At 38.8% G+C, this 141,955-nt stretch overlaps 4 protein-coding genes and 1 long non-coding RNA gene across 13 annotated transcripts; 3 read left to right on the forward strand and 2 right to left on the reverse strand.

Annotated features, from left to right (window-relative positions):
• Positions 1-22,658: 22,658 nt before the first annotated feature.
• On the reverse strand, positions 22,659-63,806 carry NNT (nicotinamide nucleotide transhydrogenase). Of its 5 annotated transcripts, none has more exons than XM_079330685.1 (22): positions 63,673-63,806; positions 62,620-62,814; positions 55,291-55,520; positions 53,980-54,197; positions 52,564-52,651; positions 51,868-51,956; positions 50,855-51,042; positions 49,975-50,108; positions 48,034-48,225; positions 46,970-47,123; positions 45,957-46,118; positions 45,129-45,239; positions 44,225-44,370; positions 42,488-42,683; positions 41,656-41,889; positions 39,646-39,806; positions 38,599-38,778; positions 34,404-34,563; positions 32,938-33,019; positions 25,355-25,473; positions 24,514-24,629; positions 22,659-23,277 (listed from the first exon to the last, which is right to left on the reverse strand). In XM_079330685.1, exons 2-22 carry the CDS (start codon positions 62,768-62,770, stop codon positions 23,128-23,130), a joined length of 3,261 nt encoding a protein of 1,086 aa, XP_079186811.1. In that variant the 5' UTR covers positions 62,771-62,814; positions 63,673-63,806; the 3' UTR covers positions 22,659-23,127. The 5 variants fall into 5 exon arrangements, with proteins under 5 accessions (XP_079186811.1, XP_079186812.1, XP_079186813.1 ...); XM_079330686.1 differs by lacking the exons at positions 62,620-62,814; positions 63,673-63,806 and adding exons at positions 57,895-58,023; positions 59,150-60,109; XM_079330687.1 differs by lacking the exons at positions 62,620-62,814; positions 63,673-63,806 and adding an exon at positions 57,832-57,965.
• Positions 63,807-63,832: 26 nt separating this feature from the next.
• Positions 63,833-90,944, forward strand: PAIP1 (poly(A) binding protein interacting protein 1). 3 transcript variants are annotated; one of them, XM_079330695.1, is made up of 12 exons: positions 63,833-63,995; positions 65,323-65,443; positions 68,693-68,874; positions 74,071-74,259; positions 77,573-77,685; positions 80,707-80,818; positions 82,379-82,504; positions 85,341-85,447; positions 87,425-87,542; positions 87,666-87,720; positions 88,322-88,415; positions 89,909-90,944. In XM_079330695.1, exons 2-12 carry the CDS (start codon positions 65,413-65,415, stop codon positions 90,000-90,002), a joined length of 1,221 nt encoding a protein of 406 aa, XP_079186821.1. In that variant the 5' UTR covers positions 63,833-63,995; positions 65,323-65,412; the 3' UTR covers positions 90,003-90,944. The 3 variants fall into 3 exon arrangements, with proteins under 3 accessions (XP_079186821.1, XP_079186822.1, XP_079186820.1); XM_079330696.1 differs by having other exon boundaries at positions 63,846-63,999; XM_079330694.1 differs by lacking the exons at positions 63,833-63,995; positions 65,323-65,443 and adding an exon at positions 67,086-67,360.
• LOC306814550 lies at positions 90,347-94,358 on the reverse strand. Its single transcript, XR_013777202.1, has 2 exons — positions 94,306-94,358; positions 90,347-91,449 (listed from the first exon to the last, which is right to left on the reverse strand). It is a non-coding gene; the product is annotated as an uncharacterized lncRNA (long non-coding RNA).
• A 91-nt stretch (positions 94,359-94,449) lies between these two features.
• LOC306814591 (uncharacterized protein C5orf34) lies at positions 94,450-105,054 on the forward strand. 2 transcript variants are annotated; one of them, XM_079330780.1, is made up of 12 exons: positions 94,450-94,793; positions 95,072-95,161; positions 97,286-97,929; positions 98,583-98,678; positions 99,781-99,904; positions 100,705-100,796; positions 101,009-101,078; positions 101,376-101,546; positions 101,964-102,052; positions 102,768-102,860; positions 103,685-103,725; positions 104,473-105,054. In XM_079330780.1, exons 1-12 carry the CDS (start codon positions 94,599-94,601, stop codon positions 104,664-104,666), a joined length of 1,899 nt encoding a protein of 632 aa, XP_079186906.1. In that variant the 5' UTR covers positions 94,450-94,598; the 3' UTR covers positions 104,667-105,054. The 2 variants fall into 2 exon arrangements, with proteins under 2 accessions (XP_079186906.1, XP_079186907.1); XM_079330781.1 differs by lacking the exon at positions 104,473-105,054 and adding an exon at positions 104,350-104,463 and having other exon boundaries at positions 94,531-94,793; positions 103,685-103,742.
• Positions 105,055-105,393: 339 nt separating this feature from the next.
• Positions 105,394-116,566, forward strand: TMEM267 (transmembrane protein 267). Of its 2 annotated transcripts, XM_079330090.1 has the most exons (5): positions 105,394-105,484; positions 106,153-106,303; positions 107,611-107,801; positions 109,288-109,675; positions 115,585-116,566. In XM_079330090.1, the coding sequence occupies exons 4-5, from the start codon at positions 109,340-109,342 to the stop codon at positions 115,918-115,920; spliced, it is 672 nt and encodes a 223-aa protein (XP_079186216.1). In that variant the 5' UTR covers positions 105,394-105,484; positions 106,153-106,303; positions 107,611-107,801; positions 109,288-109,339; the 3' UTR covers positions 115,921-116,566. The 2 variants fall into 2 exon arrangements, with proteins under 2 accessions (XP_079186216.1, XP_079186215.1); XM_079330089.1 differs by lacking the exon at positions 106,153-106,303.
• Positions 116,567-141,955: the final 25,389 nt, after the last annotated feature.

Genomic DNA, 141,955 nt, shown 5'->3' on the forward strand with positions numbered 1-141,955 from the left:
ACAATTGTCCCTGCTGCCAGACAATTAGCTTCTTAGATGTATTTATGTGGAACAAGTGACATCCAGTGGCCAGTACAGTCAATTACCATTCAGGTCTCAAGCCAGGTGCTCCAGCATCCATACTTTTCTTCTTTCCTTGTTCTACTCCCTCTTTGCTCCAAGTGCCCAAACCAGTTTTTCTGACTGAAAAGAACTTCTTCAAGGCCCTCAGTAGAAAAACCACATGGGACACTGACACGAGGATTAGGGAGGCACAGAGATAGCCCGGATCACATTTAAAGGAGGATTTTGATGTTCACATGGAATTTGATTGCAAGGTTATTTATTTGTCAGCTTGTTTTAATCCTCAGAAAGGTAGAATGAAAAGTGATTTCCCAAAGGCAGTCTGATGAAATTTGCTACCTGTCATATTCATCAATTCTCAAAGTGCTGCATAGAATACTCTCAAAAAACGGAGCTGAACAGCTGAATTGAGAAGAGACATTAGAGATTGTGTCCAAAAAGTCCCAGCAAGACTACTCTAGGACTGGGAAATGGAACACACAAACCACATGAGGCATTTTTCCTGAGTATTCTGTATTCTGTTATAGTGTATTTTCATACTTAAAAACTACATTCAACCCTATCTTTATCAGCTCAAAAATCGATTTCCATACCAACTTTCTCAGAAAAGAGAGTTACATAAAGACCTAGGATATCATCTCATGAATCTGTTTTCCTGAACACTACTCCCAGTAGTATCACATGGGCAGAATGCATACACCAGAGAAGATGGGGATAGGCATATTTTCCACCTGGACACTCTGGAGAGATTTCTGTGACAGTCACAAGCACAAGGCCCAGTCACAGCATCAGGGACTTAGACTTTGCTTTTGTTCTTACCACCAGAACTTCATGGAAAAGGACACAGCACAGAAAAGAAGGCCAGGTTCTATGAGAAGGCAGCTCCTGACCATTAGTGCCATGGAAACTGCTACATGTCACTTAGGGACATGGATGAGTATCAGGTTTGTGGTTGGAGCAGTGATCCAGTTAAATAATGACAAAGTGCTACCAGATATATATAATTCTGTAAAGAGGCTGAAGTGTTTCAGTTAACTTTAAAGACATGTTTAATAAAATGTTCAAATCAAATACTCTAGTGTGAAAGACTGGACCAAAGGCCAAAAACCATCATACAGTACTTTGTATTTTTCCCCTTTTTTCTTATCTTGAAATATCTTTTATACCTATTTGCCATGTATGCACATACTCTTTTATTTGCTGTTGCTTACTTATAGAAACATGATTCATTTTTGCTGTGTCAATAGAAACGTGCATTCCATTTCAAATTCTTATTTAAGAATTTTCAAGATGTTGGGATTTGCAATGAGATTAACTAATATTTCTGCTAGAGAAAAAGGAAAACAGGCATTCATTTAAGAATAAATACTAGAAAAAAAACCACTCTAGATATATTTAGTAACATATCAATGTTCAGTAATTTTAGATCCCACAGCAATAAGAAATATTATAAAGGTTTGCCTGACATGCTGTGGAAAGCAAGTTTTGTAAGAAGAAATAATGTAAGACCTAACAATATAGCTTGGAAAAGGATCAGAATATTTCAAGCTAAGCACATTTCAAAGCTAAGTACAAGGACATTTCTGACTAGAAGAAGAAAACGAGGGCTGAAAAAATGTGTCTATTCTTTTCCCAGCTACAGCAGTTGCCTAATAAAAGATGTCAACTCTCCCTTTCATTTTTAGTCTGTTATGACAACAGCAGACCACCAAACAAAAGCAACAACCAACCCACCAAGAGGAAAAGGTCTTTTTCAGAAGACAATGCCATAGCTGCTCCATTACACATTCGGCACGAGGTTAATTCTCAGTGGTAATGCAAATACAAGTTAAGCCAAAGAGACCTAACTGACGTTTCTGGAACAAGCTTTCAAAAAAACACTCTTTGAACATGCAACCAGGCAGCAGCATATATAAACGTCTTGGATACTTGAGCAAAATGGTTTTGTAGAGATCCATATCTGCTAAAAAAGAGGTTTTTGACAGCATACTGCAGAACACATGCAGAGCACTCTACTGCCACTGTTCAGACCTCAACAGTACTTATTTCTACAAGATTTTAATAAATGATGGCAAAAAACTAGCCATTAAAGGCCTTATTTTGTGGGAACTCGTGTTCCCTGAACACCCTTGAACACTGGAGGAGTGGCTGGGATGACAAAGGCCATAAATGCTCTTGTAGAGTAGTGCTACCAATCACAGAGCAGACATGAGGCAGACTGGGACTATCCTGCTCAGAGTATCAAACCTGCCCTGGGGCAGAAAGGTGTGTTATTAAGGGCCTCTTTTTACTACCATCCCTTGTTTTGGGATCCTGACCAGTAAGGGAGTAATGGTTTATCTGCTCATTAATCAGAAAACGTGAATGTCAATGTGCTATATAAATATCTCAACATTTATATTTCTTCTTCTTTTTTTTTTTTTTTTTTTTTTTTTTTTTTTTTTTTTTTTTTTTTTTTTTTCTTTAAAGCTTGTGAATAATAAAATTTAGGATGGATAAAGTACCTTCTTTATTTTGTGGAAACTTTATCATAAAAACAACAAATTTTTTGGGGGAAAAAGATGCTTTAGATACCCAACTCCTATTTGTCTCTGTCTCCTTCCTATTATATTTGTATTCAACACAATTTAATTGCTTGCAAAGCATGGTAATCCTTTTCCATTTTTTTTTATTCCTACAAACTATGGCCACCTCCTCCAACACAAAACAAAGACAATTAAGGAAACTACCAATTTTAATTTTCACCCACAAAATGAGCACATTAAAATTTACACTGCAAGATCATCAGAGTAATTCCCAAGGCAACTACAACTGTTCTTAAAAGCAAAAACCATGAGGGAAGTAGTCTTTGGCACTAGGTAGACAAAAGCAAGTTGATATAACTCTGCTTGGAAATGGAAGAATATTAATGAATTTAAACTCTGGCAGAATGCTTCGGTATTTCCTGCAAAGAACATAAGTCTTCAGGTATGGTAAACCTAATGTCAAACTGATCAAAACCTGAGCTACTTGCCTGTCCTAACTTTGTAATATATTAGGTACGTCTGGATGTGAGTCAAATAAGTATATTTTGAAGATAGAATAGAAAAGATATTTGGTTGAAAACTAAGGCTCAAATACTAACTTTCATATACTTGAACTTACACCTAAATTGAAGAAACAGGTAGGCTAAAAAGCTTTACAGTTATCTGGAGTGAGAAGTTACCTTATCCTGGAAGCCTGTGCTACAGGTTTATTAAGATCTAAGGGTAGAAAACCACCTTACAAACACAAGAGCAGCATGGGACCAGTCTGTGGACTATATGTGTTCTGGGTTCTGGCTGGCAAAAAATCCAGCTTTCTTCTTTCTCTTTTTAAAAGCTGACAATTTTGAAGATAATTATTTTGAGAAGAATGCATGCACAGAAACAATGTGTTGCTAAGGCTACTACTTCCTTTATTTAAAAAATGGTTGCTGTTTGTAAGCCATTGTACATTTTCTGAGATGGAAGGATATCACGCCCCTCCAAACACTGAGATTTAACTGTTCAGCCCAAAGCCACAGAACTGGTCCCTGAATAGAGTGAAAGAGAATTGACTGTTACAAAAGTCAAAATCACCCCCTCTTGAAAATTTTCTCATTTCTCATGTCATCAACAAAAGACATAAAATTTCAGATGTCTCTGTCTTATTCAGAGGGGTGCACTGCAATTCATTAGGAAGATCAACCCAAAACATCTGCAGGATAACCAAAGCAAGGCTTTTAATATGCAGTGTTACACTGTTCATTACACTAAGGATTTCAAACTGTATTTTGGTCTTCAGTCCCCTCAACTTCATCCCAACATTGTTTCACTTTAACCTTAATAAAATTAATTTTAACAAACCTGAGGAATTACAAGGTATATCTAACATGAAGACCATGTCATTCCACTAGGGCATGTTTCCACACTAAAACTGAAATTTCTCCCTCATATCATCTCCCATCCAGGCTGTATTTATTCTCTTCAGATCTGTGAAAGCCCCCGTAAGGGGCTTACCTGTGCCAGTGACTTACCACTCTCACTGTAAAGATAAATGAGGACCAGGCAAGAAACATTTTAGGAACAACCACAACTGCTGGTCCAGCAGAAATGGGAAGCTCCTTCTCTTTTCTAAACCTGGCAGCAGAGTTAGAGATGCAAGGCAGTAAGGTCAAGCTAGCATTTCCTGTGAGATAACTCTGTAAACTAAAAACTAGATGCCTCAGAAAGAGTTAGCATTTAAGTACCCAATGTCATGATAATTTCTCACAATATACAAAACGGAATGAGTAAGAGATGCTATTTGCTATATCATCCTGCAGAAAAAAAAAAAAAAAAAAAAAAAAAAAAAGGTGGTTCCAAGGTCTATAGCCAAAGTTCAGCAGCTCCATGGAGCAGCTTAAATTTTTCACAGACCAAAATAACCAGGTATAAAGCATTGCTTACCATATCTCTTCAAATTTGAAAAGTCCATGTTGCATCAGCAATATGACATGAAAATTATAGCAATACATAGCACATTGCATTTGTTGGCATATTTTACTTTTTCAGGTTTCAAAACTCAAATATAATTAAATCACATCAAATTATATGGTTCACTAAACTAACATTCAACGGCTATTTTGGGGGACAAAATGCTTATGAAAAATAAGGATTGTTGATGTTGATTAAAGACTTCCTGTGTTGTGTCCGTACATCAACAAATCCACCATAAAACTCTTGAAAACTGAAATCCATTGTTCCATGGTCCATAACAAAAATGAGCTTCTGAGAATGCAAAATCAGAAAATTAAATGGCTTTACTTACCCACATCTGTAATATTTTAATAGGGGGAATAGGCAACTGCTAGTTATTACTGCATGAGACTGCTTTAACATCTGCTTGAGCTTTTTATGTTCATTAGCTGTTAGTTTCCATTCTGTTAGGGATTTTTTTAAATTATGGGTTAGACTGACCATGTAATAGAATGTAATAGAATAAGTTAATTTCATGCTGTGCTAGAGTTCGTCCTCAATCTTCTTTCAGAAGACACTTCTTACTGAGTGTGAAGCCCCTTCAGTCTTTCTGTCCTCCAGTTCCTTTGTTGCTTCTTTTAATAGGGAAATGGTTGGATAATAACCAGTTTTATGGGGTTTTGTCAACAAGGGACAGGAAAAAATGGTGAGGAGACAGACAGGGCCTTTTCACAGTATCATGCCTCATTGCAAAACATCACACTTAGTAAAGTCACCCTTAGCACATTTAATAGAGAAGCATGTACAGCCTTATTTTAAAGCCATACTTACATGTGACGTAAAGGTGTGATCTTTACAGCATGGCTGCTTTAATTCTCTGACATACAATTCTTTTCCCACTTTTTCTGGCCCATTTGACCCTATTATCAAAACTAATAACAGACATATTTCATACCTTGTTTACATAATATTCTGAAAACAGTGGTAGTTGGTAAAGGAAGTTTAATAGCTATTTTCCATATCCTTTTCCAATTAAAACTACTTTGCAGAAGTACCGTCTACAGAGTTCAAAAAAGTGTCAAGAGGCGTGAATTTAAAAATTAGTGATGTAGAATTTACACCGTTATTTCTCTAAAAGTGCATAAAAATGGGCATTAACATGTAATTTATATATACTGTGCAGAAAATTGGACTCTGAAGTGACAATGTTTTGAAGACTTCAGTAACCTGAAGTGCCAGGTTTTGAAGTGATGTAGAGGACTACATCCAGCCCTGGAGTGTATGGGGTAAAACAAAACCAATGAACTCTCGTTAAAGAAGGAACACAAAACTACCTCTACGTATTTTCAGTTGAAGAACATGATCCCACTCATTCTCAATGAAAAAACGCCTCCAGGCAAAAGCAAAAAATAGAATGCATTACAGTTGTTTCTTCTAGGACCATTTCCTGATCGCTGTCTTCCCATTAGCTAATATTCCTTGCTATCTTTGCAACTGGAGAAAATGTTCTTGCCTTAGAAGTCATCAGGATGATCAACCTGGAACAAGGGCTCTAAATTAGTTCCTTAATTTCTCAAAAAATGTTTTAAATTCGTATTTTAGGATTGTTTCTGCTCCTCCAAATATCACTTTTTTGAGAACTTGGAGCTTGAAATACTATTAAGTCCGTTTGGAAACAAATTTGATAGGAATGGAAACATCTAAGTATGTATCTTCCTCTCAGGAAGAGCATGTATCACAACAGCCTAAGTCAGCAATGTAATATATCCTCTGGGCAGCTGCAGAGCAGTTGGATTATGCAAGCTATTACCATTTGTAATTTGTTTATTCATAAACCACCCCACACTAATCATATTGATGGAACAATACTCATTGCAAGTCTTATGAAATGAGTATTTCAACTGCGCTTCTTAGGTACAGAACAGAGGACTCGCATCTCTTACTACTCAAATCCCCTTCTATAAACTTTTTCTGCAAAATTTAATGCTTACACAAAAGCTTGCATGTGCTGGTGGTGCAAAGAACTCTTGATTTGGGGTGTTTCTTTGAATTTAAATGTTAAGTTTACTTACTACAAATAACTGAGCCTTAGAATGGAAGAAATTGAAACATATCCCCTCATTGTCTGTCATGCACTGCAGATCTAGAAAATTACCTCAGCAGCTATTTTGGCACTCTAGAAACAAACCTAGCAAACAAAGCCTTCTGTGCTGAGGATATGAAATCCATTCCTATTTGTCAGAGGTTGTTTACTATGGACAACCTCTAATCTCAGTCCTACAGACTAAATGTTCCTTCATGGTGTTAATATATCTTCTGGCTTAGTTTCAAACACATCCAGGTTTGTATGCTCCAAGAGTGCTCTGCCCCAGAAACCAAGACCTAGAAGTGGATAAAACTCCAGACGCTGGGGTTTTTCTTCAAAGTTAAATACAGAAGCAGGTTCAGTCTCCAGTTTCTCTATTTGAATGGACCAGAATTACATGCTTGCTGCATGAAACCAATGTAGTGGGATACACATGACTCATTAAATTGGAATTTCAGAAACCACACCATAGACTAAAGCAAGAATCTGAGAGACAGATTGACAGATCATACAACAGAAAACTTGTCATTTTTGTAAACAATAAAATTTCCTTCAAAGCCAATTTAACAGCACACAAAATTTTGTACTTGTCGATACAGAAAGTAAGAAGCGTGTTTCTTAGAAATACCATATTTTATAAATTTAAATTCTGATCTAAATAAGTCTCTGGCTCAAGAAGAGTGGGAAAATAACGAAGGATAGTTGGGCTTCAGTTCTGCTTTCAGTCCATCTTTCCCCCACGCACCCTCTCCCTGCCTGTGGTGTTCAATGTGGTTTGTCTAAGATAAGAACACCAGCTGAGTATTGCAGAGGGGACCACATGCTTGCACAATTAATGCATTCCAGAGATGGGGGAGCACATCAGCCTGCTAAATGGTACGAGTGGCTGCTGGAGACTGAGACAACTGGGCAAACTGGTTTCCTGAGGTAACAGGCAATTCCAGAAAAGGAAATTCTAATTAAGCTGAAAAGGAAATTCTAATTACAATTTTTAAAAAACCATTTGTTCCCAACTGGAAGAATTGAACACTGTAACAACAGGGAGGCTGACATCTCCACCAAGAAGTTCAAATGAAAACCTGTACCAATCTAATAAAATTGGATCTGTTTTCAGCAGAGAACTGGGACAAATTAGTGTATCTTTCCAAACTAAATTTCTCTGTTATTTTGGTAATGTAGTAATTTGTATTAGAAGATATAAATTTTTAAAAGACCAATCAACCAAAACAAAAATAAACAAACAAACGAAAAAACCCACCACAAAGATTAAAGTTGCCTCAGTGAGACATGGGCACACACTGCAAACTGCAAAAGCTTCACAGCTGAACTGAGATGAGTGTCCTGCATACTCTTCTTCTTGCTGCACTGCCTTGCCATGACCTGATCAGAATTTCACAGCCTGCTTGAGGCAGGCTACAGCAAACATCTCTTGGATGATAATAAGAAGCTGGAGATAGAGTAGAGAGAGGGAAATCTTCAAAGCAGAAGTCGTAGGATCCACAGGACATAGGCTAGATCTTTACCTCTGTCACACTACAGGCTCTGTGTATATGTGTCCTTCTTTCCATCCACAGGGAAGACAGGTTACTTCATAAGCCAACACCAGGCTGCAGCCTCTGGAAGAGACCTCTAGTCTGGGTTTCACCAAAGCTTGAGGAAAACACAAAAGCTGCATGTCAGTGATATTTCTGAATGGACATACAGATGCCTAAAATTATTCACTTACCACTCATTTTGAAGGTAGAAACTGAAATCATCACAGCAATGAACTCAACATTCTTGTAGAACTGAAAAACAATTGAAGCAAATCTATATGGTACCTGGTTCAAAAGGATAGGATTCACCTCACACCTCAGCCTGGAAAATTAACTACTCAGACCAGTCAGGTGTTACAGCTTTTATTTTCACTTTGTTAATCTCAAAAAAGCAACACATATATTGTTCAATCACTCTCAGTTGTCTAGCCTTCTTCATTTATTAGAAAAGCTAAGTGAAGTTGGTACATCAGATGACAGTCACACCTAGAATAAAAAAATGTAAGGAACTAATGCAATTAAAAAAGAAAAAGAGAAAATTATTATTTTATTATTATTGCCATTCACTACAGCCTTCAGTCTTAACATCCTTTGGTGGCAGCTTGATTCTCTTAACTTTCAAAAGTAATTTTGGATTAGTTAACTACTTAGAAAAACAACAGCAGAAAACAAAGACAGTGATAAACAGAGAAAAATCACTGAGTTTTTATTAGCACTTCAGTAATTATCTAGTGTTCCATGGTAAAGCACATGTTAAAGAGAACCCTGGGACTACTGCTCCAAAGTAACAGAATGGGTTTTTTTCTCTGAGTACAAATGAAATGTTCTCCCCCTCCCATTTGGTAATTTTTTTAAAGAAGAGCTAGATCTTTTACTAGCTATCTGTGAGCAGAGACATGCAGCATACTGCAGCCAGATACTTCAAGTGTGATAAGACAAAAATTAATGCTTTAGCAAATTAGATCCCTTCAAATCCCATTGTTGTTTTTTTGCTTCGTTGGGAGGGAGAGATATGAAGAATTAATTCTTTGTCTTCCCTCTTCTCCCATTTCCCTCCCAAGGTTGAATACAATGAAACTGAAAGGCCATACATGCTACAATCAAATACAGTTGTCACAATGTTTGAAATGAAAATTAAATTACAAGACTTTTCCTACAGTATACAACATATTAGTGCTTTTATGATTATAATTTTATGCCAAATCATAGAAGAGATCTGCAAAAATGATAGATGTGTTATATATTGCTACATTTTTAATGTATTACCTATTGAAAATCTGTGTTTTAAGTGATCTTCATGTAAAAACAGAGGTAGCCAAGAAAAAGTGCTGTATTTTAGATGAGGTCTCTATGTATGGTGTAGTAAAAAAATGTTTGATCTCTCGACCAAGATGATTAATTTCAAGACTTTCTTCATAATAGTTTGTCTTGTTGTCTTAGGTTGCAATGAAAGATAAAAACAAAAATACATATTCTATAACCATCTGTTAAAACCAGATAAGACAGTGTTCTTTATCTCTTCCACAACCCATCCTCCCCTCCAGAAAAATATCTTCTGTTAATTAGCCATTGAGTCTCTCTGCATGATTCTTAAAATTACTTCATCCCATTGTGAGGTGCTCCACCCAGGAGGAGGAGCCAAGCTTTTCCTACCTAAGTAGAATCTAAGATTTAGAAGACCACAGGCAGGCTTTTCCCACTAAATTCCCAGAAGAAAACCAAATCCTTCTACACCACCACTAGACCTCCAGAAAAAAAACTACACCTCTCTACAGAATCACTACTTCAACAGAACCACATCGGTCACTGCAAGAGGAGCCACCATTTCATCTGACTGCTACCAACTCCCTGACTGACAGCGTGTCAGGTTGTATTCTGACTGTCAGTGTTTTTAATACTACAACATTTTATTTTCATTTTCCTATTAAATTGTAATTCTGACTTAAGATCTCCCACTGGCTTGCTTTCAAACCGGCACATATTTTGGCACCCAACATCAGTCTCAAGGGCATCTAGAGAAAAAGGGTGAGAATGGAATAAGTTCTTGAGAAACCTAATTTTTTGTGTGCTTAATAAACAAACACATAAAGTGGCACCATGCGGTCCAGCTTACCCTGGAAAGGGTGGCACATGGTCATGGCTGTATTTCTCCCTATATTTGCAGGTCCATATCTAAACATGGGTCCTATAACTAAGGATACTGTGGCTGTTATCCAGGTTGCTTTATGTGCTAATAAGGTGAGGAATTAATGGAACCCCTCTGCAGTGGGACTCCTGGAAGTGACAGAGCAACAGATACCAATTGCCACCATGACAGTGCACCGCCGGCAGTACCGGACAAATAGAGATGCTGTGATCCCCATCCACAAAATGATCTGTGAGCTGGAGAGCCAAGGGCTGGTCAGCAAGAGCCACTCACCCTTCAACAGTCCCATGTGGCCTGTGCAGAAATCTGATGGAGAATGGAGACTGACTGTGGACTATCGGGCATTGAATGAAGTGACTCCACCGCTGAGCGCTGCCGTGCCGGACATGCTGGAACTCCAGTACGAGCTGGAGTCCAAGGCAGCAAGGTGGTATGCCACCATTGACATAGCAAATGCATTCTTCTCCATTCCTTTGGAAGCAGAGTGCAGGCTTCAATTTGCTTTCACCTGGAGGGGCGTGCAGTACACCTGGAACTGACTGCCCCAGGGGTGGAAGCACAGCCCCACCATCTGCCACAGACTGATCCAGGCTGCACTGGAGAGGGGTGAGGCTCCAGAACATTTGCAGTACATCGATGACATCATTGTGTGGGGGAACACAGCAATGGAGGTATTTGAGAAAGGAGAGAAGATCATCCAGATTTTGCTGGGAGCCAGCTTTGCCATCAAGAAGAGCAAAGTCAAAGGACCTGCCTGAGAGATCCAGTTCCTGGGAGTGAAGTGGCAGGATGGACGGTGCCAGGTCCCCACTGAGGTCATCAATAAGATCACTGCAATGTCTGCACCAACAAGCAAGAAGGAAACACAAGCTTTCCTAGGTGCCATAGGCTTTTGGAGAATGCACATCCCTGAGTACAGTCAGATTGTGAGCCCTCTCTACCAGGTCACTCGCAAGAACGATTTCCACTGGGGCCCTGAACAGCAGCAAGGCTTCACCCAGATCAAACAGGAGATCACTCATTCGGCAGCCCTTGGCCCAGTCAGGACAGGACCAGAGGTAAAGAATGCGCTCTACTCTGCAGCTGGAAACCATGGTCTGTCCTAGAGCCTTTGGCAGAGGTGCCTGGTGAGACTCAAAGCCGACCACTGAAATTCTGGAGCTGAAAGTACAGCAGGTCCAAAGCCAACTACACTCCCACAAAAACAAAAAAAAAAATCTTAGGCGTCTATGAAGAAGTCCTAGCCATGTCAGAGGGGATTGGCACAGAAGCACAACTCCTCCTGGCACCTCGACTGCCAGTGCTGGGGTGGATGTTCAAAGGAAAGGTTCCCTCTACCCACCACGCCACCGATGCCACATGGAGCAAGTGGATTGCCCTCATCACGCAGCGCGCCCGTATTGGTAACCCGAATCGCCCTGGGATTTTGGAGATAATTACAAACTGGCCAGAAGGTGAAGATTTTGGTCTCGCTGATGAAGAGGAGCAGGAGCAAGCTCCACCGTACAACCAGCTGCCAGCAGATGAAACACGCTACGCCCTTTTCACCGACGGTTCCTGCCGCATTGTGGGGATGAACCGGAAGTGGAAAGCTGCCATATGGAGCCCCACACGACAGGTTGCACAAGCTACCGAAGGAGAAGGTGGATCGAGTCAACTTGCTGAACTCAAAGCTGTTCAGCTAGCCTTGGACATTGCTGAGAGAGAGAAATGGCCAAAGCTCTACCTTTATACCAATTTATAGATGGTAGCCAATGCTTTGTGGGGTTGGGCCAACTAGCACTGTATGAAAAAAACAATCTGGGCTGCTGATGAGTGGAAAGACATTGCCACTCGGGTAGAGAAGCTCCCCGTGAAAGTCCGTCATGTGGATGCCCATGTTCCCAAAAGTCAGGTTAATGAGCACTGGCACAATGAGCAAGTGGATCAGGCTGCACAGATAGAGGTCTCAAAGATAGACTAAGATTGGGAACACAAGGCAGAGTTGTTCCTGGCTTGATGGATCCATGACACCTCAGGTCATCAGGGCAGAGATGCCACCTATAAGTGGGCACGAGACCGAGGGGTGGATCTAACCATGGACAGTATTTCCCAGGTTATTCATGACTGTAACACGTGCGCTGCCATCAAACAGGCCAAGCGGGTGAAGCCCCTCTGGTATGGGGGGCGATGGTCCAAATATAAGTATGGAGAGGCCTGGCAGATTGACTATATCACACTGCCTCAGACCTGCCAAGGCAAGTGCTATGTGCTGACCATGGTGGAAGCCACCACTGGGTGGTTGGAGACCTTCCCTGTGCCCCACGCCACTGCTCGCAACACCATCCTGGAAAAGCAAGTTTTGTGAAGACACAGGACCCCTGAGAAAATCAAGTCAGACAACGGAACCCATTTCAAGAAGAGCCTTATAAACACTAGGGCCAGACAACAAGGCACTTAGTGAGTATACCATATCCCTTATCATGCACCTGCCAGAAAAGTTGAATAGTGCAACAGACTACTTAAAACTACCCTGAAAGCTCTTAGCAGAGAGACCTTCAAAAATTAGGACATGAACTTAGCAAAAGCCACCTGAATGGTCAACACCTGAAAGTCATCAATTGAGTTACTCCTGTCAGTCTGAACCCTTGCACACAATAAATAAAGTCCCTGGGGTACACATGAAAAGTATTTCAGGAAAGACTGTTTAGAGTAGTCCCACCTCAGGCAAGGGCAAACCCATCTCTAGGATTGTTTTTGTTCAAGAACCTGGTCACACTTGGTGGGTAATGCAGAAAGATGAAAAAAAACCATTGTGTACCACAGGGAAGCCTAATCTTAAGTGAGAACGATGTATAAGGTTTCATTGTGTATACATAAAGATATATATATATATAAAGTATGGTTTAAAGAAGCTAATGATTTAGGTATAATGCAGATAGTAATAGAATAAGGGGTTGTTGGGGGTTGAGTGTTTTTCTATTACTGTGTCAATTGAAAGAATTTTTCCCATTATCATGCCAATGGAGCTGGCCGGGTTACACCCAGGGTCTCTGATGAGTCCAGACAAAAGGGGTGGGTGGGAACGGCTACCGCAGGGGCCTCTGAGGCTTCCGGGAGGGCACTCGGGTTTCCGGCGAGCTGGGAGGAGGACGCCTGGGATTGTTCAGCCCACGCGGCCGAGCACAGGAGAGCCAGACCCTCTGCGACCACCTGCCCTGCATCTGCCCCGTTCCAGCCTCCTGCCTCTGCGGACACAGCTGATCCCCCGGACACACACGGTGAGCGAGGAGCCGCCGCTCCAGCCCGTTCCCACCGAGACCGGCGTGGCCGCTGCCGCCCCCCCCTCCTGCGCCTTCCGGCTGCTCCCGGCAGATCCGGGCTCTGGACTAAGCACAGAGACAGCGTGCTTGCATCTAAAGGGACTGACACCGAGTTATCTATTCTGTTCTGTTAGCAATTTTAACAACTGCTGTTGTTTTCTGCTTGTACAATTAGATATATTAGTAAAAGAGCTGTTATTCCCACCCCCTTATCTCTGCTTCAGTGTCCTTGATTCAAACAATTATAATACTTAGGGGGGAGTGGAACCAAAGTCTCTGATTCAAAGGGAAACTTCTGCCCTTACTGGCAGACACCTGTCCTTTCAAACCAGCACAGATTTTGGCGCCCAACGTGGGGCAGAGGGCACTGAGTTGAGAGTTAAGACAGGAATAACAGCTCTCTTAAGTGGCAATATGTTGTGTGGTTTAATCTGGTTTGTGTTCCATGTGGTCACAGCCATCTCACTCCCATTTGCAAGCCCTTATTTGAATTTGGGCCCCCTCACCAAAGTTACTGTAGCTATTATCCAATTTGTTTGGTGGATTGATTATGTCAGTAATTCATGGGTTTTTAATTTTTTCTGGGAAGCGGTTGCATGGATCCGGAGCTATCGTACTCTAACTGTGTGTTTCTGGGGTTATTTCAGTAATGGTACTTACTGTGAGGTAACGAGTGCAAGGGAAATTTTCTCCCAACCTATCACCCAGTTTTTTGAGGCTACCCCACCGGTTCTCAAGGATTTCAGATCTGTTTTAATTGCCACTGTTATTATACAGTGGCTGGTGTTGCTAATAGGCTTGTTCTACTTAGAAACAAAGGAATATTGGCTTGAACAACAACTCTGATACCTGCCCCAGGGACTAGGGATGTTGCCCCAAAACCTGCCTCTGCCCCAAAAACTAGGGACGTTGCCCCAGAACCTGCCTCTGCCCCAGGGACTAGGAATGCTGCCCCAGAGCCTGATGCTGCCCCACAGCCCACCACAGAAATGAGCCACCCAGAGTGAGTGAGGGCTCTAGTAAAGGATATAGGCCAAATGCTGAAAGAGCAGAGTCAAATGTTAAAGAAGCATAGCCAAATGATGAAGGAGTATTTTTCTCCAGCTAGTGAGAAACCCTCCCCCTGCCCTAAAGAGGGAGAGTCAAATGGTGCTGCAGTGGAACCCATAGATGTTGTATCTGTCCAAGTTCCAGCTGAATCACAGGAGCAGCCACAGCCAGCAGCAGTTGCTCCTGTGGAAACTAGGAAATCTAAGATTAAAACGAGGCACTTAGATAATGGGGATCAGCAAGGAGGGTCCTCACAACCAGCAAGGGAGCCAGAGGTTGAGATTGTCACCGAGTCCCTCTCATACGATAGTCTCCGTAACCTGCGTAAAGACATTGGTCGGCGGGGCCGTGAGCCTTTTACAACTTGGTTACTCCGGGCCTGGGACCTTACGGGAACAGGTGTACAACGGGATGGGACTGAGGCCAGGAATTTGGGATCCTTGGCCCAGGATTCAGGTGAGGACCAGATATTCGTAAGGGAGCAAGGCCTCCTTTCCCTCTGGGACCGGCTTTTAATGAGTATGTGAGAGAAGTTTGTACATAAAGAAAAAATGCAGGAGCACCACCGTAGGATACGCTGGAAGACCCTTAAGGAAGGGATCCAGCAGCTGAGAGAGACAGCAGTATTAGAAGTACTCTTTGGGAGAAATGGACAGCATAACAATGACCCTGACAAGGTCAAGTGCACAGGGCAGATGTTATGGAACTTGGCAACCTTGGGTCCATCTCAATATACCACCTACATAGCAATGATTAATGCTGATAACCATCCAAAGACAGTGTGTTCTGTTGCCAACAAACTCAAAAATTTTTAGAGCATGATAAATGGCCCAATGCAGGCCAATGTCTCTGCCGTGGCCAGGGACCTCCAACAGGTCGAAGATAGGACAAGGGATATGAGGGAGGAGATGATGGAGAGAATTGAGGAGGTGAGGAAAATCAGCGTAGCACCAGTACGAGTCACAGGCCCCCAAGTCAGAGCTTCACGTCCCCCAGCTAGGGAGAGAGGGTACACCTCACAAGCTGACCTGTGGTTTTTCCTGCAAGACCATGAAGAAGACAGGGGAAAATGGAATGGGAAACCCACTTCTGTCCTGGCAGCACAGGTGCGTCAGCTCAGGGAGGGAAATGCTAACCGAGGGAGCCGCACTAAAATGAAGGTAGCCTCAACCTCCCACAAGCAAAGTGCAGGGTATTACAGCAAGGAGGATGTTCGGTCAGATCCCCTAGAAAGAACCTCCACTATGTATGCCCAGGAAAAAAATAATAACCAGGGCTAGAGGGGCCCTGCCTCTAGCCAGGGAGAGGCATGGAATGACAGGATTTATTGGATAGTGTGAGTGCAATGGCCTGGCACATCAAAGACACAGAAACATAAAGTGCTAGTTGATACTGGTTCACAATGCACCCTAATACCATCAAAACATGTGGGGAAGGTACCTGTTTCCATTGTTGGAGTGACGGAGGAATCACAAGAATTCACTTTGCTGGAAGCTGAGATTAGCCTGACAGGGAAGGGGTGGCAGAAACATCCAATTGTAACTGGCCCAGGGGCACCGTGCATTCTAGGCATAGACTTCCTCAGGAACGGCTACTACAAAGACCCAAAGTAGTTCAAGTGGGCTTTTAGAATAGCTGCTGTAGTGACAGAAAGCATTAAGCAGTTAAACACCTTGCCTAAACTGTCAAAAAACCCCTCTGCAGTAGGACTCCTGAAAGTGACAGAGCAACAGATACCAATTGCCACCATGACAGTGCACCGCCGGCAGTACTGGACAAATCAAAATGCTGTAATCCCTATCCACAAAATGATTCGTGATCTAGAGAGCCAAGGGCTGGTCAGCAAGAGCCACTCACCCTTCAACAGTCCTATCTGGCCTGTGCAGAAATCTGATGAAGAATGGAGACTGACTGTGGACTATCGGGCATTGAATGAAGTGACTCCACCGCTGAGCGCTGCCGTGCCAGACATGCTGGAACTCCAGTACGAGCTGGAGTCCAAGGCAGCAAGGTGGTATGCCACCATTGACATAGCAAATGCATTCTTCTCCATTCCTTTGGAAGCAGAATGCAGGCCTCAGTTTGCTTTCACCTGGAGGGGCATGCAGTACACCTGGAACCAACTGCCCCAGGGGTGGAAGCACAGCCCCACCATCTGCCACGGACTGATCCAGGCTGCACTGGAGAAGGGTGAGGCTCCAGAACATTTGCAGTACATCGATGACATCATTGTGTGGGGGAACACAGCAATGGAGGTATTTGAGAAAGGAGAGAAGATCATCCAAATTTTGCTGGGAGCCAGTTTCGCCATTAAAAAGAGCAAAGTCAAAAGACCTGCCCGAGAAATCCAGTTCCTGGAAGTGAAGTGGCAGGATGGATGGTGCCAAATCCCCACTGAAGTCATCAATAAGATCACTGTAATGTCTCCACCAACAAGCAAGAAGGAAACACAAGCTTTTCTGAGTGCTATTGGCTTTTGGAGAATGCACGTCCCTAAGTACAGCCAAATTGTAAGCCCTCTCTACCAGGTCACTCGCAAGAAGAACAATTTCCACTAAAGCCCCAAACAACAGTAAGCCTTTGCCCAGATCAAACAGAAAATCGCTCATGCAGTGGCCCTTAGTCCAGTCAGAACAAGACCAGAGGTAAAAAATATACTCTACTCCGCAACTGGAAACCATGGTCTGTCCTAGAGCCTTTGGCAGAAGGTGCCTGGTAAGACCCGAGGCCAACCCCTGAAATTCTAAAGCAAAAGCTACAAAGGGTCTAAAGCCAATTACACTCCCACAAAAAACGAAGTCTTAGCTGCCTATGAGGGAGTTCAAGCTGCCTCAGAAGTAATTGGCACAGAAGCACAGCTTCTCCTGGCACCCCGATTGCCAGTGCTGGGGTGGATGTTCAAAGGAATGGTTCCCTCTACCCACCATGCCACCGACGCCACATGGAGCAAGTGGATTGCCCTCATCACACAGCGCGCCCGTATTGGTAACCTGAATCGCCCTGGGATTTTAGAGATAATTACGAACTGGCCAGAAGGTGAAGATTTTGGTCTCGCTGATGAAGAGGAGCAGAAGCAAGTGACCCGGGCTGAAGAAGTTCCACCGTACAACCAGCTGCCAGCAGATGAAACATGCTACGCCCTTTTCACCGACGGTTCCTGCCGCATTGTGGGGATGAACCGGAAGTGGAAAGCTGCCGTATGGAGCCCCACACGACAGGTTGCACAAGCTACCGAAGGAGAAGGTGGATCGAGTCAACTTGCTGAACTCAAAGCTGTTCAGCTGGCCTTGGACATTGCTGAGAGAGAGAAATGGCCAAAGCTCTACCTTTACACTGATTCGTGGATGGTAGCCAATGCTCTGTGGGGTTGGCTGGAAAGGTGGAAAAAGGCTAACTGGCAACGTAGACGAAAACCAATCTGGGCTGCTGATGAGTGGAAAGACATTGCCACTCGGGTAGAGAAGCTCCCCGTGAAAGTCCGTCATGTGGATGCCCATGTTCCCAAGAGTCAAGCTAATGAAAAACACAGGCACAACAAGCAGGTAGATCAGGCTGCACAAATAAAGGTCTCAAAGATAGACTTAAATTAGAAACACAAGAAAAAAGTGTTCCTGGCTCGATGGGCCCACAATGCCTCAGACCATCAGGGCAGAGACGCCACCTATAAGTAAGCACGAAACCGAGGGGTAACATGAACAGCATCTCTCAGGTTATTCATGACTGTGACACGTGCGCTGCCATCAAACAAGCCAAGCGGGTGAAGCCCCTCTGGTATGGGGGGCGATGGTCCAAATATAAGTATGGAGAGGCCTGGCAGATTGATTATATCACACTGCCTCAGACCCACCAGGGCAAGCGCTACGTGCTGACCATGGTGGAAGCCACCACCAGATAGTTAAAGACCTACCCTGTGCCCCACACCACTGCTCAGAACACCATCCTAGGCCTGGAAAAGCAAGTCCTCTAAAGGCATGGTACCCCTAAAAGAATTAAGTCAGACAATGAGACTCATTTCAAAATAGCCTTATAAACACCTGGACTAAAGAACATGGCATCGAGTGGGTGTACCATATTCCCTACCATGCACCAGCGGCTGAAAAAGTCAAACAGTGCAATGGTCTGCTTAAAACCACCTTAAAGGCACTTGGTGGGGAGACCTTCAAGAACTGAGAAATCAATCTACCAAAGGCCACCTGGTTAGTAAATACCTGAAGTTCCACTAACTGAGCACGCCCTGCCCAATCAGAACCCTTGGAAGCACCAAATAGAAATAAGGTTCTAGTGGTACACCTGAGAGGCATGTTAGGAAAAACTGTCTGGGTAAACTCAGCTTCCAGCAAAGATAATCCTGTTCATGGGGTGGTTTTCGCTCAAAAACCAGGTTGCACTTGGTGGGTGATGCAAAAGGATAGAGAGACCCGATGAATACCCCAAGGAAACATTGTTCTAGAGTAAACTATCTATAATACTGTGCCTGTAACTACATGTATGTATATAATTTAAAAGTTTCAATATAATGTAGCATGTTGGCATGGAAAAAATCCGGGGTAGATAATGTTGGGGGTTGAATGTTTTTCTATTACTGTGTCAATTGAAAGAATTTTTCCCATTATCATGCCAATGGAACTGGCCGGGCTACACCCAGGGTCTCTGATGAGTCCAGACAAAAGGGGTGGGTGGGAACGGCCCCGGAGGGGCCTCTGAGGCTTCCGGGAGGGCACTCGGGTTTCCGGCGAGCTGGGAGGAGGACGCCTGGATCTTCAGCCCACGCAGCCAGAGCACAGGAGAGCCAGACCCTCTGCGACCACCTGCCCTGCATCTGCCCCGTTCCAGCCTCCTGCCTCTGCGGACACAGCTGATCCCCCGGACACACACGGTGAGTGAGGAGCCGCCGCTCCAGCCCGTTCCCACCGAGACCGGCGTGGCCACTGCCGCCCCTCCCCCCTCCTGCCTCCGTTCCCGTCTGCCCTCGGCAGATCCGGACTGTGGACTAAGCACAGAGACAGCGTGCTTGCATCTAAAGGGACTGACACCGAGTTATCTATTCTGTTCTGTTAGCAATTTTAACAACTGTTGTTGTTTTCTGCTTGTACAGTTAGATATATTAGTAAAAGAGCTGTTATTCCCACCCCCTTATCTCTGCTTCAGAGTCCTTGATTCAAACAATTATAATACTTAGGGGGGAGTGGAACCAAAGTCTCTATTCCAGAGGGAAACTTCTGCCCTTACTGGCAGACACCTGTCCTTTCAAACCAGGACAGGGGTTGATAATGTCTTAGGTTGCAATGCAAGATAAAAACAAAAATACATATTTTATAACCATCTGTTAAAACCAGGTAAGACAGTGTTCTTTATCTCTTCCACAACCCATCCTCCCCTCCAGAAAAATATCTTCTGTTAATTAGCCATTGAGTCTCTCTGCATGATTCTTAAAATTACTTCATCCCATTGTGAGGTGCTCCACCCAGGAGGAGGAGCCAAGCTTTTCCTACCTAAGTAGAATCTAAGATTTAGAAGACCACAGGCAGGCTTTTCCCACTAAATTCCCAGAAGAAAACCAAATCCTTCTACACCACCACTAGACCTCCAGAAAAAAAACTACACCTCTCTACAGAATCACTGCTTCAACAGAACCACATCGGTCACTGCAAGAGGAGCCACCATTTCATCTGACTGCTACCAACTCCCTGACTGACAGCGTGTCAGGTTGTATTCTGACTGTCAGTGTTTTTAATACTACAACATTTTATTTTCATTTTCCTATTAAATTGTAATTCTGACTTAAGATCTCCCACTGGCTTGCTTTCAAACCAGCACATTTGTCTAGTAATGAATGCTTTCTTACACAAGGGGAGTGATTTCTCTTTTGCCTTTGAAACCATGGACACTTGCTACACCACTACAGAGAGATGAAAAATCCATGTTATTAGACAGTTATTCAAATTTCACTCCAGTATACGTGATAGAATAAAAACAAAATAGCAATCTATGTCACAATTTAATTTTAATGGACCTTGATTAGTAAATTTGCAGATGACACTAACCTGGGAACATGTGCTGATCTACAGGAAGAGAGGAGGGCTCTGCAGAGACCTGGACTGGTTGGACGCCCGGGCAGTGTCCAATAGGATGAAGTTTAGCAAGTCCAAGTGCTGAGTCCTGCACTTTAGCCACAATAACCCCCTGTAGTGTTACAGGCTGGGGATGGTGTGGCTGGACAGTGCCAGGCAGAAAGGGACCTGGGGTGCTGGTCAACAGCTGACTGAACATGAGTCAGGGTGTGCCCTTGTGGCCAAAAAGGCCAATGGCCCCTGGCCTGGATCAGCAATAGTGTGGTCAGCAGGAACAGGGAGATCATTCTGCCCCTGTACTCAGCACTGGTGAGGCACACCTTGAGTGCTGTGTCCAGTTCTGTCCCCTCAGTTTAGAAAGGACATTGAACCACTTGAGCATGTCCAGAAGAGGCAACAAGGCTGGTGAGGGGCTTGGAACACAAACCCTGTGAGGAATGACTGAGAGAGCTGGGGGTGTTTAGCCTGGAGAAAAGGAGACTCAGGGGTGACCTTATCACTCTCCACAACTGCCTGGTCTCTTTCACCAGGCAGCAACTGACAACATGAGAGGACACAGTCTTAAGCCACGCCAAGGGAAACAGAGGTTGAATATTAGAAAAAGCTCTTTGTGGAAAGAATAATAAAGCACTGGAATGGTCTGCCCGGAGAAATGGTGAAGTCACCATCCATGGATGTGTTTAAAAACAGACTGGATGTGGCACTTGGTGCCATGGTCTAGTTGAGATATTAGGGCACAGGTTGACTCGATGATCCTGAAGGTCTCTTCCAACCTAATCATTCTGTGATTCTGTGACTTATTATGGAAATTAAACAGTGCTTTTAATTAGATTAATGAAAAGTAATATAATCAAAACATTGGATTTTAAGTTTAGTATGTTTCTGTGCTGTCCAGACAAAGCTTATTTAATTAGAAAAATTTCAATGAACTCCAACATCTTAAATATAGAAGCACAGAATGGTTTGTAAGTGACCTTAAAGACCATCCAGGTCCAATTGGAACCTTCCACTAGACCAGGTTGCTCTGAGCCCCATACAGCCTGGTCATGTGCAATTAAAGGGATGGGAAATCCACAAATTCTAAGGGCAACCTGTTCCAGTGCCTCACAGCAAAGAATTTCTTAGTGTCTAATCTAACCTCTCCTCCGCTTGTTTGAAGCCATTCCCCTTTGTCCTGTCACTGCCTGCCCATGTGAAAAGTCCTTCTCCCACTCTCTTAGGGGCCTCTTGTAGGTACTGGAAGGTGCTATAAGGTTTTACTGAAGTCTTTTCTTCCAGCTGAGCAGTCTCAGCTCTCTCAGCCTGTGCCCATAGGAGAGATGTTCAGGCCCTGTGGTCAGTTTAGAGGCCTCCTCTGGACAGGTCAACATCTTTCTTTTGCTGGGGGTCCCAGAGCTGAAGATGTAATCCAGTGGGATCTCACAGAAGCAGAATAGAGAGGGAGAGTTCAAATGTGGTTTTTTCAGCATCACAAGAATATTAATTCAGAAAGCATCACTAAGCATCTCTACTATCAAAGTCTAAGTGAAAAACTGAAACACTGTGGTCCAAATTCTGTGAACAGATCAGGTATGCAAGATGTTCTGCCTGTGCAGAACTGGACCACATTTTTTCTCAGACACTTTACAAGGCAATGACTAGACAAAACAGAGAATTTAGCAGCTGCTTAAAATAGGGAAGCAGTGCAAGGAAATGTTCATTTCCTTGTCAGACTTGAAGATTATTTGGCAAGTGCCTGATATCCTGTGTTTCATTTAACATAAGTGTGCACCATTAAAAACTGGAACTGTATTTTAAAGAAAAGGAACTTTCCTAAAATGTTCCTGATTCACAGCATCCATACAATCCCCAAAAGGAAAAGAACATTATGCTTAGAACTCAAGTCATGTAAGCATCTATGTCAGATAATGTCCCGAGCTTGAAGGGACATGCAAGGATTTGCTTCCGCTTGCATCTGTTTGAAATTTATTTTTAAGTTTTGATGAAATCAACAGTTGCATTGTCCATACTAGCCAAAAAACAGCTTTGATGATAAGACTGAATACAGTTTTGGCACAGTATTTTTTGGTGACTTTCCATGACAGAAGTACAGGTAGTAAGGAGGAGGAAGTCAGTAACTACTTAAAGATGGCCATAAGTTACTAGTTCCTTTTTGTAACAGCACAATGTTGACCTTAAAAAGAACATTTTCGTTCTTTTATGCATTGTCTCATTGGAGATTTAGTTTGAAGGGCTAATCTGCCCATTTTTATATAAAAGTTTATATCCCCTGACCGAACTACATCTCCTAGGAGTCAATGCAGTCTTCTCCAAAAGCCAGCTGCCTTATGACAGTGAGAGATTCTTTCACCTCACATTTTCTGTGGCCTCTGTGACAAAACTGTAGTCAGAAATATGAGCAGAATATAAATCAGTATTTAGCTTTGGTACGATTCCCTGACTTTGGCCTGCAGGGCATCACAGGTCTTCTTAGCATCTCCCAACAACATGGCAGTATTTGGCTTGTAGAAGATGGGATTGTCCACCGCTGCATAACCAACTCCCAGAGATCTCTTCATTACAATGACCTGCACATAAAGAGTTCATGTTTGAAACAGCAAAGCACAGCTACCACCCTTTCTCAAACAAAGGCAACACAAAACCAACCTCCACAAATAAAGGAAGACAAACCTCTGACCAAAACAGAGTGCTCACAGCTATGAAACTGTATTTTAAATAATATAGAAGATGAATTTATATCCAGCCCAATTTCAGAAACATTTTGCTGTTAAAAGCAATATTATAGCTCAGATTAAGAGAATGTGGATATTACACATGCATTTACTTTATTCCACATAATAAAGTCAAAGCAAGATGTCTACTGATGACCATAACATTCAAGGGTTTTGAACTTTAATTTTAAAGCATTCAATTCCCTGATAGAAACAAAATTCAGGTAAGTGTTCATATAAATAGTTGGTGCAACAGTCTCTTTACTACTGATCTGTATTACTTCACACATGGGACACAAAAAAATTACAGACAGTTTTAGTTACTAGGTATCAAATTAGTTAAACATGGCACCTTCAGCAGAGAAACTGAGAAGCTTTACCTTAACTGTGTCAGTGTTTATTTCTCAAATTGCAATATATAGCTACACATAGTGCTGATAAACGTACATGCCTGCAACTCAGTACTTGAACAGGTATGCCCACAGAACAACTGAGGCCATGACTGCGTTCAGAAGGTATCAAAGATTTCGCACCAAGGAAACACAAGTATATGTACTTTAGATCAGAGTAAAACTGCTAAGGTAACTAAACTGTTGGTTCAGCTTGGACAGTCTAAGAGCTCTAGTTGACTCAGCCATTCATTGTTTTGGGGTTTTGCTTGGTTTGTGGGGGGATGGGATATTTGTTGTTTTTCAATTATTATTTTTAACTTTGTTCAAACATATTATTTATTCTTGTATTTCCACCTCAATATTAAAATTGTCTTAACTTTAATAAACTTAACAACAGAAATGTTTCAGGGCTACAGATGCAAGCAGACCACCATTTATTCCAATCACCTTCTAGTAGAAGCACACTAATTGATCTTTTCTATTGCAGTTGTCATTAGTCTCACTAAAGTACTTCATGATGATTATAAAATCATAAACAGTGTGTCACACTCAAAAAGCATTGACCATTTTGTTGGGCAATTTGGAGAAAAGCTTTTTGTGGAAACCAGAATAGTGGAAGAATCTTGTTAGCTAATCCTATAAACCATGTTTTTAAAAGCTTGCTAAAAGGTAAGTGATAACTCAACTCTGTTAATCTCACCTGTTTGGACTTCCAGACCTCAAGAACCGGCATTCCAGCTATAATAGAGTTTGGATCTTCCTGAGCTGCTGAATTAACTGTATCATTTGCACCAATTACAAGGACCAAGTCAGTTTCTGCAGCAAGACAAAGAAAATAACACTGAATAATCTGAAATTGGAACATGAGGCTGATGCACATTCTAGGCAGAAGAACCCCTAATGGTTAATCATGCACACAAGTACTTTACAAACTTCTCAGGCAAATTATATGTGAGAGTTCAAACGTGCTGCCAGCTAATTCCAACAAACCACACACATCTACAGCCCAGTTTCAAGGAACTCATTATACCACCCTGCCACACAAAATTTCAATCCTTTTGATATTTAAATGTGGTTGAATACACACATAGCATCATCATTTTCAAATTTTTTTTATGCCTGTCTTTTCTTTTGAGTATTCTTCTGAAAAACGTTTTACCAGCAACTTTCTGCCTTTTAAATAAAGATGTAAGAAAGCAAGAAGTTGCCAGTACAATGCTGTACAGGTTTGCAGTACACGACGGGGTCAAGTCATCTACAATACCTGAACTAAATAATTAAAAATAATTTTCCCATGGAGACTGGGCAGTAGCAGATATAATTTTAAGATACAGCATTTGCCATTTACTTCACAGCTACAAGCAATTAAAGAAAATTATCTCCCCCACCTCCTCTCACCAAAGAAGACCTCTAGTCCTCTACAAAGAGAAACCGAATGGCTTGACTTCTTGACTTTCTATTGTTAAAAGTCCCCGTGCAGTGCAAAACCAGAATCAAATAAATCATCCAATGTACTAGAAACTTATGGCTCACGTGCTAACCTGGGAAGTCTTCATTGATTTCATCCATTTCCAGCACAATGTCATAGGGAACACCAGCCTCTGCTAGCAGTACATTCAGCTGACCAGGCATACGGCCAGCCACAGGGTGAATACCAAACCTAAAAGGAAAGAAATCCCTTTAATAAATTTGGACCACTCTGTTTTATACATTAAAATTGTCATCTGTGACTTACAAGACTGAGAAGTTGTCAAGTATAAGCACGAATGGCAATTAATAGAATGAAACTATTAAATTTTAACAGTTCACCTTCCACACAGTACCACATTTCATGCCTTGTGACACATTCCTTCGGACTTTTACAAATAAGCATTTTAACTCCAAAACTACCATTCACATTAATATGTTTTTCAGATCCCTTACATCACTGAAAACACTACAGCTAAATAAAATTACCATGAAAAAGGCAGGAGACCATGCCACCTTTCCGAAGCAAAACTACTCCAAACCTAGAGATGCCCTTGGTAAATGACTTTATTGACTCAGGTACAAGAAACACTTGTCTGAATGCATTCAATCCAACAGAAAAATTAACAGGAAATCTACTTCAAGCACAAGAGAATGCCTTGCTGAATTAGGTTAACATGCCACTTTCTTCTCAGGATTGACCTTAGGAGGAAACGAAAATGGTGACCAAAAAAAAGGATGGGGAGTTAAAAGGTAGAGTGCTAAGAAACTGTAGCAGTTTAAGCATAAACATTTTTTTAAATGTTTTCAGAACAGCTCAAAAAGAACTTAGAGAAAATACACTGCTCATGAGTTACTAAAATTTCAGACAGACCAACAGGGTGGCACCTAGGGTGCTCAGGCCTGCATGCAGTTCCCTAAGAGTAAAAACCTGAAAAAGCCAGAATGGAGATGTTAAACTGGTTTAGCTGCAACTACCAAAGACGTATTTGGTTAGAAGCAAATCTGTTTTCTGTTGGTAGTCTTCTGATCATCTACTGGCCCTCAAGCAAGGCATATCCATGTCTAGTGTCCTGTGCACCCTCTGTCTTTCCATCACTGAAGCTATCACCAGATGGAATGCTGACTCACACATGCCAGAAGTGCCTCAGATTAATATTGTATGGGGCTGAAGATAAATGGTTAATTCAGAAGTCTAGAGATATCTTGGAAGAGAAGGAAAATAGTGAAGAAAATACTTGTGTTTTTGAATTCTTAGATTTTTGGAAGAGAAATTTCTGAACAAAAATCCAAGTAAGTCAGGAATTAAATGAAATTCAGAATTCTTCAGAAAGGAGAGAATTACTAATAAATCAACTTGAAATGACAGATGGATTGTCATATACTTCTATTTTCAACTCCACTGCAATGGGAATGGATAACATAACACTGACGGACCACAAGTCACAGTCCAATCAACACAGATCACTTGTGGATTGAAGACTGTACGAATACATCCTTAAATGGGCAACTGAGCACTCCACAATCAAGGCAACATTAATACAACAAAAAATAAGACACTTGGAACCCCAGCAACAAAATTAAGGACATATGATTAATCCACATAATGGCAGATATACTACAACTTCAAGCTCTAGGTCAAACAGCAGGATAAAAGCTAGTCTTAAAATTAATGTTTTTAAAGAAGAACAGCAATAGATTGTACTCAGCTAGTTAACATTTGGGACTTGTTGCAAAGGCTAATACCTAGAATCTGAAGGAGAGCAAATACACAGCACAAATTACTAACAGCTTATGTTTCACACCACTCACTCAGTAATACAAGCCATGTGTAGTACTGCAGATATATTTTAAGTATACCAAATTTGATCACTAACAGTAGAGTAGGAGAACTCTTATTCTGAAATACCCTTGAGAAAACTCATCACTCCCCTGGCAGTGAAAATAGATTTTCCAACAAAATTCTCTTTTGTGTCTAATAAAATTATTGGAGTGCCTTTGTGACCAAAGCTGTTTTGGCAACACACAAAACAAAATACTCGTGAGGCTTCTATTAAGTACTATATACACATACAATCTTATTTCAAGGGCTAGAAAGCCAAAATTTAAGCTGCCAAGAGAATGAATTTCACCTTTGGCTTTACCATTCCTGGCAAGAGGCAAGGAAAGAAGAAAAGAAAGGGACAAATTATCTTCATGCAGGAAGAGCTATGGCATGAACCATCAGTAGTTAGAGACTTCTGACAGACTCTGCTTGAAACCACATACTGTGTATTCACAAAGTTTGAGAAAGCTGCTCATAGAAAAGCTTTTTTGGACAAATATTGAAGTGACTCCCAAAAGTCTGCTTGCAAGAGTCTGGTAACCAAATATGAAAGTAGCTTTCATCGAATTCCATTGAAATTGGATGTGCAAGAATGTCAAAAAGAATAATTAAAAATTATAGCTTCCCTAAGGCTCTCATTATGTCACAAGGCAACATTTACATGCCTCCTGAGTGAAATCAGCCTGTCCAATAAAAAACAGGATTCAGAATTCAGGTAAACATGCAAAATAGATACCAAAAATCCTTGACATCTTATAACATGTCTAACAAAAGTAGCAATCTTGCCTCCAACTCAGAACAGCAGCAGTTCTTCTAAGCTATGTGCATTTCAGGAGGAACATTTTGTTACATATGCTGTCTCAGATGTTCATAACATAAACCTCATTCATATTCAAAAAATTAATACAGAAATTATTTTAAAAGGCAAACACGTTTTATGGCAAAAATGTTTTCAAGTGAAAATTTGCAGTCTTTGATATTAGTTTGCAGGAACTCCCTTAGGTTGGTTGGTTTGTTTATAAATCAAGAAGAAATCTTAAATCACATCACTTTGTATATGACTTGAACATTATTTCTGGTAATTCACTGAAGAATTTTTTGTTTTGACCCTGACAGCATAATGTGGGGCTTGCTTACCACCAGCATTTGTCAAATACTTAAGTAAGTGTACATCACCTTGCTACTCACACTTCATGGGTAAATAGCTTGAGGCAAGGATATTCAACTTTTTTAACCAGTCTCTACTGGATGCCTTTTACACAACTCACAAGTTTACATTTTGAACTTTTTCAAGTAATACAAAAAATGCAGCATTTTATTTTAAATTTAGACTAGATATCTAAAACTCCTGACATACATATATGTAGCACCTTCAGCAGAGAAAACACTTCATCTGGAGTTGGGGTACATAGATAGGACTGAAGGTGGACAAATTAGTATGAAGTTAGTAGTATCAAAAAGACAACTATAACATGAGAAATGACTGAAAAATCTTGAAACAGAAATTACTTTTCACACAGCTCATAAAGTCAGTATCTATCTTTATTACAGCTGGCTAAATAACATTCTTGTAATCAATACTGAAATAGCTGGCTCACAAGAGCAGCACATAACCCAGTGCAGAAGTGTTTCAGGATAATTTCATCACTGTGAAGATAGGGCTCCTGTCATTATACCAAAGCAGGGCAGAGCAAAGCAACATATGAATGGTGCCTAATTTAGCTTACTCAACATTTTAAATGTTGTATTTGCTCAAGGGTTTGGCCTCACTTACAGCTCCTCATATCTCATTCACTTTAGTTAGATACCTCTCTGCAGCTCTGTTTTCAGTACAAACAACAATCCATTATCCTAGGTCACAGGAAGAGGAAAAAAACCACCAACAAACTAGATGAACTAGAGAAGCACATCATTCAGGTATTCCACAGCTTGAATCCTGCCATGCAAAAGTTGCACGGCAGCATGACTCAGAGTATAACATTTAACACACTATGGATGACTGTAGGTTACAAGCATCAACACACAGAGATAGGCCCAGCTAGCTCAGACCTGCTGTTAGGCAACAAGTGCCCCCAAAACCAGTCCTACAGCATGGACCAAACTTGGTGGTTCTGCTGCAGCCAAGTCAATTAAATTTCAATTGAGTTAGACAGCTAAATTACACATACTTAAATAAGGGCTAATACTGGCTCCCCCTATTTACAATAACTATGGTTCATGACAGCAGAGGCAAGAACCAGATTAATCTTAGCTCTGTGCAACAGCCTTCTTGAGAACCTAACCACAGGCAAAACTCAAGAGCCTGCTTCCACAAAGCATCATATACTGACCTAGTAAGGTCATCCAAAGGTAAGCCCAACCAACAGCACACCTACAAGACTCCCAGAGGAACATACAGCTACAGCTGCATCCTTGCAGAAACCATCAGGCACTGCATGGTCTGTAAGTTCTAACTACAGTTATAAAGCAGTATATATTAAGCAATAAAGCACTGGAGCTAAACAGACCTGTTGGACTCTAGTTGTCCCTTCATCTGCAGCATTAATAATTCAGAATCCACTCACTAAAGCTGATTACAACAAGCCAAGAACTGACACACAGGTACACGCTTTGTGTTTTTGTGCCGTGTAGAACTCAACTTCCCAGAAACCTGCACCTTATACACATTGTTCTTATGTTGCCACTCATCAGTGACAGTAATTTCAATTTTGCATGTGTGAGCTATGCAGAGTGCTAAGGCTGCTTGGGACAGCATCTTAACAGCTCATCCTTTAAAATTCTTCTAGATTTTCTTTTAGAGCCACAAGAGATGATTGTTTTAACTGATACCATAAACAGTTGTAGGTAATCAGTCTTATTAATTTGCAATAAATGTGTAACTGATACTCATGCACATATTCTATTATCTTAAAGAAATTAAAGAGTGTAGGAAAAAATCAGCAGACTAAACACATTTGATTAGAGCTCAACCGCTAAGGTATCAATAAAAAAAAATTTAAAACACAGCTACAACAAAATCAATACTACCGTATTTTCAAAAATGCAGAAAACTCTTGTTTTCATGTTTTCAAAAGCAATTACCATTCTCCAGCATCAAAAGACAGAAACCCAAGTCCTCCAAGATATCTGTCTATAAAAAGGTTAAAAAACCCCAAACACTAATTTACTAGCAGCTATTTTGAAAGGCTGTTATATAGGTGATGTGCACGTCTCTCAACCACGAATTCCCAAAAGTCAACTTATTAACTATGTCATTACGTTTAAACTCTACACAAAGCACAATTTTAAAAGTTCTTCCATACCAAAATGCATTTTTCTTATCAATAACATCTTACTATGCAGAAGAACAAAACATATTGATAGAAAATATCTTAGAAAATTCTGTGGTAAATACTGTGGTAAAAACTAGGACAGCAAGCTGGATGTGGATATGGAGAACATCAACAACCCTTGTATATATGAGAACATATAGTTTTAGACTATAATTATGTTTCTATATACAAAATTACGACAGAATATAATTTTATTATATAGAAAAAATCAGAATTTCACAATCAGGGTTCTACAAACAACATAACATGCAGCTGATGAACTTTAGTAAGACAAGAACTTTCAACAATTTACTTTCTTCTAACTTTGCAGAAATATAACACCAGTTGTAGAACAGCCATTTCCTCTCCAAGGCAAATAGATTCTGGGAGCTATGGGATTTAGCCTATAAAAGTTTTGTTGTTTATCCATCCATGACAAGGGAAAGCTATACTCAAAGCTCAGTAATATCCAACTTTCTCTGTGACTTTACTAATGCATTAAAGATGTGATCTGCTGCAAGACCATCTCAAGTGAGCAATGATGTTAGCTATGCAACTGAGTAAAACAGTCTAAAGTTTCCAAAATCTCTCCTGTATTTCTAAATTTATATCCCAGTCAAAGGTTACACATCATGTTATATAATCTGCGGTCTTCACTGAGAATGTTATGGCTATAGGCAAAGCAAATTAAAACAACAGCTTCTCTGGATCAGTGGTGAGCCATGAAGCAAAAAACCAGACCATATGACAGTCACAATTTTTCTTGGCACACGATGGGCATTACAGACTGATGCAATCCTGTGTCCATGCTGGCAGCCCTCCACAGCGTGTGTGTGAGAGTGTCACTACATCTGGATGGTGAGTGCATTAGGGTCCCGAGGCACTCCAGGCCTACTGAAACCAGAGGACAACAGCTGCACTCAATGAACACCATGGGAGCTCAGCAAAGTGATGAAAGGCCTAAATTACCACAGACTGTAAATACAGATTTATTTCATTAAAATACTAGGTAACCACTGCAGTGATCCCTTCCTGAAATTGACTCAAGTATAAGCCATTTATTTCAAGGACTCATTCACTTTTCTCCCCTGCAAAACCAACATAAAAGGCAAAAACAATATTTTTTTTTTTTATTTCACCTAAGTTGCTCAAAAAAAAGCTAACCCCCCACAGAAGCACTGAAAGGAAAGCCAGAAGTATACAAGACTGTCATCGCATTAGCCATGAAAGGGTTTTTTTGGTTGCACAAGTAAGGGATCTTCAAATGTTTTAATGCAATCTGGACACACACAGAGATGTTGCTAAACATGGAGAAACAAGGTGTGAAGACTGCTTCAGGAAGCAAATACACTACCACACACTCTCATTTCTCATGTATGCACAAATAAATACATCCATAAAGCAACTTTGTATGCAAAATTGCAAAATCCTGGTTAAACACTAACAAGTTATTGCTGCTAAACCCCAGAACTCTGCTGTTATCCAACACAATGCTGGAATACGCTGCAAAAGCTTACATGCAGCTTTTTAATAAGGTTGGAGAACTAGTGGAAGGAGAAAAACAAAACCAAAAAATGCTAATTACTAGAGGGCAGATTCCAAAGGGTGGTCACCATCTAATTGAAATAAACATATGGAAATCAAAGAATGAGTCTGGCTAACCAGCATCTGCCAAAATACCTCATTGGAAATGAAAACTGAGCCTCAATTGATTTTAAAATATTAAGTTATCATAATTAGAAAACAAGCAAAGTTTCAGACAATCAACAAGAAAGACATAATGTTTGCTTTCCAGTACTTTCAGAATCTGTAAGGTCTACAGAAAAACTGAAGGAGGAAAGGACTTGAGGCCAATACTGGCAACCTAAGAATTATGTCTGCTTTTTGGAACAGCACTCCAATCAGAATAAATTCATGAGACTGGAGACACGCACTCCCATAATCCTTTCATGAGATATTCAAAGAACTCTAATAGGAAATAGCAAAATCTTATGGGAGCCACTTAAGTGTAGGTCTAAGTTGCTTAATGGTTTGGAGTATCTGCCTTGAGAGGAGAGGCTGAAAACTGGGATTCTTTTGCCTGCAGAAGAGAAGATCAAGGGAATCTTATCATTGTGTATAAATACAGTAAAAAGAGCCAGATTCTTCTCAGGAATACCCAGGGAATGGGCAAGAGGCAATAGCCGCAAATTGCAACACAGAAAAAACTGGTTTTACCCTAAGGATGCCTGAACATCATAAGAAACTACCCAGAGAGGCTGTCAGTCTCCATCTCTGGAGACAAGATAGTCAAAATCCAATTGGACAATATTCTGGGCAACTTCTCCAGTTGATTCTGGTCTGAGGAAGGGGGCTGGATGAACTAGACAATCTCCAGAGATCTCTTTAACTTTGCTATTCTGTGTCTCTGTCAATGCTGAAGAAAATGTTAAATCAAAACTACGACTTTTTAGGCATTTTAATGGAATGAAAAAACCAAACCAAACCAGCTGTAATACTTTTCATCAAGCAAAGAACTTACCTGACGTTTTTCCCTTGTTCTCTCAACATCTTCACCAGATCAGCTATTGGGTACTGAGCTTTTGCTGCACACAAACCATAACCTGAAAGAATTTCAAAATTTTAACCTATTTTCCTGTTTTAGTGCAGAAAGACTAGTTGCAGACAGTAAGTATACATTCCACACAAAGAAATGCTCTCATAATTAAAAATAAATTAAAGAAATAAATGAAAGAAATAAAAAAGCACATGAGATTCTCATATGTTCCCAGCCTGACTACTGTAATTAATCTTTTTTTTGTTCTCCTGACCACTTATAGGGCAGTGATGTGACAAACTACAAAAGCACTTATTTCACCTTCACAAAAGACCTGTTCCTTTCTCTATCAAAAAAGGATGTTTCAGACAGGTACTTTGAAAAATTGATAAAAGGTCAATTGCCAGGTTACTTCACAACTATTATCCTCAACAGAATTTTAATCTGCATAATGCAAATCTAGTAGCTGGAGATGACTTTTAGCAGCAAATAATCTTTTCAGTCTCTCTGAGGTAATTTATCAGAGCAACTATACCTAGGAGCAAAACAAAAAACATTTATTATTAATGGTGTCCTCAAGGTTGGACCACAGGAGAAAGAGACAAACTCCTTGAAGATGTCTGCAATGCTTCATCAGAAACAAAGGTAGCTTCCCAAATTAGAACCCTACCTCACTGAGGGTCTCATTAAAGTTGAAGCAAAATGAAAGTTGTCTTTACATTTTTGCATTCTTCACATTCCAGTGCTAAAATAAGTTTAAGATGATAGTCATGCCATTCAGTTGAAGAAGTCTTGGACTATTCCCTACCTGAGTTTTCCTTTCAGGGAGCATGCTACTGAATGACATGAACAGATGACATAATCATTTCAGACAATTCAGGTTTTGGTTTTCAAGTTGAGTTTTTTGCTTTAATTGCAGTATTTATATTAACTACATTTTGGATGGGTGTTTTTGGCTTTTTTTTTTTTTTTTTTTTTTTTTTTGGTTTTTTTGGTTTTTTTGTAAACCAATACAGAATTGAGCAAGTATATGAGAAGTGCAAATAAAATCCTGTCTTTCAGGATTTAAAAGACAGGTATATTGGTACCATTGGTACTGTGGTTATGCTTGGAAATTCAGTTAATTTTGTGTATAGCTGTTTTGGTGTAAGCTTAATTTACAAAAGATAAGCCTTTGCTCTGAAGAATTTAAAATGCAAATAAAAAGGACAAACTTTGAAGACATGTACACAAAGAAGAATGAAGTGGCACACATCTCTGCACTGGGTAACAATAACTGACCAGAGAACAAAAACAAATTATATGGACCCAGTCAACATTTGATATGCTGCTGCCATGCTGCAAACTCAGGCTGTATTTTTTTGGTCTGTTTTGTGGTTTTATTTGGTTGGGGTCTTTTTGTTTATTGACATCCTCTGGACATCTTGCTGTATAAGTCAACAGAGTCTTACCTGGAGTAATAATAATATTATTGGCTTCTTTTATCATTTCAACTGCATTGTCCACATTGATTTCTGTGTGAGTTCCAGTAATTTCCATGGGTTTCCCACCAGCTGTTGATGCAGTGCCATAGCCTCCAAGAATCACATTTGCAAGAGAACGGTTCATAGCCTGAAAGACAGGATGGTTTGATCATATAAAAATGAAATCCAAAAATAACATGAGAGACCACAAGGAAAACTTCAGAAAAAGTGTTCTGAAAATATTAAAGGCTTCCTGACAATAGACTTTATAAGCTGGTTTTGCCTTCTTATAACCCAAAGACTTTTAGAACAGGCCCTTTAAAACAGTTTACCACAGCAATCACCAAATATCATCTTCGAACACATTACATTACACACGTATTTTCAGTATTTCTCCAAAACAAAGAAAACTATCCAAATAGCAAATATTGGTCTCTTTTTGTTCTTAAAAGGGAGGAATATGAAAGAGTGCATGTTTGATGACAGAGTTTCTAAAAATGTTTTTACATTGGTATAAACACACACACATTTTTGAAAGATACTTTCCATAGTTTTTAACCAATTCAACATGTAAACACAGCACTGCTCCATGACAGCATGGATTCCACAAAGCTCTTACAGGTAGTACTGGAGCAAAACTCCTACAGAAACAAGACAGGAAAACACAAAAGCAGCTAATCAGCCACACAAAACCAGCCACATTGTTAAGAACTGAAGGGGGCCATTAACTTACTGGCTGACAACCAAAGCAAAAAAAGAGATTTTAACTAGAATGTTTAAGAGAGAAACACACCCTGAAAATCTGGCTCCACTAGACACATAACCAGGAAAAGCCATTGGCTAAATGCTTTTTTTGGCATGTCTGCTTGTGAACTGTGGTCCCAAAGCAATATCTGTCTATAACTGGAAATAGGCAAAACTTGTAACTGCAGGGAAAAAAAACCCAAAAACTTTAGAAGCAGGAAGGGAAGAGGATAAAATGCTTCTTTAATTACATATATGAGTCATACATCTTCTGTACTAGCTGAGAAACCACGACAAAATTTAGGAATGGAACTGGAGAGATAGACACATAACTAGGAGGAATCATCTCCACAAAATTGTGCTTCCAGATGTTAACTCTCCACTGACATTTCAAATCATGCAGTTCCACAGGTTTTTTGCTATAGCCTCAGAAAATGTGCCATTCTTTGAAATTTATCATCTAGCAAATAAACAGAACAATGATGTTAGAACTTTTGTTCTTCCTGGTAAGTCATCACAGTTTCAGATACTGTGAGGGACACACAAAACCACAGTGAAATCAACATATTTTACTGTCTGCAGTACACAGCAGTTCACATCCCTAAGAACACACTGCCTTTGGCATCTGTCTCAACATTATAGCAGTTGTGTCAGATAAGAGAGCCTAGACAGAAGAATACCCTCCTAAGCTGTTTCAAATGCCAAGCTTACAGGAAGCAGAGCAGTTCCTACACATACCTAAACCAAAGACAACGGTTAGACCAAGTCAAAGAGAAAGAAAAAAAGAAGATTAAATATTATTAGAAATCTGAGAATCAACTAAAAGCAACCATGAGATCAAAGCACCCTTGCCTGGCTCCACTGCAAAGAGCAAGAAGAGCTTTCCTTCCAAGAGAAAATGTGGAAGGCACAGGAGAGCCAAGAGTCAAGCAATGGTTAACCAAAATAGCTGGGACAATGTGAAAACTCTTCTGTAGCTTCTTCAACCTTCTTTACCACCACAGACCACAAATACAAAGGTATCACTCAGGCTTCATCACTCACTGATAATCCAACAGCTGGTAAAAAGCCCTCTGTGCTGTACATAGACAAGAAACAATGGTCAAGAGCTCACAGTTCAGGGAAAATCAAATATCTGAATCCTGAGAAATGCAAGTGCTTCCACTGTGCCCACAGAAACTACACAGCAAGTACACATGAATGGCCAGTATACAATTTGTAAGACTAACACAGGTTGTCCCCTCTCCTGCTCTGTTTCATAAACCCAGTTAGTGGTTCCTCTTCCCAGTTAGTGGTTCCAGTTAGTGGATACCTTAAGTATCTTTTGCATCCCATAATGATTCTAATACTAGAATTGCAATCATCAAGTATTCCCCCTGAAGAAAAAAGAGGGACAAGGACATGTTAACAATCAAATGTTCTGAAGAAGACATATTGTGTTGGTGTTCTAGAAAAGTCATAATTCAAAGGATGAGCAAACAGTACAGACCTTTGCTTTTTGAAGTTAAATTCTCTGTCCTTATCTCAGTTATCAACTGAAGCTTTAAGAGATTAGCTGGACTGCCTGTGGATGACTAAGCTATAGTTCTATCACAAAAATTAATTGAAAAATGTTGCAAAAATAAGGTTTCAACTATTAAGATATTTCCACGAATACCTTTACACCTGTACCAGGTGAGTGTCAATAAATACACTGGTTTTGACAGAAATCATACTAAAGAATAGTGGGGAGAAACAAAATAAAACAAACAAACAAACAAAAAACCAAAACAATACCCAAAAAATGACAAAAAAGGGAAGGGAAAACTGTTTCTTCATTAGCACAGGTTAAAACACCAAAAGCAGAATTTATTGAAACTCTTCAGCATTTCCTTCTTCTGAAATGCAGCTTCAAGACAATGATACTGAATCCCATTATTATAACAATGCTTTTAAAAGTAGTGATTTCCATTAAAGAAAGCAAAGCAGAAGAGAAAAATGTTGGGCTCACAGCATGTTATTCTGCTTATTGTGCAGAAATCATACAAAATAATTTTCATTTTACTGGTTGATTAACTTCAGTTGTCTAAGCTTATATAAAGCAGCACAAGATTTCTAGACACTACCTCAAACACTAAACTTCCTGTAATCTGAGAAACATAGAGGAAAGTCATTCTGTCACTGCCTAACTATTTTTCTAACTAGTCCCCCAGGCTTCCTATTTACCTGGGTTCTTCCAACCAACTGTAAGTATCTCACTCTCTTGTGAGTAAGCAATATTAAGAAAGGAGGCAGTAGAAGAAAAATGAAGGTACAGATAGATTACAGTTAAATACATACCAAGCAGTTCACATTTTCCCTATGGTTTACAAGCATTTGATCCTTAAAGAACAGAGTTTTCATATCTGTGTTACCCATAAGCACTATTTTTCCACTGATAGGGACTAAATTCCTAAATGTATACAACTAAATATATGAGCTACATAATTTTATTTCCTTTTGATAAGGAGACAGAAAATGTTCAAGAAAGAGCAAGATTCTTTGAAATTCATACCTGAAATTGTTCAGTTGAACTCACTTTCATGTAGTTGCACAAGAATACCTTTTTAAGCTTCTCTGAAATTCCTCCTCAATAATGATGAAAAAGAATAATACTGAACATTCCTAACATGGTAACAATATTATTTATCAGTGGAATGGAGTAAAAGATGATTGCCAGAGCTGACCAGAGGAAAACATCAGACAGGAGAACAGTGGCACCAATCACACAAGGGCACAAGGACAGAAATGAAGTAGAATTACACAACAGGAGGCTGGTAGCTGTTGCACTGCAAGCAGTTTTCTTTAAACCACTGCATCTCCATCTTTGAACACAAGATTTTTATACAAATGTTCCAGAGAAAAGGAGGTCATTACTAATAACGCAGCGCAACTCTCACACGGAGTTGAATCTCAAGCTTGCTGACACATCAGCACTGAACTCGTGCAGGCCTGCTGCCACCCCGTGGTACTCCAAAGGAGCTGCTCTGAAGAAAAGAGCACACCTTTCTGCACTCCAAAAACCAATCTGAAATCAATGGCTAAACAATAGCTTTTTTAATGAACACTCTAGTTTAAGTATCTCCTGCTACATATTAAATCTAGCTTAAATTTAACTACAATTCAGAAGCTGTATGACTAAAACATAAATAGCTGACCACAAGTAATCATACTTCTTTGAGCCCAGATTCAAATCCTTAATGCTTATGTCAGTACAAGAGCTTTCATCAGTTTTGAGATATGTCTCTCATCAAACTAAAGAAAAATGACTGGACATATAGTCCAACAGTTTCAATCAAGAATTTTCTAGTCTGTAAACATCTAACAGTTTGGGATCCAATGTCTTACCTTCCTAAAAAACAGGGTTTAAAAAGTTTTTTCATTACTCAGCAAACAAGCACAAATTCTGTTGACTTCTTACCACACACATGATGTAAGAGAGGATGGCCCCAGAGGAGCCAATGAGTGCACCAACAATGGTCAGCAAGTTGTTGTTCAGGAGAAAGCCCTCGGCACACAAAGCCCATCCAGAGTAACTGTTCAGGACAGTAATAACTACAGGCATGTCAGCACCTCCAATAGCTGCTGTTAAAGTGACACCCTGGAGAAGGAAAGAAAATACTTCAGTGTCAGCCATGACTGGAGAACACCCAGAGAAGACACTCAGCTCTGAAAAATAAATACAGAATCTTAGAATGGTTTGTGTTGGAAGTGACTTTAAAGATAAGCCAGTTCCAGCTTGGGCAGGGATGTTACCCATTAAATCATATTGCTCAAGGCCCCATACAACCTTAGACACTTCCAGGAAAGGGATATCCACAATATTTCTAGGCAACTATCAAGTTACTTAGAACCTATTCAAGTATTTTCAGGCATTCATGCTGTGGTCTGAGGATTGGACCTACCAAATCTGCCTTTTCGGAGAGGACAGACAGGTACCCCACCATAATCATGCAAAATTATCCTACCAGCTCCACAGAATTGTTCATATATTAAGGCATTCATATTGAGCCATCTTTGCAAGACTCAGTTTACAGAATGGCCATATTCAAGGTAAATTGTCTAACACTGGCATACACTGCTGTAAATGAATGGGGGAAGTTCCACATGAAAGTCATGTTAAGAAGTTATCATAACAATCAGTAAATCCAGACCTCTTTTAAGTATTTTAAGGATTAGCTTTCCAAAATGTCTTATGAAGTATCACTTGGTCATATAAAAAGCTTAATTAATCAATAGCTGCAAAACATAATTATAAAGACGCATTCCAGTTCTCTGGAACAGTTCTGGTTTGCAGCTAGATCTAGAAAAGCCAGTTGGTACTTGCTACTGCAAGGTACCACACAGGCAAGCACCATGCCCATTGAGACTCCGGATGGAAAAATATAATCCATAAAGAGGAAACTTGCAGAACTGGAGAATAAACTCCTTTGGAATATGTCTCACTTTCTACAATTCCTCAGCTTACCATTATGGCTGAGAGTGCTGACACAGAACCCAGGCAAGTAATTCCCGTGGTATAAGAAGGATCAATCATGTAGGGAATCATCCCACCAATGCTGGCAGCCAGCAATCCTGCATTCAATGCATGTCGACCAGGCAAGAGCAGAGGTGCAGAATTCAGGACACCTGCAATCAAATGCATTTTCAGACATTAACATGTACATTGAGGGAAGCCTCTTTCTTATCTTCAGAGAAGACTGAATAACTCAGCAAAAGAAAAATTCAAAAAGAGAAAAAGGGAGGGGCAGAAGATAAAACAAGTTAGTTGAAGCTGAGATCTGCTGACTCAGAATTGCAAGACATTCAAACTTCCTCTAGATTCTCAAATACTCTTGTTTAAACTCTATTTGCTTCCTAATTTCATTGAAGAGCTCCAGAATAATCAGAAAAATCTATTTTCCTTTTGAAAAGCTTTTTTATTTTTCTTTCAACACAGTCCTTCCACTTTGTCTCCAGGTCTTTGTATGTTGGATATATCCAACAGTAGAAGGAAGAGTTTAGCCGGAACTTCTACACAAGGATTATCTCATTCTCTCAAAAAACTGTGTGCTTAGAAAAATACAACTACACAAATAACACCAAGTACAAAACACTCCTGTTTTCAAATGCTTTCATTTCACAATTACCCTCAATCACACAGAACTCCCACAGCTTCCTACCCCTGCAGAACTTGAAGGGAAAAGGAGGTTCAGTATTTGTGTGACTCTGTTTAAAAAGACAGTCACATTTATTTTATAGTAGGGTTTCTTTTTTTGTAAACCACATGACAAACAATACAAGTTTCCCAGTAATTACTTATAACAGAAATAAGAGCAGCTCATTTAAATTTAGCTGAAATCATGGGAAAGAATGAACTGATGGTCTCAGGCAGGGGAGTCGATCTGTGTGACTTACTACCCATTTGCATACCATAGGATCAGTAGTTCACTGATATAGACAAGCTTCATAGTTCAAATCATGATGATATAAAATGCAAGGGAGAAAAAAGTAAACAGAAATAGGAGAGCAGGCTCAAACAGGCAGTGAAATTCACCAGTGACATGCGCACAAATCACTGAAGGGGTACAATGGAGAGAAAATATAATGAAGAAGAAATAAATGAATATCTATTTAGCAGAGATACATGAGAAATACATACTACTGACAAATCCTTCAAAAGATTATTAGAGAAGACAGCTTCCCATCCTTGTCATATTTCCTCCTTCAATGGCTGGTCTCACAAACACTGAAGAAAGCAAAGAGATGTTTCCCAAAGGAACTATTGCAAAGTTAATAACAGGATTAGTAATAGGAAGCTCTTAGCCTGAAATTCTTAGTACAAGCATTACCTCAGCTTCTTAAAAGCTGAGTGCTTACCAAACCAAAAATAAATGCAATAAAGAAATCTTCACATGCATAAGAATCAGGAGTTAGTGAGTATTTAACTTAGCATATTCGTTAAGACAGCAAGAGGCATGGAGCATGGCATTTGCCCAGTAGTTAAAACAGACAGTGAACTGAATGGTTTAAAGCAAGGCAGCCTCAATACTGCAAGCTGGCTACCTTAACAAAGTTCACAATGTTAAGAACAAAATCCTAGAAGTATTACTAGTGCTCACTGAATCCAGCAACATGAGAATTTCAATTAAAATGTCTGCTCAGAAATACAAAGTTGTAATTATAAAAGTTCAATAAAAGCAAATTGAGAAAAAGCACCAGGTAGCGTCTTAATACCAAAGCACCACTTATTTCTAGACAAGATGAATTGTAGTAATATGCCCAAGCACTGAAGACAACCTTTCATAACTAAAGCTGTACACAAATTAAGCAGAATTAGAAACAAAAAAGTAAACTCATAAAATTTAATCATACAAACTTTTACCTGGTACAAAATAGAATGATTCCTCCCAATTACCCAGCAGTCTAACAGTAGAGCTAAATCCTGGGGGAAGAAAAACCTTTTAACAAATATTTAATTCTGAAGAGAAAGTCTCACCTTGCAGTTTTCCATATGCAACAAGAGAGCCACTGAAAGTCACTCCACCAATGTATGTGCCAAGATATGCCACAATCTTGGTGAGGTTTGCAGCAGGATCAGTAGCAAAGTGAGGATATTCAACCATGTACTCTGCTACACAGGTGAGCACAGCAGCCAAACCAACCAAACTGTGGAAAGCAGCCACTAGCTGAGGCAGATCTGTAATCTGGATGCGTTTAGCAATTGTCAGACCTATTGAGAGTTGAAGACAAAAGGCAAGTCTTAGAAAACACAACCCACCTGTTCAGCTAGAAATCAGTACAGGGTAGTTCAGTGTGCAATGATTACACAAACACAAGCTTGTTCCAAATAGAAACTGCTATGGTATTGAACTGAAGGCTGCACACGTGTGTTTTGTGCAAGTGGGACATAATGAAAAATAGAAAGATTAAAGTATATCATGTGCTAAGAAACATCACTAAATATTGAGAGATTCATTGTTTTCTGTGACAAGCACAATGTGAAAGAGGGAATTTGGCAGTATTCAGTCAGAAGCTGAACAGAAGTATGAAGCTGGGCAAGATCATTTACCACTGCACACACAGTTTCCCTATCAGAGATGATGTGCTCCCGGCTTTTCCACCAGTCAACCCATTCTTTATCACATTCTGAAGCATTAATAAAAGCCCTGAAAGTTATGATATTCTGTTCACGCATTTGAAAAATAATTTTGCACAAGCCACAAGTGTCAGTTAGTCAATTCACCTGCAAGCTCTATAGCATTTTATGTATATACAGGTTGCACATATGAATGCATGGAACATAGATTGTTAGTTCAGCATACACATACCTATGGTCCCACCAAGTGCCATTGCACCTGACATCTGTGCCAACAATTCAGGTGAGGGATTAAGGCTTCCAAGAGTTGCTGCTAAACCTCCTGCAACACCAATCATACCCAAAGCATTTCCAAGACGAGCTGTTCCTTGGGTAGACAAACCAGCCAGAGCACCAACACAGCACAGTCCTGACCCCAGATACATCACCTTTAAAACAAGAAAACCACTAGTATGAAGTAGTGACAAATTGCATCACTATAAAAACATCTCTCATTATTACACAAAAAGGGCTGATTTCTCCAGAATCTATTTAAGTCACAGTTCTTAATTGAAGTCGAGAAACTGTCATACAGGATGTGGTTTTGGCCAATTAAAATGTGATATCTATAAAGCTTCTCCCTCACTTGATGACCTTTTTTTATCTGCAGAATGAATATTAACTAGAGCCAAACCAATTTGCCTCATCAGTTCAGAAGCAACCTTTTTTCCTTTAGAACAAATCCAAAGCTATATGGTCCTGTTCACTATAGGAATAGTTTCAGAATTTGTTTATGGCAAATTTGAACTAAGAAATAGTTTAGATAGTTCTGAACTACCAGAAATAATGTGGCGAAAGGAGTAAAACTGTGATCATTCCCCTGTAGTGAGCACTGGAGAGGCCACACCTTGAATCCTATGTCCAGTTCTGGATCCCTCACTCCAATAAAGACACTGGAGCAAGTCCAAAGAAGGACAACAGAGCTGATGAAGCTTCTGGAGCACAAGCTGGGGAGGAAGGAGTTGAGGGTGTTAAGTCTGGAGAAGAGGAAGCTCACTGGAGATTATTATTCTCTATAACTCCTCAAAAGGAGGTTGCAGCCATGTGGGAATTGGTCTCATCTCCCAGGTAACAAGTGACAGGACAAGAGGAAATGGCCTCAAGTTGCTCATGGAGAAGGTATTATTAGATATTAAAATTTCTTTTTCTCATGGAAAGCATGGCAGAACTTTAGAACAAGCTGCCCTGGAAAGTGGTGGAGTCACCATCCCTGGAAGTGTTCAAAAAAACTTGTGGATGTGGTACTTGAGGACATGGTCTAGTGGTGACCATGGTGGTGGTACAAGGCTGACAGCTGGATTTGATGATCTTAAAGGTCATTTCCTGTATTAATGATTCTGTGGCATTCTGTAATTGTTGTTTTCAAAAAAGTATAAACAAACTTACATGAACGGAGCTATGTATGTCCAGGTAATTGGAAAACCACAAATACATTACAAGCCCCTGCCATAATAGTATGTTTAGATTCACTTTTTCCAAATGCTCAAGGCAATACAGATTGATTTTTCTTACTATTAAAACAAATGCAAACAAAAGCTTACCATAAAAGGTACTACAGGTAAAATCCCTGTATACCCCTCTGTGCTGAAAACTGATCCCATTCTTTTTTAACTATCATGCCAAGCTGAACTTTCAGAAACATTTAAAACAAAGCCTAATTTCTGTAGTTACTGAATTATTTAGACTGTAATTTAGGAAAGTAGTCTAATAAATATAAAGCACCTGCTACATTAACACAAAACAAAACAATTACAGAGTTTTTAAACTATGTTAGCTGTGTGACTGCAAGCTTAGAGATAATCAGTTTCAGAATGGCCTTGTGGGAACATGCAGCTGATGGAAAGACCTTGTTATTTACTCCTCAACAGAACAGGCATGAATAAACATAACAATGAGCACTGGGCTAAGATCCATAAAGTTATCTTCTTACTTGTTCAATGTTATAGCCACCACTGAGAGCAGCTGCATAGCCTCCTACAAACACACCACCAGGGAGCAGGTACAAGTAGTTGTACTCAGGAGGGTCTGTGGGACGTTTGAACATATCCAGCATTCTCTGTGTAACTAAAAAGCCACCTGGACAAAGTAAAGGAGCAATCTTAAAAAAATAAAATCTGAAATCAAGCACGTGCCAAGTTATAAAAGAAATATGTAATAATACCACATTACCATACAATGCAGCAAACAATAAAGCTAGTTACCTAGAAAACCACCAAAAAACAAAGATATCATCAGGGCTAGATCCTGCTGTCTCTTGTAGCCAAGTTCAGAAGAAAAGGAGGAGTTGCTCTGGCTCCATACTCTACACTGACTGTAAGATACAGCTTAGTTTATGATTGCATTCTTTTCCCTACCTAGAAAAAGCAGTATTTCTATGTCACAATGCTCACTTTCTTGTCTTTTTTTATTATTGAAGCTGGGACTTCTGAAACTAAAGGAAACAGAATTCTGTTCTATGTTACTAGTATATATTTCAAGTAGGAAAATTAATACAAGTACAAATCCTCCACAACTACCCTCTTGGTTTATACAGGAAAATATATTGCATATAATCATCACCCAAAGGATACTATGAAAAAAAAAATGCACATTTAAATATTTCCTAAAAAATGTTACTCCACAGGGTATGCAAAATATGTACAACAACAGCTGTGAAAATTGGAGGGGTGATGGGCTTTTATTGACAAATGCTCCCATATTCTATTCTCGGAATCTGCATTTCTGAGTAGAACTTCTCTAGTATTGCTGGAATTATTCAATTAAAGAGCTAGAAGAAACTTTAAAATTACACTAGTACTTGAATTTATCATTGAGAGAAAACCTAGCAATCATACCTGCAATATTGACTGAAGATATAAAAGCTGAAAGCACTGCTAGGGTTTGGGAAATGTTTTGAGGGAAATAGTGTCCTCCCATCAGAACCAGCCCACCAACTGCAGTCAGACCTATTTAAAAGAGAAAAAAGCATTACTGTGTAACCTTAAAAGATTCTATACCTATAGGAAATTTCCTTTCAACTGCTGGACAATACCAGTCAGCTCAAATATTGACTCCTACAACACACATTAATGCTTAAAGGAAGACTATCACAGTCTTTTTCAGGAAAACAAACATGTTTCAAAAGAAAAAAAAAATAGCATATGAATGTAGTTTTGAAGAACAATGCCTTAAGCACAGCTAGCCAAGTACTTGTTCAATTAAAGAAAATTTGTTTTTAACAACCAAATAGATCACTTGTGACCTGCCACACATAGCCAAACACAGATACATAAAATCTTATTTATAAGAATTATGAATCTTATGGGTATTTTAGGATTTATTTTCTTTTTCACCCTCTCTCAAAAGACATAGTTTGTGGAGATGAATAAAAGAATGTAAAAGATAGGAAAGATAAGTCATTTTTCAGGGCAATCTTTTAGAGGGATGGGAGGGAAGATGTGGTCTATGAAAGAAGACTGCAGCACTCCAAGTAAAACAAACTTTGAAGCACATAGGTCCAGTGTAAAAAATTACTTATGAAAATTAAAAGGATACAGTATCAAATTTGCCTTCCTTTTGAAAAAATCATTCTCTCAGAAATATGTTTCAGTGTCCTTAATTCAGGTAAAAGGAGTTGTGCTTACGACAAGTAGAAAACCAGCAGCTGTGTGACAGCTACTTACCTGAGATAGCATTAGTCACAGACATGAGTGGGGAGTGCAGAGCAGGAGTCACACCCCACACTGTGTGGTACCCCACTATTCCAGAGAGGCCAAATGTCGTCACCATTTGTGTGAAAGCAGCATTAGGTGCTACAATGCCCAGCCCTAGCATACCAGCTAAACCTAGGAGGAAAGCACAGGAAAAATCTAACTTTTCAATTGCTTCTTACATTTAAACTCTATAACACAGCCTATAGACTAGCACTAACACAAAAGCAAAATGGAGTTCTCTGCATGGACTGGTTTCAAAACCAGGGAGATCATTTTGTCAAATACACAAAGTTCTTTCAGTGCTAGTGTTTCTTTTGTAACAGAAATAAAACCATAAATATAATCCACAAATATTTGTTATGTTATCACTCTCCTGTTCTGTAGAAAAAAAATGTAGAAGTCACAATGATGTTTAGCTATTATTTGGATGTATCAAAGCATATTTAAGAAAACCAGGGATTAAAATTAAGACTACTGAATTCATTAATTCCTTCATGCAAAAATTCTGATGCATTGAGACTAACAAATGAAATGAAGAGCCAATACTTATTTGTCAAAGATAAATATCCTGTTCCCAATATTACAGTAGATTGTGGTCATCTAAGTCTCACACAATACCATAAAATCTGAAGAAAGAAGACACTGAACTGATTCTGCTGCACAGTACAGGCACAGTCCCTGGCAGGAGTCCTTAAGAATTTTAACTGTTTTACTAATATTTCAGTAGAGCCAAAAACACATATATGCACAGAGAATGAATCAGCACTTGCTGAAGTGTCAAATACTTTTGGTAAAATTCAGAATTTTATTTTTCCTCTCAAGCAATTATTACAATACACTGATTTTGCACCAGGATACACTAGCCAATCAACTGCTCTCCCAAATAGTTATTCCATTGAATGAGTTAGATGATGGGTGATTCAAAAGCATTAGCCAACTGAGAAGGATTCTGCACTGACTCTCCAGCTATGGAAGTTGCCTACCTGCTGTGTATACAGATGCGGTAGTCATGGTTTTTCTAAAAGGTGTAACAGTAGCTGCTTTTTCTGCTTCCAGCTCTGCTACAGTCTTCTGCTTCGCTGGTGCTCCTTGAGGAATGTTATTTGGTGGAGGTGCTGGGAAAATCACTTTACCATCCTGACAAGAGATATTTACAGTTATGCCTAACATGGCATTTCTTCTTAATCCTGCAATTCAGGCAAGTGCTAACATACTACAGCCTTGCCCAGGAATAGGCTCCTTTTCTGTATCAGCAGAAGTTTGCAAGGCATGACCAAGTTAATCATACTGGTTTACACATTCTTCAGACAGGATTTGATACTAAAATGCTCTAGGATGTGTCTAAGAGCAACTGGTGAAGACGCAGCATAAGGCTCCAGAGAAGAAACAAGAAAAAAGCAAAGAAATAAACTACCTTAACAGAAAAACATCTATGCAAAATATAACAAAGTGTTGGAAATAACAAAATCTACTACAGATGTGAACTGTAATCACAGCCTTTCCAGACCTCAAATAGGAACCAACGGTGATATCTCACATTTCTTGCTAGTCTTCATGCCTCCATGGAGCTACCAGCACTGAGCTGTAAACACCACTTCAGTGGTCTGGGAGAGCTGAATTCTTGAGTTTTTATTTTATTATTTTCTGATAAAACACATTGCATATTCTAGTTCCACCTTTCTTTTTTCTCTTACTATAAAAGGAACACTTTTTTTTGAAGGAAGAATGTTTTCCCAGAAGAATGTTTTGGTCTGATAATGCCTCAAATGTGTTTTAAGTGCCTACATTTTTATCACATGAAACACACAAATGTTATCTTTTTCCTATTTTTCTTTAGTAAACACATTAGTTGAACCTTGACAAGAAGACAAGACTAAGAAGACACAGAGGAATTTTCAGCTGAATAAACACAGTTACCCACACACTCCACCAAGCCACCTCTGAAGTCTGTTGCATGCAGTACCCCTGAACACATTTTGAAGAGAACAGAAACAATAAATTTTAGGAGTGTATGCACAAATTAAGAAGAGAGTATTTACTGGCTTACCTTCATTACTACAGTTCCTCTAATAACATGATCCAGAGTGCCATAGTCAAAGTCATCTTTTGGATCAAAGTAGAAATTTTCTTTGTCAGGACTAATAGCCTTTAGAAGTTTGATAATATTATTAGAATACAAGGTACTGGCCTGAGTAGCCATTCTGCTAGGCAGATCTGTGTACCCAATGTGTGTAACACCCTGAAAAAAATCCAAGTGAAATAATAAGGATTTGTACAATCTCTGAAAAAACATCACCTCTTCCAGTACACCTTTCTGGAAATACATACACTGTTTCACTTATCTCTGTTTATAACCCCCACTAAATTAGCTACCTGAAGCTCTGACACTACTGAGTCAGGGACAGATCATTCACAATAGCTACAGAATCCAATGTGATCAAATTCAACACCTTAAATTCCACTAGCAACAAAACTTCACAGAAGGGAGGACATATTGGTGTATGAGCTTGTCTTCTCCAAATCCTACATTCTCTCAGAACCTAACTTCTTTAAGAAATCAGTTAATAGATTAATCTGCCTAATACTTGTCATCTTCAGTTTTTCTGGAAGGCAAGAACTGGTGACAAGTTTCTGTATGCCAGTGGAGTGAAGGGAGCTTCCTCAGAGCTGTGCAAGTAATACATCTGAGTTCATATGTACGTAAAAATGTAATCTAATATATCCTCACTGCTTAAAGAACTAATGAGAATTAAAAGATATCAGGCTTTAGGAAGGAATGGGAAGCTGAGGCTGACATACACTCTTAGGTGTTCAAAAGCAGGCTTGTGTTAAAACACTGCTCCTACAACTTACAGCTAAGATCCATGCATGCTTCCAGAACTCTGGCTTCTCTAATGCAATGCTCTGGCACAATCCTAATAGTTCTGCATTGCTGCTATTTTCCATAGCACAGAGCCAGTACACTAAATCCAGGAGTAATACTGCTCTGACTGAAAGTGTTCCATATAAAAAACTCTTCATGCAAGTATCTGCTTACTTGTCTTCTACATTCTCTAGTTTCAGGTTTTAAGCAATGACATTAAAAGCCCTAGAAAGCCACAAAGACAAATACAACGTGTGATTCTTTGATATATATATAAACAGAATTCTGCTTATGTCAATGATAACCATGGCAGCAGTGACCTACAGACTTCCCAAATAAAGGCATTAAATCCTACTCATTACCAAATTACAGCCTAAGAAATCTGCTACAATAAATATCATCACCCAGATTTCTGCAATTGTTAGCAGACTTCGCATAAATACCAAAAATAAAATCCAAAAAGCAGAAAGACAAGTTCTCAACTCAGCAAATGACAACTGGAGTAAAATCAAAGTAGTTCAGTCTACACTAAAACTGCTTACTTTAATGAACCAATTTATGCTACATCTACTTTGAGTTTCAAGTGCTTTGGATACTCTATGGGAGACACACTCATGTTGCTGAAGATAAAGACAAGCAAAGCCAGCACCCTCCTGAAACTGAAATAGTACTGAGTAAGCCAGAGACTTTGTACTGAAGTAAACACTAAGAGTCTGAACCTACTTAGCTTTACCTATGACAGGAATGCTAACCTCCAGTCATGGGAAGTGATAAGCAAGTCAAAGAACCTATTGCTACCACAGTGTTTTCTAGACATAGAAATAGATATCAAATCCCATCTTCAACTCAGAAGAGACAAACACAAGACGTGTGGTAAAGGTCAAGTAGCAAGAATTCAGTAATATCCATTAACAACCAAATTAACACTATACAAAGATGTTAGTTTCTTTAAAAATATTCAAATGCATGTATATAAAGAGTGATCAAATGCAAACCTAAAGGATTATTTCAGCCCAAAGCAGCTAAAAGACTCTTGAAAATTCAGCTGCTCATTTTCAACATAGTTTATGAAACACCGTGGAAGTCCAGGGAAACTGAGACAGAACTGCAGATTAAAATGCTCACCTTATGAACATACATTTCTCCAGGCTTTGTAGTCTCAATATTTCCCCCTGCTTCTGCAGCTAAATCCACAACAACTGAACCCTCCTTCATTGATTCAATCATATCTTTCTTAAACAAGATTGGAGCTTTTTTGCCTGACAAAACAAAGCACAGCAAGTTAAACACAAAATACGTTTTTCTATCTGTTGAGCTGAGGAGATGACTTCTCTTTGCTCTACACATAACCTTTAATTTTCTAAGCAAAATTTTCAAGTATTCAGTACCTAGGATTAAAAAAAAAAACCCACCATAAAAGTTTTTGGTTTGTTTTAAAGACAAAAGAGGTGCTAGACATCCTGCTCCAAAAGTATACCAGAAAGTTACGCATGGTAGTCTACCAAAGATAAGCTAAATTCTGTCAGCACACCAACAGTCTTAACATCCAATCTTACAATTCCATCATAACAAAAAAAATCAAACCAGATTGTAATTTATTAAAACACAGAGATTGTGCTACATGAAGCACTAAAATCTAAGCTCTACTTCATTATGTTTCAATTAAAAAGGACAGCACCATTTCAATCAGACTTGTTTCAGTGCACAAGTTGTATACCAGAAGTAGCAGTGATGCAACAGACAGGTGAGAGAATTATATATTCTTATTTTATTACTATCCACTCCTTTTTTAGTAAGAGAAACATGATGGTATTTGAGTCATATTGAATAGTCTATGAAAACAAAGTTGGACACATTTTAAAACCAGGCCTTTGTCACAGAAGTGTAAAGATGCATGCTCACACAGACATGATTCACTAACCCTTCTGTTTTCATTCAGACACAACTGCAAAATATGACAATTACCTAGCAAAATGAAAAGTAACATTTTTAACATAAAACATACCTGGAATAAGTGCTGTAGTGATGATAATGTCAACATCTTGGCACTGTTTGGCAAAGAGTTTCATTTCAGCTTCAATAAATTCTTTGGACATTTCTTTAGCATAACCACCTTGTCCCTCTCCAGATTCCTTTAAGTCTACTTCCAAAGGCTCAGCACCAAGAGACTTGAACTGCTCCAGGGCTGCAGCTCTAGAAAAAGAAAATTGCAGGTGAGAGAAAAATCACTGCTTCAAAAATACATCATTACTTTATCAGTGGTTTTAGTAGCAATCCTCAGACAAGTGATGTAAAACTTATTATAGTATTAAGGAGACTATTATGAAAGCCCTGAGCTTTCTCTATTCATTGCAAAAAATAATTGCATTGATAAATTTAGGTTCCAGACATAAATAATGAATAAAGAATGAAGGCAGCCTATGGTTTCCTGAATAGTCTACAGCATTACTCCAAGAGAAGCCTCAAAGCTGAGGCTTTGCTGATTAACTGTCCTCATGCATTTCTGTTGTCATGACTTGGTAAATCTCCAGCCCACAATGAGGTGCCTAAAATGAGAGATAAACACAGAACCTGTGACCTTGTCTTTAAACTGTGAGATGGGAAGTACTAGTAAGTCTTATTTTCACAGGGAAAATGACAGGGGATGGGTGTTTGGACTTGTGGCTTGTTAATATTCTCTGATTTATTATGCATCATATGACATCACATTAAATAATGAGACTAAATTTCAGTGTTCAGTAAACAGTCACATGCAGAGAATATGCAGAGAATTAAACAGAAATTTTCTTGCATCTCAAGATAAAAGTATCTAGAGTGCTTAAGAAGGGAATTAAAATGAAAATGGAAAAGATTTAGACAGATTTTTAAAATAATAAAAAATTATGAACTAATGATGGCATAAAATGGTAGGAAGTAAATTATGACTCAGTGCAGTACAAATTATCCACTGTAATACAGCCACAAACAACTGAATCTTAAAGTAATTTCAGATTAATACTACAATTTTCACACCCTTACCTAGTATCAAATCCACGAACCACAGCACCCATTGATTTTGCTGCTCCTGCAGAAGCCAGGCCAGCAACCCCACCTCCAATGATCAGCACCTAGAATGATAAATCTCATCAACTCGTCGTTTAAACAAGATACCTTCGGATAAAACCAAATTTACTTGGGCAGAGTTCCCCCATACATTGAACAGTTAAAAAACTGTAACTCCTAACTACACATATCTAAGAGCCAACTCTTCTTTAGCTAATTGTTTATCTAAGTAAACAGAGGTTTTCTCCTCAATCTTTCTTTTTTCCTTCCCTAATTCTACTTTCTTTTCTCTTCAATCTAATGCATCTGTAATTCCAATCAAGGAAACCTTTCCATTGCACTCCTCAATGAAATGAAATACCAATATCTCTGAATTTTCTTAACTGTTTCCTTACCTTTCCCTATTTTGAAAAAAATACATCCAACCACATATAGCTAATCTGGTGCTTAAAACTAAGCAAACTTAAATGAAACTCAAATTATTCTATTATTCCCAAAACAAAACCAGAATACACGTTAACAAAAACGGGTATGAGAATAATTATAGTGATTTCTAAAGTCTCTAGAAAAGCCCAAGGGCAGAAAAAGTCTTTTAACACAGTTTCAGCAAGGCTACATCTGCTTAGAAATTCACATATTCTTTTGCCACAGTTTGTGTTTAATTGCACATACCTTTGCTGGAGGAACTTTACCAGCAGCTGTGATTTGACCCGTGAAAAATCGACCAAACTGATTTGCAGCCAGGACCACAGCCTTGTAACTGTCAATCGAGGATGAACACATATCAGTGTTTTCTCATATCCAGTAAAATTTCATTAATTAAATCAGTCTTACCATTGAACACAAGCTTGTTCATATTTCTTGCCTTTCTTTTTTTTTTAATCACAGAATGTTTTTTCAGACATATTTTTTGGACTGCAGAATACTGGATGTCTATGGCTATTCACTATTACAAATAAAATTTTACCTGAAAAATAAATTCCTAACTTGCTGAAAGTTAAGTCTGTGGTCCTTAAAACTATTTTCCAAGGCTGTAACCTGAGGCTTGTTATGGAAGGGAGCATGAACAAGTAACTGCAAAACCCAGAGTCACTTTGCAGTGGGCTCACTCATGCCAGCAAAGGCACATTCAAGAAAGGTACACTGAGCCAAAATTCACAGAGCTAAATGGCCTAGGGCAAATAGCTTAACCTTGCTACTTCATTTGCCCCATCCAAGAATGGGTAGCTGAACACAAGATTAACGCCAGTAGAGCTACCTGAAAGTAAAGATTAATGTGTAATTTTGCCTTTTCTTAACAACAGAGCATATTTTCTTGCATTTTTACAAACAGTGTTGTAAAACATTCCACTCTTGTTCCTCTCTCTAGCAGAGAGATATACAGTTCTGTATACCGTAGCATTAGCCCAAATTTGGAATACACCTTGTATATTTTATACCTTCAAACACATTATGAATTTCTGTATTTTAGAAAAATTACACTGAATTAAAACATGGGGAATAAGATAACATGTGGATGGATGTATACTGTTTGTGTGCTTAAAGTCTGGCTGCCTTTGCAATGATTTATTATGCCTCAGACATAGTCTAAGTAAAAAGTCTGAAAAATAAAAGCCCTAAGAAAAACCTAAAATAAGCCAATAAAAGAAACATTGTGCAACAACATTTTCATTCACTGCAATACCTAAAATGCTAGTTGCAAAACATGGAGATGGTCTGACAAAATTTGACCTTTTTTTCATAACTGCCAGGGCAATTGCATTCACACTGAGTGTTGTTTGGGTTAGTTAGCTCATAACAATGCCAGATCCTCATGACAGACAATCTGTGTTCAAGATAACCTAGTTCAGAGCAAAAAGGTACTAGACAAAACAGTCAAGGAATTAGAAGAATTGTGTTCAGTTTTGTTTATTTTAAAAGCATTGTTTTGATCTGCTGTTAAGCTAACCATAAGAATAATACCACCCTGCTTGAAACAGCTCTGCGTGAAAATAGAGATGTAGAACCATTTCAGATATACCTAACATCAAAACATATGATTTTTAAACCAGCTATACTTATTGAAGCAGAAAAACACACAAAACATACCCAGCAATGTTGGCCATGGAGCTAAGTGCATCATATCCCTGAGCAATGGTGACCCGTGGAACCTGATCCATAGCCAAGACAGTAGTTTTTTTTTCTGCGAGTTTTTTCAGGAGATCTGGATTTTGTGCTGGGTAGATAAAGCTAATCAGGGTTGCTGCTGTCTTGAAAAGATCTGCCTCATGTACACCTAGAGATGAGTTATACATAGGTGCTCTCACCTGAAAAAACACAGAAGTTCCTAAGTTAATCAGACAAAAGAAATCAGAACACATTCTACTTCCTTTCTCCCAGGCTGCAATCCGTCCATTCCCATCAAAAAGTATGGAAGGAGCAAAGTATATCAAAAGCTATTTACACAACTGAACTGAGTAACTACACTTCTCAGCTATAGTCCCCATCATGGAACTGGCTGTAGGTGGATTAGTGACAGTAAAAATTGTCAGCACACACCTTCAGAAAAATCTGACGACTTCTGACTAGCAGTCACTTGCTTTTTATAACAGCCACCCTCAAACCCACCATTTTTAAGCAAAATGATTACTCAACAGATATGACAATTAAGCTCTACAGAGTAAGAAACACTAACCAGGTTGCAGTGCATGACTCCAACGCATTTTATGTCAGATGTGCAGCAGACACTGATCTTCATCTATACTCACTTCTGAGTTTTTTATTTTTCTCCAAAGAAAAGCCTACATAAAAGGGTTGTTCACAAAGCACTCACACAAATCCTATTTTCAATGCTGATGGGATAATTTTCAATAGAGCAACTGAAGGAAGCCTCAATATGGTAAAGGTCTTTTTCTTCTTTTTTCCTTTAAGACTGCACAACCTAAGACCTCTCAAGTAAGATTGCTTTTAGCTGTTTTCTCAGATTTTTAAACACACTTTTACTGGGGAACTCAGAAAAGTTACAGAATCATCTTTTCAAAATCCCAAACCACTCTATTAAAAGAGTAACTAGAGTTATACATTACCAATTTTGGATAAAAAATTTCCTAGAGCAGGGATCTCATCTGATTAGATACCAGAACTAGTCTACCTCACTCTACAAAACATAATTCTTAGGTAGTTAAAAACTTCCTAAGAAATTACCCACATTTTTTCAACACTGTCATTTACTATTTTTTTTAGTGCAGGTGCACACCTGAGCTATTTTAAAAAAATACAAAACTTGAATTAAAACACAAAATAGAAACCACCAATTTAAAAAACCTTATTTACTGATCTTTCCACAGATTATCAGAAAAAAAATACCTACACATTTCTCCAAAAGCAATGTAATCGGAAATATACTAATAAAGCAATTACTTTCACAATCAAATCAGAAGCCAGGACTTCCTTGGTCCCCTGGATCTTTGCTCCAACTTCTCTGTAATGGTCGTCAGAAAATTTGGAAGCTTCTCCAGCACCAGATTCCACCACAACATTGAAGCCTTGCTTAATCAAGGCTTGAACTCCAGCTGGTGACAGAGCCACTCTCTTTTCATTCTCAAATATCTCCTTGGGGACGCCTACAGTCAGCTGTTTATAAGGAATTCCTGTAAGAATGGCAGATAATACGGCATTAGCTGCACTAAATGCTAATTAACTGATATTCAGGGACACTCTTCAATGTTGTACAGACACATGCAGACATATGTCACAGTTAGCAATCTCCATCCTAAGGGAGGAGGAAGCAGAATGCTATTTTCTAGGAACATCATTTACATTTCCTTAAATTACACCATTTTCCTAGAGATCCTTGTTCTCTCAGCAATCAGCAGGTGAGCACAATCAGCCACACAAGCAGTAACAAGTGTTTGGTGCAGTTCATACCCATTGGCATTTACACAGCTCTGATTGTGTAACTGGCATTCTGATTTACACAATACCTGGTGTACTGGTGATAACACATTCTGCCTCAGGCCAGAATTTAAACCACTTTCTTCAATAACACTTCCAGGTTATTGTGAAGAAAGAAATAAATGAGCTTGAACAGTGGAACTGCATTTTAACTGAATATGTTTGTAATATATATCAAATTATAGCTGTAATATACATTACAGTTTGTAATGTATATCATATTATACAAAATCACTATTATTGAATGCAACATACGCACCACAAAGTACACTGAAAGGAGTAACTGCATCAATAAGCTACTCTAAAAGTTGTCACATATATGAAAAATGTTAATTCAGAAGTAGTTGAAGAATAATGGAATACCCAGCTATTAGTTTCTTGGAAAATATTTCTCTTTGAAGTTATTTCCATGTCTTAACTTGTTCAAAGCTCCACTGAGTAACACCAGGAAACTGCAGAAGCTGAAATTTATGTTTTAGTTAAAGTTTTCAAAGTACAAACATCTAACTTCATTAGAGTACAATTTGGGGGCTTTCAGTCTCATATCTGGGAGGTAAACTTCTCTGATCCAAACAAGTGTTTAAATACATTATTTATGAATACACAGGCTCAAGCAGAATAACTATACATAAAATTTCTACATTGCTTCAATTACATCCACAGCATGCAGTCCAACACATAGGCAGAATCCTGTACCAGCTTTCACTGACATCTATCCAGAATTTCAACCAGGATTGTGACATTACTATGCAAGACATTTACATCACATGACTATTAAAGAACTGTAATTTCAGCAGTCTAGGCAGTCACCAATATTAATGATCAAGCAACAACAACACCAACAACAAAACCCACCAAAGAAAACCCAGATCTGAAAAAGGAGAGGAAATGCATGAGAGGCTCGTTTAAAATTACAAATCTCTTTTTAAATTGTCCAACAATCCTGTGTGTTGTGCTATAAAAAATTATATGGGGCAAAGAAGGCAAATTTTAGGAAGGCCTCCTTTTGACTTTAAGATAGAGACAAGCATAAAAAAATAAACTAAAAACATGTTACAATATAAGAGCTTTGAAGAACAAGATTTAGATTTAAAATATCAAAATTAATTATCTATGAAATTGAACCTGGACTACAATGTGCTTAAAGTTGATAATCTGAAAACATTTTCAGCTAGAAACTTTGAAAATACTGTCAACTTATTATGTTCTGAAAAAAACAGTACAGATTTGCTAAGAACTGGTACTTAAATATGTACCTATACTTCTCAGCCTACTAACTCATTAAAAAAAAAACAAAAAAAACCCCAAAAACAAAACAAAACAAACAAAAAAAAAAAAAAAAAAAGAAAAGAAAAAACTCCTAAAACAAAAAAAAAGCCCACCAGTACATCCAACGAGACAGAATGAAAGCTCACCAGACAAAGAAGTTCATTATTACTAATCACTGCACCAGGGTAGGTTTTATTGAGCCATAGGAGGTTCAGGTTGGACACCAGGAAGAATTTCATAGAAAGGATGGTTTAGAACTGGAATTGGTTGCTAAAGGGAGGTGGTCAAGCCACCATCCCTGAAACTGTTCAGGAAATTACTGGATATGGAACTTAGTATTATGGTTTAGTTGACAAGGTGGTGTCCAATCAAAGGTTGGATTTGATCTTAGAGGTCTTCTCCAATCTTAATGTTTCTATGAGTCTAGTTTTTTTAGAAAAAAATTTCCTTCTTTTATTTTTTTTATTATTTTAGCTTTGTCTTTGAAATTTGACAAATAAAATGGTAAAAAAAAAATTTGAAGACAGAAATGTTTTGATGTTCTATATGTTGGAGAACATTTGAAATGTTTTAATCACAAGACAACACTCAAATTCAGAAAAACATACATTAATAGAACATAAAGTCACAACAAAAATGCAACAAAAACTACAGGTCCACAAAAGTAACAGAGCTTAGCAATGATTGTTCCACCAACATACACCAAATCTAAACATCACCGTGCAACTCAGGCCATACCTACCACAGCAGCATTAACCACTTGTTACCAGCTGTGGTAACTGTTGCTGTCACTCAAATTACCCTCGTGATTTGAAGAGACTTTTCTCCTCATCTCTTCTAATTACTATACAATAAAGTCCTGCTTCTGATTTTCACTAAATCAACTTGGTGGAAATGAGTTCTCTTGTCTTTCAGAAGCAGGAATGAAACCTAGAAGATTGAAATTTGTTAGGATAACAGAGACCAATCAGAATTTCAGAGAGGAAGTAGCTCTAGGGTAGGATAGGATGCAAAAAGCTTTTTAAAAAGCACTGAGAAAAGTTAAAAACTAGAGTCCTACCTTCCCTTTCTCCTTTTGGAAGTTTTTATAGTACTAGAATGGTGAAGGGGAAGAAAGGAGGGGAAAACATGGGTGAAAACAGAAGAAGGGAAAAAAACAAGGGGAAAAGGAAGAGGAAAAAGGTGAGAGGAAAGAAGGAGCAAATGGGGGAAGGAATAACTTAGAGCATAAAGGAAATAGATAACTGCAAATTTAAAGGCACAAAGATATTTGACTAAATCTTTATTTTTCTCAAGCTAATCTTCTTTTACCTCCTACGGCTCAAATGACAACAGATTCTCCTAACCTCCTTTAGTTCATTTGCTTCTGTGTGGAGAATAGAAGAGTAAATGGCTAGGAGCAATAGGACAGAAATATACACTCACTAGATGCCAGATGTATTTCCTTATTCCTTACTTCTTTCTTTACTGGTACATATTGCATGCAATAAAAATTAGCACAACTTTTTGAGATAGAAAGTATTTGCACCTTATTTAGTAAACAGAATGATCACTGACCAGCACTGAGGAACCGCTCTTTTCCAGAGCTTTGGGAGATCAAATCCAAGATAAACATTCAACAAGTCTCATTTGCCTCACCTACTTTTCATCTCTGCTCCACTACCAGAACACCAGCCAGCCACAAATACAAAAGCAAATGAATACATAAGCAAACTGTCAGTTTGCCAGTTTGTAGCTAGAGTGGGTATAGGACATTTTTCAAGCAGCCTGCCCTGAAGCCTCCACATGATTCAGCACCAAAATAGAGCAGGTATCTACAGCTCAAAAACAAAGATCTATCTTAAAACTGCAGTACAGGTCTGGGAAGAAAGGGTTAAAAAGCAAAACATTGGCAAGGAGGATTGCAAAGCTCCCTTACAGCTGGAAATAACTCTTGATAAGCCCATGTGAACAGCAGGTCTGTGATGATTTACTGGCTCTCGTCTCCACTTGTTTTCCTCTGCGCTCATGCCACTTCAGCAATACTCCATCAGCAAAGTAATGGAAATAAATTTACCCTTTGGATTCCAGACATGAGTTTGTGACTGTCCCAGCTGCCTGTCTGTCTGTGCTGACACACACAACATGATTAGTACTCTGGCTGGAGGAAGCTTTGTAATTAACACAGATCTGGTTTGTTGAATTGAACAATTTCATCAGTCAAGTGTTTCGAAAGGTTGAAACCTAGGATTATAAATTTATGACCTTGATTTAGGTTTTATTTTGAGGAAGTTCATCTACTATCCATGCCAAGGGTTTAAAGTTACGTGAGAGTGTGAAGCCTACAAGTTGTCCCTCTAATCCCTCATGTCAGATAATCCCTTTAAGAACTGCCTTGAGTAGAACTGCTTTACGACATCATGGAAGTCTTCCAAATATTGGCTGATATACACATACCTGGAGCACCCTTTTGGGTAATGAGGCTTTTTAATATATTGAGTAGAAGATATAATGTACTTAGATTCTGCCACTGTCAGAAGAAGAATCATTAGATTTCACAGGTCTTAGAATGGAGTATGCATTCCAATGAAATGCTGTGGCATACACATATCTTAGAACTTTGAAAAACTAGTAAGAAACCACTCTCTCATTCTCTTACCATAATCCTGTGTAATGAAGACTTGGTCAAACTTCAAGTAAAGAAAACTTTAACAGTGACTTTCCCCATGTACCTTCTATCTACAAGAATCTTAGAGAAGATTCTAAATCAAAATTATAACATAAAATACAGGTTTTTGATCTCCTTAACCTGACTTTGGGAAGTAGCCTGCAACAAAATAGTATCAACCAATACAGAGTGACTCAGGGAAAAGATAAAGAAGTTTTGACCATATGCCACATGTTCTAGGATTGAAAACAGGATGCCTATATTTTATGTTACTCTAATAACCTTTAAGCAAACCATCTCACCTGTTCTGAAGATGAGGACATATTCCGAAGAACAGCAATATGATGTTGGCAAAAAGAAAAAAATGGTACAGAAGATTAAATGAACACCTGATCCCACCTATTACATAAATAAGGAATTTAAAATTAAAAAAAAAATTAGAAAAAAAGGAAATTAAAGGAGAATATTTCTTGTTTATAAATAAAATAAAACTTACCTAGAGAACTAATCGGAAATGAACTGCTGGTTTAGAAAAAAAACCGGAAATTTTAAGAAATAAGCATCAAAATAAAAAGGATATATAAATTCTAAAATAGAGAGGGGTAAAAGTCAGAGCTGTAGGACAAACTAATCTGGAAGTATACTGGGAAGCTCAGAGTCAGTGACTCCATATGCACCTTTCCCAGGGATTCAGAAAGTTTTGTATCTTTTTATGAGGCAGCTCATCCTAGTGACTATCTGGCACAGATTATAGGAATACTTGTTTATACCTGTATGAAAGTTCCTATGTTTCAATTAAGCAAGCAGCAGCATAACAGCTGGCAGTAAGAAAATTATCCATGCTCCAAGTTTACTTTTCAGCTGACTCTGTATTTCTTCTTCTCAGACAGTTATTTCTCCTGTACCTAATGTATCCTGGATGGAATGAATGCTAAACTGAGACAAGGAAAGTAATAACTACAGCCTTAACAGGAATCACTGGGACCCTAGTCTTCAGAAAATTTACTCTTCTCAGTGATACAGTGATTTTACCAAGTGTTACTATAATCAAAGCTAATTTCTGAAAGAATAAAACATGGTTATTTTGTATCTGTTACATTTTGATCCAAGAACACTTAGAAAGAAAATATAAGCAATAGCCCTGCTTCTAATTTGTCATTAAATTGCTATTTTATCCTTGATTTGTCCTCTACTGAATGACAAATCACATGTTACCAAAGCATACTACAAGGACAGCTTAATTATCAACCAAAAGACTATCCAACTTGTAATTCTCCATATCAAATAACTGCATTTCATGAATACTACTAATCCTTAAATAAGGGCTTCCACACAACAGATTTGAAGGGGCAGCACTGAACATTTAAACACATGATACTAATCAGAATTCTCCATCCTTGTGGGAAGATTTTTCAAAAGTTATTCTTAAAAATGAGAAAACTCACACATACAGAGCAGCATACCAATTTCAGTAAAACAGAAGAGATTCTTTAGTTTCATGATGAAATTTGTGGTCAAAGTCAAAAATAAAATTGATTCCAAACTCAAACAAGGACACTTACCTGGGATATTTGAGAAAGAACTTTGAACTAGTTTCCTATGTTCCAGTTCACACTCCCAACCAAGAGACTCTGCCACATGAAGACTGACAGATGTCTCATTCAGATATTTAACATGGAAAAATAATTGGAAGCAACTTAAAACTATCAAAGAAATTCTGGTTTCACCACATAACTTTGATACAGATTTATCAGGAGCCCTCAGAGTAAAGAAACTTCTTCTCATGACATTTCTTCGGAAGTTCAGTCACCAAGTCAAAAAGATCACAAAATGCATCATTCTTTGTTTGTACTACCACAAATTCTATTCAACACAGACTTCTCAGAACTACTAGATGCCACTTTTGTGCCCCATGTTTTCACAATCAGACACTTCTGTTTCCAACAGCACTACTTTCCTAATACTCTCAAGTACCTAATGGAGTTACCTACTGTCTGCATTTGGAAGACCCAAACATGATATGTGCAATCAGTCCAACTCTCCAGATTAATCTTTTTGCAGACTAGGACCCTACATCTGCACAGAAGCAGGGTCTCTAAATTCCAAAGGAAACATGACCCATGCAGTAATAGTGGGGAAAAAATAGCATTAAACCTGCATTAGGTATTCTTCAGTCTTCTAATACTCAGGTTATGTACAGCATAGAATAGAGAAAAAAAATTGTGAGTTCTGATCTTCATACAACAGCTTCATATTAAAATCCAGAAATAGGTGCCCTCTTTCCCAGTGTTTTTTTCCTGAAAATACCTGAACTTGTTCATTATCTGTTGAAATGCAGTTTGTGGAAATCCACTAACAAATCCTACACATGAAGATACAGTTCAATAGTTTTTCAAAGTGATATAATGTATTTCCTAACAAAGTTAAGACTTTTTCTTTTAGATGGGACAGTGATGTCTACATATACTTATGCCAGCAGATGCTGTCTTTGTGAGGTGTGTATTTTTTCTCACATGCACACAAAGAGCTGCACTACCGAAACTCATTGGGACCTCAGGTTTTAACTAAGAAAAGCATTTATTTAAATACTTTCTTCAAGCAAGGAAAGTATTAGCAGGACCTCAGACCCTCTAACCACAAAAACTGTGTGGATCCAAAGTACTCATAACAAACACAAACACCTTCTGCATAAGCCCTATAAAGCCAGTCTAAAATTGTGCTGCAACTGACTCAAGTATGTCACAGACATGATTTAAGTCTTCTTTCTACTTTAACTCTTTTCTGTACTAATGCAAATCTGAAAGAAAGAAGAAAGAAGAAACCATTTATATTCATGTTTCAAAATAAAAGATCATTTTACAGTACTTCAATCTATTTACCTGGCTTTGGAGCTGCCTGAGACCCAAGCACCTGGTGGGTTCTAAACATGCGCAAGCACGGCATCTTTGCGGAACGCACTCCTGGTGGGAACACATTGCCAAAAACAGGAGCTGAGCACCCGCTGACAGCAACACGCAGAAGGCTCGCCATTGCACCCAGACCTCACAACAAATTCCTTGCCACGTATGGAACCCCTACAGCAAATGTGAAAACAAATCAAGAGTTATTAATGACACTGCACAGAAGGCATGTAAACGCAGCAGGTTTAGGACCAGCCAACTGGCAGTAGCCACGAGACAATCATTCCTCACCACCTTTATCTTTCTGGCTAGAAAACAAAATCACTTTTTTTTTCCAAATTAAGTAAGATAGCTCTTAACCAAAGCAACTGGCTTGAGCAGCCGACCTGGAGATGGCATTTCTGCAACTTAAGGCCATTTTCTCTTTACATCGTTGCTTTAAAACGGGAACTGTGGTAGGAGAAAAGCGCGGCGCCCCAAGGCAGCAAACAAACGACTCCAATCGCTGCCACAGCTGCTTCAGGAGTCACCCGGGGCGGGACACGCCGGGCAGCGGGAAGGGGAGCCGGGAATGTGCTCTTCGTCTGGAATCCCGCCGGGCCCCCGAGCAGCGGCCCCTTCTCTCTCCCGCCGCTATTTATAGCCCGCGGCCACCGAATGACCTTGGGCGGGCGGCTCGTCCCTCGTCCCGCCACGCACCGTCCCGCTCGGGGGACACCCGCAACCGCCCCGCTCCCGCGGGCCCCTTCCCGAGCCACCTGCCTCCTCCCGCGCCCCCTCCCCTCCCCCGACAGCGGGACACCGCTGCCTGCTCCCCACCAGCGGCTCGCCCCCGCACGCACCGGAGGACGAGGCGGAGCCGCCGCAGCCCCACACGACGCGGTGCACAAACCCACACGGAGCCCCTCGCAGGCTCCTCCCGCAGCCCCGCGCCGAGTCCGCACACGCCCCGCGGGGAGCCCCGCAGGGAGCCCCGCAGGGAGCCCCGCAGGGAGCCCCGCACACGCCCCGCAGGGAGCCCCGCACACGTACCGCCGCAGCCCTACAGGACGCCGCGCTCCCACCCGCGGTGCCGCCGCCGCGGCTCCGACCGACCTTGGGGCGGGGCGGGGGTGGGCCCGCGCCCGCCAACCCGGAAGGACTGAGGGGCACGCGGGGGTCGGGCGGCCGCGTCACGCGGCGTCTGAGGGGCGGCGGCGCGCGGTGCGCGAGGCCGGCAGAGCCCGCGGCGCCGGCGGCGGCAGAGCGCGGAGAGCGCGCCGGACCGCGCCCGGCTGGCTCGGCGGGACAGAGTCGGGCCGGCGGGGAGACGTGCCGGAACGCGCGTGTTGGACGTGGGGCTAGCGCCATAGCGCGTAGGTGGTGTCCTCTTCATTATTGTTACTTCTTAAAATGCGTGATAAAGCAGCGAGGCGTCGGAGCGGTGGGTGCAGTACGGGATCAGAAAATGGGGATCTGTGTCGACTTTGGGCGTTAGGAGGAATTTCTTCGCAGGAAGGGTGATCAGATGTTGGGGTGGGCTGCCCCGCGAGGCGGCGGAGTCCCCGTCGCTGGCGCTGTGTAAGGGAAGACCGAACGTGGCGCTCCGTGCCATGGTCTGGTTGTCGTGGTGATGCTCGCTCGTCGGCTGGACTCGATGATCTCAGCGGTCTTTCCCAACTTAATGGATTCTGTGCTTAATGGATTCTTTAGCTGTTGAAATAATGCATGGCTGGATGCAGAGCACATGGGGTTGGAGAGGCAGTTCCAGAGGGCAGCAGCCACACACTGCCCATTGCCTCCATATATTGTTTTCACACGATCCTGCATAGGTTGTCTTACTTCACACGATCTGTGGGGTCCATATATGAGTTAGGCATATTTTGATTTGGTTTTTTAAAAATTTACTTCAGTCTGTGTAGCTGCTCATGCAAAACTACATGTTGCTGGAGGAGTCACACAGCTTCCAGACTTGTAAATGGTGACTTAGCAAGTAAAGTTAAGCACTGAAAACATAAGAGCTACCCTGAGAGTAATTAATAGGATACTCTAGTGCTAAATGTTCATTACCGTGCATTTAAATAAGCATGTGTGAAATCTGTAGTTTTAGAGCTACAGATTATACCTGTGCTTTGTGTCTTGGGCTCGATAACCTTTGACTCCTACAACAACATGCCTCATCAGTATGATAGCAATTGGAATAATTCCAGCTATTAACAATAAATTACACTTCAAAAGCTAGAACCAGCCCTCTCGTTTTCTCTAATCAGAAAAAAATTATCAGCATTTTTGTAAAAAATAGAGCATGTACAAATTCCTGTGTTCTGAATAGTGACAAGGTTACAGTGTGTGATTTCTCGACCCCCAGCACTGGAGATATGTGTGGATTTGGTTCTGAACTACGTTTTAAATTTTTAGGTAAGACACTTAGAACAAAGCAGGTGTCTCCTAGTGCCCAGTGGTGAAAGTTTTAATCCATTTCATCATTGGGTGCTTAGGATAGGTCTGTCTAGTTTAGTGATCTTAGGGGTTCTGCAGTGTGATCTCAGAGGCTTGAAGCAATTCACAGGACTTCAGCTACTCAGGCCAAAACATTCTAACCATAATGTTAAGCAGTCTAAAGGGGTGTACTGTTGAATGTAGTATTTGGGGGTGGTCATTTTGGAATTAACTACCCAATTATTTTTCTTAATTTTGTTTTAGGTGTCTACACTAGGGAGAGGAAATTTTTGGGTTCCCAAGCAAACACAACTGCGTTCATCCAAACTGAAGTAGTGCATCTGTAAGAAAAATATGGATTTGGGATCACATTCCACTTTAAATGGTAAGTAGTTGTCAAGTGGCCATTAAATTAATATAATATAAAATGTCAGCAAAGTGAAAAGAATTCACATTTATGTCCAAAGGTGAAAATTTGTCCTGTTCAGTAACTTAAGCGTTCAGTTCCTCTTAGGTGTATACCTTAAAGAATGAGATTTGCTAACTTGAAAGACTGGCATATTCAAAAGTGATCCCAGTATATAATGATGGACTATTTCATCTTTCATCTTCACCTTAATGTAAGCTTTTCATTCTCCTCCTGTCAAGGCGAAGTCTACAGATGAGGACAGAGGTCACAATATAGGTGTTAACTGGAGCTGAAACAACACAAGAACACTAAATATTTTTAATGTAGAAATTTAGTAGCTAATTTGTAATCTTTAAAGAACTGACAATACTGCTTAAATTATTTTTGACAATGGTTTGCACAAGTGAAGTCTTATAATTTTTTTTTTTAAAGACTCATTCAAAACATCCTGCATCAGGTCTCATTCCAGTTGCAGAGTATAGATTTATTAGTTTACTATTCTATATTTCCAGAAGGGTTGCCTAGGAACAGTTTCCCCATGAGTCTCATTAATTTTAACTTGTGACACCTTTAATGTCTGGCCACTTTTTTATCTCGCCAAAAATCTGTCCAATTCATGCCTTGGGGAACTAACAAATTTTTTATACCCTGCCCCTCTCCTGTTAATAATTGAAAATGCAAACATGTAATAATAAACCCAATAGGAACTTGACTTCTAAAGGCACCATTTTACCATCCGATTGGATGGTTTTTTTTAGTACAAGAAAGTGCTATTCTGATTTTTTTGAATAATGCATCATACATACTTTTTTTCACTCCTTTCACCCCTTTGTTTCACCCCTGAGTGGTGAACATTGTGTGGTGTTGGGTCAATCTTTTGTTTTTTCCTGTGGTAGGAACAAGTGACAAGGGCAGCCAGTCTGTTCAGGAAAATCAAATATAAATTCCCTCACCAGATCACACTTGCCTTCCTCATCTTGAAAGATGATTGTGACACAGAGTTTGCAAAACAAGTAGAGCAAGACTTTGGACTGAAATTGAAGAAGAATAGATTAATTTGTAAAAGGACATGTGAGTTGAACCATTTGCAGTTTATGTGATAATATTAGGCATTACATGGATCACGTTCTTCAGCTGATTCCTATTGGCATGGAAGGTGGACGTTAAACATTAAATATGAAGAGCATTTGTTGTCACATCATGCGTAAATTATGCATGAAAATATATCGTTCTGAACAAATACATTTTTATTAGGTAGCCCAAACAGTACTATAATACGGAGGCTTAACTTTATGGGGTTAAATTTAGAATTTCACCTGCAGTTTTTCCATCCCTTTCTGGTGGAAACAGCTGTGTATGCACAGCGTGGCGTGCTGCACCTGTGGCTGCAGCTCTTCCACCGTAGCTGGAGCCTTGGCCCTGCCACGGTCACCTCGCCCCGCTGGTTACCGTGGAGATGCAGGCGCCGGGAATACGGTGCCTTTGGAAACGCCGTTTCCAGGCTGCCGCGGGCAGAGAGCGGAGCGGGGCGGGCGCGGCCATCGCGGCGCTGCGCGGGGGTGAAACCGAAAGTGCGGGGCGGGGGCGGGCCCGCGCTCCGCCCGCCCCCCGCGGCCGGCCCGCCCGCCCCGCTCCCTCCGCTCCGCTCCTCCCTCCCATGAGCGCCCGAGCCGCCCGGCCTCAGCATGTCGGAGAGTTTCGACCGAACGCCGGGTGCCGGCCGGGGCCGTGGGTGCGGCGCGCCGGAGAGCGGCGGCGGGGCTCGGCCCGCGGGCAGCGCGTCCCGCGGCTCGGGCTCGGCGGAGGAGCAGCAGCACCCGCCGGGCGGCCTCTTCCCGCAGCAGGAACCATTGCGGCCTCCCAAGACGGCGCCGCTGGGCACCGGGATGGCAGGTACGGGCGGCTCTCCCCGCTCTTTCTTTCCGCGGGGCTCCTGCGCGGCTCCCGCGGCTGCGGGCGGAGCGCGGTGCCGTTCGCGGTGTGCGGCGCGCTGGGGCCGGGTCCGCGTGGCGAGCCTGGGGCCGGCGGACACCTGGGCGGCCGGGGAGGGGCAGGAGGAGGGAAAGCAAAGCGAATCATGTGATGCGCGGAGCAGTCGCTCAGCACCTGCTGACCGGTGCCCAGCCGTCCGCCGGCAGCAATCGACAACTCCCCCCAGCTCCCCCCAGTCTGTATACTGAGCGCCACGTTCTGTGGTGTGGATTATCCCTTTGGCCAGTTCGGGTCAGCTGTCCGGTCTTTGCTGCCTCCCTGCTTCTCGTGCCTCTGCTCACCACCAGATCATGGGAAACCCGTGTTAGCAACACTTGCCTCAAACTGAATCCAAAGCATAGTGCTGTACCAGCTAGCAAGAAGAAAATTAACCCTATCCCAGCTAAAACCAGCATACTGGGTAATGGGCCTGGACCAGGTAAAGGTGTGATGTTGTATTGCAGCTGCTTGCAGTACTCTTGGTCCTTTCCCCCGTTTTGTGCCCCCACATCTGAGTATGCTTTTTACCCATCTGTTAATCTGACTGCAGATGGTCTCAGCCTTCCCCCCTACTGAAGAATTCCAGCCTATTTGCAAAAAAAAAAAAAAAAAAAAAAAATTGACCCAACAGTAACACAAAGCAATGTTTGTTGGTCATCTTTTTCAGGTAGGTATCAGGTTCTGTTTTCAATAAACTTACGAGCTATTCTATAAAGAGAGGTTTTGAAAATAGTGTTTCAAAAACATTTCAATTGGATGTTTTGGCAAATAGTATATAAGAGCAACAACAGCCAGGTGTCCTTGAGCATTTTGTTGAAAGTGTTGCTAAAAATAAGTGGTATCTCTCATTTGTTGACCTTCGAAATGTATCTAAAATCTATGCAAAATCACTGAATAATCAAATGTACTGCAAGCAGATTTACTAGTTATTTAGGTTAATTCTTAGAAAATGTGTTTACATGGAAAAGAAGTTTTTTTCCCTTCTTCCTTTTTTTTTTTTGTCACTTACATGTCATCACTGTTTATTTTCTATGTGTAGAAAGACATCTAGAGTGTGCTTAAATGAATATACCTAATACCTAAGAATAATCAATAAAACCTATGTATAAAAAGTAAGCCTATGCACTTAAAGGAAATATATTTATAGTAAAACCATGGTTAAAGTAAAAAAATACATATTTTCCATGTTTACTCTATGTTAATACATACTAATTTAGTGATTTCTAAGACAAGCTGTTGGCAAAAATTTTTCAGAACACCTGCAAAAGACAGGAATTCCAACTGGATCTCAAGATAAGGTTTCAGTTCCTGATTCTGGACCAGAAATGACTGAACCTCAGTCAGCTGTGGATCCTGTAGCAACATCAAACCTGTCTGTTAAAGCACCTGAATTTTATCCACCAGGATACAACCAGAACTTCAATCAGAATTTCACAGTGAGTGTTTTGACTTTATTCCTTAGTATGTGCCAATTCACTTGTATTCAAATTAATAATGTTTTCTTGATATCTTTTATGTCATATAATTTGAATTCTGTATTTGCTGAAAAGATGCAAAAATTCTGATGATACCTCCAGAGTTGGTAGCAGGATGTTAAGTGGTAATGGATGAATATTATGATGTACATGAGAACCCCTGCTGTGGGATATTTTGCCAAAGTTTGCAGCAGATAACCACATTCCTTTTTGACTACACGGGGCATTGGTTACATCCAACATGAGAGTAAGGTGTTTTTTTGGTGACTACACCTGTTGTAGTTACATCTGTACTGTATTTTAAGTGAAAGCGTAGCTTCACTTTTATGCAAAATTTACTCTCTTTTTTTAAGAAAGCATGGGAGAAAGCTTGAACTTTAGCTTTTCTGAGCACAGGCTTTGCCCTTTCTGAATTTCCTGTGCCACAGGTACTATTTGTCATGACTGCCTGAGCTAGTGTACCATCATGTGTCTTAATTCCTTCAGTGATCACCAAAGGGCAAAAATGTGTTAGACTCATTCCTTGTACTTACCTACCCACACCCCTAAGAAGAAATGTACTTCCAGCCACTTGTAGATGCATCCTGTAATAAAAGCTGGTACTTCTATTTTCTACTCCATTGTTTTCCATGTTACTGTTTCAGTAATTCTACTCCAGGGAAGATCTCTGTGAATTCTTTGAATATCCTTTTGTTATGCAACCAGTCAGACTCTGGTACTATATCTAAACATGTGTGAGCTTTTACAAATACAATCAAGTGATTAAAAAAAGAAGTACTGAATCAAATAGATTTTTAATAACTGGAAGAAAAATACTTCGTTAGAATGCTAAATGTGGTGGTTTGGCATTTTGAAATCTTTTCCTCACTGGTAAAATTAATGTTACCTTAGTGTTACCAGCTTTTCCTGTTTACTGAATGTAATTATTCTGCTGTATAATAAAGCCCACAGCCAATCAATATACAAGTGTTAATGCTAATGTGGAAGTCCTTTGGTGAATTGGTAATCTAGAGGGGAAAAAAAATACTTTGCCCCAGCACTGGTTACATGTTTTCCATAAATAAAGTGTTTCAGTTTCAAGACAAAGAGAACACCCAAACAACCTTTTTAATAGCATACATAGTGCACTCTTAAAACTGCAAAGTTTCAATGCCAACAATGTTGCTTTTCAGCTATTTTGCAAAAAACACATGAGAAGTGCGAGTTCCTGGTTGCCGTGTTGTTGGAATAAACTATGAGTGTGACTCATCTATTGATAAAAATACCTCTGAAAACATGTTGCAGGAACTTAAATCTAATCAGATTATGATACACATAAAACAGTGGTATTTTTCTTTAATATTTCACTATTGCAAAATCTGTTGATTTTTTTTGGTTTAGTAACTGAAGGGATTTTATAAACAGGGATAATATGTAAAAAAAAAAAAAATATAGCACACTTTACAGTTACACTGATTTTGACTATGAGTTTTAAAATTTGAATCCAAACAAAATTTTGAGAAAATTTTTTTTTACTAAAATTAATACTTTTCAGCTTTCATTTATTGAGATTCCTGAATTTTAGGTCTGAAATATTGTGTTTCTCCCATAAAATATACAATTGTTTCGTAATAGCAAAAAGCATTTATTATTTTAAAAATAGTGTTGATTTGTTTGGTTGTGCACCATTATAATTACTGTGTCTATGTAATATTAGATATTGGGTCAGTTAATTTCCAGTCCTTCCACTTTTTGATGCTCAAAACTCTCCATTACCCATGAAGAGGGTTTAAGGAGTACAGCTTACAAGGTTTACTAGAATTTTCAGCAAAACTTTATCAGTACTTTGAAGAAAGGTCTCCATGGAATTCTCTGCTTGCATACAGAGTCCAACCCGTGGGAAACTGTAGATATCTGCAGCAGAACTATTGACTAGATAGGTTTGGATTGATGGTAGGAAACATCAGATTTGTTCCTTGGAATGGCTGTATGATAATAATACCTATGTTATTCCATCAGATGGGCATTATGATGTTCTTACTTTATAGCTTTACAAGTGAGATTTTTGTTATTTTAGGGTTCCACAGTCCTTCACTCCTTCTTTTTTCTCTTTCAACCTCAGAAATTTCCATCAGGAGACCAGACATGAGAAGTGCCACTTAACCTCATTCAGCATGCATAGGTGGTTTTGTATATGCAACAGTCTTTTTGTACTTGGGTTTGCAATAACTTTGGAAACTTGTTGAGTCCATATAACTGGAGGGGAAAAAAAACTTTTACTAAGAATTCTGAAGAAAAATCAAATCAATGATTTTATTGATTAAGTTCATAAGTGGAAATGTGAATTTGCTAAATAAAGGAAAACAGCCATCAGTACATATACAGACACCGAGTCTTAAGAGCAGATTTGTCTCATGAATCTTTGCTATAGACTTTCTGGTTTATCTTTAAGTAAAGCAGAAGAGTTTTGGTACCTATTTACCCTTCTACTCTTGTATGTAAACTCATGAACTGACTCATAATAAAAGAGAGGCGTATCTATAATCTTTTCATCAGTTACTCTTTTACTGTGAATAATCCAGGATCCCATCCTATAGCTACCAAAGGTTAAAGAAATAAATTGGAGTGATGGCTTGGAGTACTTATTGAAATTAATATTTTAACTTTGTAGGGGTGTGTAATCTTACAGGCTTCTGTTAGGCAACTCCTCTTGAAAAATAATCAAGAGCCATTTGCTTTGTTTTTCTTGGGTTGATACATTCTATGGTTCTACCTTGATGTTAAAATTTAAAATATGACAATGAAATGTGCAAGTACTTTATGTCTAGAAGCTATTGAGCTAAATTTAGTTTTTAAAGTATCAAGTATAAATAATTTTAATAAAGTTGTATATTTTTTAATTTCTAAAGTACTCATTCTTCTCTCCCATTTGTTCAGTTCCCTGGTGTAGTTACTGAAACCTAGAACTTCTCTTGAAGTTGCATGTTTAGTATGGGTAGATGAATATGGTACAGAGTTTAGTTCTCTGTATTTAGCCTCTTAATTATGAACTGGAAGTAAGAGTACACAACAGGGACACCAGTTCACCAAATGGTGTAATTGCCAAATTACACCAAATTGCAAATCCCATGCAAAACATGGGTGTTCTCTACGACTGGATTCTTGCCAAGATACCTTCCTGTCTGCTGAACAAGGATCTTGTAATGATGTGATGGCTGTCAGAAGGAGCAGCTTCTTTTACTAGCTGCAGCAATTGCATGCTCTGCAGCCTGGCTGGAGAGTTTTCAGACAGGTTGTTTGGAGAGATGCTAGTTCAGCTGTATGTAATTAAGCTGCAGTAGCTGCACAGTAATGCAATAGATCTGTGAGACAAACTAGTTTTAAATTTATTGTACTGGGCTGTTTGATATTGCCTTATGAATGTTGATTTTCTTTAGTGAAGCAGAGTATATAGCAGGTCATACGTAGGCTTGTTAACCTTTACTTTTTCGATTTGTATGCCCCAAGCCATTATAATCACAGAAAACTTTATATTAGAAAAGACCTCTGAAGTATCCATGCTCCAATCCTCAAACTGTCAAAGGCTTTATGGAGTAATAATTTGATTTCTGGTGGGCAATATTGAGTTATTTAGACTTCTGTGTTATTAACTAGCATAACTCTTCTACTTAGATAAATATCATTGGAAATCTTTCTCTGTTACATTGATGTGTGATCCACCTCACTAACTTATGACATGTCTAAATGACTTTGGAAAGTCTGCTTTTTTTACCCCATACATTCTTCACAAGTCATGAAATTAATATCAGGATGTCTATTTTCAACAATATGTGTCTTACTCATAGTTCATACCTAGCTAAAAAACTTTCACAGATCTATGTTACTTCTCAGTAGAGCAGACAGGCATTTTAAAGACAAAGTAATGAAAAATCCCTAATGGGAGTAATGAAAAATCCCTATTAAGGGAGTAGAAGGGAGAAGGGGAGAATATAGTTACAATCCTTGTTAACATATTTATGAACGTCAAGTAATGAAGAAGTATTTTATCATTTTAGCACAGCTTTACTGTACACATCCTTTAAACATTTTTAAATGGTAGAACAGTTGGGAATTCTGAATTTATTTGTTAATCCTGTGTCTTGAATTGCTAATTGTAAGTAATTTTTTTACAAGTGCCTCTTCAGGCTCCTTCTTACATTTCTGAAATCTATGAGGTGCTTTACACAATCTTTTGTGTAGTGTGATAAAGTGATCTATTTGTACTGTGTTACTACTAGTGGCATCACAAAGTATGCTGCTATCTTTGCTATTCCCTTCATATACCAGCATTATAATCATCTGGAACAGTATTTATTTCAGATACTCTCACATAGATTCATTTCTGAATCAGTGTTATGTTCCATTGGTGGGAGTATAAATAACAATTAAGTGATACTGGGTAAGCCCTCCTCTCTTTAGAGAGCAAGTGTGTTTACTGTCTTGTCGGGTTTTAAACCTCAGTGACTGTAAATTAATGCAATTCCATTTGAATAATTTCATTTCATGCCTTACAATGTTTCATCTTTTGCCAAGAGATGCAAGTACACTGACTTTAAAATACCATTTTTTCTGACTACTTCTTACATGGGAACAATACTATGTATTTATTGTATTTCTCTAATTACTCTCCCTTCTTCATATTTTTTGGAGCACTATGCACACTGTCTAAGACAAAATACTTAGTTTCAAATTTTCAGTTTGGTTTTTTTTTTTCTATGGTTCATAAATCCACAGTAAAGTTGGTGTCCACATCAGGAATGGGTGTTGAGCCTCAGTTTGGTAGTTCTACCCTTAGCAGATAAGCTTGATTTGTTGTTTAGTTAATCTGGCAACCAACATGGGAAATGTAATTTTATGTATTTGTCTGGGAGACCTGTAAATGGGTTACATATAGTTAATGTCTGTAAAAATACTTTACCTGGTTCTTAAGGAGGTTTCTACAGAAGGTTTCTGAGGTCTACACTCCAGGAGGTGTTGAGGCTCTGCTCTGTAAAAATGAAGTGAACTGTGTAATAAAGATACCTATCAAGTATTCAGAGACTCAAAACTAAGGGCTGTGTGGTTATTTCTGGACACAGAAGGTGTAACAGTTATTCAAGGTTGTTCTTAAGTAGCTGGTATATTCTCTCACTTCTGTAGGATTCCTCCTTTGAAGATCGATGCGATGGCTATCTGACTTTGGCAGAATATGTACAAGACTTCCTAAATCACCTCACGGAGCAACCAGGCTGTTTTGAAACAGAGATAGAGCAGTTTGCTGAAACACTGAATGGCTGGGTTATTGCAGATGAAGCTTTGCAAGAACTTGTTGAACTCATCTATCAGCAGGTAATGTATTCTTTCTTACAAGATGGACATTATGCCTCTCTTACCCAGTGTCCAAGATAGGCATTCCAGTATTTGTTACATAATTGCATCAAAGTAGTATTTGAATGATTAGATTTTTTTTTTCCTTTTAGACTAAAATATATAGGGAAAGATTTTGCTCAGTATAAATTGAAATGGTAGGTCAGATTTGGGATGCCTGAAGTGCATACATTTTCCCAGTTTGTTCTGTTTCCTTTGTTGTGTGTTTGTATCTCCTGGGAAACATACTACTGTTGAAATCAGGGTACTTAATTAAAGAAAGTTATATTTTAATTTCTGTATTTATATAGTAAAGACTGAAGAAACTTATACAATGTTGAACACTTTTATTCTATTGTGCAAAAGAAAAATTCTTTGTAGTCTTAAGACAGTTTGAATTCCTAGGTGTTTTAAAAAAGTTAAATTCATACCTACTATACATACCACCTTTTGGGAAATGCTTCTTTATTGCCAGTTTTTTTCTTTATTGGAAATATACCTATTTCAGAACAGCATAATTGGAGAAAAGGAAAGCTCCTCTAAGGGTAACTAGCTCCAGTACCATTGATGGCCATGGTAATGAGGACAGAGACCTTGAGCTGAACTCTGCACTAATTGGGGGAGCCATTGGAAAGAACAGCTTAATATGTGTTGCTTAGCAAATGAGCTGCTGTTACTGTCCTTTGGGCTTGCTGCAAAGAATGAAGCCATGCTTCTGGCTTGCTCTTTATTATGTTGGATGTCTCACTATTTCACAGGTTTGTTGCTTTCAAGTTCTACCTTGAATGCAGACTTTTACTCAATTGCAGATAACTGCAGAATATTTTAATCTGGTATAGGTAGTAGTGGAATGACTGGTTGGTCATTGTACAGAACTGTAGAGTCTCAGGTTTCTCATTATTATACAGAATTAATGCAAATTTAATTGAGACCAGTTTAGTTAGACATGATGATCACCTGTGCTGCATTTGGCAGCATCATTTTCCCATTCTTTATTTGAACCTGTTGAGGATAGTTTACAAAGAGATTAAAATATTCCACATAAATTTATTGGGAGAAAGTTTAACTTCCTGTGTTTTAAATACTTTGATTCTCATTTAATAGAAGTCTTTTCAAAGTTGCCTCTTCTTCTCTACCCCCCCCTTTAAAAACAAGTTCAGCATTAGCATTTACTGTGACTTCCTCAACTAAGAAGCTCAATGTTAGTCTGAAATTACATGAAAAATAAAGCTTAATGCCAAAAAGCTATGCTCCTATCCAAAACCATCTAATTTTAGATATATGTCAGGCTAACGTGGTGTTTAAGCAAAGCCAACAACACTTATAATTCTTCTGTCTTGAGCAAAGCTCAATTATTTGTCTTCTGGCTTTTCACAAAACAATTAAAATTGCTGAACTTTATAAGCATCTCCTTCAGTGATACAACTTTGACCCAACTAAGCAGATTTACAGATGCTAGGTTGATAAAGGAAATAATAGTGAAATGAAATAAACTCAAGTCTTGGAGGGTCTTCCCTTCACCTCCGCATAAGATATCTTAGCCTATCTATAAATATTAATTACGTACTTATGTTCTTATTTATGTCTGATCAGAGTTCTTTTTGTCTTCCAAAAGCTGGACACTGACTTCATAGTTTAAGAACCTTGAGTGTTGTCTAGTTAATACAATGCATTGTTCTTGTTAGAGCAACTGGAATTTCTCAAGATATGTGTTGGTAGATTAACCTGCATGCTTAGACTGTGACTTCTTTGAATTGGAGATAAAGTGGTGATACCACCCATAATTATTCCAAGCATGTGATTTTGCAATGTAATAGTTGATTATTGGGAAGATAATGGGTGTATTTCTTTTTTTTTTTTTTTGTCTGTGTGTGCTACACAGATTATAATACCTAAAATTTAATTATTTCAATGTTTGGTACAACCACAAGTAAAGACCAACTAATAAGAAAGATAATGCTTTAAAAATACAGATAAGGTTTGAAGAATTTGTGTAGGTGTTTGAGTGTTAAAGTTTGTGTTTGCTGGGGTTTTGTTGGGTTGGAGGTTTTTTTTGCAAGAAAAGGTATTAAAAGAGATCACCTTATAAAAAAGGAGTACCTCTTCTAGTCAGAGCAACTGATTGAACCAAAGCACCAGTCTTTTTAGGTAGTTCACATGCCTCTTACTGGAAAGTGAATTCCATTTTTCTGTCTTAATTACTTGTTGTATCTTCCAAAGACAATTTTCTTCCCAGCAACTCTATGCACATAGTAGAATTATTATTTTTTCTCTGTCTGTAAGAGGTATAATTGCATTAGCAAGACGTTTTGTTTCAAACATGTTGGAACAGTTCAAACATGCAAACATTATCTATAGCACTGATAGATGATCATAATGTAAAAAAAATATTCAAAAATTATAAAGCCAAAGGGGAAGTTTACTAAGTTCTTATCCTCATTTTCTTTTTGGTGCAGCTGGTGAAGTTATTTGCAGCAGAACCTCTTTTCACTGAAACTGAATCTGAGAAATAATCTGAAATTCAGGTGTTGTTAGAGGAGACTTGAAAATGAGTGAACAGTAAAATTGCCACTCCTTTAAATTTTGAATTTTTACCAGATTAAAACCAAAGTTTTTTTACACAATATCATTCCTACCACCCTATTTTAGATGACAATGGTGTAGGATGTTCAATAGTAACAGGACTTGTCTTTAAAATAAAGGATCCATCAAGTGCTGTTAATTGTAGTTTCTGCAGATTGCTGGAGCATGTATGGGAGAAAGTATTTCTCTTTACTTGCCATGTTCTTACACTTTCCTTGGGTATTAACCATGGCAAAAGAGATTATGGAATAAATAACTTACAGACTGAAAGAAGACAACTTTTTATGATGTTAGAATGTACTCATTGTTCACTGAGACAGTATGCGTTATTGAAAAAGCATCTTAATGTCCACTGTTGTTTTTTTTTTTTTGTATAAGCAGTCTGTAAGTGACCTTGAGACACTCTTTATTTGTAGATCACAGTGCAGAGGTAGAGTTACATGAAGACACAGCAAAATGCTGGTTGTTTTCTTAGAGCCACAGAATCAAAGTATAATGAACTTTTAAGTTCTTTTGAAATACATATGGCAAAATGTTGAAGCAGGACAAAAGTGAACATGGCAAATAGTAATTATTAATCATTAATTGTCTGCTCTTGAATTGTCTGATCAACATTAAACATGGATTGCAAAAAAGCTTTTAAAATTTTTTTTCCTGATAGTCTAATCATTAGTTTTAGAAAGAATTTATTTTTCCATTTTTATTTTGGAAGGCCACATCTGTCCCAAATTTTTCATACATGGGAGCACGGTTGTGTAACTATCTATCTCACCATCTAACCATTAGTCCACAAAGTGGGAACTTCCGACAGCTTCTGCTTCAAAGGTCAGTATCAGACACTTTAAGCCTTTATTCTCTTCAGTTGCACATTTCTGGTTTGTGTGTTAATTCTTCCTGTTGCATACAAAGAGGTACTTATTTTAAATGGTAGTAGAGACTGAAGAGTATCAAAACACAGTACGTGCTGTGTATTGAACACATGCATTTTAAGATATTGTTTTTAAATATAAAAATAGGACTCCATTTGAAGTTCTGCAGGATCTTTTGAACTGATTATATTAGACTGATTCCCAAAATAGTGCAAATTGGAAAGTTAATCTACTTCAAAAGTATACTAAATACACATATAGGTACTGTCCATGTCCTTTGACTCTTGCCTGCACTTGCTTCATTGTGTTTTTTTCTTTAGTGCTTTTGTTTATTGTCTGGAATTGCTGTGTAAGGTTTATTCATTGATTGGATAACTGACTTTCTATTTATAAAATAGATTAATAAAATCCAGAGGGATAAATTTCTTCTTTCAGTTACTGCAGATTTCTTAGCTTAATAACGATTAGACTTTGTTGTTGGCAAAAATGCAACATTTTTAAATTGTCATATATCCTTTCAAATATTACTGTGTGACATTTGAAGAAGTACTGTACTTGGACACTTCAGAATTCTGTAGAAATTTGCCTCTTTTTTTTTTGTTTGTTTGTTTAAAAGACATTTGACTTTCTAAGCATCTGGTTTGCCTCTTATTTGAAAAGTTTTTACTCTAGTCCAGCAGAAGTGTGGTAAACTTTTCCTGTTGTGCATTCTAATGGTCTTTTATCATGAGTGGAATGTTGTGGTTTAACTTGGCAGGTAGCTGAACAGCTTGCAGCCCCTCACTCACTTCTTCCACCCTCCCAATGAGATAGGCAAGAGAACTGAGGCCAGAAAAAATTAATTCATGGGTTTAAAGATATTTTATTAGGACAGAAAAGGATGGGAATATAATAAAAGTGATAAAAGAATTAGCATATACAAAACAGACACACCATGTGATCACTCACCACCCACACTGCCCAGACAGTTGCTGAGCAGTGGCCCCCAGGCAGCTTTCTCCCTGGTTTATTTGCTGAGTAAGAGGCCACGTGGGATGGAATACCTGTGTGGTCAGCATGTCTCCCCTCATCTTCATCCCAGCCTCCTCACTGCTGGGGGGAGAAGCAGAAGAGTCCTTAATGTAGTGCAAACACTGAAGAAGAACAGCTAAAACATACAGCAGTTAAAAATACTCATTTTTCTCTGTTTTGTTGTTGTCATTGTTGGTTTGTTTGTTTGTTTTTTCAAAGTTACTGCATTTTTTTTAACTGTGTGTCACTTGAACTTGAAAGGAAATCCCTGTTAATGTTGCATTTTCTGGTTCTTGGTTTTGAAGCAAATCCAACGGATAACATTAATGTTAATACTCTGAAGCCATTAACTTAAGGTTGCTTATGTTTTGCTTGCTAATATGGGTGAAACTAGGAGCATAGAGGGTGTGTGCAGACAAACAACCTAATAATGTGACCATGTCATCTTCTGTTTCTCAATGAAGTTTCTACCTGAAATTTTGTATTTCAGCTCTTAAGATTTTTAAGTTTCTCCACTATTTCTCAATCCATTACACGATCATTCAGAATACATAAAAATTTGTTTCCTTTTTGCTCAAATATTTTTAAATTTTGGTTTTGTACTGTAATGTAAACCTGTGTATTTTTGGCACAGTTGCTAAATACTAGAAAAATTACTTCACTGCCATAGTTTGTTAATCCTATTTTTTGTATTTATATTTAAATTACATCATAGAATTATTTGGTTTGGAAGGGACCTTAAGGATCATCTAGTTCCAAACCCCTCTGCCCTGGGCAGGGTATCTTCTGCTGGACCAGGCCCCATACAACCTGGCTTTAAACACAGCAATGGGGAACCCACAGCTACTAAGGGCAATCTGTCTCAGTGCCTCACCACACTCACAGTTAAAAATTTCATTCTAATATCTAGTTTAAACCTGTCCTCTGTTAGTTTGAAGCCATTCCCCTTTGTCCTGTCACTACCTGTCCATGTGGAAAGTCCTTCTCCCACCCTCTTGGGGACCCTTGTAGGTACTGGAAGGTGCTACAAGGGGTCACTGAAGTTTTCTCCCATCTGAGCAGTCCCAGCTCTCTCAGCCTCTGCCTCCTCTAGTCTCACTCAGCATGTCTGGGTTCTCCATGGTCAGAGTTCCCCAGCTCTGGTGCAGTGCTCCAGGTGGTCTCAGCAGAGCAGAGGGGCAGAATCCCCTCCCTGCCCTGCTGCCCACGGGGCTCTGGATGCAGGGTACAACTGGCTTTCTGGGCTTCAAGCATGCACTCATGGATCTTCTCATCACCTAACACCCCAAGTCCTTCTTGGTAGGACTGTTCTCAACCACTTCCCTGCCTAAGCTGTTCTTAAAGCTTGGGATTGCCCTGACCTGTATGCAGAACCTTACACTAGGCCTTGTTGAACTTCATGAGTTGCACAAGGTCACCTCTCAAACCTGTCAGGGCCCCTCTTGTGTGCTGTCCCTTCCCTCTAGTGTGTCACATAATACTGCTCAGCTCGGTGTCATGAATTATGTATCACTGTCACTTAACATGGCAAGATAAAGAATTTATCAAATAAATGTAAAGGCATCTAAGACATTGTGGCAAGCACCCTGAAGAGGGGAGCATGTCTACTTAATTTCTTTGGGCATTGGGTACATGTGTTACTGTTGCACATTCTGGACCTATATTCAATCATATAAATTGCATTCACTGTATGAATTTCTACATGTTCTAGTTTGTTCTATTTAATTTTGCTGCATCAGATATCTCAGTGCTTAAAGACATAATCATGTAATCATATGTGTTCCTATAAAAGGATGCAAATCCACTGTTTCTTTGTGAAGGCCTCTCATTCCTTCACAGATCATGCATCCCAGCATTCAGCATGTAACAGTTTTCATACAGTTTGTAAGTTCTCAGTGTTCTAAATGAGTAGCATGTTACCTATGGTATGGCTACAGGTGGTGTAATTGTGTTTTAATTTTTACAGGTGTCGAACAGAGTATGAAAACAGAGATGAAGCTACCAAAGGGGATGAGACTACTAGAAAACAATTCCATGCCTTTGTGCTATTCTTAGCTGAACTTTACCTTAACCTAGAGGTAAGAAAGTTGGGTGTCACATGGCTCTCCATAAAATTTTTGTTACGTGTAGGTAAACATTGAAATGGACTATAATTTGAGGTGTTTTTCTAAAGGCAGAGGGTAGTAAAGTAAAAGAATTTTTGAACAGTTTCATTATAATGCATGTGTCCAAAAAACATAAAAACAAAAAAGAACAAGATCATTTGAAGAGAAATGTATAAAATTGAAGTGCAAGAATTTGTGGGAAGAATCAACCACAAGCATCTTTGAAATTAAATTTTTGGTATTTTCTTTTACTGGCAAAACCTCCAGATTAATAGAATTAACTAACATATTAAATGTTATTAAATGCCTAGCAGAAGCAGATCAGGATCAATAACATATGTAATTCATTATTCTGGTACTAATAAGAGGTGTTAACAAACGTTTGAGGCACCTGTAAAAATCCTCACAATGAGGAATTAAAGATTTTTAAAGATATTTCTTCTGATGGTTGAGTCATTGGTTCATGCATGAAGTATGCAATCCTAATTTAGATTTGTTTTCCGTATCTGTGATATGTACAAAAATGTGTAATTTTTTTATTTTTATTTTTATGCCTGTGCATTCACCAAGATCACTTCCTGCGGTAGTGTAGTTAAAAATATACATTTTACTTGATTATTTCAGTAGTTTGATTTAAAAGAACACTATAAAAATATTCTGCTGGCATGAGGAGAATTCTTCTCTGACTCTTCCATTTCTGGACCATAAGTGGTCCTTGAAATCTACTTTTCACTTGCTAGAAGGAAAAAGGAAGATCTTCAATGACTTTGGAACAGGGGAAGCTATGTATTTATGGAGTATACCATATTCCTTGGACTATGTCATTTTGTTTTAAACCATTCTGTAATTTTTTAATTATATAAAGACTGCCTTCTAGAAGTAAGCTACCACTGTTATAGAGAATATGTAATGCAGTGTGGAAAAGAGTATGAGGTTCTGGGAATCTAGGATTTTTTGGACCATTAGTCAGGCTTTTGTTAGCTTTTCTCAGCAATGTGTTATCAGAGAAACAAATTTCTAGGTATGCATTGTTATGCCAGAATTGTAAGGACGTTACTCATTCTGCTGACACTGAGCTGTGTGGTGCAGTCAGTGTGCTGGAGGGAAGGGATGCCACCCACAGGGACCCAGACAGGCTTGGGAGGTGGGACCATGCAAACAAGGTCAAGTGAAAGGTGCTCCTCTGGGCCAGCCACAAATACAGGCTGGGGGGAGAATCTGTCAGGAGCAGCTCTACTGAAAAGGGTTTTGGGTGTTGGTGGATGAGAACTTCAACATAACATGCAGAAGATGTATGGTCAGCAGATTGAGGTAGATGATGACCTAGATGATGTTTAAGGTCCCTTCCTACCCAGACCATTCTGTGATTCCGTGAAAGTCTGTGTTTTAAAATGGTTACAGTATTTGGCATACAGAGATCAATTATGTTACCACAAACCAAATCATACAGCACTCAAGGGATAAAATGTACCTAAATTAATTTCTAAAATTTAAGTCTCTTAAATGCTGGGGGGGTTTGTATATGTTTTGCAGATAAAAGGAACAAAGGGACAGGTTACACGGGCAGAAATTCTTCAAGAAGGCCTTCGGGAATTACTGAATGCACTCTTCTCTAATCCTGTGGACAGTAATTTGATATGTGCTGTGAAACTGCTGAAGGTGAGACAGTAGTTAAAAAAAAATCAGGTTTTTTTAACTGCTTAGCATTAATATAGGGAATTGTAAGGCAAATTGCAAATGCGAAAGTATGTATAGGGGTTTATGCATTAGCAGAGCAAAGTACTCTTTTTGTTTTCCTTAGTACCATTAGGAAATTGAGCCTGTAAAAAGTAACAAGATGATATAAAAAAAAAAAAAATTCCAGGCTATTTGTGTGCAAATGAGCTCTAGAACTGAAGTTAAGGTGCAAAGGAGTAAATGCTTACTTTAGATCTTGTTTTGTTCCTTTGGTGTGGGACAAAACTGTAACTAATCCAAATGAATTGTGAGATCTTAGGTATATTCTGTGTTCTGAAGGATACTTGGCCATTGGGGTCCACCACTTCTTGTGGCCAAAGGCTCTTAATCTTACTTAATATTCTCAATGTTACTTTGTTCTGTGTTGTCTGTGTCATTACTATTGTAGAAATATATGGATTTCTCTTTCATGTTGAAAATAAACCTCTTTGCTCATTGTCCTGGTTTGAAGGACAGGTGTCTGCTAATAAAGGCAGGAGCTTCTCTTTGAAATGGAAAATGTAAACCTCCTCCCTCCAAATTATTATAATTTTGGAATTAAGGGGCTCTCATGCAAAGATATGGGAAACAGGAATAACAGTTCTTTACTAGGAAAATTAAAATAGAAATACAGTATTACAAAGAACAGTCCCAAAATACTGACAGAGTCAGAATACAGCCTGACACCCTGTCTGTCAGGGTGTTGGCAGCAGTCCCATTCAATGGTGGCTGCATCCTCCTGCAGTGGCAGATGTGGTTCAGCTGGAGCAGTGCTCCTGTAGAAGCTGCAGTTTTCCTCTGAAGGTCCAGGGATAATGTGGGAAGATCCAGCTTTCCTCTGGAATCCAGTGGAAAGAAGGTATTTTGGTGTCCAAAATCTCAGTTTTTATCTGGGTAGGAAAGGCTCAGCTCCTCCCCCTGGCTGGAGCATCTCCCATGGGATGATGTAATTTTATCAGTCATACAGAGGGACTTAATGGGCCAGCAGCAGCAGATGACATCTTCCTGGAGAGAGGATGGGTTGTGAAAAAGATAAAGATGATTGCCCCACCTGGTCTTAGAGATGGCCCATTAGCAGATAATATGTGCCACGGAGATGAGGGTCACTGCCCCACCCAGCTTCAACAGATGGTGATAGAACACACATTCCAGCCACATCCTGTATTGCAACCCAACACACCCATAACTTTCCTTGTAAAATGTCTAGCCTCTATGTACGAAAAACCCTTATCTTCACTAGTTTTAATTATACTTGTAGTTGGGAAAAGAGCTTAAATTAGGAATGAAAGTTAAGTGCTAAACAGTATTTTTCTGAAGATTTTTTTGGTTGGCTTGTTTGTTTTGTCTCATTCTTTACCCCTCCTCATACTCCACTGCTTCTCAGACTGTTCTATCTTGAATTTCATTTCTAACAGCTTTTGATATCATAAACAGAGAGTAGGGAAGAGATATTTCTAATTTAAAACCTTCATTTGAAGTTTGTATGATTAAGGAAGTTGCTTCTCACACAGCACGTGTGAGATTGTGCTCAATGAGCACATTCACTCCTCTGGGCAGTCCTTATGTTGGCAGCTCTTCCCTGAGGCAAGGCCCACTGAAGAACATTCTTAAGCAGCAATACATAAATCAGGAAGCTTTACAGTGCAGTAAAGAAGAAAACCTGTAAAAAGAAAAGAAGAAAACCTAAATTGTTTTATGATGTACTGCTATATTTAAAAGGTGTTACAGAACAAAGAGACTCTGTTTTCCCGTGCAAGTGTTTTCTGATGCTTTACATTATCTGCAAATGTTGAGTTTATCTGAAGCTACACTGGGCTACCTTGGTTTCACAACTGAAACAATGAATGTCTCCTTTTTTCTTTTCAATTTAATACAGTGATAGATACAGATTTTTCTCTCTGTTTGCTGTGCAATATGTTTATTCTTAATTAACCTTGATGCTATTACCTAATTATCCAGGATTAAGGTAAGATTACTGTGGAATACTATGAATGCCAAGCAAATGCTGATCAATATACTTGCTTTTCTCTAAGGATTTTATCCCTTTGTATCATCTAGTGCTATTCCAAGCTTTTTTGGTCATGTAATACTTATGCTGAGGAGATTGCTCTTAGTGGCAAGCTATTTTTTTTTCTGATTTAACTCCTCCTGTGGAACTATTGGGCAATGAAGTACCTGTTATTGTAGTAAAAGGCTTTCATGCATAGCTGCTCTAGACTGACTGCTGCTAAAGCATTCCTAGCAGCACCTTTAGCCTCAGACTTTTATGTATTTAAAGTTCAGATTGGCTTAATCACCTAATGCTGGTCTCCTTTATATATATCCAGATGAAATTCTCTGGCATGTGTGATGCTGGCCAAGTAGACTGAATTGTTTCTAAAGCTCAATAAAGTATTTGCTGTTGTCATGTAAACTGGTAGAAACAGCTGCAAAAATAAAATGTAAAGGAAATAAAGAATAGTAGTATGCACTTATATCAAGTAAGATCTAACCAATGTCACTGAAGAGTTGTTTCAAAGTCATATTTCAAAACTGAAACAAGCAAGTGTGAATTTATAGGTAACATAAATATTGGATATATAGCTCCTATACCATCTGTAGTTTTAAGTAAAATATTTATGAGCTCTATTAATCTGTTTAGGAAAGAGATAGAGGCAGCTGGGACCATCAGCCATCAGGTAGTCCAAGTGTCATTAATTGTTACAGAATCTCTTAAATTGAATGCTTATTAAGAATTTCTAATTTTCTTTAAAAAAACATACTAATCACTTGTCTTTAGTTGACAGGTTCGGTTTTAGAAGATGCCTGGAAAGAGAAAGGAAAGAATGATATGGAAGAAATTATTCAGAGAACTGAAAATGTTGTGTTGGATGCCAATTGTAGCAGGTGAGAAGATAAGTTTATATGCAGTGTTTTGTGTATATGAAAAAGAACACCTTGAAAAATCTTCAACTATACTGAACAAGTCCAAAAATTCTCTTTAAAACTTATGTTTATGAAAATTAATGTGATATGTAGGTCATTTTCTGTGTAAATAAAAAAAAAGGAAAGGTGTTTTTCAGTTGAAGGGTAACATGACATTTTTTGGGCAGTTTAGTTGATTTTGTTTTGGGATGGGTTTTTTTGGTATTTTAATTTTTAATAGAGATTCAAATTTCACTGTTTGTTTGGGGTTTTTTTAACCTATTAGGTCTTGATATCTTCAGTAAGTATTTTAGGCTCTTAAAGTAAGTATATACAAAGAGAAAAAAGGGGCAATATCTCAAAGTTTATACTTTTAATTCTGAATCGAACGGGATTAAGTACATACAAACAGTAGTAAATATGTGGTAGTATTAAATACATACAAATTACTATAAATATAAAGGCAAAATGAAATATACTTTGTGGTTTGATTTTTGGGGGTTTTTTTGGTATTTTTCTGGACAACACACTTTTTTGCAAGGTCTTAGCTTTAATCTGGAAAAACTGAGTGGTTGATTAATGTACTACTAATATATTAGTGGTTGACTAATCATAAAATTGCATAAAACTACTTGTGTGCATGAGGTCATCTGATTCTGCTATGCTTCATCCTCAGCTCTTGCAAACTTTCTAAAAACCTGTAGATGGCTCAGACAGTGATCTCTTGCCATATGGAGGGAAGCCAAGAGCAGCTCATAACATCTGTGGATTGTAATTGAGCTGCCCCCAAGGAGGATGAGGAAATTTCTGCTTCAGGAACCAAAATAGATGGCACAAGCTGAGGCTTCAGAAACATAGAACAACAAACTAATTTTGATGCCTTTTTGCTGGTCCTAAAATCACAAGCCAGACACAGATGACAAAAAGGGGTTATCCTTCTCTAAGGATCCTTAGGTGCTCAACTCACTAGGTGGAAAAGCACTGAAGAGGAACAGCCAGCATAATGTGTATACAATTTCTGTATGTTTAGCAAATTAGCATAACTGACAGGGATCCCCAGGTAGAGACATAAGTGGTGAGGTAATTCTCCCCCCAGAGAAACCCTTTCTGAATCCCTCCCCCCACCTTAGATAGGAATTAAACTTTATGAAAATGTGTGTGGGAGTGCTAGTTTCAGCCTTGGCTTCCCAGAGAGTCTAACCTTGGATCACCAGCTTGGAGCCACTGAGGAATTTCTTTTGTCTTGCTGTCTAATATAGATAAAATGCTAGCTGCAAATACTGTAATAGGCTACAGAACTACAAACATATGTGTAAATAATATAGAGAATATATAAAAGAAAAAAGACAAAAATCAATTTGGCATCAATTTCAGCTGGGAAAATAACTGAAAATTTTATTTATTTATGTATTCTTTAATGATATTCTTCTCCATAGACTAGATTAAAAGTAGAAGGCATTTTCTCTTATTTTAGAGATGAAATGGATGTTGGTATCTAATGTACTGTAGGCATTGCTTCTTAGTTTTGACTAATACATTTGAGTATGATATGAAGAGGCCTGAAGTTAGGAGCATAGAACAGATAATTAAAATAAAATTTGAATATCATCTCCCTTTTTTCCCCAGTATTATCCTTTTATCAAAAAGGAATTTGTTCTTCAACTTGTACCATAAGGTGTGGTAACTCAGTAAAAACTACAGCAATTTCCTTTTTCATATGAGCTCCTTATTTAACAGCAGAGGAAGGGGAGAGGGTGAACATCTCATAATTGACACATAAAAACTAGACTTGCAGTTGTAAAATTAAATTCAAAATTATCTACACACTGGACCAAATTTTGTCCTTCTTTAATTTGTTTTTTGGATGGATTTAACTATCTTATATTTGCACAATAAGAGAAGCCAAGTTTCTTGCTTGGCACAAAACATTCTAACTTTTGTTGTGCTTCTCTATTTCAGAGATGTGAAACACATGCTTCTGAAACTAGTAGAACTGCGATCTAGTAACTGGGGTAGAGTTCATGGAACAACTCCACATGCAGAAGCTACACCTGAAAATGACCCAAACTATTTTATGGTAAGAATATATGGACATTTCAGTTCCTTAATTTAGTGTGAATTTGGTTTGACTCAGACAATTGCATTACTCAACACTACAAATCTCTCTCTGAAAACTCTCTCTGTATGACTTCATTTTTAGAATGAACCAACATTTTACACTTCTGATGGTGTTCCTTTCACTGCAGCAGACCCAGGTATGGCACAAGTTTAGCTCACTGTCTTCTCAATCTTCTTTAAAAAGTTGTAATTAAGTTTAAGGCCTGTTGAAGAACATAAAGTGTTATTCTTCAACAATCTAAAACCTATGCTACTCAAAAGACAAAGTTCTACTTGAATTCTTGGTTTGGTGGAGCAGATTATTTATTCTGTTAAACAATAATTTAAATTAAATTAAATTAATTTAATGTTGAAATGGAGAATATGCATTTGAATACATATAGGTCAGAAGAACTTGTTCCATAGTCCACAGCATTTGGTCTTTTGAGAAAACCAGAATATTCAAGTCTTCTTTTGTTTGTCCATTGTTAGTGTCAAAATCAAATCAAAATCCTTGGTTTCTTTATCTGAGCACAATGTGGAATAACATCATTTGAGATAAAGACATCTGTCACTATCTTTACAGTTCTGTGGAAGTTAGGCATCATTCCTAGACATCCATTCATGTCCTGAGAAAACATTGCAGAAGGAGCTTTTCTTGTTAATATGTTTCCTGCATTTTACAGTTTTGCAAACTTTATATATTTCTGTTAATTTAGAGGACTAGTCTGTTACTCAGTCTCATTTTTACTTTGCCAGATTATCAAGAAAAATATCAAGAGCTGCTTGAAAGAGAGGATTTGTTTCCATATTATGAAGAAAATGGAGCAGATCTGTCAGGACCTGGAGAGCTGTATGTTTTCTTTTTTAGTGATGTATTTTTTCAATATGTTATTTTTACTGTGATAGTGCAGACTTAGCATTCCAAAGTTGACTAAAGTGAAACTCAATAATGTAATTGCTACTTAGTTCTACAGTGGATGTATTTGGGTTTAAATTGATTTTTAATCACAGAAGTTTGAAATCTATCTATTTCATGCTTATTCTACTGAGTATGGTAATTATATTTCATATGTTTATGCACATGTACAAACATACTTTAGCATTTAAAAAAATTTGCAAGCAAAATGAAGCACCAAGCCTCCAAGTGTTTGTAGTGAGGCAACCTGAATTTGTTTGATTGATGTGCATGAACATTCCAGCAAGATATGATTACTGAGTTTCCAGTGTCTTTCAAAGGGAGGAAGTGTTAACTTTTTCTCCTCAGCCTAAGTGCTATTCCATCAACTAAGGGGCTACTCAGTATTCCTGTAGAGCAAGAAAAGCAGCCTGAAGGCAAAAGGGAGAGCAGTAGGTGAGAATATAGTCAACTTTTTGGCACCAGTTTATAAGTAAGAATGACATAAAATAAGTAGAAGAAATATGATCTAATATAAATTGCTCTGCGCTTTATGGTCACAAAGTATTTTTTTAGTAAATTAGAAAACTTTTAGTTTGTACCTAGCTGAGGGGAATGTCAAGACCTTTGGAAGATATACTAGAGATATCATCAGAAATCAACAAACTCATACTGAAGGGAAAAAAAAAAAACATGTGAACCTCTGCTTAGAAGAAAAACCCAAATTGAAGACAGCAGTTAAAAAACACAGCAAATCCTAAGAGTGACATGTAGAACACTGAGTCAACCTTCAGGCAAGGTGACTGTAACCTTCTTTGTTGAAGGCTTAAGAAAAGCTTAGACAAATGTCTGCTGATTCTCTGTCAGCTATTTCTCATGACTGACATGAAGGAGGAGGGCTCTGTGTGAGGGCTCCTCCTTATGAAGGCTACACTTCTACAAGAACAAAGGAACAAATGAGAAATACATAGAATGCTCCCTCAATGCACAACACTTTGAAGCAAAAAAACTTTTCTTACACATTTTCTATGGACACCTTTTACATATCAACATGCAGGAATGCAGAGTCTGTATTTGATGTATTCTGTCTTTGAATGAGGATGTTGACCAATCAAAATTACACCAATATGTTAGTAGTTATGTTTTTTTTGTAAATGGATCAGTACATGTGCATTATTAAATTTTGGGAAGCTTGGATTTCATTATTGCATTTTCTGTCATCTTGGGAACTATTTCTGTCTTTTAATCTGTGCATCATAAGATGATCTAAAAAGGTGGCAAACACTGTAGGTATTTGAACCTATTTGTGCTGCTTTGAGGTTTCTGGTTATTTGTTTTCCTAATACTCATTATTTTTTACTTTTCACTCCCTTTAAGAAAATCTGTTGGCTCTGAAAGTCTGTGTGTAAACTTAACATTTTTGGTGATTTTTTTTTTTTCCCCTGCAGGTATTTCGATGAGATTGATGATGAGATGGATCCAGAAATTGAAGAAGCATATGAAAAATTCTGTCTAGAATCAGAACATAAGAGAAAACAGTGAGATGTTATGTATTAATGTTAGTTTATTTAACTATTTTAGGTATGCTTAGAGTGAAGGGGGACACAAAACATTTGTACCAAAATGGGAAACTTGAGTTTCTCCAAGTACTAAAGTTATACAATTTCCATTTTGTTTAACAGAATCTGCCAAAAATTGTAAACTTATGCCCTGTAACTTAAAATGTTGTGTATATATCATAGTTTATTTTGTGAAAAAATGTTTTTTTGAACAATGTTTTGGCTGCAATAAAAATTATTTAGAAGTTATAATTGAAATTAAAACTTAATGGGGATATGTCCCTTAAACTTCCCTTGAGGAAGGAAGGGAAAGAATAATGATCTGAATTTGCTTGCTTGTTTGCTTTAGTATATATTGGGATTTACTCATCCTATTTACCATTTACAATATATGTTGCATTTACTTCCTCCACTTCCCCCCCAAGAAGAGTATGATCCAAATAAGAAAGGAAACATTTTTTCTATATATCACAATCATGAAAAGTGGCTTGTGAAAATTTTGTGTGTGAGTTTTTGTTTTGTTTGTTTCCTTTTTGTTCTTCTTTCAAAACACACATGGCTGAGGTCGGGATTTTCTTTTTTCCTGGAATAAATATGTTACGTGTTGATATGTGAAAAAGCAAGCAGTATTTTGGAAGTGAGGTGCTTTCAAGATCTTTGGTTCAGATAAGCTTATGTTCAAACCTACAAGAAAAAGCTATTCTGTAATTTGTTGTGTTCTTCAAGGTAATAGTAATACAGTTATGTTCTAAACCATGATTCTCAAGAGTATGTGCAGTGCTTTTTTTTTTCGTTTTTTTTTTCTAGTAATGTATCTAACATGTCTAACCTTTTGCAACCCTTGTAACTTTCTTTTACTCTTCTAATTTTATGTAGTTTGATTTCATATTGTAGTTGGAGTAAATTCATATATTTCATAAATGTTGACATTCTGAAGCCAGCTGCTTTTTTTTTTTTTGACTCCATATAATCATGTTAGTTTTCCTAGGATACTCCATTGCTGTTTTTGCCAAACTCGGTTGGACTGTTTCCTGTTACCTGTTGCTGGTTAGACTTGAGTAGAAATCCTTACCAAAAACAAACACAAGTATTTCCCAACATTTAGCTACTCTAAAGAACACGCATTGTAAATATGCATGTAAAAAATTCTGATAATATTTCACTGTTATTTGTTTGGCTAAATAAGTTGTGCATCAGCTAGTAGAGTAAGCAGTGACTGTTTTCTGGATGTTTATTTAACATACTTATTTAGGTTGGAATTTTGGAAAATAAAACTTTAACTAGCTTAATTTCCTTTGGTATAATATCACTACCTTGTCTTCTTGCTTTAAAACAAAAACGATTTTTTATCTTCTAATTCTCCTTAACTGAGCACTCCTTTCTCTTCTTCAAAGTACACAGTTGCAGAGATGATTATCTTTTGATTCTTCCTGAAAACATAAAATGTATCAAAATGCAGTATGTTCATAAAGACTGTATTAGCATTCCAAAATCTTTAGACTAAAATTCAGAAACTAGAAATGTGAAAACTAGATGACTTTCAAATGGGTATTCTCTAAGTCGAACATAATTCTCATACAAAGCTTTTAATCTGAATACAGGTCAGACTTTCTGCTGGCTTTGCAAGCAGATGTCTTATGGAAATTATATTTATTCACAACTTAAAGTCCCAAGGAACAAGCATTGATATATGTTTACAGTAAAGTAACAGTGACTCAAAGGGACTGTGCTTTACATGTTTTAGTTTTGCATTATTTATGGTGAGTCTACTTTTTCTGTAAGGTAGCTGTCAGGTCCAGATATATTGTCAGCTTATAGAAACAGTAACTTTATGAGTAGATAAGAAGCATCCTAAATCATTGGGTAAAAAAAAAATCAGGAATTAGAAATTATACGTATAGAGAGCAGCTCATGTCAAGTTTGCAATACAAATTTTTTCCTCCACTGAAAATAGTAAAAAATCATAAAGTGAGAGTTTTGTTCAAATTTTCAAACTAGTGTGGAAGTTTATGGTCTGTAAGTGCTTTCAGTCTTTAGTGCAGCAGGGGAAAATTGGTTTTAACTCTGTCCTGCTGTGTAAGGAAAACAGGATAATCTTTGTTAAATGCTTAAGTCTTTCCCACTTGTCTTGAATCTCACAGAACTTCTATACAAGGTGTAGTGAATGTGAAAGAGCAAAAGCAAGCAGCAGATGTGTCAGGACGCCCATTGTTCTGTGTATGATAGAGATGAGTCATGAGAAGTTTAAAAGTTATTTCACCTGAATTTCAACATTTCAAATTTCAAATGCACTGTGTAAAAGTGTTTCTCATCTACAGGTTTCTGAATAATACCTTGAAAATGTAAAATCTTTTAAAAATATTTTCTTAATGGCATAATGGTAAATTAATGAAGCACAGAAGCATGGAAAGCAAAATTTAGGGGAGATGTGAAGCAAGGCTCTTTAGCCTTGGCTCTGAAAAGAAACAGGCTTCACATTTGAATTTGAGCATGAGACTCTGGTTTTGCAGATCAGTAAAAGTATGCTCAACATTTCCCACTCTTGACAAATTAATTATGATTTAACAAAAATGTTTAGTATTTGAAAATCACACTTTGTTTAAAGTAATTTCAAAATGGGCTGCAAGACTTGCTGCTTTGCATGCGCTTTGCTGTTGAGGGACATTCACACCCAGAAATGAAGTCAGCTTGTTCTCAGTATTTTCCTTTGAAATCTGCTAAGATGTTCTTGCTACTGGCCTTTGGCCTTTTTTTTCAAATAGATAAGGTCACTGGGTTTTAACTGTTGGGTTTTAGAATAATTGTACCACTAGAGAGAAGCAAGGCTGGCCCAATCAGGTGTTACAGGTATCACAAACTGCACATAGCTAGGATTTTTTTTTTTTTTATTTAATAGAATAATCTGTTATGGCACTGAATGTTAATGACACTCAGTCTGGTTTGTCGTAGTAATCTTTATTTCTCACTGGGACATTACTTCCTTATCATATTTTGCCTTTTATTTCTACTACACACAACTCATTGAGTTACTGACAGCTCAAGATTGCAACTTCTCTATGGCCGAATTATAGTTCTAATCATAGAGTTGATGCCTGTGGATCATTAGTTGATATAGGAACAGAAAATGACATTGCAACCAAAACTCAGGGATGATACTACACTACACCCTGGACTGCTGATTTGCACCTGTGCTTCAGCTACTTCCAGCGTTCCAGTGCTGAGGGTTCCAACCAGAGCAGTGAGATTGCCAAATAAATTTTAAAAAATACAATGCATCATCCATATATAGTATTCATAACTCATTCATAATCCCAATATATACTTTGAAACTTGCTTCAGGCAAGTACTGAACAGAATAATACTCATTTAAAAGTGGTTTTGTGAATAGAACAAGGTTATTTTGATGCATGGCTGTGTCAGCAGCTACTTTAGTGGGTGTTGAGCTACTCTCTGTCAAGAATGGCAAGTTGAACTGAATGCACTCAGTCCATGATTGCACTGATCTGAGAAACCTGTGCTTCCCTAAGCAGGGAAGGGACAATCCTTGCAGCTAAGAGAGACCCTATGGGCTAGTGTGGATCTTCAGCTGTATTTGCTAGATGCTGGGAGTGGGGGTTGATTATAATTGTCACTTAGCTGCGACCTGTCAATCCACTTAAAACAGCTTTGATTAAACTGTAAGTATTGGTGGGGGGTGAAGGGTGTATCTAATAGTAAAAAAAAAAAAAGGGAACTTAAAATTGTCATGATAATTTTATTGCATCATAAAATTGTCTTTTGGCATCTTGGCCTTTCTCTGTTCAGAGAGGGATTCTACTGCCCAGTTCTAGGTCCAGGGCTGTGTATTGGCTCACCCTGCCCTGTGAATGAAAAGGAACTGTCACCAGAGAATTATTTATGTGCAGTCTGTCCCCGGGCTGTATTGTAGACGGTCAGCCTGCCTCCTGGTTTAGCGGAGGTGAGGAATGAATGGGCAGCTGCCGAGCTGTGGCTGGCACAGGGCTGCGGGAGCAGCGGTTCCGTGGGAGCCCCGCTCTGCAAGGGGCACCGCTGAGCGACCACAGCTAAGGGGGAACACGCCTTGGGACTGGTAACTTTTATTTCCGGAGCAGCAAAAAATGACTCTTCCTCGATTTCAGCAAATAAACATTTTAAAACTTATATATATTTAAAAAAAAAAAAAAAAAAAAGAAAGTACAAAGACACCATGTGCAGTTTCCTCTTATTGTTTTACAGATGTACCGAATGCGCTGACTTTCTGCGAAAGAGCAGGAAGGCGCTGTTACCTCACCGACCTATGGAGCTGGGGAGGAGCTCGAGAGCGGGTCGGGAACAGCTCAAGAGCAGCCCGGGCGGAGCTCCGGCGGGAGTTGGGGAGGAGCTCGGGCGGGAGCTCGGCAGAGGTTCGGGCGGAGCTCTGTCGGGAGTTCGGGCGGAGCTCCGGCTGGAGTTCGGGCGGGAGCTCGGCGGGAACTCGGGCGGAGTTCGGCCGGGAGTTGAAGGCTCCGCAGTTCCCGCCGTGCGGCGGGGCGGCCGCCTCCCCCCAAACGGCTTCCACGGTTCTGTCTCGTCCGCCGCGATGGAGGCGGAAAGGCTGATGGTGCTGTTCGAGGACGACTCGGTGGAAGTGCACTACGCGGGGGGTTCCCGCTTGCTGCTGTCTCCTTGCGGCTCCGAGTACCTGCACGAAGCGGCGCTGCCCGCGGCCGCCCACCCACTCCAGCCGGCGGACACCACCCGCCAGCGGGTCGCCTTCGCCGTCAGTGCCTACCGGGTAGGCGGCGGGCAGTGCCGTGGGGACGGGAGCGCTGTCCTGAGGGGCTCCGCGGCCTGCGCCGTCCCGGAGCATCCATCCATCCCCTGGGCAGTGCCCGGGCTGCCTCCCTGCTCGGCAGCGGGGGTCACGGCCCAACACGAGTTCTTGTTTCTCTCTGTGAAAAAAGGAGGGGGTGTCATAGCCTCAGCTCCACAAAAAGCATGAAATCAGCATAAAATTTTATCTCTGCGTGTAAAATCTCGTAATAGGGTTTGTTCTTCTCTGCAATTCAACAGGAACAGCTTCTACGAGCGCTGGATTTCCGGAACGCGTTTTCTTCTCGCCCGTACTTGCCTTCACGTGTTATACCTCCAGAAAGAAAAAAGGTGGGATTACACATTAAGCATGTAATGTTCGTAAAACAAACTTTTCTGGCGGGTTTAGTATATTGGCACATGCGTGTGTGTGAGTACAGACAGTGGAGATCTATCTAGTTCCATTTGACTAATGGAGTTGTGATCTTTCTTAAATCACTGCCATTTCAAATTTTCAAACAGTTTTAGCTGTTACTTAGACCTCTGTAAATACATTTTCTTTTTAAAAAGAAACACTAAAGTTAATTTGTTCCTATCAAGGGTAAAACCTAGGTTACATGTTGGCCTTAGAAACTTTTCAGGAAGGTCACGGTGCTGCAGGATGGTGTTTCCCGAGCTGTCAGATCTCCCCATTGTAGTACCCGTGAAAATGCTGCTAGGGTCTGTGAGAGAAATAGAGCCAAATGTGTCTCTGTGGGAATGGGCACTCCAGGTCAGGCTGAATATACATGAAGAGACCAATTTAGCATTTCTGGAAGCTTTGCTCCAGATCAGCAGCTCTCTGGATGTTCCCACTGAATATGAATGTCTGCACAGCATGGTGGGAATCTTAAGACGACTGTATAATTAGGTGAGTTTTAAAGATTTTAGACTGACCCTTCATTGCTAAAACCCTTTGTGGTTTTGCTGCCTAAAGCACTGTCACTCAGTGTCACTGTATACTTAATTAAAAGTCATCGGTCCTTACCAGTTGTGCAGTCAGTGCAAAGTACAGCAGCAAAGAGCTGATGCTCTGTTCTTAGCACTGAGGAGTAAGTTCCATCTTCCCTCGTATCTTGAAAGATCTTGCTCTTTTGGAGGCTGGCTGAATTTCTAGGCTATTTTTAACTTACAGCATCCCTTGTGACTACCTGTTTCAGGATGCTGAGGTATAACTTTCCTAGGCCCCAGCAAGCATCTTACCATGCTGGTTGGATTCTCCCCCAGAGCCTTTTCTTCTTGTTTTTTTATTTCTCCCTCAGTTTGAGAATAACTTCTGCTTTTCTTAAAGCCAAAACAGTCTTTTTAGAACTCCTGAGATTGTCCTTCTCCAGCAAATTACTGTCACATTATTGTTCTGTGGCCTTTTATCAAACAGAGCCCATGTTTTCAAGGCCCTTGCTGTTTCCCACACTTCAGCTTACCATAATAAAGTGAGAGTTAGTAAGCTTCATAACAAATTGTTGATGAACCTGACAGGCCAGCCCAGGGCCTTGCTGAGTTAACCTGAGGCCTGAGGCCTGTTTCTGCCAGTGACAGTATTTTGATGGGCACAAAACCACCAAGACTGCATTACTTGCCTTATGCTTGTGTTCAAAACAACCCACTCCTGTGGTGTGCTCAGGCTCTTTTGGCCACTCCAACCACCCACATCTGGATAGCTCCATGAGGGGGATCTCGTCAGTGGTCTGGCCTGTTCAGAACTGCAGCTGGTATTCAAAATGCAAAGGTTAACTGTGAATATATATCCAGTGGCATCACTGTATGTTCAGTTTGCTCTTGTTCCATTCCTAGAACTTTCAAACATTTCATATTGATTAAACTGCTGGTGAGCATTGAGTTTGTTTTCATGGAGTGAGAATTACAACACCAGAATCCTAGTGGCAGTCAGCTTGGGGCCCATCCTCCTGTATAGAAATATAAATATAGAACTATATATAGTTAGGATTATCTTTTGTCATTGAGATCATATAATGTTTATCTCAACTGAAGTTCTACCTGCAGCCTTGTCATGTATTATTTATTATATTTTAGTGTCTTTTGGCAATTGTTTATCAAATTCACTGATAATTGCTATGAACAAGATAATTTGGCTATTCTCTCCCTTGTTTCTGAAGAACTCATTGGAAATACAAACATGTACAATTGTGCCTAGTCAGTTGCTCATGTACCTTACTAATTTATGGCTGGATTACATTCAAACATTATTGCTATAAAAAACTCTGTTAGTACAGGAGGAAGCAGATATGAAGATTACATATTTGGCACCCTCTGAGTTCATATATGCAGATAAATACAGAGCTACATTTCTTGCCATACATCACCTTTCAGGAGGTGCATTTTAAATTCAATTTAAATGTAAATGCTCCACTGCAATTTCTGGTAGGCTGGTCATTTTTATCTTGCTGAACATTCCAATCTTCTTTCTTTTATTAGATTCTTCTCAGTGATATCCTAGAAATTAAATGGCCTGACCCTGTGACAACAGATCTGACAAGATGTTTAAACAATGGCAGTGTGAAGATCTCATCTGTGGATGGCTATGCTCACCTTTACTTGTCAGAATTGCAGCAAGAATTTACAGTGGAGTTCTTGTGCAAAGTCAGCCAGTCATCTGCAGCATGCTCATGCTCCTCTGAAAAGAACAGCAGCTACCAAAGCAGAGATCAGTGTGGAAAACCAAATAAAAATTCTGCTGCAGAAGTCTCATCAAAACAAAGAAGAATAGAGAATAGGAATAAACATGGGTGTGCTGAAGGTAAATACAGGGAACCAACCAAACCAAAGCACCAAAGAGATGGGGATGGAGTCCCTTTGTTCCACACAAATTGTTCTTCTGAATATGCATGGGTTACACAGCGTTGGACTGTTTCCTTGTGCCCAGAAGAATGGAAATATCCTTTGTCCTTGGCTCTAAAATGTTGTAACTTACGTACTGTGGAAAATGTAATGAAGACAAATGAGAAGAACAGCTGCACAGCTGTTGAAAGTGGTGTTTTAGCAGACCTTGAAACACATGAAACAGTTTCTTGTTTACCTACAGCTTTGCCACTCAGCTGCAGAGCCCCACATCTACATAGGTAATTTAAACTCTTTACTTTGTAGTTGTTAACATATGCTTTACAATTCTGCAGTTTGCGACTTCAATTTCTAGAGAAATAATTGAATCCTAGCTATTAAAAAATAAAGTTTAAAATGACTATCAGTAATTTAAAATTACTACATTTTTTAGGAACTTCTTAAAATATGACATTGTACCCAACCTAACATTCTGTAACTCAGGATTCTGTAACCTACTGTTAACCTAATGAAGCTCTAGTAATTAGTTCAGATTAAAAAATATATTTTCTCACATGCTGTATGAACATGTAAATGAAAAAGAGGATATTGAAAAAAGAGCACAGGTTTTATATTGGGGTAGGTTGGTTTTTCCTCCTCAGTTTTGAAAAAATAATATTTCTGAGGTGGGCCAGTGGCATATCTTTACTGTCAGCATTACAAAAAATAACAATAAAAACATTTGCAGGATTGAGAAGTTTAATTAATTGGTAACTAAAGTGGATCACTAAGGAACTGGAGGACTCTGAAAATATGCATCATATCTTTTGAATAAGTGTGCATGCATCAGTTCTAGTTTGATTCAATAGAAATGATTGCCAACAAATACATACACACAAAAAAGAACAACCAATATATGGATTAGTGAGGCTTTCATTGTATTTTACACACACAGGTGGACATTCTGTGACTTCTTTCAGCATGAAGACATGGAGAAGTATTCATTCCCTCAGCTAATTCAAGTTGTTTGGTGCCAGGGTGTTTTCTACAGGTATGTATGAGATCATCTGTGTTATCTGGAAAATTTTATTTGGATGGGAATTAAAACCTAAAATGACATGTCTTACCTTGTCCCTTTCTCACGCTTTGAGAAATGGAAGATAATCTTCATGTTAGTCTCTTTGTTTCTGCTGTTTTTTCATTGTACTTTACATTTTCCAGCAGGTGTATTATTAGGTCTGAATATGAAATCATGTTTAAGTGATCTAATTATCTGATTTATTAAAGTTTTACTGGACAGCTGGAGTTCCCACAGATTTCACTTACAATAATGGTTCTTGGTTTCTTTGCAAATTAGTTTTCATCTTTTGCTGCTGAAGATTTTATAGTTTAGAAATGTTTGTCTTGGTGATCTACATAATTAACATGTTCAGCTGTGAGTTTTCCTGGCAAGTAACCTTGTCCATATGGTTAACAAAAAAACTAAAACAGACAAACAAACAAAAGAAAAACAAACCAACAACCCCCACCCCCCACCCAAAAATTCCCCAAACACAAGGCTTTCAAATCAAAATTGATACTGCTATTAGCACCTAAAAATCTTTGATAAAAGCATCACTGGTGTTTAAACCTTTAATCTTTCTGCTGAGTGTTCTTAATTTTTCCTAAATGTGTAATTCCTAAATTTTCATCTAATTGAAACAAAATGTTTAGCAGCACTTCAGAGCTTTTTCAGAGCTTTTTTTTCCTCAATTAAGACTTTCAGCTTGTTCAATAATTGTCAGTCTGACAGTTTTTTATGTGCTCTAGGTATGGCTGCTCTACTAAGAAAGTTGGATTTTTCTTTTCAGGATCTCTCTGTGGTCGTTGGAATGAGCAGCTCTTGACAGATGCTTACCTCAACATAAAAAAAGCTTTCCTTAGCTAGTTTAAATCCCACCCCCATGCACATGTACAAACAAAGAGCTTAATATTCTGTGTTGAAAGAGATTATTGGTACATTCTGCTGTTTGTGAAACAGTAGAAATTTTTCTCATGTGAATTGCTGAAAGAGTGTCTCTGCTTATTGTTTTCTTCAAGTGTAATAACATGTTTTGCTTGTCCAGGGACACAGCATTTTAAATACTTGTTAAAAATCTTGTTATTTTTCTTAGATTTATCCATGGTAGGACAAACATCATAGAAATTTATCCTGGTGATGACTCATTTTTCAAGTCAGAGGGAGCATTTTTGGGAAAATATTTCATACGTCATGCAATCCAAAAAGGAACAAAAAAGGTACAAAATTATTTAAAAACTACAATTATTTAAAAGGATGTTCCAAATTCCTTCAAGTTAGCAGCTTCCTTAAGACATTTGACTGTGCAGTGTGTAGTGAGGTCCCTACACTGGTAATTACTATAATGCTTCAATCAAGCCATCAGTCATACAAAAAAGTGAGATTATTCCTTCTGTTTCAGAAGATATTTTTGTAAATTTTACACAATAAGAAAATTCTTCCTCATTGTAACATTTATTTTATCGAACTCAAGAATAAGATTCTGCAGCAACCATTTATCACTAATTTAGAAGTTTAGTCCTGAAACTAGAGTATGATTAGAGTTCAATCTCTTTGTACTTTGAAGTGTTTTCTACTGTATGAAGACAGATGCAGGTTTTGTTCTGGCTTTGCTGCAGACCAGCTGTTCAGTGCTGGAAAAAGGATTTTGCCTCTGTGTCTGTCTGTTAAGTTCCCCAGAGGAGAGTCCTCTCAAGTGCTAATGCAGCACCTTGTATTTTTAAAGCAAAATTAATGTGTAGTCAAACATTGTCCCTCAGTAATGACCTGTAGTCTGCTGTCTGACAAGAGAACTTCCTGGTTCTTACTGAGTGTAAAGAAACTGAATGGAATATTTCTTCACATAGACATAGGATTAAGGATACACTTTTCAATGAAATATTTGTCTATGTTCTATTACAGATTTAAATGTGATTGTAGTTGGCTTCTGGGAGGTTAGAAATTTCATAACTTGCTCTTAATTCTATTTTCATGCTGCGGTACCTGTAACTAACTCATCTTCTTTCTGTTCTTTACTCAGGTGGAAGAAAAGATGTATTCAGTGAGCAGCCTACCTCCAGATGTACCAGGACATCCATACTCTATATCCTCCATTATTACTCAGGCAACCAAGTAACTTTACCTTTGTTACATTAATTTGGCTGATTTAGGAAGGACGGGAGTTAAAATTACACAAAATGCTTATTATTATGTTTAGTATAAAAATTAAAGGAAGTTATTTTAGCACTGAGCACATATCTAAACTTACAAAACAAAATTTACAGGTGCTTAGATGACATAGTAGGAATTAAATGCTTAATGCTTTGGTTTTTTTCTCTCCTCAGAATACTTCAGTACTGCTGCAAAACAAAACTGTCATTAAGTCATAATTATTATCTCTGCTGCTGGAAAGTGGTATGTAGCTGAAAATTGATAAATCTTGCAATGTTATAAGGGTGATTATACAGGCTGTAGGGAATAGGACTTAATCTAGAGGGAAACATAGTGAGTGTATTCACAGAGATTGGAAGGCAGATACTTGGAAACCAAAAGCATGCATTTAAAAGTTATATTTAAGAAGCCCATTGCATGATGAAGAGAGCTGGTTGTGATCTGGAAAAGCAAGTGAACTAAAAATGTGGAACAGATACAGACAGTTTGAACAAGGTCAATAGCCTTTTTTCAAGTTTTTAATGTATTTTTTGGTTCTAGGTATCTGAGACTGATGGACAAGAAATGTTGCCAGTTTTGCTGCATGAAAAGGTTATTCCCAGCATAGGAAAACTGGTTGTGTACTCAGATCATAAAGTCCATGTTATTTTTTGGAATAGGATGACCCTGACTATGGTTTGGGAATTCAACTCTTCCTGTGATGAGATCCAGGTAATGCGTGACTTAGAGGAAGGACTATTCTAAAATTTTCCATGAAAAAGTGTTAGTAGGAAACTAATGAGAATACCAAACAAATGTTCTGATATATACAGTACAATACAAAATACAATAAAATACAAGAACGAAAAAAATTGAAAATTCTACAGGTTTGGAAATGTTTTTATATGCTTGTAGAAATAATCTATTCCTGAACAGCACGAAGCAAGAGTTGGGGTTTAGCAAGGTGTTTTTCCCATGCATTTGTCATAGCAGACTATAGCAGATTCTATCCCTAGCAAAACACATACTTGAAAGTTTTTAAGGTGGATTGTTCATAGACATTTCATTCTTAAACTGGCATATTGTTCCTTTTTTGTTCCTTTGGACTGCAGCAGAAAATTAATACTTGGGTTTTTCTTTTCTTCTAAGATAAATGAAGATATAGGCTGGTGTAAGTTAACCACTCCTGATGGGCTACAACATCTAATACAAATAAGTCATCCTGGAGTCTATGAAAGGTATTTTAAATTAATTGTATAATTTAAACAGTTTAAATATATAAATTATTCCCTATAAATCCTCTTATATGAAGAAACAGTATTTACTGACAATATACTGGTAGGGATGCACCAAATATGTAATGATAAAAGCTCCATCTTACTTCTGGCAAAGATTCAAGACTTGTGTGACTCAGGGCCACTGCATGCTGTGATTCCATTATAACTGTTAAGGCAATGTCTTTTTAGAAAAATAACTAGAGCTGCAACTTGGCAGTTATTTCAGTGGATTAAAAAAAATAAAAAAGCCTATAAAGAGCTATATATGAACAGCACTTTATCCAATTTTTGCTCTATTACAGATATTGACCTCTGCCTGCACATTGTTTTTTCTAATGCACCTGCTCTAATTACAGCCTCATTATGGGAATCATCAGAAGTTTTCTGTGCTGCATTTTAGCAAGCAGATACTCACAAAAACTAAAAATAACACTTGTACACTATTAATTGCAAATCATACAGCTTTGTTATAATTTACAATAACTGTATAGATCTAAATATGAAGAAGATTCTAGACAAAAAAGGGCTAGGGAAACTGGCAGAGAACACTAGATTTTGATCATAGATTTTTCTTTCAGATCCAGGTGTATTCCTTAATGCCTTCAGTTTCTTGCTTGAAAATTGAGTTTATTTCTCATATAAATAACTACTTTTTTTAATTTTCATATTAACACAGGTACATCAGAACAGCAATAGAATGGTGCAGAAGTTTGAATGAAGGGAAAGAGATTGCTGAATATACTGCACACTCTGTAACTGAAGAAAATTGGTATTAATCTTTATCCCAAATAATTGACTATAAATAGTTTTGAAAACAAGGCTTAAAAATATTATAAGCTTTTAATTTCATATGTTGCATTTCCTAATGGTCAAAAATGAAATTTTATTTTAAAAGTCCATTTATTTTATATATGCTTTCATATTTTTTATTCGGTGTTTAAAATGGTGAGTTTCGGGTGAAGTTTGTTTGATTGAGCTTTACCTGTCTTACTTAAAAATCAGAATTATGGTGACTTTGTCAAAGGACAATTAATGTTACAAAGATAGTGTCTTGCAGTGAAAAAAAAATATACCAAACTAAGAAAGCTTTTAACAGAACATCATGCAGTCCAAAGCAGTACTTTGAACTGCCAATTACACTTCTATCTCTTGCTGATGTATTTGTCCTTTTTAATACATGCTACTGACCAAAAATTTACTGACATCATCTGCAAACATACTGGGAAATTTAAAATGTGCTAATTGAAATCAATTACAGTTGTGCTTGTTGCTTAAATTATAGCAGATTCAGCTGATACATTTTATAGCTGATGAAATGGAAATTCTATCTATATTTATACATACTTGCAGCAAAGAGGCTATTCTTAGAGCAGAGACCCAATTTTTGGAAACACAAATGAGTGGCAAATATCAGCCATTGAATACTGGTGTCAAAGACAGAGAAAATGCTTTTTTCCACTTGGATTTTTCTGATCTAATTCACTATATTGCTGAAAAATGTTAAAAACTAAAATCTGAAGTAGAAAATATCCTTGAGAATGAGAATCTTTTATAATACTAAATCCATGTAATAACCTTTATTTTCTTGGACAGGTCTGCTGATGCTGAGCTTGAAAAAATACAGAGATTTAATTGTATCCTTTTAAAAGCTGTAAAGATTTTTTTTTTCACTTTTGTATTCTGCTGTTTATCTGCATGGTCAAGTCTGCACTTTAGATCATCAAAGGCTCTCTATCCTGATCTTATCCTCTCTTACTGTCTCACTTCTTAAAACAACCTCATTTTCTTACTTATCTTTATTGGTTTATCACTTATTTTGTAGTAAAGATTTAAAAAAAAAAAACAGTGTTGAAGTGCAAAACTAAAATTAAGTCATCAGAAAATCAGCCCTTTAGCATGTATTGCATCCGTTTTGCTAAGAGTCATGTGCTGATCTGTTCTTGAAAGAAAAACAACACAGTTGCCTTTGGGCTTGTTGTTGCAGTACAGTATCTTTCTGTTTATCAGCTACTTTAGTATTGTTCCATTGTGTTTAGCCAGCTCAAAATGTGCACTGTGCTGAATCTGCTTAAAGCCACTCTGTAATTGTCTTTAAGCCAGTGTTCAATTATATTAGCATGAAAAGTGCACGCTGTTAAACGGAAGTGTAACACCTGTTTTCTTTTCAAAGTAACTTTTGGATAAATTGAAGTCTAAAAGACATTTTTCTATAAATGTTGTAGATGTTTTAAGTAACACAGTCCTTTTCTTTTTTTTAGCTGTATGTAATTACTGTGCTACAAAATGTGAGACTTTGGCAGAATGATGAATACAAATGCAGAGACTAATTTTTCCCTTTAGAAGGAAGAGTCTGATTTTTTTTCTTAACAAAGCAACACTAGTTTTATTAGACAATAGCAACATTCTGAAAAGGACATCTGCTGCAAAATCCAATCCATCTGGCATCACTGTCAGAAAAAAAGAAAACGGGGGTGAGATGGAAGAACTTAGCGAAGGTTGCGTCTTGGAGGCTTTGGAAAAAACTTGTAAAGTCATTCAGGATATTGAATCTCTGCTTGCTGTTTCTGGGAAGTGAAGGGGGGCGTTCCGTGTCCTCGTAGGAGCTGTCGAGCCCCAGAGGGTCTGAGGGGAGGGAGCAGAGGCTGACACAGAGGGACGAGCTGCCCCTGTAGCCTGGCGAGGTCTGACAGCGCCAGCGCAGCGTCAGTAATAACAACGCCACTGCTGTATTTGGTGCAGGCAAAGAGAACGGCTGAGACAACGGAGCTCTGCTGTATAAATGGATCAGGCCTGACCGGACAGTGCTGCTTTAATGTATGAATATATATGTTCGAATCAATTTGATTGATGGATCACTGCTGAAGTGACCAGGGTAGACATGGGAAGTTTTCACTGTAGAAACGTGATTTTATTCAGATGCTTACACCAAGAAGTCTTAATACCGAATAAAATGTTTCCCAAATGCTTTCTATAGTGTTGTCTACGAGTACAGAAATACTAACTGCAGAGCAGAAGACACTTCTCTGCTCTGTGGTGCACCATGTCCTTAGTGACAAGACACTAAACTCTTATTATCGATATCCCTCCCAGCACTTCAAGGAGCCAAAGCGCTATCACCCGAATCCTGTATTTAATAATGCCGGAAACATTTCTCCCTCCGGAGCGCGGCCGGGCGGGGCTGGGCGGAGCCGCGGCGGGTCCCAGGCTGCTCCGCGGCCACGCGTGCTGCGGCCGCGCACGCTTCCTCCGCGCCGCCGGGGCGACCCGCAGCCCCAGGGCTGCCAGCCCCGCCAGCCCCGCCGGCCCCAGGGCTGCCAGCCCCGCCAGCCCCGCCAGCCCCGCCGGGGCCGAGCCCCATGGGCTGAAGGGCGGATGGCGGCGGCCGCGCTCCAGGTGGGCTCCGGGCCGGGCGGGCGGCGGCGGCGGCTCCGGCGGCCCTCACCCGCCCGGGCCCCACGCCCCCCCTCACGCTCCTGCATCTCGGGTTTCCAGGTTGATTTCCTGCTCGGTTTAATTTACTTTGTTCTTCGGCGTCCCCTCACCCCGCCCGGGTCCCGCGCCTCCCCTCACGCTCCTGCATCTCGGGTTTCCAGGTTGATTTCCTGCTCGGTTTAATTTACTTTGTTCTTCGGCGTCTTGGTAAAATCTTACCGCTTCCTCCTGAGCTCTTGTCCTCTGCCCTCTTCAACACCAAAAATGCGTTATAATTATCCGGCCCAAAAATACTCGCTAGATCACCACAATAAGGCATTGTAATTATCTGGCGCAAAAATACTTGCATGATCACTCCAATAATGTGCTATAATTGTCTGCCCCAAAAATACTGGCATTGTCAGTTCTTCGCAGATAGTCATATACTGTGATCTCCTTTTCCACAAGACTGTACGCTAAAGGTTTAACCTGGTTTCTTAATTCTGCTTCATGCAGTTTTTAATAAAAATTAATATCTAATATCAACTAATGAGGGATTTAGGAGATTATAGAATTGTAGGGGATTGTAGTTTAACTTCTTGTATAGAGTGCATAATTGTATTATTCAGCAAGGTGTTTTCCTGTTGTAGGTTGGACTTGATGATCTCAGACGTCTTTCCCAACCTAATTGATTCTGTGATTCTGTAACTTCATGCATTAAATTCCTATATGTACATTTGCATATCTGATAGCATCATGCAAAACTGGGCCAAAAGTTATGCAGAGCAATATTTCCAAGTAGTAATTTTAGCCTCTGTGATTTTGTTTTGCTCGTACATCATGGCCTCTTAGTGTCAGCTGTTTTCCTAAAAGTATATTTGCAGTTTTGATCTAAATGTCTTCTGGTGTCGGTAATTTAAAGTGTTAACTGTGTGTCCATAAAAATTACTTTGGTAATTTCCTTAAATTAAGCATATCTTCAAATTTCCATTTCAAGACTATAGGCAGAGATTATGCTTAGTGCTTTATCTCATGTAAAAATGTTGTGGGAAATGGCAACTCAAAGCTTGTATTTTATGTAAAACCAATATAGAACTTCCCTTCAGGTTGTTACCTGGACTGACCACATAGAGGGTTTTAAGCATTCTTAAATGTGTAAGTTGTTCTCCACTTTTCTGTTTTAGCAAGAGTGTTTGCTGCACAACTGCTTTCTAAGATTTATAGGCTGGAAAAATTGACTCTTTATTGCGGTATTTTGTAAAGAGCCTGAAAAGCATTATTTTTCAGGGAGAAAAGGTTTCTAGTTTTACATTAAAATTTATCATTTCTGAGATTATTTTCGTTGACCAGGGTTTTGCATTTTTTTGGTCTGATTTCTCTATTGATCTGCAGAATATTTCTGGGAAATTCTGTTGTACCTGGGAATGTGAGTTGATTTTACACAGGCAGCACTCATTTTTGTCTTAAAAGGAGGCTGAAACAGTTGTATTTAAAAGAAAAGTTGGACATGGCTCTTGACTGTGGTCAACCTCAAGCTGGATTTGTATCCTGCTCTTTCTTTGGCTCAAAGAAAACAAGCTAATACGACCCATAGCAAAAGTGTAAGCCTAATAGAGAACTGACACAGACTTCTGTTGGTAGATGAATTTCTAGATCTCTCTTTATCTGTTCCAAGGTCACTAAGTGATGGGGTGGAATTTAAAAAGAGATCCCTGAATGGTACTCATAAATGTTTCATGAGGTGGGAATCTTCCAGGAGCAAGAAGAAATCTGTAAAAATGGATTGCTCTATCCCTTGAAATTCAATTTTGTAGAAAACTGGAAATGTTCTTTTTGAACTTTGTGTTTTATTATCTTTTAGTTAATACCCTGCTCTGTTTTAATTTCTGCTCTTCTCTTGTTTTACGGTCTGTTTTCTGCTTTCTTTTACAGTGCTTCAAAGCTTAGCTGAAGTTGCTTTTAGCTCAATTATATTTGTTTACAAAAAAATTAAATATTTCTTTATTGTTTCTGGATTTTTTACTGTTGTTCATATTTCATGTACACTTCATATTTACATGTTTTGCCTTATATTGGTGCTTACTGGTCCCTGGTTTGTTTTTCTTTAGGATGGAACAAATGTTATTTGGTATTTCCTGCACTGGGCTGGGCAGACTGGATTTAGAAAGCACAGAGGCTCAACACTGAGGCATAGCCCATAGACTTTTCCTACTGCAGTAAAGCACCTGTGATGGGAAAAAAAAGTATTCTCCTAGTCCCAGGGGAAGTTTGATTCTGCATACCAATGTGCTTTTTAAAGGTATGTTGCTACATCACCTCTTCACAGACTGGATTCTTACACAGCTTTTATGGTAATTTTAAATGAAATCCAATCTGACAGGATGTCTATATAGAAGAAACATTTGCCTTTTTTATCCCTTAAAATAGGGTTTATTCAGCAATGTCCTGTACCTAAAAAACCCCCAACTAGAAAACAGCACTTGTATTGTTTCAGGAAATACTTTGTGTCTATGCATTCATTCAGAAGAGGTACAGTTGTGGATAACAGGCTCTAAACTTGACCCACTTTTTTCATCTCTGTGCAAAGCCCATGTATTATTCATGCTTTCTTCTCTTTTACTTTTTAAAATGTTTTCTAAATAAATGATTCAGTGTCCTTTTGCTTTTCCTACAGAGATGCCAGTAGTTCTGTCATGTGGATAATTCTACAACAGGCAGGCATATTAATAATCTGGAAGAAACATTATATCTTGTGAAATTGTAATTTGTTTAAAATCATAAATAGTTGTGTGTCAGTTTATGGAGTTTAAAACACTCAAAAAGGCCCTTCAGAATAAGAATTTACCTAATAGAGAAGAGTTGTCAAGATTTAATGTTTTGCACAAAAATGGTGAACTCATGGGAATAGTCCATTTTTGGCCATGATGTGGGCTTTAAAACTGTGGTCTGTCCCTACAGCTCCCCAAAAAGACTAACATAACAGCTAGGACAGTTACAACTTCTCTTGCAAAAAGGGGACTAATGAAGATAACATGGCAGACTATAGATAAGTCCTAAAAGTAGCAGCCAACTTCTCTGCTGGACCACATGCAGAGGAAAAGCTTAGGTAGTTTTGCCCTGTAAGGTGGTGGGTTTGATTACTTTGCTTGGCTAAGTGGTTGTTGTCTGTCTTTTTATTTGATACAAATAGTGGACATATTTTAGTGGGTTTGGTTTTCTTGTGTTCCAGTCTCCAAACTAAACAAGTAAAGGGCTCAGGAAAGGGTACCAGGGGAATACTACATATGTTAGCAAAGTAGGTAAATTAAAGCAGTGGTTTGGATTATATATTGAAAGCTCACTTTTAACAGTTGTTGTATAGAGAAGTGTGGGATTTTGGGAATCACTGCTAAGAATCCTCAAAACTGAATCTTCTTTTGTTATTACATTGTAAAGTATTTCATTGGATTGAATCATGTATTTAGGATCAGAAGGAATCTTGAAATATATTCAGTGTATTATTATACGTGTTCCAAGTTATTTTGTAATATTTAACATTTCAGTAAGTGGAATTAGAGCTCTCCATGTTACTTGTGCTGGTTCTAATTAAAATAGGGCTGGTGCTCTACTTCAAAGTTGTAGTTTTTAAGTAAATGAACTAATTGAAATTAAAAATTCCCTGAGAAAGTTAAATGCAAACACTGAATTTGGGGTCTTAATGCCCAATTGTAGGTGTGGTAACAAATGTTTAGCGCAATGAATTTTCTTTGTTTAATAGTTTTCTTTGTGATCTCTGACATTTACAGGACAACTGACAATACAGAGGACAATGCACAGTGTGTATCCTGGTGACATTTTATGTGCTGCAACATGGTTTATGTCATGGCATCTGAGACTGAAAAGGCCCACGCTCTTCTCCAGACTTTCAGCACAGCGTCAGTTATTTCCAGTCTAGGTTTGGGGATATTCTGCTTCGTAGCAGACAGACTGCTGCAGTTTTCCTTCATTCAGCAAAATGACTGGCTCCGAGCCTTGTCTGATAATGCAGTGCATGGTATACTGGGGATGTGGTCCTGGGCAATAGTGATTGGACTCAGGAAGAAAAGTGACTTCACTGAGGTCACCCTGGCTGGCTTCCTTGCCTCTGTCATTGATGTGGACCACTTCTTTCTTGCTGGATCTCTGTCATTAAAGGTAAGTCAATAGATCAGTAATTCATTAATTTATCACTGTTTATGTTATTGTTCTTCTACCGTGTCCTAGACAAAAAAGTTCTATTGATAATTTAATTAAATACATTTAATAGACATACATTGTTTATATGCAGTTGTTATGATTTTAAAAGCCATAAAATTTTTTTAATCTACTGTTCAGTTTCTGCTACTTAGAAGGAAAAAAAGAGAGTTTTGCACATGTATGTGGTATTCTATACACATCACATAGTTACTTTGTTATCCAGCTTAAGGAGTTAAGTGCTCCTTTGCACAATTCTATGGATTACTCCACTTCTCTTTACAGTAAAGGTTAGAAATACCTGAAACATGGGGTAAAAATATCTGAAACGTAGATGATAGAGCTTCTGTTTATTTTAATTCAGTCTTTATAAGTAATAAGTTGGTTTTAGGAGCCGTAAATACTTCTCCCGTAAACAAGCTATATGAGAGCTGTCACTTTAAAAAGGCAGTCTGAGTTGTATTTAAATATAGTTCATTGAAAACAAACAAAAAAGTAGGAAAGCAAGCATCAGCTTATTAATAAAAGTAAAAGGATGAATTGGCTCCTGTTAAGCAGTGAATAGATCATCACCTATTTGCAGAACTGCTTGTTAGGACAAAGTTTCTCAAAAGGTCAGCACTACCAGATTATGGCACTCTTTTCCTGTAGTTTTCCTCCTCTAGTTTGCTCATAATACTGTTATACTGTTCATAGGGAAATAAATAGAAGGCAGGAAGGAAGGAAGGTAATCCTATTCTTTATATTCATGTAAGTATAGAAGAGCAATGGTTTACCAAGTTTTAAAAAACATTTAGGTGACAGCTAGATACAAGAGGCAAATATTTCTTATAGTTGAGATATAAAAATTTTCAATGGAAAAAAAGTTTTTGTTTAGGTACAGTATCACTAGAGAAAAGCTGCATTTTATTAATGCATTTGGTCAGTTCTCCCCTCTTGGCTTTACCAGTGTTGAGGAGCAAGGGAGGATTTGGGCCCCTCAACCTGCTGGCCACAATCCCAGTGCAGCCCAGGATAACACTGGGCTACCATTTTGCCATATGGACAGTCAGACTCCAGCATGTCCTAGTGCCTGGCGTCATTCTTCCCTAAGCAGTCCCTACTTCTCCCCTTTTCTGGACTTCTTTCATGTGGAAATGTTGTACAATATAAAACTATGTAAAGAAGAGGAAAGTTAGTTTGGTTGATTAATGGGTCATATAATGTTATTATTGAATAACAATATGAAATAGAATTTAAATCTCTAATTATCCTCATCTGGTTTTTCTTATTTTAAAATCAGTGAATGCAAGTAAATGAATGGCCAGCTATTGGAAATTATTAAAATTTTATCGCTGCTTTTTCATACATTTGAGATGATTACTGGTATTTTCCTTAATTACAACCACTAGATGTCACACTTCACCGATGTCTGTTTGGGAGGTTGACTGTTGAATTGTTTCATGGAGCTGGGAGGTGACCTGCCCTTGGCAGTGAGGCAAGGTTAAATATACTTCCACCGTCCATGATGGGGAGGTTTGTGTAGCCTACCCTATCTCTACTACGTGAAACCAAGTAATTTTTTGTAATTTTGTGACTTAGTTTCTTCCTGTGTTGTTTCAGTTCCCAAGCAGATAGCAGTTCATTTTCTAATTCAGCCTAAAGTATTTTTGATGGTGGTTAGATCTAGTTCTCTTGTACTTTAAGGGTTTTTTTTTTTTGCTAAAGACAGCTGATTTCTGTACTTTTCCCCCAAAATGTTTTTCAAATCAGAAACACAAAACATAGCAGGTAGAATCATAGCTCTTTCAGTAGCCAAATGTATTTAGTTGAGGTGAGGAGAAGATGAGGTGCCCAAAGGCTTTTTCGAAGTGATTTTGCCTACTCTTTTCCATATGTTAACTGGGCTAATAAAGGAAATAATCCAGTGTAGGTATCTTGATTCATAGGGCAGAAACATCATTACAGCTTGCAAAACCAGTATTCTTTACAAAGACTCTCTTCTCATCTAAATAACTTCAAAAAAAATCTTAAGGGAAAAAACTTATGTTTTGCAAACCTCACACTGCTTTTCTCCTCTCCTCTGTATTGCTTTTTTGCTACAACTAAAGGGTCCTGTCCAGAAACATGAGTAGTATTTCAAGTGAGACTTCATTTGAGCCAAATATTGTAGTTTAATTCCTTTCAATGGCACAAAAGTACAATGCTTCTGTCCTTTAAAGGAAAAATAGTAATCTGTTACAGGTTTTGTCTTCTTGCAGTGCCATCAGGATCCCTTTGGTTTATGATGTAACATAATCCCCATAAACTTTTCTTCTGTATGCTGTCTGGCCAGCTAGATCTGATTGCAATATATATAATTTTTCTTTCCTTGGCTTAATATGATGTGCCTCTTAGCTTCTTGGCATAATTTTAGGCTGTCGCCTGTATAATTTATTATTTTATGGGATACTTTTTTACTATGTGTTTGTTAGATACTTTTTTACAACATATTTGGTAGTTGCAATGCCATTCTTCACCTTTAAATTGCATGGTTGAGAGTAGTAACTGCTTTAAGAGACTAACGTTTACTGCTTTTGCAACACATTACTAAATAGCTAGTAAATTAATAGTCTAATTAGCTAACCACACCACTAATTTGTACTGATGGTATATTTCACGTTACTGTACACAATCACCTATAAAGCTCATTATCATTGCTTTTAAATCTGATGACGAGTTACTTTTTCTGGAGTAACCTTTTTAATGCAGCACAAGGCAGTCCTGCCTTCCACCTCCAGTTGGTACCTTCACACTAACTACTCTAGTCACCTACTTCTGTTGCTGCTGCCACCGCTCAGCACTGGGGTTGTTTAGCCCGTTTGATCCGGTTTTCATGATTATTTTTCTGCAGTATTCACGGTAAATAGTCACCTGTGGTATTTATATGTTTGCTGTGATAAATATTTGTGTACCATGTGATCTGACCTTTTGCCCACATTATTTTTGCAATGAGTATGAGGTTTACAATGACTTCACTACTTGGAATTTGTAGGTCTTTGTGTTCTGTGTGGTTTTAACTGTGCACACAAGTACAGAAGAACATGTCTCATTGACTAATCCAAAGGTGGCAGTTCCTGCAGCCTGTTGTCACTCAGGACTGCTGGTAGGACAAGTTGCTCCCAGACTCCACCAGGATTGTAGCCCAGACACTCATATTGCAGAACATGACATGCAGAAATTGGTGTCTTGCTGCTAAAGAGTCACCAAATTCTAGAAGTGTAGAACATTCATTTGGTGGCAAACATACATAACACTGATGGGAAATGTGCTGCCCATGACTGACCTGGGCTTACAGAAGCATTTCTGGAACTGGAGAATAAGCTTTGCACAAGCACAATAAACATTAACATTGAATATGTTACTATATTGTTAATATTTTTACTGTATGTTACTAGAACTAAAGACTTAAGGTTTGTGATGCACCACAGAGAATCAATGAGGGAGCATCTGTTGTTACATAACCATCCATGGTGTCATCATGAGGACTGAAGCAGATAATTTGCGTGGGTTCTTGTGCATGCAATTATTGTGTCCTGTCTCCAGCTTCACATTGTAGCAAGTGAGGTCAGAGGAGCAGCAACTGCAAGGTGATTTGCATCTGATTGAACATGTAGGCAAATGGAAAAGGTCATTTGCAAATAAATTCTGTTTGCAACTTTTTCCAGGAGGTTTAAGGTGGAAAAAACTTGATTTTTTTTTGTGGTGGTTTGGTTTTGGGGTTTTTCTTTTAAGATCCAGTGCTTTCTAAAGGCAAACAAATTTGTCTGTTAGGAGAAAGAGAGTATAGCATCTTACATTAGCAAATAGAGCTACCTGTCTGTCTCCAGGGCTTAGCAACTCAAGAATGTGTTAGTCACAAAATGTAAAAGAGGAAACAGACTGTTCTTCTCTGAGACCTTGGGCAACAGCATCTCAGAAGCTTGATGGCTGTCTTGCAGTTACAAAATAAGACTTTCTCTTGCTAAAATTGAACACACAGGTTTGCTATTTGAACAACTCTGCCATCTGAAATTTATATGAAAAGAATTTAAGCATCATCGTGGCACCAATACTGATAAATTGTGTACATAAGTAACATTAGAAGTTTTGTTACTCACTGCGTTGCTGTTGGCACCTAACCTTAATAGGCCAGAGGGAAAACACTAATTTAGACTTTGCTACTGGTTTTTTTCAAAGTGCAGAAATAGAGGCCAGCCAATAGATTAACTGCTGAAACATATCACTGTTCAGGTTTTTTTCACAATTAGGTAGTATTCATTTTTGGGGCTTTTGTTGACAGTGACAAAAATCTGTCTCTTTAAGGCAGGTGATAAACAATTCCACAATCCCAAGATTCTTCTACTTTAATCTGTGAACAATCTGCTTGTGTGAAGCAGAACTGAAGTTGAAGAAAATACACCTTTTTCTGCAGCTTAAAGGAATTGTTTCCACAGCATTAGAATTGAAAATTCTTGAGACAGTTTGTGAGCTCTTTAACCTCATTACCTGACAAGCATGTGGTGGGAAGCTAATAGAACAGAGCTTTCTGCAGGCCTTTTAAGGTTGGCTGTGGTTTAAAGCATGAGCTGTTATACTTCAAGGTGGTCCATAACTTCCCATCTCTGTATTATCAGGCTAAGGCTACATCAGAGTTTCCTTGCAGAGAAGATAGTGCTCCATGCAGTTATTTAAATTATGCACGAACTTGATGAACCTATTCCAGAGTCCCACTGCCAGTCTAGCTGTTGAATCCTGCAAGGATTAACACAACTGAGGAATTCACAGGTTAGAGATGCTTTGTTTGCCTTCTGCAGTAGTTGCAGGGAGGGATGTGCTCAGCACAGCAAAGATACGCCGGCGGGTTACTTCTCTGGTGCCTTGTCACAGGTTTTCTGAGTGTTCAGCAGTATCAGAATTGATACTGTATTGATCAGTATCACATCAGCACTTCTGTAGACCTCTTAGTAATACACTTCTGTTTCTTCTGTGCTTACAGACACAAAAATCGACTTACTTATCAAATAGAAATCCAAAACACCATTAGGGTTTTTTTATTGTGTTTGAATTTGTGGTGATGATTGTAGCTGTTGCTGCTGAGTACATCCATAGAATATCTTCTCAAACATATATATTAAATTGACATTAACACTTCTTAAAATGGCTGAATCTAATCTCATTAGCTGGACATTCGCCTTATTAAAACCAAATTCAGGCTTTCAAGTGAATTACTGTTAAACAAGTTGTTGATACAAAAAGCCCAGTCACGAATGTGTTATATCTTGGTTTATGAACTTTGTTTTGCCTGTCCATGAAGAGTACTGTTTCAAGGTGATCAAAATACATGTAACTTTGATAATATTTTTTTCCTGTTGAAAATTGATCTGTTTTAAGTAGTGTGCAACTGAATGAACTTTCCAGGTGACAACTATAGTGAAATACAGGATGTATTTTTGGAAGTAAATGCCATTAAAGCACACGATTTACTTCAAGTAAAATGTATTAAGCATTTCAAGTGTATTGCATTGCTGTTTTCCTTTTAATTATCTTGAAGTTAAATACATATAATCAGTTGCAGCAGATTATACAATTTCCTGTGTACCACGTGACTATGTGACAAATAGGATTCCTCATCCCTCTCCCTCCCTGTTTTGCTGATGATAGTAGGATGCATGATTCATACCACACAATAGAGAGACAGGGCAGTACACAAGTCTCATGCATAAAAGTGGCTTTGAATTAATTGCAGTGGAAAGGAACAGTATGTTTTTCTTTCTGTTTCCACTTAGTCACCTGGCAATGCACCTGAAGACTCTCATGAAACTTCTCTTGTCAGTTGTCGCCATTGCCAATAATCTTTTTCTCTTTTGCAGGCTGCTCTGACTCTTCCACGGAGACCACTTCTTCATTGTTCTACTGTGATTCCTGTCGTGGCTCTGACATTGAAGTTTATCATGCAGCTTTTCAGGCTTAAGGACTCATGGTGCTTTCTTCCTTGGATGTTGTTCATATCCTGGACTTCTCATCATGTCCGTGACGGGATTCGTCACGGCCTCTGGATCTGCCCGTTTGGAAAAACTCCTCCCTTGCCATATTGGCTGTATGTGGCAATTACAGCATCTTTACCTCATCTGTGTTCATTTATTATGTATTTAACGGGCACTAGAGAATTAATGTCTATAAAACATGGAATCCGCATTGATGTATAAGAATAATGGCTTTTAAAGGTGGTTCGTGCTAGCACTTGAAATAGCCTGCCTGTCTGTCACTGAAGGGTTTCCTTATGTTTCCTACACCTTCTGAGTTGGACATTTTAAGGTTGTGGAGCCAATTACAGCTCTTTTGTCAATTCTTTGTAGTCATAGAACCTATTTAATGAATGATAATAATTTTATATCTGTACATTTCCCTTGCACAGTGTGTGATCTTCCATGATAGTTCATGCATAGTGAGCTGATTAGAAAGTACTTAATTCCTCTCTATAGTAATTGCATTACATTTTACTGTCACGGTGCCATTCATCTGGTCACCATTCACTTGGGATTTGTATTCTGCCTTTGGAGAATGCATTTCATCCAGATAGTATTTGTATAGCGCTTTAGAAGTGTGAAGTTCTGTATAAATGCTAGGTATTACCAAGGATTTAACAGTGTATGGCACTTGTAAAAATCCCTCAGTTAGCCTTTCAAATTTATTTATATGTTAGGAGTCCTGCTGGACTCTTGTGCTCAACCATTTGAAAAGAAATATTGCTTGTATTTCACACTGTATCCACACTTCTTTGAACCTGTAATCACAGAGTGTTTTACTAAATTCTATATCCCTCTGAAGTTGCTTGGTACTAAATTTGCAGATGATTACTAGCTTCATAGAAAGGAGTAAACAGTTTGTTTTTGGTATTATGGTGTGTTGGCCAAATTGTGTAATTTTTAAAAATACACTAATTATGAATACTATTTGATTTGGAACCAAAGAATTTTAGCAAATATTTAGGAATTGTGTGCAGATTCAGGGAGACACAAGAAAATAAAAATTGCTTATAACACAAGTTTGCTTTAAGACATTACTACTCAGTAAAACATTTTCCATTAAGTGCAATATCACCCTCATAATTGTAAAATAAAATGCATTAGTAGTAGTAGTATTATACTACTACAGAAATAGAGACTTCCTCATAAAGATGTTCCATAAGGAAAAGTGTTATTATGCTGCAGTTTATGAGGTAGTAATTTGCACTATGGACTATTCCGTTTTCATTGACAGACATCTCTCAGAAAAAGTCCCAAATTAAAAGTTGTCTGGTCTTGTCTAACTAGACAAGACAGTCTAAACTTGTGTAGTTAATTATGTACAAGCTGAGAATGTCTAATAGTAATTTTTAAATTTTTTAATCAACTCCCATTGAAGAGATGGGGCCTTAACTACTCCAGTTTGTGATGAATAGCTGTCAAAGGGGATCATTTTTATGGAATTGCATGTATAAGGTAGCATGTGTTTAACTTAGGTTACCAAGGGATGTAAGGGTTTATGTGATGTGTACATTTGCATATTAAATGTATATTAGAATAAAGTTTTAAAAATATTAACTGGGATGCCTGTCTTAATGAGTACCAGAAACTTTCTGTGGCTGCAGAATACCTGGGGCTCTTTGCAGTGCTCTATGCTAATCATGGAAAGTGTTGTACCTCTTTGAAGTCTTTGCACCAAAAGACCTGTCTGTTCTTCATGTTAGAAATGTGTGCCAATGCAAACTTGTCTGATAGTACAGTAGGCCTGTCTAGCCTTTATTATAAAATGAATAAAAGGTTTCTTTCTTGGAAAGAAGATTGGAAAAGCCAAACATTCCTTAGAGGGTTATCCTCATGCTGTGGATTTCTGTCCTTCAGAGTTTTCCAGAAACAGCATAAGAAACGTCTTGCTTTAGAGCTCTCAGATCACAACTGTCTTTTCTCCAAAGGCAGGTTGTTTTACTAGAGGAGCATTGCTCATTCATTTACTTCTATCCCATACTTTAAACTATAGGCTATGAAATGCCAGTAATGAATACACTTTGTGCAAGGGGTGAACACTGAAGTCCATGCAGAAAGTTTTCTGTATTCTTGTTTCATGGTATAATGTTTGTATGATTTTGTGCTTTATCCAGATTTTTTGCAAAGGGAAATGTTTATAGGAACAAAGTGTAGAATTACTCTTTCTCACTTTCAGACTGTAGCTGTAGTGTTTCTGGTATCTTTATGTCTACCCACAGTCCTTAAGATCAGTACTGTACTGTTCTAGTTTTGTGTAAGGATTGGTTAATGGGTACATCTTCAGTAGTTTAAAACTACTTATTTTAATTCTCTTTAGGTATTTGTGTGAGCTTTCACTGTAACTTTGAGCTGTATTTCAAAGCACTGTTTTTTTTCAGCTGTGTTCTTACACCATTTCTACCACAGCAATAGGTGAACCCCACTCAGGCACACATTAAGGAAAGTAGCAAGTACTTTGTTCCATGACTTCTTTCCCTCCAGGCAGATATGGCAGTTTCACACCTCAGCCTGACATTTAGGCAGCTTTGGCTGAGGCCATCGGCAGCTTTTCAAGGTGAACTGACACATGGCATGTACTGCTCTGATTTGTGGGTAGCCACAGTAGGGCACAAAGGGGAAGTTAGGTGTTTGTCTTGGCCTGTGTGTTGTGGGCAGAGCTACAGAGATTGTAGACTCAGAAGGCATAGGCAGGACCCTCTTGCTTTCTAAACTCTCTCTGGGTGCAGCTGGATCCAGCTTTAGCCCCGGGCCAGTCGTTTGTGTTAATGAATTAAATGGGTGTTATTGAACCTTTTCACAGCTTTGTCCCACAGCATTAAGGATGACAAACCAGAGATATTTATATGAAAATAAATTCATTATTATGATAATGATGAGACAAAAAATCTTAATCAGAACTATTTGCTGCACAGGATAAGTAGCTATAACTACTACCCTAATTCAGTGCACTATTTTTGAAGCAATGTCGAAGAAATAATATCAAAGATAGCAAAAGAAGTTATGGAGCAGAGATTTATTTTACTCACCCGTAGCAATGACTGCGGTCAAATCTCTTTCTCTCAGCTTCGAGGGGTAACCTTGAGGTAAATCCCAACTCTAGGAAGGGAACTCCACGTAAGCTCCAGAAAGGGGATTGATGGAAGACTTCCCCACTCATTAAAAGTGGGCGTGGGTCTTACGTTTCCAGCGTCTGTGTCAGCTCAGCATCTTTAGCTAAGTTAGTAGTGGTAGTATTACCATTTGTTTGTTGCTTTATTCACTATTTTACCAGATCTGCCACACCTTTGTATCAGGAGTGTTTAACTCTGGGATTGATGAGTCAGGCTTGTTTCAGCATTATTCAGCACCAAAAGCACCAGGACAGCCCCCTCTTCCACTCACCACTGATGCTTTGCACACAGAGCATTATTCGAGCTGTTCTACTCCCAGGCAGCGCATCCTGCCGCACCTCCTCACCCAACACCTGCCTGCTCAGGTGGATTGCCCAACAATTCCTTACCAGCATTTCTTGTGCATTTCAAATCACTGATGTTTCCAGCTATGCATTGACACCTGCCATGTGTAGCAAAATCGTAACAAAAATAAACCAATATACTAAAAATAGAATGGCTTTGTGCTTTACTGCGTGCATTGCTGATAAAGGGTAAATGTAAAACACAAGAAGCATGTGAATTACACAAAACATGGCTTGCAAAGTCAAGCTAATGATGTGCATAACATATGACACATAGCACTAAAGCATTAGGTCGTCCAGTGATTCTTTTATGCCAGTCTAAACATTTTCCATGTATTTTCATGTTGAACATTAAAAGTTGAAGAAAGTGTAGGGTTTTTCTGACTTTGTTAGAACTGTGCTGCTTTTTTTTCTTGCTTTGATGGATTGCTGCTGCAAAAAGGAGGTACTAACAGCCCAAGTTAAAAATGTTAGACTGTTTCTTCTCCCCAGTCCCGGAGAAATAAGATAAAATTTCTCCTAATTGCCTGGTGGCCTAAACAGAATGCACAAACTTGTTTCCTGTAAGTTGTATTCTACTTCAATCTGTGTTTTCACCTGACTGCTGGTATCATGTTTTACTACAGCACAGTATATATTATATAATGTGCCCTTAATAAGGTATTGGTAAGTGAATTATTCATAATTGATCCCATGTCCCAAGGAAAATGATGTTAAGTTTGAATTAGACTGAATTAATTTTTACAGCAGGCCACTGATACTGACTTATTATGAGATGAACATTTCCTTTGCTAATGAAAATAAAATTCCAGAAAGAGAGAGGAGGGGTTAAAATTCAGTCTGAAGGAAGTGTTAGTGCATAGTTAATTTTGGACACATACGTTTTTGTTCCATCACTGTCAATACAAACCTAAGTGGTGAAATGCATCAGAAAAGTGCATGTCTGTTTGAGTAATTGAGCCAGTCTAAATTCTGTCAATTATGCAAATTTATTCTGGGCAGAAGAAATTTTGTATTCTCAGTGTTACACATTGTGAGCTTTGATCAGCTGGTAATTTTGAGCCCACAAACTAGATTTTATTTCCCTGCTACAGGTGGACCTTGCATTGAAGCAAAGGAAGAGTTGTCAAGTTGAAGTACCCTTTGCATTTATCACAAAAAAACAGTAGTAATGCTTTTCTTCAAAATTTCCATCAAGTTGGTGCCTTTAGTTCTTTCTTAAAATTACCCAAATTTTTAAACCCTCTGCATTGAATTTTTATTTTCAAATGGTATATTTGAATGCTGTATTGTGGAACTGTTTCCTGTTATTTAAACCCCTCATTGAACAGTACTTGATTGTGTATGTATATGTATATGTATATGTATATGTATATGTATATGTATATGTATATGTATATGTATATGTATATGTATATGTATATGTATATGTATATGTATATGTATATGTATATGTAGATCACACACTGATCTTCCCTTCTATATTTATGTAATAATTTTGCATTTGTTTAGCTAATTTTGTGTTGATTTTTCTTGGAGTGAGGAGAAGTGTTTGTCTCAGTGACTGGGAAAAACCAGGCATGCTGCAACTTAGAAAAAACATTTTAGTGCAAGGAAATCATTGAAAACAAGAGATTATACTTTCTGTTAGATGGAAGCATTCAGTAGGTTTCTAGGCAGTTTTTTAAAACAGATTTGTTTAATCAAGACAGATTCAAATAGACTGAAATCATTTCTCTTAGTAAACATGAGTGAACAATATTCATGAAATTGGATTTGTATTATGAAACTGAAATTATGAAATCAGCCAAGTTGTTGTAGCTATATCCACCACAGAAACAGCTCCTTTGGCCTAGGAACATCAGTAATATCCCTGGAGCTTTCCTCATGCTACCAAGGGAATTCAGTCTTACTTTGATCTTATTTTTCCCTTTAGAAATTACATTGAGCAAGGGCTCCTTGGTTGGTGTGGGGTAATTTCCTTAAACTGCCACCCAGTCATTCACATCAGTTTTTACAACTGAGCCAAAGAAGTTCAGTACAAAAGTAGGTCTGCTGTATGCAAAGTATTTGTTCAGTAACTGTGTAAAAGAAAGAAAATCAAAGATAACGGACATAACACTGGCATAAGGAATTTAGAAGATAGATTTCTTCTAGTTTCACATTTGCATTCAAATTGCTCCACCTCATTTTTATGTATTACTGCCAGCAATTTAGAAGCCAAGTTTGTAGTGACTGCTCTAAAAATCTAAGGTGTTTCTGGGCCAAGTGAATACCATAAGATTTGAGTAGTAAAGCTTTATGAATGTATTTCCAACAAAATCACCTGTGTCATCTTGTTCCAGTAGCTGTACACAATATGTAGATACAAACACTCACTTGTTTCCTGGTGTTACTGTGGGAACATGGTTGTGGCTTGGGGTGTTTTGGTACAAAATACTCCAGCTAGCAAGATCTTTCAACACAGTAATTTTTGTCTCATTAGTCCATGTAGCAATAGACCTTCCCTTCTACTTTATATGTTTTGTTAAGGTGGAAGTTTGTCTACTTTGCCAGCATCTTTTGTGTGACTGTTCTGTATGCCTTGTACAACATAAATAAGCAAAGCAGTGGCACTCAAAATTTATACTGTAAAAATGTGTGCATATGATTTATTTGTAGTTTTCCCCTGTGGTGAAAATAATTGCACATGCTTTAGCATCATGCATCTTGCATTTAAATATCTGTATAAATGTTGACCAAATGGTATTTCTAGTGATTTTATAGGGCTAATGAGACACTGTTGGTGTTCCATGTGCTCTCCTGATGCTTAACTCAGATTCAATGATAAGCACGGTCCTCCTGCCTCAGTGTACCAGATTCCTGTGGTAGGTGTAGCAAAGGTAAGTAGTAGACATCTCTCTGGTAGTAAACAATCACAGAGACCCTTTCTATTCAGAGTGTGACTGCTCAGTCTATTCAGGGGTGCTTAAAACATGATTTATCTCTTCTTAAGAGAGGTGTATGCTCCTGGTGTACTGAATTGCATCCCAGTCATCACAGATTGTTCTAACTAGCTGGTTCATGACTATAATTGGGATTGCAGATCGGGCTTCCCTTCCTGTCCTTCACGTCATTTCCACTTGCTGGAGAAGGAAACTGTCTCATCAAAGGCTATTTTATCCAGGGATTTTTTGATGTGCAACATAATAATGTAAACATTTAAAAAGTGAAACAACTAGAGGCAGTTCTCAAGAGGCACTGATGTGATAGTTGCTTCTAGACTGGCATAATTCAGTAAACGGATGACCAGCTTTATAAAATTAATTTTAACTTTTAAAACAAAGATGAAGTATTTGTTGTAAAGTTGGACAATTTTCTCAAAACCTGTCCAAACACAGGAGTTTCTCTTTGAAAGATTTCACAATTTCAGTGAGACTATTTATCATGGCTGAAATTTTCAGTACTAAATCTTTGCTTCAGTTTACTATTTGTTCTAGATTCAGTGTATGGAGACTTAGACTAGGAACATGAAATCTGTTAAAAGTTTGGAACTTTTTCTCCCTTGAAACTTGAGATGGAAGAGGCTCTGTTTAAGTTTCGTGAAGTAGAGCTTGTATTAGGTAGTCTAGCCTTCTAGTCTCTGTGGCAGTATAGAAAAGCTGACCACCTGCTAGTGCCATGGTATGTTTTCATTGCAGTTAGAAACCCCTGCTGTCCTCTGCAGACCAGGGAGGTGTGGGCTGTATTTGCTGCTGTTATCTGCAAAGTGCAAAGAACGAGTGCTGCCGAGTCAGTGAGGGGACACCATGGCCTGAGGATTTGCTGTGTGGGGCTCCATGCTTCAGTGGTTTCTGTCAGTGCTAAAACCTACTTCTGTTATGAAGAAAATCATGAATTTAAAAAAATATATATTTTTTCCCCAATGAATTTCAGCCACCGAAAGTCTTGTTGAATGATCAAATTTCTTGAAAACTTACTTCAGAAAGAAAACCAGTTTGGCAGTGGCTTGATTTACAAGTATATTCCTGCTGTCTGTTTCAAAGTGAGGAATGTTGGCACATTTCTGTAGTTCTCTGTTGCCTGGATTAGCTTTGCAGAAAACAGACATGTTTTCTTAGTCACCAAGTGTGATCATTTCTCCTTTTTACTGAACAGATAGAAAGCTTTGGAAGTGTTGAGGGTAACTTTTTTTGCCTTTGGCACATATTCACAAGCAGTCACCTGTCACTGTTATGAGAAGTATTCAACAAAAGATGGAAAATACCTTTGACTAGGCATGCACTGAATACTTACTCAGAATGTGTCCACGCTGCATAGGAAACACACTCCAAGTGAATCTCCTCCGCAAGAAAGTAACTGATTGTGTGAAAAAGTCTATTGGGAAACAAAGCATGAAAGAGAATTGCTTTGTTCTGGCTTTTTTCTTCACCCCATTGTTCTACTCCCCTGCCTTGCAGGAGCACTGGCCTTTGAGTTTTTTCTTGCTGCCACACAGTGTGCACGTATGCCAAGTTTATTTGAAAGGGGAGAGGTTTCAAATGCACAGTGAAGGTGAGTTGCCTGTTTGTATCTGAATGCTCTGTTCCTCAGTTGGTGGCAGCTGATACCAGGAGGGGGTGTGGGAAGCACCTCTCAAAAGGATTTCTATCGATGGAAGGTAGAGAGCACCTTATTTCCCTGGCTTTGGTGATATTTCAGGGAACCTGGCAGGAGTTACTTTACTGCTGGAGATAGAAGTTTTATGTTTCAGTTGAGATTTCGTACTGACATAATTACATCTACAGAGGTAATAAACACTCATGTTCTCAGTGTAATGAGAATAGCTTCTACTAAGATTTTCCAAGCTTGTGCTATATCTAGGCTTATAAAAAACCAACAAATAAACAGAAAAAAAAAAAACCCACAACCAAAAAAAACACTAAGAAACCCCTAAGAAACAACAACAACAACAACAAAATACAACAACTAAAAAAACAACAGAATACTTTGCATTGGAGATGTATGAAAACACTCACATCCTGCCATGTTTACTGTTTCTACTTCCTTTCTATCCCAAAGTTAGCCATACTTGCCAGCCTTTAGCTGCTTCACTCAGAAAGAAAAAACTTACAGTGTTAAATACAGAAGAAAATTTGTTTTGCCAGTGTTCTGAAGGCTTTTTGCTAGGCCTTCAAAGTCAAAACAGTTGAGCAGAGTTGTTATACAACATATAGAAAATACATTTCAATGCAATTGAATGTTCTATTCCTTCATCCTTTTTCAAAATAAAACTTCACTGCCACTTGTTTTCTTTCTTCCAATCCATGGCTAGTCCTTTCTTTGCTCTATCTCCACAAGTCTCCTGGTGGTAGCATTTCACATTTGTTCCCATGTGCTTTGCAAAAATAACCCAAACTCACTAGGTCCCTAATTAGTTTACAGGAGGGAAAAAAGCTTTTATCTAATAAGAAAAAAAATGGATAGCTAAGCCAATAACTGTGTTCAAAGATAAATTCTTTGAAGCTGAAAGAAAGCTGAATGGAGAATGTTATGATGAAATGTAGTTCTTCAAGATAAAGAGACATCTAGAAAGAAGCTTGCTTCAGACTCTGTAAGGAATAGCTTGGAGTCTCATGGTTAAATAATATGTACCAGTCACTTCCTGCTAGCTGACTTAAAGTGATGAAATAGTTTGGGTTTTAAAACTACAAAAACAGAGCAGGTTTTGCAAACAACTTTCCAGTGCCAGGAAATGGGATCTGGAATAGTGATGAGGAACTAAGTTATCAAATTCACTTGCCAAAGTAAATCAACTCTGTGCCCCAAGTTAGTCAATAAGTATAAATGTGCAGTACTCTTTCCATCCTAGTATTTTATGAACTGGAAATCACTGGATAATTTGAAAAAAAACAAGCATTGAAAGAGATTACAGGAAGACAGTGTGTGTCATGTCCTTTGGAGAGCACAGAACAACCCCTGGGCAGGACAGTCAGCATTTACTTGAAAGATTTCTCTTAATCTTGTTTGATTTTTGTTGCCACCCAAACAATGGACCTTTGAAGAAGTGGATTGTTCTGGGTGGTCCATCCTTAGCTGGAAATATATAGTCAGTGGTATTAGAGTGTAAACAAGATTGAAAAATATATCTGACCAACTTCAAGTGGCTAACACCTGAAAGGCACTTAAAGTGCAGATTTATACCTGTGTCATGAAACAAATTAAGATGTTAAATGTGTGCAGCTTCCATCTGCTGGCTGTGAGATGAGTTTGGTTTGCTGTGGTAGTTTCATGATGTAACCTTCACTGTAAATGAGGAATATTTGTTGACCACATTTCTTTAAGTGGAATTCAAAATGAAAAGCAGGCCAAATCCATCAACCAAAGCCCTTCCAGTATTAAAGAGCAAGAACTATAGAACATGTTATTACATATCATTAATAATATCCTCATTAATAATTTATTTGTCCAGGTTAGTGCAGGGAGATTTCAGTCCCTCATTGTGTTAGATGTTGTGTAACAGTAGGACAATCTGTGCTCAAGTAGTCTTACAATGTAAATAGTTTGGTTTATGTCATGTGGGTAACATTTAACTGTAAAAATATGAAAATAGAGGAAGTGATTTTAACCTTGTTTAAGTTCAAGTAACAGACTTTATAAATGTAAACTAAAACTAATGAATGCAAATTAATTGTTCTTTTCTCTAATTGTTGCCATTCCCCATATCCCAGGGACTTGCAAAATTCATGCTTCATGTATTCCAAAAACAGAGTGGCCAGGAATACTCTCATGCATTTTGTCATTTTCTTTAAATTCATGTTTAAAAAAATTTCTTAAGTATGTTTTACTAAGACAACGACCTCATGGAGTTTGATGGAGAGTATCTATTCCCATTCCTGCAACATTTTGCTGTTCAAAAATTTACTCTCCCTCTGTTCTGTTGTTGGTAGAGTCTGGCCTGTTTTAAAAGCATGGCAAATCTAATTTTTTTCTAGAAAACAGACAGTAGAAATTCACCCAAGTGCAGTCCTATCTACCCTGTTTCATCATAACTCATGATGGAATTGTACATTGAAGTTATTTTGTTCCATTCTGTGGGGAAAAAATGAACAAAAAAAATTAAAATGGCATGAAGAAGTTATTTTGGATGCCTGTTCCTTGCATGGTGAGTTTCCCTACTCGTGCCAAACTATCTGATAGCCCCAGAGACAGAATGGGCATTGACAGGAAATTTATGCAAAACACAGAGGGAGAACTCTTTTACAGTGGGTCACAAGGCCTGTTCAGGAAGGAAAGACCTTTCATTAGTGTCACCCTCACATTTCTTAGCCTGGGCTGTAGAAAGCATGAAAAGTCTTGGTCTGCACTGCTGTGACTGTGTGAATTCAGCTCTAAAGGAAGAGCCAAGTATCCTGTGTGAGACTGACAAGTGCAGCACAGCCTCAGAGCTGTGAGGGGCAGCTGCCTGTTCCCTGGCAGACCTGGGGCCATGTGGAGCTGTAGAAAAGCCTCTGTGCCAGCCAAACAGCAAAGAAGCAACATGAGGGCATGACGGTTTATAAGACAAAATTTGATTTCCTGGTATAAACAAGGGCTGCAAGAGCTCATAGTTCAGGGCTGGTGCTGACTTCACCAGCTGCTGTCAGTCAGTGGATTTGGGTCAGGAGAAGGGCTGGGGTCACGTTTGCTCCCTGTGCAGTGGTGCAAGGCTCTGCAATGTGCTGCTGTGCCCCACTGTGCTGCTCTGACCTCACCTGGCTGTGTTTGTGCTCGTCCTGCGTCAGCCCCTCTGGCCAGAAACACCTGCCAGACAGACTGAAAGGCAGAACATTTCAGGTTTTACTCATGGCAGTAGAAAACAAAGCCAGCCTTTGGTGAAAAACTTGACTTAGTGCATTTCTATTGAACATTTGTCAGTTTTTGTTATCCTCCTGTGTGTAAAATGTTGGGTTTTAAAAGACAGGGAGATCAGAATAGGTACTCAAGATATATCTTGTTAAGAAGGACAACTTCAAGTTTTTTCAGGAGAAGCAGATTAGAAATAACATCCTGCTGATTCAGACCTCTAACCTGTGGGGTCAGGTATTGCCTCTGTAGGCCTTGAGCTTTCACATGTTTGTGAGATCTTCTGTCCAGCCCCCATTTTGGTTTCTGCCATTTGGAATTAAAACCACAGACTTACTTTCTTATTCAAAAAGTCAATTAAGGTCTAGGACAAAAAAAACAACAAACCCTTCCAGAGCTTAGGGGTTCCTGGTCTTTGGCACTCAACTTTGTTATGACAAAAGGCAAAGTCTCTTGGGAGGCAGAGTTAGAAAGTGTCTGTGTGGACACTGAAGTAAATATAAAATTTTTATTAGATTTCAAGAACAATTAGACTATGTAGTCAAGAAGATAAGTTTATATTTAAAATAGTAAAGAAGCAAGCAGAATTCCTGGTCTTGGTTCTATTCAAAACCACAATTCCCAATGTGCTTACTTTCTGCTTGTACACCTCAGCATCAGGTTTTCTCCTGAATCAATCTGCCATGGAAAACATCTGCCATTCTTTTTCTTCAGCACCCACCTTGTTGTCCTCTAAATTATGATTATTTTTTTTAAACAGGGATTGAGAGGGAAAGGTCTTCAGTTTGTCCTTTTACTCACTGCCTCAATAAATTAGGTCCCTCTTCTAAAGTTACAAAATAGCGAGTCAGTCTCAAATGCCATACCAGATGTATGGAAAGGGCTGTAATTCGACTATTTCAAATTATGGGAGCATGCCATTAGAAGCAAATATTTTCAATTCGCAGCAATAATGTACTCGTTGGCCGTCTTGAAGAAGTTTTTGAAGTGAATCCTGGGGCTCTGCTCAGGGCTGACTTCCCAGAATGGTTCAACAACTGCAACATGATGCTAATACAATATTCTATCAGATGGTACTCCTTGCTTCTTCAGTAATTGTTTTCTGGGTGTCTGCCTCTCTAGTCTGCAATATTTTCATGGCTATCTTCTCTTCAGTCTGCTTCATTCCTTCAGAGAGAAATAGAATCACACAACTTGTATCAGCCTCATTCTCAGCCATAGTTCTCACTTCAGAGAGATTTTCATTTCTCTTTTGAATGCCAGTTATCTTCTCTTTCCTCTGAACACCAGTGCCACAGCATTGTCTCCTCCTCCTGTGGTTTGGCCTCCAAAGCACTGCCCTGTGAGGATCAATCCCTTTTGCTGAGTGCTTGTGGTAGGGGCACAACGGCCTCCTCTGTGCTGTTTCCATTTGTGATGATAATTGCTGCCACAGGAGGAGCTTAAGTCCATACAGCCACCTCCAGGTAAAATGCCTGGGGGTGTATATGTGTCTGTCTGTCTGTCTGTCTGTCTGTGACAGCTGCTCCAGATGGAATTCAAAATACCCATAATAAACAGTTTACAGAAATGGACAGTGGGAAATATTAAGTATTTCTCTGAAATTTAAGCATTGCAGCCAGAGCTGGTACCTTTGCCTACTTGGTCTGTAAAACCCAAAATGTCATTTCAGGGCAAAACCCAGCATCTTCTACCAAAGAGCTCAACTTTCATCCTATTCTGTCAAAGTTTAGCAATCAGGGAATGGAAGCATGTGCCAGCACACAGAGGCAAGCCTTTCAGCAACTCCTGCAAGTGCTGCACCTCTGTGCTGCCCCAGAGTCCTGGGGAGGCTGAGCACAGGAGCAGCATGTGAACATCATCTGTGGGGACATTAATCTGGTGCAAGGGGATGGGTGCTCCAGTCCCTCCTCAAATTTCTTCCCTGTTTTTTGTACCCATAAGCTGCAGTGCTGCTGAGTGTAAGACAGATCCCACTGAAGCCCCAGCTGGCTGCTGGGGAGCTGTGCTGATGTGTGGGTGTATCCATGCCCTCCCTCTCAGGCAGAGGACTGAATCTGGCTTGCATAGTGGAACTTGCATATTAAGCACTAATAATTTACACAACTCGAATTTTTCTTTGGGACTCATACTTTTTTCCCCAAAATAAAGTACCCACAGATATTATTTCTGGTATGGAGAAGGCTGAATGAGAGTTATGCAAACCATTTTAAAGTCAGAGGTTTATGGTAAGCACTGGGCCAGCCAATGCTGTCTGAAATCTGAGGGCACCACAGTTTCAGGTTTGATACTCATGTAAACATTTGAGACATTGCTAGGAAGTCCAAAGTATATTTGTAAATCATTGTGAAATCTGTCCATTCATGATTTAAGGCAAACTAGAAAAAAAATTATTACTCTGTGTTGATTATTATAATAATTTACAGAATAATAAGTACTGTGATAAGCCTATTGCATCTATAAATGTGTTAGAAGCCTTCATCAAATTAAATCTTGCTGGAAATAGTAAAGATCCAAACTTGTTTTAACATGAATTATCCTGCAAACTGGACTTGGTCTTCCTCAGCAATTAGCACTCCTGTGAAAAAGAACATTGTTTGACTGCAATGCATGTGTGAAGGAAGGAGCATTTTGGAGAAAGGTATATATAACTGAGACATTATATTACAGTGCACACTGAAGCAGAAGAAGCTACAATCATTAACCTCTGCTCAAAAACTGAAGGCTCAGGTTAAAATATCTGTCAGTTTTAGCCTTGATAGCGTTCTACTTTCACAAATAAAAGGTGGAACTTCAAAAAGGATTTTAAAATAATTTGATTTGTTTCTCAGGATAGAAGAATAACTAGCTTCTCATTTGCAACAATTTCTGCCTGCAGGTTAGTGCTTTGATTTGAGCTTTGAATGCAATCCAGTCAATATGTCAAAAAAAAAAAAACCTCTTGTCCTTCTTTCAGCAATACTTGTAACTAATGCACTGTCAACTCTTGTCAGCCCAACTCCTGGAAAAGAATTTCTGGCTAACTGCTTCTTCCTTTGTAAATTGGATGGCTGCCTGTACATTCATGTGGAGCCATAGCACAATATTTGCTATTGTTCTCTGACTTTGTTTTTATTTTTAACTTTTCAGTCTCATTGATCAGCGTTGTTTCCTCAGTTTACATTTTGTGCTGTTCCAATAGGTTTAGCATTTTAAATTGCTGACACATTATACAGCCTCCATAAAGTGGGAAGCCTCTTCCGGGTCTGACACAACCCCAGTTTCCTTGCTGCTCTTTCACATTGAAGTAAATGGCCACTTACTTTATTCTGCATCTATAAATGACACCATGAACATAAGATAGAGGAACAAAAGATATAAAACTTGAGCTAAATCTGAAAGAAATTAGTTTGATTCAGTGTACTGTTGTTAGTCACCAGCAGCAGAGAAAATAATACCCAAATACCTGTATTTATTCCGTGGTTTTAGAACACAGGAGGTGTGTGTATGTGAGGGACACTCTGGGGACCCCTTACAACTTGTCATACAAAAACAGGTCTTAAGAAACACAGAACCCTCCACCCCATCACTGCTACAGCTGCCTGTACTCCATACTCTCACTGTGGAAAGACCCGTGTAATCTGTGTCAGGTCTTTAAAACTGTATCATCCCACGTGAAGCATTTGCCAGAACAAACTAATTAATTATCTTCAAGGAAACAAAGCATCCTGATTTGAAGCATCAACCAGACACCAGAATACAAAATCTAATACTGCATGAAGCTGTTTCTTTAACATGTTACTCCATTAGTGCCTGTCTCACTGTATTTCTTTTAATCTAGTTTGTTCCTCCTCATGCTACTTTGAAGAGCATTAATGCTGCTAATATTCTTGTCCTTGTGTAGGTTCAGGTTAATAAAGATGTTGTGGTCTGTCTTAGCTTTGGTCAGAGTAGTTTAGCTTTTATAAACTAAATGGTGACGATGAATCAACTTGCTGATTTCAACATAAATAACTTCCCCGAAATCATACTTCAAACAACATACATCTTCTGCTCTTTTTCATTTTAACAGTAGACTTTTATTTCAAAGTGTAGTAGTCTGGATTTGCCCTGGTCTCTTATCCCAGTAGATAACAGTGAACAGCCGAAACAAACAGCTATGAAGTAAAACATTGATAGCCAGAAAGGTTGATTGCACTTTATTAATTTATTATTAGATAAAATTGCAAAACGAGTGTTGGGACAGTGTAAGTCTAGACTAAAGTCCTCCAAGTTATTAATTTCTTCTACCTTGAAGTCTGGAAATTTAGGAATACAAGGAATGGTGCAATGAGCCAGAGAAAAGACTAGCTTGATTGAATAGTGTTGGAAATTCCTAGACTGATTTTGCTAATTCCGCCCTGGAAAAGGTCAGAGCAGGCAGCCTGCACTGCCCTGGTTGTGGTGGAGTAGAGCAGCTGCTTGTACTCTTACAGCCACAGTGCTCAGTTCAGACTGAAACCACACAGTAATCTTTTTAGTGGTTTGGAAGCTTGGAACCAGTGCTGAAAGCCAAGTGTGACAGTTATAATGTGATCCTTATGGACTGAAAATGCCTAGGTCAAACACAAAGCTGGGGCAAGGCTGGGGCCCCTGAGGTTGTACCTGCTCGACTTGGGCAGGTTTGGCCCACAGCATGGCACGTGTAGCTTCCGTGCAGATGACACCTAATAGCAGAAGAGTTTTTTCTTAACCCTGCATCCTGCAAATACTTGTTTCTGAATCACTGCTACGCTTGGCAAGAGGATGTTGCTGAGGAGCCACATCAGTGAGGAGGGCAGTGAGGATGTGGCTGTGGGGCAGGACCATCTCAGGGAATTGTGTGGAATTCAGCCTGTCTTCCCATCTGGCAAAACACTGAACCACACATCTCCAGGTGAGAGGAGGAATCCTGCTGAAGTCCACAGTGCCACACAGGACAGAACTGATGCCAAGTTCTGCTCAGGGTGGGGCTTTGAGCACATTCATCCCCAGCAGGAGCAGGTAGGGTCAGGTGTTAGTCCTGCAGCTCACCTGCCCTGTGCCTGCTCTCCACAGCTCCAAGGAGGAATGGATGTGAAATTTGTCACTGCTTTGATTGTTCTAGCAGTCATGGTTAGTCAGACATCTGAGAGTAAGTAAAACTGTGCTTTATCTATTTCTATACTTTAATCTCTTAAAGAAAAAAGATTTGAAGCGTGCCTACTTGGAACTGCTTGAGCTTTTGCAGCTCTGCACAGGACCAGAGGCAATAACTTAAAAGTCTGTGCTGCTTTTCTTCAAAAAGTCAAACTTGGGTTTCTTAACTGCACAGAGCAATTGGCATTTTCAGCAGAGTCAGGGCCTCACCTGAGAATTTCCTCTGCAAACCTGATGTTTCTACAACAGGTGGGAGCATGTGGTAACTTGGTGAAGAGGCTTAAGCAACGAAAAGCCGTGTGAGCTGTTTGTCATAGGAAACATTGTCATTATCAAGAAGATTTCAGCTGCTGAAGGTGCAAGACCTTTAAAACAGTGTTTTCCTGAGGGAACACCTAACAAAATGTCAGTATTTGTTTAAAGGGATCTCTCAAGTTCAGGTGTAAATTCCTCCTTTACAAGCTTCCCAGAGGAAATGTGTTTAGCAAATCACTTGGTCTTTTTCCTTTAAAGTGAAATTGCCCTAGGTGACAGAAGTTTCAAAAACCTTTTTATGACAAACTTCAAGTAACAGATTTCTCTCAGCAGAAAAGCAGTGTTGCATGCAACTTTGCTCTGTGCAGCAAGATTCAGATGCAAGATTCAGTGCAGCAGGGATTTAGCAGATCTAATAACACTTAAAATTAAACTTGACCTGAAACTTTAAACTTTTTAAAAATAATTAAAAATTAAACAACTTTAAAAGCTATCAAAACCAATTAGGCAATGCTGTGCTTGAATTCTTACTTTTTCCTTGCAATTTTTTACTGTAAAATAGGCTGTGTTCACAGGGATGACAACTCAGATTCTGGAGCATGTTCTTCAGGATGATCCTTTCTCAGGCTCTGCTGGCTTCAGTAGGAGTAAGAATTGTGGAATTCCTTGAAGATTCAGGAAACACATAGACAAAATCTGCCTTAGAACTTTATCCTGTTAAAATGGCCACTGCACCCACTGGCACAGGAAGGCTCTGCAAGTGTTTTTGGTTTTGATATATGATCTGACCAGTCAGCAAGGTCTTGCACAACAGAACTGACATGCACAGGTCAAAGTAAAGGTTCTCTTAGAATATGTTCTTTTACAGTAAATCACCTGACACATGGAAAATGCCTTTACCACCCAACTCTCCTCGTCCAGACACGCTCCATACTTGAATACAATACTCAAATGGTAGAACCCACAATAAAAATGAGCAGAATTTCAGGTGGCTGGCTGGGTTACAGGCGCACTTTACCTGAGCTGAACCAGATTTGGCTTAACCCTACCTAGGCTTACACCTCTTACACCATTTTGCATCCATTTATACAGTGTGACAGTAGACCTACAAGTAAGATCTGGGCTGGTACATGTGAGTTTGCAGAAGTTTCCTCTGCTTGTGGATGTGAATTGGCAGCTGTTGACAGAGGCCAGGAAAGCCATTTGTTGTCCAAAATCACACCTAGCTACAGGTTTAAACATAGCCCAGGCACACAAGGTCAGAAAGTAAGATTAAGAACATTCTGTATAATATTATGTGGATTTTCCCCTCCATAAACTCTACCCCTCTACCTCCATTTCCCTTAATATAACTCAAAATAAGTTTTTGCAATTTTACTTTAAAAATCCTGGTAATCTTCCATGATCACATCACAGTGCCAGGGATTTACTGCCACACCTGCGGTGAAGGAGGCAGCACTGCATGCAGTATGCAGCAGGCTGGACAATGGAGTTTATTCCAAAGACAGTTGGTTTAAATTCTGATTTGAGAAGACAAAAGGTTTTTTTTTCTGGAAGTTCCTACATGTATTTAATCCTGAAGACATTAATGCAGAAATTGGTAATTCACATACAGTAATAGCATCCAAATGCCAAATTTCAGCCGGCATTTCTTTGATGCTCTGTAACCCAAGCCCCAAGGATGTTGTATGGAGACAGATAGTTTGCAAACTGAGCATAATTTGATTGACAATAACCCACCCTAGAATCCTGATCTACAGGAAATACCCATCTATCCATCTCCAGTCAGTCCTCCAGCTTTGAAAATGTCCATATTAACAGCAGTCCTCGCAGCAAAACGGGAAAAGCATCACTGCATAACTTAATTTATATTATTCTTTATGTAGTATGCTTCTTAGATTTATGTATTATTGTTTAGAATGGGTTATATTAAACTATAAATGTTTTATATGGTTATAGCTTAGAATCCCTTCTATAATTTCTTAAACTTTGTCTCAGAATTGTGCTTTAACTGTGTGTATTACCATGTCAGAACAGTAGGATGCATTGGAACATTTTGCAGCATTTTAGTTCCCCTCTCAAGTCCAGCTATTAAGCAATCTCCTTATTTTTACAGTCTGTGTCTATGCTGCATTTCCCAAGAATTCTAGCATCTTGCTTTATTCACCTGTCAATCAGGATCAGAGCCTTTGCATAATGAAACAGTTGTTGACTTGCTTTAGGTTAAGATGAAAAGACCTGCCTTGAGGTGCTGAACTCTTAAAATAGCCTCAAGTTTGTTTTAAATGAAAGAAACACCTTCTGTCAGCTTTATGAAATGAGTGCTAAATAAGCTGCCTTACAGTAGTTAACACCAAGTGTAGGTGCTATGACATAAATTCCCTCCTAGGGCAGAGCCTGGATTCTGTGTTCATAAGCCAACACGGGTCTAAGAGCTGAAACTCCTCTGTGGAAATGGCTGTATAGATACCAGAGCATATCAGTACAGGCCTGTTCTGACTAAGCAAGATGTTAATGCAGTTAATCAGTGAAAAGTTATGTGGGTTTCTTTTCCAATAAAAAGCCTGCTTTGTAATCACAAAAGAATTCCATTAGGAAACAGGAATGCCTGCTGCTACTAGCACAGGTGTGCCAAACAATGTGTGCAGAGCTGCAACCATTCAGGGTGAACCCGAGGCACAATCAGCAGCAGGTCTCACAGTTCAGCATAGAAAAAGAAGGTGACTCAGATTTATGGGCCTCACCACGCAGGTGAAGCATTTCCTCAGACCACACAAAGTGTTGGGGGAATCCTTTCTGCTTAATGACATTACCCATTTTGCTGGTGTCCCTTAGTTTGTGTAAATTCCAGAGCTGTCCTGGCTTTCTTGGTTACATAGAAGAACAAGTGCAGCATGGCCTTTCACTCAAGCAGTCCAGTTGACACAGGTGATCTGCCAGCAGTACTGACCAGGAGGATTCAGAAGGGACCACCAAAGGCATGCTCAAAACCTGCTCAAATACCAACTGCTGGAGTGAAACCTGTGAAGAAAGGAGCTGCACAAGTCCTGCCTGATTCAGCTGGGTTGGGTCTAGAGTGGAGGGAAACGGAGAAAGGAAGGAAAAATGCCTTCCCTACTGTTCTCATTTAAAGCACAGCTTTTCTTTATCATATTTAGTCAAAAGAGAGAAAAATGAAACCAACAGTTAAGTCCAGGCACAGGAGTTGGGAGCACAATGGCTCCACCACTCACCATCTAATTCCATGGGGCATAATCTCCTCTTTTTTCCTCCATCTGGTTCTCCTTCATGAGGCAAAGACCTGCCCTGCCAAATTAACTTCTCTATGGAGGCAGAATCATTGACTGCCACATCTCTCCTTACCTGTGCCCTGCCCTCTGCCCAGTCCCACCTGCCTGGAGTGCAGAGAGCACCACGAGAGCCTGGCAAGCTCCCACTGTGTGTCACAGGAGGGCTCTTCATCAGGCACAACAGTTTTCCTAAAACACTTGGCAAATCTAGGAATATCACCTTAAAACTGAAGGACAGAAAAGTTCTTTGTGGCCCCAGAACCTGAGTATGCACCAATAACTCTTTTCAGTATTTTTTACCTGAACCCTAAACAACCAGCTTCCTCTGGCGGATTAACATGTGGCTCTCAAATTTAAGAATGACGATTTAAAAAAGTAGAGCAGAAGGGTAAGACAAGTTTCTATAGACTGAATTTGGTAGCAGAGATGGAAATGGAAAAAGAAAGTTTAAGCAGTCAATAGTGATAGTGATCAGCTGTAAAAGATATAATGGACATGAGGTCTTGTTCCATGAAAGCTGTTGTTTCCACTGTGCTCCATTCCCAAGCACTCCATCCACCTCAGCTCAGAATGGTTTGCTTTGGAAGGGAACTTAAAGATCATTCAGTTCCAAACCCTTCTGTCCTGTGCAGGGACAACTTTCACCTTTTTATTATTTTTTCTTTTATTTATTCTTTTTTTTTTTTTAATCTTTTTTCTGCATGTGGTAAATAACTTCAAAAACATCAGGTCATTCCCTGGAGAGACATCCCAGGGAAGAAATACCAAAATGGATAATATCACTTGCTGAAGTAGATAATATCACTTCCCTTCTATCCACCACTAAACTTAGTTCTTTCAGCAGTTCCTTTAGCTTTAAGTGTCTCAGTGTCAGACATGTCTAAACAATTTTTGGATAAGCTACTGTGTGTTTCTTACTGTGCCACTGAGCAATATGGACAAATGAAATCAGCAGAACCGAAAAACTCCTATTGACTGATAAATGGCTCAAAAAAGGCCATGTCAACATTTGTGTGCAAACCCACAGTTCTTTCCTTTTAACTACTGTTTAGATCAATAATTACTAATAACCCTGACCTAATTGCTGAAACCACAAAAAAGCCACATGGCCCTGGGTTAGGCTGAAATTATTAGCTTTGTTTAGGATTACCTCCTAATTTCTTCCCACATGCAGGATTAGAATGAAGTTATATTAACAATGGAGTTGCAGGATGGCTCAGTGCTCCATGAGACCAGCATCAGTTCTCCTGGGCTCTGGGGAATTACAGGATTTCCTTGCCTCACTGCTTTCATACTTCACACACAGGAAAAAAATCACTTTTAAAATGGACTTCCATGTAAAAAGTGACAGTTCTTGTGACTGTCATCAGAAGGTTGCTGGTGACACTTTCATGTTCTCTGACAGAAAGACCCTCATACCATGCATTCATTTATGATTCACAGGTTATCAATTTCTATTTTCCATATTGTAGCTGTGTTTTCATACACATAACAAAAGTGTAAAAATAAAAAGTATTTGTGACAGCTTCTTCTTCCTCAAAAAGCCAGGGCACATCAGAATTCCTTGAGGAATACATACATGTGAAATCAAGAAAGCCTCCTTTGGCACATATCTCTAATAAAAATGTACTAGCAGGATCTCAATGACCGTAAGAAATGCTCTTGCCTCTTTAACACCACTCATTTACATCTTATGTAGAATTCCAGCCTGGTTTCTTCTGGGGCATTTCATATGCTGTGCTCAGGCTGAGGGGCACAGCTTTTGTACAGCTGCATGGGCTGGATGACACCAGTGCTTCAGGTCAAAGACTGACTGAGCAGGGGGTGATTGAATTTGCTCTAAAATGGCAACTCTGGTCATGTAAGTGATGTCTTAGTAATGTGCAGTTATAAACAAGTTGCTAAAGGATGCAATTCCTGTTGGTTAAGTTTTTGCAAAAGGGCAGTCAGTCAGAAGTGGACAGTGAGATACACACAAGCCCACCTAGATGGATCAGGAATTTTGCTTTATTTTCCTTGGTTGAGCCTGTGTATGCTTTTCCTCACAAAGCTATAAAAGTCCATCAATATCAATTTAATAATTTTCAGTTATAAAGTGTACAAATGGCCAACATGGTGCTATATAGTGCACTGTAAAGTGCAATACTGATAGCTCAGATCTGAGTATCAAAGCAAGGGATGGTTTTAAGTACATAAAGTAGGATGAGTCTAAGAGGTAGTAGCCAAGCATCAGCAAAACCAACTGAGGAATAGTTCAGGGGACAGCTGGCTCTCCCTAAAACCTCCTGTAATATTCAACCATTCCACAGAAGCTGGTAATACTGGTCTAGCCAAGTATTTTAGTTCACTTGACCCCAAAGAAGTACCGGAGTAGACCTCTGCAAAAAGCACAGCTGACAACATTAGGCAGATTTTAAAATATAATTACCCTTCCTTAAGTTTTTATCTGACTGAATCCTTCTGTGAGGAGCTGACTAGCAACCACAAAAGTTTATACTTTAGTTTTACCAACTCTATATTGAGGGCCCAGAAAAAAACTTAAACTTAGTGGTGCTGAGTGAGCTGAGTTTCCATCTGTGAATACCAATTAACTTGCTTCACAAGAGCTATGCTGTTGAAGAGAGAAAAACAAAGGACAATTGGGAAATAACACAGGTTGCACTCAACACTTAATTAGTGCTTCTGCACCATATGATTATTTATAGCCCTCTTCTTTGGGTTGCTGAGGAGACAACTGCTGAGCCAGCTTCTGTTTTTCCACTTCCCTTCGGACTTTGAAATCCCAGGGCTCTGTCATCAACCCCACGAGTACAAATCCCCCTGTAAGCAGCAGTGGGCAGTGTGAGTGCTCCACTGCTGGCTACTCAAGCTCACTGCTACAGCTGTGCCAGCATCTGTTATTCCAGCACTCAGCAAGCATTCTTGTAAGAAGAAGAGCACACAATTGTCTTGCTTACAGGAAAATTTTTAAACAGACTTATCTCTTGTTACAGACAATGAAATTGTCTTTTTTTTCTGGCTTGTAACTCTTGCATTCAAGGCTAAATGACTACTGAGGGAAAGCATGGATAGAAAAATGAAAAACATGGTAGAAAAATGAAAACAAATAGGAAGAAAACTCTTTCCCCACTTCTCCCAGATTAGTTCAAGGTCTGGGACCCAGGGTTCTTGCTGTGCTCATTGTGAATCACAGGTTTAATCCTGAGACCTTCATCCTAGATAAATCCCTGAGCAATACAGCTTTGCTTGTCCTTGAGCTAGTAGAGGAAATCCCTTTTAGATCTATTTCTCTGACAGCATAGAAGAAAATCAAGTCCCAAAATGTTAGTATTTGTCTTAAAAAATAAAAACCCTCTTAGATTTATGATCTGCTTTTTAAAGTTCAGTGAGTTTTTATTTTCAAGATGGTATTAACAAAAAAAAAAAAAAAAAACAAACTAAAACCAAACCAAACAAACAAAAAAAACTGCAGGAGATAATTCCATAGTGGAGACATTCAACCATGGGAGCCCTTCGGGTAAAAGAAAACATAAAGCCCAGAAAACTTCAAAAAGACAACAAAAGATAATGGTCCTGATTTGACCAAAAAAGGCAGAGCTTTTAAATTATACTCCTTATACTTCCTGTGTCGGTAATGTTGGAAGAAAAAATAAATCTTTTAAAATCACTTTTATATTACTGTAACAAGCCTTTACATATGCATGCACAAGGAGGAGTAAAGGAAACAGTTATTTAAGCCACCAATCTCTTGTGGGAGAGATGGAGAGGACAGTGTCTACTGCACAAGCTGTGAAGATAACCAGCCCTTGGCAGCGTTGGGGTGGCTGCAGGTGCAGGGCTCAGACTGGGCTCAGGGACGTGTGCTCAGGGCTGGCTCACTGCTGAGCTGCAGCTGAGGGTGTTAGGGATTTAGGAATGGCAGGCTGGAAGGCAAGGACTGGGAGCTGGCCTTTATGCAAGAGAGCAGCAGGAATGCATGGACTCTGCCTGGGATGGAGGAGGGCTGGCTGAGAGGTTACAGGTCGGGATTAGTGGGCAGACCAATAGGGATGATGTGGTGGTGTGGGGGTTTGCTATAGACCTCCTGACCAGGAAGAAGAAGCTGAGGCCTTCTTCAAACAGCTGGAAAAATCCTCAGATATACAGGCCTTAGTCTTCATGGTGGACTTTACCCATGTTGATACCTGCTGGAAAGGCAATACAACAGTGCTGAAGCAATCCACAAGCTTTGATGTGCATTGGTGGCATCTTCCATGACAAGCAATCAAGGAACTGACAAAGAAAAGCACTCAAGATACAAGATACTTGCAAACAGAGCATACCTAGTCAGGGGCATGAAATCAGAGACTGCACTGTCAAAAGCGTCCCTAAAGTGGTGGAATATGAGATTCTAGGAGAAGGGAGCAGGGCAAAAAGCAAGATCATGACCTTGGATTTAAAAAGAAATTATTTATAACCTCTTCAGAACTTTGGAAGAATCCCATGGAGTGTGATCCTGGATAGAAGAGAGGTCAAGCAGGGCTGGCTGATGTTCCAGGGTCATCCCCTCCAAGCATAGAAAGGTCTGCCATGACAAATAGAAACCCAAGCAATGTGTCAGCAGGCTTGGCTGGATCTGATTAGAGCTTTTAACTGCACCAGAACCCAAAAACAATGTGTGGGACACAGGGTGGAAGCAGGGACAGATGACCCAAGTGGAGTATAGAATCATTTGTTAGGAAAAACAAAGACAAAGCTGAGCTAAAGTTGAGAGATGTGATATGTGACAAAATGTTCCACAAGTATATAAATAACAAAAGAAAGAGGAGTGAACATGAAAACCCACTACAAACTGGATGGAGTTACTGGTGCCAGTAGGTTGAGGCATTCAACACCTTCTTTGTCTTACTCTTTACCATGCAAACTAGGCAAACTAACATGAATCTCAGGTTCCTGGGACCAGAGGGAATATTTATTGTCAGTGGAGAAGAGCACTTTTAGAAACTGAACATATATAAGGCCACAGGACTATTAGGATGGACAACAACCAGTGCTGAGGAAGTTGGTTGGTGTCATTGTGAGGTCACTGTCAGGTACTTTTGAACAATCATGGGAAGTAAAGAGGTTTCTGTAGATTGGAAGAGAACATGTATTGCCCTTATCTTTAAGAAGGGCAAGAAGGAAGATTCAGAGAACTATAGACTGCTCAATCTCATCTCAGTTGCTGGGAAGATGATGAAGAAAATTATCTGAGAAAGAATTTCCCAAGATCTGAAAGACAAGATAGTCATCAGAAGCGGTCAGCATGGATTTATGAAGGCAGACAATAGAGTTCAACACCTCCATTAAAGATGTGGATGATGGAACAGAATGTGCCTGTGGCATGTTTGCAGATGATAACAAACTGGGAGTAGTAGCAGATGCACCACATGGTTTTGCTGACATAGAAATGGGCAAAGAGGAAACCCACAAAGTTCAACAGGGGAAAATGCTTAGTCCTGCATATGGGGAGGAGTGATGGCAGGCTGGGGGCTGGTAGGGAACAGAAATAGAAATCTGATTGGTTTGTCTTCTGTTTCACAGGACCTCCAGGGCCTGATAATGAGGGAAGGGGCGTGAACACTTGACTTCCTTGGTCAGAGAATGGCTGCTTGTCTCATAAAATGGAGTTAGTTAAGCTAACCACATTATCAGGGGCTGGGAGCAGTGTTCAAGCAGCACCCAGTGACCAGATGGCCCTGCTTGTGCAGGGGGCTGGAGCAGATGACTTCCAGAGGTGCCTTCCAATCTCAACCCCTCTGTAATTCTGTGCAGCCAAACTATGACTAATCCTCTTATATATCTGTGTTGTTTCTAACATAGCTATTCCTCTTTTTAGCTTTGTTTCCTGGGGCCTTTAACTGTTGCACGAAAATTTCAGATGAAATTCCCAAAGGAATTCTCAGAAGAGTGGAGAGATTTGAAATCCAGAAAGCTCATGGCCTGTGTCACCTAGAGGCTATTATGTAAGAGATATTTTGTGTCCTTCACTGTGAAAGGGATACTGCAAGTTAAAACTTATTAGGCAGCATTTAAATAAATAGAATCTTGGAAAGCTAACACAAATTCAAAAAACATAGTATGTGATTTTAAAACTGTCCTTCCTTGTACTATTTACACTTGATCATTACAATTTAATTATTTTTTCAGCAATAATACTGAATATTATTCAGCCTTCATTGACACTTGCTTTATTTTCAGAAAAAAAAAAATTACTCATGCACATTAGGACTTTTCTGATTTTTCCAATTATTAATCC

Source organism: Erithacus rubecula (genome assembly GCF_903797595.1).
Source record: "Erithacus rubecula genome assembly, chromosome: Z".
Classification (NCBI taxonomy): domain Eukaryota; kingdom Metazoa; phylum Chordata; class Aves; order Passeriformes; family Muscicapidae; genus Erithacus; species Erithacus rubecula.

Coding starts and splice junctions, on each gene's coding strand:
- NNT (XM_079330685.1), bottom strand. CDS start 62,770: ATGGCGAGCCTTCTGCGTGTTGCTGTCAGCGGGTGCTCAGCTCCTGTT. Junction 51,043..51,867: donor GTTCGTGGATTTGATACTAG/GTAAGGGTGTGA, acceptor TTCTTTTTCTAG/AGCTGCAGCCCTGGAGCAGT. Junction 46,119..46,969: donor CGCATCTGTATACACAGCAG/GTAGGCAACTTC, acceptor CTTTCCTCCTAG/GTTTAGCTGGTATGCTAGGG.
- PAIP1 (XM_079330694.1), top strand. CDS start 67,153: ATGTCGGAGAGTTTCGACCGAACGCCGGGTGCCGGCCGGGGCCGTGGG. Junction 68,875..74,070: donor ACTTCAATCAGAATTTCACA/GTGAGTGTTTTG, acceptor TCACTTCTGTAG/GATTCCTCCTTTGAAGATCG. Junction 77,686..80,706: donor CGACAGCTTCTGCTTCAAAG/GTCAGTATCAGA, acceptor TAATTTTTACAG/GTGTCGAACAGAGTATGAAA.
- LOC306814591 (XM_079330780.1), top strand. CDS start 94,599: ATGGAGGCGGAAAGGCTGATGGTGCTGTTCGAGGACGACTCGGTGGAA. Junction 98,679..99,780: donor TGCCAGGGTGTTTTCTACAG/GTATGTATGAGA, acceptor TATTTTTCTTAG/ATTTATCCATGGTAGGACAA. Junction 101,079..101,375: donor ATCTCTGCTGCTGGAAAGTG/GTATGTAGCTGA, acceptor TTTTGGTTCTAG/GTATCTGAGACTGATGGACA.
- TMEM267 (XM_079330090.1), top strand. CDS start 109,340: ATGTGCTGCAACATGGTTTATGTCATGGCATCTGAGACTGAAAAGGCC. Junction 109,676..115,584: donor CTGGATCTCTGTCATTAAAG/GTAAGTCAATAG, acceptor TCTCTTTTGCAG/GCTGCTCTGACTCTTCCACG.